General features: G+C 41.6%; 12 protein-coding genes across 23 annotated transcripts; 3 read left to right on the top strand and 9 right to left on the bottom strand.

Moving 5' to 3' along the window:
• Positions 1 to 696: 696 nt before the first annotated feature.
• On the bottom strand, positions 697 to 20,207 carry phldb3 (pleckstrin homology-like domain, family B, member 3). 5 transcript variants are annotated; one of them, XM_029505136.1, is made up of 16 exons: positions 19,868 to 20,205; positions 18,471 to 18,650; positions 12,769 to 12,908; positions 12,416 to 12,526; positions 11,623 to 11,754; positions 11,081 to 11,209; positions 9,340 to 9,522; positions 7,258 to 7,368; positions 5,380 to 5,487; positions 5,095 to 5,200; positions 4,430 to 4,595; positions 3,822 to 3,903; positions 3,370 to 3,516; positions 2,510 to 2,723; positions 2,200 to 2,285; positions 697 to 1,416 (listed from the first exon to the last, which is right to left on the bottom strand). In XM_029505136.1, exons 3-16 carry the CDS (start codon positions 12,904 to 12,906, stop codon positions 1,282 to 1,284), a joined length of 1,848 nt encoding a protein of 615 aa, XP_029360996.1. In that variant the 5' UTR covers positions 12,907 to 12,908; positions 18,471 to 18,650; positions 19,868 to 20,205; the 3' UTR covers positions 697 to 1,281. The 5 variants fall into 5 exon arrangements, with proteins under 5 accessions (XP_029360996.1, XP_029360997.1, XP_029360999.1 ...); XM_029505137.1 differs by lacking the exon at positions 18,471 to 18,650 and having other exon boundaries at positions 2,510 to 2,720; positions 19,868 to 20,207; XM_029505139.1 differs by lacking the exon at positions 18,471 to 18,650 and having other exon boundaries at positions 2,510 to 2,720; positions 5,113 to 5,200.
• Positions 20,208 to 22,650: 2,443 nt separating this feature from the next.
• On the bottom strand, positions 22,651 to 26,525 carry ethe1 (ETHE1 persulfide dioxygenase). The gene is made up of 7 exons (XM_029504679.1): positions 26,246 to 26,525; positions 25,683 to 25,827; positions 25,152 to 25,300; positions 24,942 to 25,071; positions 24,671 to 24,760; positions 24,218 to 24,334; positions 22,651 to 24,097 (listed from the first exon to the last, which is right to left on the bottom strand). Exons 1-7 carry the CDS (start codon positions 26,444 to 26,446, stop codon positions 24,051 to 24,053), a joined length of 879 nt encoding a protein of 292 aa, XP_029360539.1. The 5' UTR covers positions 26,447 to 26,525; the 3' UTR covers positions 22,651 to 24,050.
• A 1,499-nt stretch (positions 26,526 to 28,024) lies between these two features.
• LOC115044673 (transmembrane protease serine 6) lies at positions 28,025 to 31,661 on the bottom strand. Its single transcript, XM_029503824.1, has 7 exons — positions 31,607 to 31,661; positions 30,465 to 30,630; positions 29,511 to 29,701; positions 28,989 to 29,084; positions 28,631 to 28,773; positions 28,378 to 28,533; positions 28,025 to 28,081 (listed from the first exon to the last, which is right to left on the bottom strand). Exons 1-7 carry the CDS (start codon positions 31,659 to 31,661, stop codon positions 28,025 to 28,027), a joined length of 864 nt encoding a protein of 287 aa, XP_029359684.1.
• Positions 31,662 to 40,225: 8,564 nt separating this feature from the next.
• Positions 40,226 to 54,288, bottom strand: drd2l (dopamine receptor D2 like). Of its 4 annotated transcripts, XM_029504358.1 has the most exons (9): positions 54,203 to 54,288; positions 48,675 to 48,741; positions 48,024 to 48,518; positions 46,732 to 46,841; positions 44,877 to 45,013; positions 43,243 to 43,460; positions 42,586 to 42,669; positions 41,832 to 42,186; positions 40,226 to 40,750 (listed from the first exon to the last, which is right to left on the bottom strand). In XM_029504358.1, exons 3-9 carry the CDS (start codon positions 48,384 to 48,386, stop codon positions 40,554 to 40,556), a joined length of 1,464 nt encoding a protein of 487 aa, XP_029360218.1. In that variant the 5' UTR covers positions 48,387 to 48,518; positions 48,675 to 48,741; positions 54,203 to 54,288; the 3' UTR covers positions 40,226 to 40,553. The 4 variants fall into 4 exon arrangements, with proteins under 4 accessions (XP_029360218.1, XP_029360219.1, XP_029360216.1 ...); XM_029504359.1 differs by lacking the exon at positions 54,203 to 54,288 and having other exon boundaries at positions 48,024 to 48,413; positions 48,675 to 49,240; XM_029504356.1 differs by lacking the exons at positions 48,675 to 48,741; positions 54,203 to 54,288 and having other exon boundaries at positions 48,024 to 48,630.
• A 2,285-nt stretch (positions 54,289 to 56,573) lies between these two features.
• On the bottom strand, positions 56,574 to 76,093 carry xrcc1 (X-ray repair complementing defective repair in Chinese hamster cells 1). The gene is made up of 17 exons (XM_029505324.1): positions 75,606 to 76,093; positions 75,433 to 75,525; positions 75,086 to 75,193; positions 74,811 to 74,969; positions 74,378 to 74,455; positions 73,760 to 73,883; positions 73,296 to 73,408; positions 71,103 to 71,265; positions 70,776 to 71,019; positions 69,719 to 69,835; positions 65,256 to 65,337; positions 65,032 to 65,146; positions 60,747 to 60,795; positions 59,957 to 60,093; positions 59,595 to 59,685; positions 59,408 to 59,483; positions 56,574 to 58,906 (listed from the first exon to the last, which is right to left on the bottom strand). The coding sequence occupies exons 1-17, from the start codon at positions 75,654 to 75,656 to the stop codon at positions 58,799 to 58,801; spliced, it is 1,908 nt and encodes a 635-aa protein (XP_029361184.1). The 5' UTR covers positions 75,657 to 76,093; the 3' UTR covers positions 56,574 to 58,798.
• A 725-nt stretch (positions 76,094 to 76,818) lies between these two features.
• Positions 76,819 to 81,535, bottom strand: LOC115045456 (B-cell receptor CD22). 2 transcript variants are annotated; one of them, XM_029505144.1, is made up of 8 exons: positions 81,461 to 81,535; positions 80,262 to 80,666; positions 79,631 to 79,942; positions 79,287 to 79,550; positions 78,314 to 78,586; positions 77,865 to 77,967; positions 77,600 to 77,765; positions 76,819 to 77,474 (listed from the first exon to the last, which is right to left on the bottom strand). In XM_029505144.1, exons 1-8 carry the CDS (start codon positions 81,501 to 81,503, stop codon positions 77,319 to 77,321), a joined length of 1,722 nt encoding a protein of 573 aa, XP_029361004.1. In that variant the 5' UTR covers positions 81,504 to 81,535; the 3' UTR covers positions 76,819 to 77,318. The 2 variants fall into 2 exon arrangements, with proteins under 2 accessions (XP_029361004.1, XP_029361005.1); XM_029505145.1 differs by having other exon boundaries at positions 80,262 to 80,663; positions 81,461 to 81,513.
• A 6,671-nt stretch (positions 81,536 to 88,206) lies between these two features.
• On the top strand, positions 88,207 to 91,817 carry LOC115044672 (sialic acid-binding Ig-like lectin 10). The gene is made up of 7 exons (XM_029503823.1): positions 88,207 to 88,252; positions 88,593 to 88,928; positions 89,105 to 89,413; positions 89,994 to 90,305; positions 90,714 to 90,792; positions 90,971 to 91,064; positions 91,148 to 91,817. The coding sequence occupies exons 1-7, from the start codon at positions 88,207 to 88,209 to the stop codon at positions 91,538 to 91,540; spliced, it is 1,569 nt and encodes a 522-aa protein (XP_029359683.1). The 3' UTR covers positions 91,541 to 91,817.
• Positions 91,818 to 95,244: 3,427 nt separating this feature from the next.
• Positions 95,245 to 96,858, top strand: LOC115045443 (free fatty acid receptor 2). Its single transcript, XM_029505119.1, has 2 exons — positions 95,245 to 95,344; positions 95,763 to 96,858. Exon 2 carries the CDS (start codon positions 95,771 to 95,773, stop codon positions 96,656 to 96,658), a length of 888 nt encoding a protein of 295 aa, XP_029360979.1. The 5' UTR covers positions 95,245 to 95,344; positions 95,763 to 95,770; the 3' UTR covers positions 96,659 to 96,858.
• Positions 96,859 to 96,972: 114 nt separating this feature from the next.
• On the bottom strand, positions 96,973 to 99,396 carry lim2.5 (lens intrinsic membrane protein 2.5). The gene is made up of 4 exons (XM_029505147.1): positions 99,222 to 99,396; positions 97,689 to 97,838; positions 97,368 to 97,502; positions 96,973 to 97,034 (listed from the first exon to the last, which is right to left on the bottom strand). The coding sequence occupies exons 1-4, from the start codon at positions 99,394 to 99,396 to the stop codon at positions 96,973 to 96,975; spliced, it is 522 nt and encodes a 173-aa protein (XP_029361007.1).
• Positions 99,397 to 103,021: 3,625 nt separating this feature from the next.
• vsig10l (V-set and immunoglobulin domain containing 10 like) lies at positions 103,022 to 108,272 on the bottom strand. Its single transcript, XM_029504805.1, has 12 exons — positions 108,080 to 108,272; positions 107,283 to 107,606; positions 106,496 to 106,768; positions 106,132 to 106,398; positions 105,694 to 105,939; positions 105,295 to 105,573; positions 104,684 to 104,776; positions 104,238 to 104,459; positions 104,019 to 104,138; positions 103,905 to 103,945; positions 103,632 to 103,718; positions 103,022 to 103,530 (listed from the first exon to the last, which is right to left on the bottom strand). Exons 1-12 carry the CDS (start codon positions 108,150 to 108,152, stop codon positions 103,456 to 103,458), a joined length of 2,100 nt encoding a protein of 699 aa, XP_029360665.1. The 5' UTR covers positions 108,153 to 108,272; the 3' UTR covers positions 103,022 to 103,455.
• Positions 108,273 to 109,828: 1,556 nt separating this feature from the next.
• Positions 109,829 to 114,813, bottom strand: etfb (electron transfer flavoprotein subunit beta). Its single transcript, XM_029504862.1, has 7 exons — positions 114,689 to 114,813; positions 113,180 to 113,338; positions 112,520 to 112,678; positions 112,378 to 112,440; positions 111,649 to 111,807; positions 111,183 to 111,398; positions 109,829 to 110,463 (listed from the first exon to the last, which is right to left on the bottom strand). Exons 1-6 carry the CDS (start codon positions 114,740 to 114,742, stop codon positions 111,228 to 111,230), a joined length of 765 nt encoding a protein of 254 aa, XP_029360722.1. The 5' UTR covers positions 114,743 to 114,813; the 3' UTR covers positions 109,829 to 110,463; positions 111,183 to 111,227.
• A 1,945-nt stretch (positions 114,814 to 116,758) lies between these two features.
• On the top strand, positions 116,759 to 128,175 carry usf2l (upstream transcription factor 2, c-fos interacting-like). 4 transcript variants are annotated; one of them, XM_029504998.1, is made up of 11 exons: positions 116,759 to 117,074; positions 117,590 to 117,630; positions 117,886 to 117,992; positions 119,509 to 119,628; positions 120,226 to 120,379; positions 122,644 to 122,731; positions 124,103 to 124,141; positions 126,000 to 126,058; positions 126,438 to 126,532; positions 126,643 to 126,771; positions 127,660 to 128,175. In XM_029504998.1, the coding sequence occupies exons 1-11, from the start codon at positions 117,040 to 117,042 to the stop codon at positions 127,747 to 127,749; spliced, it is 957 nt and encodes a 318-aa protein (XP_029360858.1). In that variant the 5' UTR covers positions 116,759 to 117,039; the 3' UTR covers positions 127,750 to 128,175. The 4 variants fall into 4 exon arrangements, with proteins under 4 accessions (XP_029360858.1, XP_029360860.1, XP_029360859.1 ...); XM_029504997.1 differs by having other exon boundaries at positions 116,768 to 117,074; positions 122,638 to 122,731; XM_029505000.1 differs by lacking the exon at positions 124,103 to 124,141.
• The last annotated feature ends 496 nt before the right edge of the window (positions 128,176 to 128,671 follow it).

Here is a 128,671-nt window from a genome sequence, read left to right as displayed (position 1 = left end):
TAAAAAAATAAATAAATAAATAAAATAAGAAAAGTTCACGCAAGTGGTCATAAATATTTGGTAACTTAAATTGGAGGTCATATTTGTGATATTCCATCAATGCCTTCGCAAAATAAGTTGAAAACCAGAATACAAATGTGAGCAGGCATGAATAATGTGAAAAAAATAGATTTACCCACAGGCCTGTAGATAAACCAGAAAGGAGGCATTTCATCACAGACGGCTAATCTACAGTCATGACGTGATTTAAAATGCCTTGAAAAGAGGTCACAGTTTAAATTAGAATACCTTTGATTTGAAGCAGAATGGCAGAAGTGCGACAATAGCAACCTTAACAACAACTGAGTTTGTCAAAACTTTGTCAGTTTGCTGTTGAACTGTTGCTGTCTTGTATGAGTTTTACACCAAGAAAATAACCCGGGAGGATCCAAGACAAATAAATTTAAGTCTTTTGCTTCTATCTTTATCTTCCACAAAATTAAATAAATAAATAAAAAATTGTGCTCTTTTAAGTTGTAGGGCGGTTTGCCTCCATTGTTTATAACGTAATTAAAGAATCAGGTTATGATAGTTATGATTAATTGTAAAAGTAACATTTCTTAAAGCTAGAAGAAAAAAAAAAAAGGATGGATTTTTTCCATTATTTATATAAATGAAGAGAGAACAAACTAAATCGACTCTTTTTTTTTTTTTTTAAACAAGTAAACATTTAATAGTGCATCCATAACAGTGTATGCCTTCACTTGTTTCCATATCAGACCCAGGGACACTTCCAGGTAATAAATTAATTCATCAAAATTGAATGTACAAGCTGTCTTTACTGAAAACAAAGATACAGGAAGTGGACAGAGTAATGGGAACGCCTGAAGATACAAAGCCATCCAACACGAGGTCCAGTGCTGGATCACATTGTACGTTATACTGAGGTGTTGCCACTGCTGCGTCCAGGCCCTGTAGACGTAGTGTTGGACTCTGGTCCTGTAACTGTGACCTGTGACCAGCAGAGGGAGGTCCGGCTCAAAGCATGACGCTCACTGTGCCAGCTGGTGCTTTCAGCACCTTGTGGTCCTGCAGCTGGTTCAGCGGTGAACCTCTGCCTCCGCTGAGGGCAAACCTCGTCCAGCTTCCTCCGAGGTGTTTGAGCAAAACCAGCTCAGACGCTCGTGCTTTTCACAGATTCATGAGTGCAGGCACAGAGCTGAGCAGCTGAGAGTCCAGGCGCAGAGATGGACGACTCAGTGCTCAGTAGCTTTACTCGACAAAGTCTCATATGCAAAGAGGTCAGTAACGGCTGTGCTCGTCTGTTGCCGTGACAATGACATCCATCCAAATCCGCATGGATACTGCGTTGGAAGCCACCAGGAAGAAGAGACGGTCGTACGTCTTGACGCAGAATGTCAGGCTGGGCCGCGGAGACTGCAGAGAAGGGACACATAAGCCATGAAGAAAAAAATAAATAAATAAAAAATAAAAAAGCTGTTTCGATTCAGTTTTTTTTTTTTTTTTGATTCATTCTCTGCTACAACTTTGCTCTCACACTCTTGTCTCTGCCTTCACAAGAAGCTGAAAAACTGGCTCTTATTGCATCTAACACATGGAAATCCAATATGATTTTTAGAAACAAACATCTTTTGGTTTTTAAACGTCTGATTTTACTGGCGATAACCGGCGTAACTTCACACAACCCCGAACCCTTTTTCTGATTTGCTTTATCAGTCATTAAACCGTTGAAAATAAATGGCGGGGTTTTCTATGATGTAATCTGAATCTGTAGTGCCATGTGATACTTTCTTAAAGATCTGAAACCTGAAACAGGAAATAAAGCTCAACTTAACAGCACCAGTGTAATCTGAGAACACCCCACATCCCTGCCCTCCAGATTTTTTAATAATAAAAAGGCAGTTTGTGTTTTGAACTGCGTAAATGGCCCAGGTGTGTCATCTATTTAACTGAAATGATGCAGACTCAAATTAGTTCAAGAAACTTTGTTGTGTGACTGCTTGGCACATGAAGAGTAAGTTCAAATGTGATCTGCGAGTTAAAAACATTTGTTGTTGTTTCAGAAAAGCATTCATGAACATGTCGATGATATTGCCAGTTTAAAGTGCAGTTCAAATTGTTTCTCTGGGGAGTCAAAGTCCAGAGACTTGACCCTCAATTGTATTAAAACACAATACATCATTCAGTTTGAGAACTCACGGATGTGGCTGTGCGTAGATGGTCGTAGTAAACTTCTTCTATGGCCTGAAAGTAGATGACGCCCTTGAGCTTCCTCTCATCACAGTCTGCAGAAAAGGCAGAGGAGGAGAGAAATCTGCTAAGAACAAACCTTCTCAGCGTCATTATCACCGAAAGCGATTCAGAGATTTCGCCCATTTGGCTGAGATAGAGAGCAGATGCAAAATTATCCAGCAGTTGCATGTAAGTGAATCCAAATTTTAACATAGCATTTGAGATTTGAGACAAAGCTCATCCTGAAACGCGCTGCTGCGTGTGCAGCCAGTCTGACCTGTATAGTACGCCAGTCTTCTGTGGTCCATGTCAAACAGGAACCATCTCTTCTTCCACGTCTTGACCTTCCCCCCTCGTTTGGTGAGGAAGCCTCCACAGCGTCGGGACGTCAGCCTCAGGTCCGTGCAGCCGCTCACCCCGTGTCCCAGAGACTCCACATGCGCCCGGAGGTCAAAGTTCGGCGAGAGGAAGAGCGGGAGGCTGCGCTGCTGCTGCGGAGACAAATGGAGTTTAGCTGGGGCTAAAAGAGGACGCACTGTTTTCCGTGGAAAGCGAGGAAACAGAGGCCCTTTTCTTTTAAAGCATGGTTTCATTTGGTTTTGAGTCTCAGACTCTATGGACATGTCCTTAAACACCTCCTGATTTAATATTTCAGATATTACCTACAAACCAGATTTAAAAATTGATAAGATTTAAAGATTCAAAAAGAACTGAAAAAAAAAAAAACAAAAAAAAAACCCTCTTCTAGTGTAGTTAAAGTTACGCCCTCCTTTCATTTTATAGTAAAATCAACCTGTGAAAAAAGTCCTTATAATGAGGAGTGGTTTCACTCTCCCATGGCATCTCTTAGCTTTTTTTCTCTTACAAATCCTGGGTGTTCTTCTGGAGTCTAAACATCACAGACCGTGATTATTATTATTATTATTATTATTATTATTATTATTATTATTATTATTATTATTATTATTATTTGCAACATGGGAAAAGTAGGATGCAAAGTTTTTTTTTTTAAGTTTGATCTATAAAGTGAAAATTCACCTTCAGTTCTCCTCCTGCAGCTGCTACTAAATATCCAGAACTAGATCAACCTGATCATTTTCATATTTTATGGCCTCGCGGTGTCTGTTTCATACATACTTCTGAGGAGTTTGGGGGAGAGAGGGCCTTCGGTAGCTCCTTTGGTTCTGGTCCTGGCCTTTGTGGAGTTTCTGCCTCTAGTGTCTCTGTTCTGGGAGAGATCTGCTCTTGCCGTCTTTTCTCCTCCAACAACCGCTGTCGCTCTTCCTGCGCACAGTAAACATAGAAAATTACGAGCCATCTTCCAAATTATGCAATGGTAATGACTTTTTGATTGATATCTGATTCCAAGAGTGATGTGAGTTTCCAGTGAACTCAAATTATCTGACACTGTTTTCAATCTTGGCATTTCCCAACGCTGCAAACACAACAAAACATCTTTGGCCGTTCTGTTGGACCAACAGTGTGTGTGTGAGCTGAGTGGGTGTCAGTGATCAGACAACCATGTCTAATGCGGCGTAGTGCGGCCGATTGGAGGTGCCAGCTAGCGTTTCCCACGACAGGTGACTCACCCTCTCTCTGAGGAGCCGCTCTCTCTCTGCCTTGGCTTCCCTCAGTTTCTTCTCAATCTCTACAAGATCCAGCAGGCATGGGCTGTTAACAGGAAAAGTTGGGTTAACGGATGGTGGGAACAGAATCACGGCGTAGGTCACACCTAATCACAACGCCTTAGTCAAAGTTGGGAAATAAAATCCGATTCGTATGTTTGCAGCAGTGAAGAGTAGAAATGAGTGGGCGCACAGTTTCCTGTTTAATGTAATGTTTAAGATGTTCAAGTTGAAATCTGTTAAAGGGATTAATTACTACTTCTCTCACTGCCTTAACTGTTCCTTTGTTGAGAGCAAACACGGTGAACAGCCAAAGTAAGGTCCAGGCTCTAACAGGCACCATTTCCTCTCCAATATGAAGCACATTTTATTAACTGTGATTCTTTTTCATAGCAGTCTGAAACAAATCGCCTCACATGCTCACAATTTCAGCGTGTTTTTTTTTTTTTTTTTTTTAATATAAACACGAGACAAACGGCATCACTTCCTCTTCCATGTAAATTGTTAAAATGTACACAGCCGAGCACAAATCTTATCTTCGGGTTCATCACGCAAGCAGTGAAGTAACTGACCTGGCAGCCCGAGAGCTCGTGGCGCTGTTAGACGGGGAGAGGAGCCCGCTGCCGTTGCTCATCCCAGGCCTGTGCCCGTTGCCGTGCCCATTGCTGAGTCTCTGGGAGGAAAGGGGGGAAGTGAAAGCCTCTGGCGTCTCGCTGTCAGGATGCGTCCTCACCACTCCTGAGAGAGGAAGGAGATAATAGAGAAGGACCCGTGAGGGAAAAAAAAAAAAAACACAACACAAAAAAAGTGTGGTGCAAGAGAAGTCATTCAAGCGCCTCAAAACGCGATAAATAACTGGATTAAAAACCTTCAATTACAGCAATCAGCAACGGATTACTGTAAGTGAAGGGAAGATGGAGGCCAAGCCTGGCAAGACTTGACATGACCTCGCACATCAGGCTACTGTCACCACATGTGAGAGAGAGACACTTGTGTGAAAAGCAGATAGCAGTGAGGAGACATGAGGCTTAAGGATAGGGGCCCTTCTCTGGCTCATCCGGTCTGTGCAGGTAAATCCTGCTCTCCACCGACATAACAACAACCCCGTAACCCTACTGACACACCTTACACTGGACTGAAAGGGAGCGAGCTGAACAAACAGAGAAAATGAGGGCATGAGTGCACGGATAAAGAGAGCGTTTATTGTTCTACATCCTGAGCACAATAGAAAACTAACTTTGAGGGAATAGCTGACCCTGTGCAGAGAGCGGCCTGTCGTTGCCTTTGCTGTTGCGATGCGAGCTCCGCCGTCTGGGCAAACTGGAAGATTCTTTGCATGGATCCTAAAAAAAAAAAATTATTAAAAAGCAAATACATAAATAGATATATAGATAAATAGAGTAGATTTAATTGATTCATTCTAAGAAAAATCAACATTCAACTATTTTGGTTATCAATTGATCACCTAATTTTTGCAACAAGCCTTGGGTCGAAATTAAAACCCTGGTGAGAGGTTGCATACCTGGGGGGGCTTATGAACGGTCAGGGGGGAAAGTGACATCATGCAGGGGGCAGATCCAGATACAGTGATGTTTGACCAATCAGTGAGTGGCCTCTTTTCCTTGTGAACCTGTGGGAGCAGATTAAATCTTAGTTGAAATTCTGTAACCAAAAAAAAAAAAAACAAAAAACTAAAACACCAGAATCTTATACGAGCTGCAGCAGACAAAACGCCTCTGGCTGAGAATGAAAGCGCCACTCCTAACGGGGATCTCAACGAGTTAAAAAAAAAAAAAAAAAAAAAAAATTATCATTGCCTCACTATCTTCCCCTCCCTCCCTGCTTGACTCACAAACACATGAGCAATTCAGTCTCCACATGCAGTCAGTCCAGTGTTTAACCCTTATCTGCCCCTGTCGCCACTCAGCACTCACACCGGCCCAGGAGCAGCGTGTGAAAAGCTTTTCTGTAACTGTTATCTTAGAGATTTAGTGTTCGATCGAAAGTGAAAGATTGAAATGAGTTACAAATCCTTCCACTGCTCCTTGTTGCTACAATGAGATCCATCAGAACCATTTTCCAAAGGCAGTTATTTTTCTGTCAGACACAATGACAGAACCACATGCTGCACACATTCTTACTGTAAATCACACACACCTGGTCATGCTGCCTGACACATTCTTATCCCTCTCTCCTCCTCTGTACTGCCACTCCCTTCTGCCCGACCCCCAGAAGTCTCTTTTTTTTTTTTTTTTTTAAAAAGAGGAGACCAACTAAACAAGGCAGTTTTGTGACATACCCAATTTCAACGCCCGTCAGCCTGGCAGAGTGATTCTGACAGCAGATTCTGCAGCTTACCGCTCACAGCGAGGATGTGAAACTTCTCCCAGCTTGCCTTCTCTCCCTTCTCACACATCCGCACACACTCACATGTACGCACACACATCCACAAACGCTGCACCCTCCCTCTCGACGCTCACTCCTCCCTCTCTCCACTCCCCTCCAGCTTGCTTTAAGCTCTCTCGCTCGCTCTCTCCATGACTGATTTGCTTTCTCTACATCCTCATCTCGCCTTGCTCCTCTTTGCAACTGCTGTGGTCATAAGACTGATCAAAGGCAGACCACGGGCTGTGTGATAAAGTCACAGCAATATTTAATTAGCGACTGAGTAAATCACATACTTCGGAAGAGCAACTACTCATAATAAACGCTGATAGCACATGGTGAGGACTGTCCTCTAGATTTCCGCCTACAAATGGTCCCAGCGTGTTTTTGATCAAACTCAGCTGAAGCCCAGCAAACGAGCAACAGAATTGCAAAGACAGTGTCGTGAAATTTGATCTGATTGATCACCATTTACTGCTGAATCAGGGGGAAAGCTCGAGTCAGGGTGCATTTGAACAATTTGAAGACTCATCTGGAGAGGATCACCCTGGAGATCACAGCGTACAACAACACAGCGGTTACATTAATGCACTTTGGATTAAATATCATTTAACCAACTTCACCTCATCTCCACTGTTATTCGTCAGCATGTTGTGCTTTTTTTGACCACTTGACGGCAGCACAGCTAGCAGCAAATGTCAATCCAGCCATAGACACTTAGGCCAACCAATCCAAGCTGACACCGGTGGGATACATTGAGGAAAGACCTCCAGTCTATCACAGGCCTGATGAGGGCCTTCATGCTGAATATATATAATCAGCAGTTCACATACACTTCATGGCTGTGGACTGTTGGAGGAATCTAATGCAGGGAGAACATTCAAACTTTACAAAGATGGACCGATTTCCTCTTTTTATTATGCTGCAAATGCTTTTTTAAAAGACGTATCAACTATCAATGGTCCCCCTCATGGAGATGGTCCTGTCTGTCAGCAGTAGTGTAATTCCCTCCTACCGTTTGAGTGGTGTGGACGAGTTCTCTCCTCTCTTTCTTTAAGGTGTTCAGCTCCCTCTCCTTCTCCTGCTCCAACTCCGTCAGCTCCTTCTCCAACAGCTGGACTCGCTCCTGAAAGTTCACATCATAATTCCCCGTCAGCCATACGGTTTCTCCTCCTCAGTGGAATCGACCTGCTCTGTGGCCTGTTCATCCGGCTGGCCGAAGTTTACTTTATCATTTCATTATCGAGCGATGTAATCGGAGGTAAATATCCCTGATGGGACAACGCGTGTGTGTGTGTGCGCTGTGTGGGGGGAAAAACGCAGAGACCTGAGTCCAGTCAAACTATTCAGCTGGGAGGCAACGCAAATCAAACAGCCACTTTGCAAGTCAATGAGAGGCTCAAAACGAGCGACAGGACCGCAGAGATGAGAGTGTAACTCAAAGAAATTAAATCAGCACCTTTGGGTTTGGAGATGAGCTGTGCTGAGCTGAGTCAGCTACCATCCCCTTTCTTCATCATCTCTGCACATCTGCTTTAAAATGCAGTTGTTGCTCAAATATTATCTCCATCATCTTCCGTCTATACATGTAGGGTTGGAATCTGACCTGAATGTAAAAGCAGCCCTTTGAACAAAAATGGGGGGCAATTAATAATAAGAATAGCAAAAATTGCTCTCAACTGTTAGCATACTGTCATGGTAAGTTAATCTGGAAGGGAAATATTAAAACCTTCTGAATATCACTGAGGTGCTACAGTAAGATGGCTGTAGATTCTTCGGGCCTTTTACACTCCAGAAGAAATACTTTGCAAGGCAAAACCCGATCAGAATTTGGAGCACGTGATCGTGACTGCTTTGTAAATGTGACTTGATCACATTTGGAAGTGTTGAAACGAGGATTAAAAGTGAACCTTAAACGGTCACATCGCTGTTCAGGGCTTGTCCTGATACACTTGTTTCTGAAGCACAGTCACTAAATTAGAAGGAGAAAAACAATATACAAGTCAATAAAATGGCTCCAGGTATGTGAACACAGGACACACGATGGGCAAATGTTTTCACAGTTGGTGCGTTAGTATGACTGTAAATTTAGGCTCTTTAATCACAGTGCCAACGTGGTCCTGCAGGTCTGACCACCTGATCTGAAGAGTTTTATGGCTGGACAATTTGTTCCGCTACTTGACTTCTCCACCGCAAAGCTGCCGAATAAATAGCTATGTGTCAGGATGATTCTCCTGACATGCGCAGTCAATAAGGCAAATTGTCTTTGTGGATTCAGTGCGTCTGTTAGTGTGAGAGCAATAAATGCCTCTATTCTCCAGCACACTGCTGAATCACTGGCGTTTAATTCATGCGTGTGTTCAAGCAGCGTCTGCTTGAGTTTGCTCAAAAGGCACGAGTCCTGTTTGGTTTTAAATTGCTTCCTGGTTGACCTCCAGAGCGATAAAGCTGATATAAATAAGATATAAAATACAAAATAAGAGATAAATAACTGGGATGCCAATGTAAAACTCGATTTTCGGTCATGGCTGCGCAGACTTGCTCAAACCCTCTCCCCCTGTCTCTCCTCCTCTCTGTCGTGGTATTTAGTTTGCCTCTGGTGGTGGCCTCTGATATAATTACGCCCAGTGCACAGAGTCATGTGTCGGCGTCGGGGCCACGCTGGTGAGTGCGAGTTCATGTTCATGTCACCAGTCGATGGTGTTGCGAGTTGGGAGGGTGTGAAGGACGGCAAATCATAAACCCGCAGTGACCGCCGTGTCTCTATTTTCCACCCTGACCAGCCATTTAATGTGATATTTAGTTCTTAAAGATGACAAACTCCACTCTGCTTTAAAAAAAAAAATTAAACAAATACTTTCAGTAAGATTTACAACTTTGGTAATTGGTGTCAACGACTCTGAAAATCTCAGAAAAATGTGACTTATGTTTGTTTTTTTCCTTCCTTTCTCCTCTGACGTCACATATCTTTGTTGAGGGAGAAGTTCGTGTAAAGGTTAATGTCGTGTCAGCCTGAAAGAATAAACAAGGGCACGAAGCTCATGATATGCAGATAAGCTGAGAATCCATTCAACACTTGTGAGAGCGGGTTGTTTACCTGTGCTGTGCTGACCACGTGCTGCTGACGGGAGATCTCCTTCTGCGTTTCCCCGTCGCTCTTCCCCCCCTTCTGCTTGTCCGCTGCGCTCTCGTCCTCCTCGTCGATGCCGCTCTCTTGCTCCAGAACACGAAACTCCCAATCCTCAAAAGCTCGAACTGCTGCCTCCATCGCTTCTTTATCCTGAATTAACCAAATAATATATTGACTTGAGTAAACAACAGTTTTAACAAGTTGGTTTAATAATATGCAACATGTTGTCAAACTTGGTGCAGCATCAGTATTTAGGAAAGCCAAAAACATGATGCTTTAATTTATCTCCTTTGGAGATTTCAAACAGGGCTGATACTGTACAGATGGTGTTGCTGCTGTCCACAGCAGAGGATAGCAGATTCGGATTTTCATGCCAGATGAATTTGTGCACAACAACATGCGGATGTTGCTTCACTCCAGCGGCTATCTCAGAGTCGAACGCTACGCTACGGTACTTGCTTTACACAGACAAGACATCAGGTTTGACGTTTAGTTTTTGTTCAGAAAACCTGCTGCTGGGAACAATGCCAGTACAGTCACTGGTTTCAGTGCGTCATTGCCAACCAACCTTAAGGATCATCCTCGTTGGGACATGTCCAGTTGATAAAGCTGAAAGTCTTACAGCCTTGTTGTATTAGCGTCTCTACTTTGGAGAGCTACTCCCCTTTGTCTTGTGCAGCGTTTAACTTTTGCCCTCTCCTCGTGTGATTTTATGTGTCAAGCCAGTTCCTGAAAGCTCTCTGAAAATAAACCTAACATGTTTCAACATAAAGCAACAACCTGGCCGCTGCTGCCTGTCGTTAAAACAGAGTGCATCCCCCCATCCTGCTCTGTCACATTCACAAGAAACATTCGCGCCATTTGAATGAGTGTAAACTTCCGAGACACTGACGCGTCGAGTTTAACAGGATCTGAACAAGCTCACACTGTGCAGCTCCAAGTCAGCCGTTTTCTGTGTTTTATTTGGATTCCTGCCATCGATGTGATGAGTGCGACAGCAAAGGTCAGTTTCCTGTTCGATCAGATACTCTTCTTTACCAGGGAAATCGCCTTCATGTTCATTTACAACCAAAACTGAAAAGCACACACACTCTCTTGTCATTTTTGTGCTTTGGACTGTTGACTGACTCTCTGCTAATTTCATGACATCAGCTAGCTGCTTTGATTTCTACGATTCCCCGTGAAGCTACAGCTGGTCAGTTGTGTTGACTGTGAGTTTCCAGTGTTGCACAGGCCTTGATGACGAATCCTTCTGATGGTTCTGTGGATGTTTTGATAAAGTTTGGCCTTCAGCTATGCAACAAATAGTGGCGACACTGGCTGGCTTTGTCCAGCACAAATTCAGTGAACTTAAATTTCTGAAAACATGTCACATCTAACATGTCATCTTAACAATACTGTCCACTAACATAAATAATTAAGGCAATCACCGTGTACATCTCTTGGAACAAGCACGTGCAGGATAATGCCATTATGTACGCCTGCTAAATTTGACCTTTTGCACTGACGGCATGGCCACATCTGTAACTAAAAGCACTTTGTTTTCCAACCTAACATACATTTACACTGGTGCCTCTTTTTCCACCAAATTAATGTCATTTTAATCAAAGTTTGATTTCAAATCATCATAAGTTCATTAAGGAAGCATAAGAAATAAAAGTCTCAGTGACAGCTCAGTTACAAGTCTTCACCCAGGTTGAAAACTCACCTGCTGCAGCTGCAGGGTCAGCTGCTCTCTCTGGTTCTCCGGCTGAGTAGGGATGGCCTTCTCCTTGTCCTCACACCTTCTCTTCAGCTCCTCCACCCGGCATCGCTCCTTCTCCAAACTCTCTCGCTCCTGCAGCAGCAGACATGGTGAGCACACATTGAAGTTATCACATCGTTTTCCAAAGCAACGTCAACTATTAAAGAAGACGAATAAAAACTGGCTTCTTTCACAATCACGCTTAATACAAGTGTGATCTAGATTGCTGCCCTGGGGCTTATAACATCCATCAATCATCATCAGCTCTTGTGTTGTTGTTGCTCTATTAACAAACCGTCATGCTTCTGTTTATCCCTTAGAAGCCTACATCTACAATAAGCTATTAAATGTCACACCGACATGATAACTTGGACACCAAGAAAGAAATTCAGCAAACCATAAATCTTCAAAGCATGACATAAAATGTTTTTGAAAATCGTTACATCTACTGTAGTTATAGAAAACAAAAATGAAGCGATAATACATCACAACAACGTGCACCTTACCCGCAGTCTGTCGGTGTGCCTGTCTGTCTGTCTGGCCTGGTGCTGCAGAGCTTGCAGCTTCTGCGTGTGTCTGTGCAGCTGGTTCCTCTCCGTCTGCAGCTCTCCCTGGAGCAGAGCGATCTCCAGCTGCAGCTGCGGGGACAGCAGACGCGACTGAACTGAATCATATTGACCAGAGCTTGGGCAAGTCACAGATATGCATTCCTTTACCGTGACTGCAGCCGTGTTAGGAAACGGCGTGGAGATTTCGAAAAAATGCAGACTCCAGCAGACGCTCCGTTAAAAATCACTTGAGAGATTACTTTTTCCCCTTTAACGCTCTTTTCTGGTTGCTAATTTGTTGCAGTGTATTATAAAATGTTAACCACCTGTTGTGCAACAGATGGCAAGACCCCCCCCGCTTCATTCTGATCATTTTTATGCTCATGTCAGATCTTTACAGTTTGTCTAATAAAAACAGCAGTTCTAGTTGAAACAACAGTTTAATATTATTTCATCGATACAGAACAGCTGCAGATCATTTGTTGCTGGATAGAAGGAATACTATGCAAATATTGCATGGGTAGTTTTGACATAGATGTTCATACTAAAAGACCCATTTTGCAAAATGTCACTCAAATCTGTGTCACTTCCAAAATGAATACCTTCAATATCTTTGCCTATAACTTGGCTTACTGTACTTGAGGTCTGAGGATTCCTGGACATTTTTTTTGTACCAAAGTCAGAGGATTATTATTATTATTTTTTTTTTGTGCCAATTTGTGATTGGAACACAGTCATCAAACATTCTCACCTCAATCTTTAGTTCCTCCCTCTGCTGATCGATCTCTGTGATACGCTGTTGGAGCTTTGAGGGCGATGGCAGGACCCTGAATGAACCTATCTCCCCTTTTCTAACAGAGGACTGTTGGGGGAGAGGGCGGGGGGGGATAGACACAGTCACCAAATGCAGTTTTGTCCAGTTCAGTCAGTTGTTTAGTCTGGAATTGAGCAGTGAGTCAGTCACTGGTTTAAAAGGATGCAAGAAGATGCTGTGCAACAGTAACAGGAACTGGTTTCCTGTGCCACCAATACATGGGTTGGCATGACAAGAGGCTGGAAAGTTAATACATCACCATCATCAACGGCCTCGCCTCACCCACTCACCCTCTCGCTCTCTGTGCTGCTGCTCTCCGTGTCTGACTCCGCCCCTGAGGAAGTGGGACTGTGACCTCTGACGACCCACGGCGGCTGAAGCCCCCGCTGCCACTGGCACCTGCCGCTTTCCATGTTATGCTGGGGCATTTCTGAAGGCAGAGACAGAGGAGCAAGTTGATGAGCGGTACAGAGAAGAGGCGGGCATCTGGCTGGCCTGAGTGAATGTTGTTGTAATCTAATCTGCCGCACGGCTGAAGGCGTGCAGGTGCTCAGGTAACGGCTCACAGAGCGGATATCACAGCTGAATAAAACTGCATGTGCACTTTTAAACACAGAAAACACATTCATGCAGGATGTGGGTGGAGATTTGTGGTTAACGGTTCAGGTTCGTGTGTGTAAGTAGACATCAGCATGGTCAATAATGGTCTTTCTGTCGGAGGTTTTTGATGCACATCAGCAGAGAGACCGTAAAGGAAAGCAACCAAACAATTGGTGCAGCTACAATGTAAAACTGGCCACAAAAATGCTGCACAGAACATCAGAACAGACTTTGAAGTACTTTTATGTGGTGCTTTTTTCTTCTGTATGTCACATTCACGTACACGTACCGGGGCAAGTATCACTACATAGTGTTTACACTCTTCTCCATCAAAGTGTTTCCAGAGCATTTGAGAATACATTCGCCTAAAGGCTCATATTCTCCCAGTCACATTATTCTGTTTCACCCTTCCACCCTCATCTGTGTGGTCTCACTTTACACAACAGCACGCATACTAGCAAAAAGCACACAATGTGCACAAACCAAAACCAATTTGTGGGAAAATTCTTCTGATTCCTATTGTCCAAACCTTTTCCCACCATCCTTCCCTGCCCCCGGTGCCCTCCTCCCTTGCTCCTTGTATCCATACCTTATTAGGCTGCGGGGAATGCAGGGAGAGTTGAAGCACAGAGATAAATATACAGTGGAGATATGACTGGGGGCTTCCAAATAATGACTGGCACAGTGACATTTAAAGCGCGAGAGACAAGTGAGAGGGTGAGAGGAGGCATGGAGAGAGGGGAGAGAGCAGAGAACTGCAGTTCTTTGCAGTGTGAAGCGTCAGGGACAAATGAATGAGGATAAACAGTCGTCAAATAAATGTGTTGGAGGTGTAAATTCACCTGCAACAGTTACATCACTACTCATGAATGTGGTTTACTGGTTCATCGTTCAAAAGAGTCACAAGAAGTGAGATCGTGATGGTCTGTGAAATGCATCCCTTCACGAGGATATAATTAGTCTGTAAATAGGACGCCCTTTTATTTTACCTGACCTCATGACGCTGCCATTTAAGGTTATTCACAGGCTACAGGTAGAGAAGTGTGCCTGAAGCAGACTGACTGAACTTACCAAGTAACCTCTCACAGAAACCAAGATTATTTGAAAAGGAGCTGTTTATTTTCAATGCTTTAAAAATGTTACTTTAATGTTGCCATGCACCCAAAAGCTACGTTAGTATACACACACTGGCTGTGCTGGTAGTAGGAGAGGCCGTCTTTCAACAAGCGCAGCTCAGAAAATGCTTTGAGGAATTGAAAGTGAAGTCTAGACACAGACCAACCTTTCCAGTATCTGTTCAAATATGACCAAAGTTTGTTCTTTTGTTCATAAAAAAGGGGGATTATTTCATGCCCACAGCACCACAGCTTTATAACATGAATGATTCTGCAGTAAATGGTTCTCTGTGTATTCATTAAAGGACAGTTTTCAATGAAAAAAAAAAAAAAAATCCATTAAATGTTGTGTTGTGAACGTGTAAAATAAAACGGCATGTAGACTACCACAGTTTTATGTTCGTGTGTAAAAAGGACCTCAGAGGTCGCATATGTGGTGAAGAAACAACACACAATGTCTCCAGCTTCTCAAAGAACAAATTAGAGAATATTTCTGCTCTGATCGCACGCTCGCTCCTCTAATATTTTGAACTGTGGTGTTTTTCTGGCCTACTGCTGTCCAGACAAAGCCGACAACTTCCAGGGAAAACAAAGCAGAGACAGGACTTCACGCTGAGTAACATTATCGTCCAAACAAACGCCAGCACAAGCATTCACCATCTGACCTGCAGCTAAAGTCCACCCAGATACACTATCAACATCGCAGAGCTGGAGGAGAGAGAGAGAGAGAGAGAGAGAGGGGGGTAAAGTCCATGCTCTCATGTTAACACAGCGGTTTGTCAAATGTAACAAACAAAAAGCCCACATAAACACAATGCGCTAACAAACCAAAAACAGAGAAAGAAGAGCACAAAGTATGGATTTAAAAAAAAAAAAAAAAAAATCTGCAGATGCTGAAGAAGAAAACGAGGGCAAAGTTGAAGCCTGGGAGCCACATCAAAGTACAAAAAAAAAAAAAAAAACTGAGTCTGATTGCAGGGAGGAGAGCGCCTCTGGAGAGCGCGATAGGCAGGGAATGTAAAGAGATGCATTAAGTCATGTTTGTGCAAAGACTCAATCACACTTTTTACATGCTAGTGTTACATAATCACCATCTATGCCCTCAAACCTCACACTGATCCGAGACGACTTCAGGAATCGTGCATTTCAGTCTGCAATGCCAATTATCCACAACTGGCGACAGCTGACTCCCCATAAACACAAACACGCACCGAGTTGTGGCACTGCGAGAGACAACACAACATTTCTGGTGTTGTATTATCTCACAACACATCAGTCTTATCTCTCCTCTGAGCTTTCAGCCACTTCAATTCATTTCGCTTTGGTCTTTCATCTCAACTAATCTGGAAAGAAGTCAGCAAATAAAGTGAATCAATCTAACAAATACAAAACAGCTCTATCACTTTATTTACGAGCAATCAGACAGACACCCCGCCGTCTGCAGAGAGCCTGCCAAGTCAGCGGTCACACAGACCGCTGGTTTTATTCAAGCATTTCATTAGCTGCCATGTTTTTTTATGACTTGAAAAGCTGAGCTGACAAAAATAAGGCTTTTCCAAGAATTTTTTTTTTTTTAACTCTTTAAAGCTTATACGCTGAAGTTCAACTAGATCATTCACAAGACTATAATGAGATTGCGGTCATTCTAACAGAGAAGCGTTTGTTGTAATGAAGATATAATATGGCCCATTAAGGAAACATATTGGTATGGCGTCACAGAAAAATGGGTTTGCAGGCTGAAACCCTTGTTTTGAAGAAAACTGAGCATTTATTTATTTTTTCGTTCTACGAGGGAACGCTCCGTTAAAAATCACAGCTATTACGGAAAATTGTTATATTTCCAAAGCGTTGGCTTTTTACTTGTCTTCTATCCAACAATGTAATTTCAAATTTTAGAGCATTTCACAATCAATGTTGAAACCACAGGAGAACCTCTAAGAGTCATGGGATGGAAAACAGTAAAACACATTTAAATGTCCAGCCCAGTGACTCAATGCTGCACAGGATGCTACTAATTTATAATGCAACTTAATAGCAGTTCTCATTTAACCCACAGTGCCACCTGCATGGCTACTTCCTTCAAACGGAACATCCTCGTTCATATCAAAAACATCCAGCACTCCAGCAGTTTAGTTTTGCATTCTTACATCCTCACTTGGAAACAAGTTCGTTTTGTTTTTTGTTTTTTTTTTTTTTTTAACCATTGATGAAGCAAAACTAACGATTTTGCCGTTATGACCCGTGCATCCTACTTCCTTGTCAAAACCTGATGTCTACCTCCAGTTCAGCCATTCGTAGTGGAAAACCTCAAACCAGCGGCTGGTGACACCTTCAGGTTTTTGTTTTTTTACTCAGGAGACATTATACGACCGGTTTGGCTGGATGAACAGCATCCTTTGCATTGCAACATGTTAGTGCGCTGTCAATAGGTCTTTGACCGCCTGCTGCTAAACACGGGCCCAACGTTTGACCGATCTGTTCCTGAAACAGCATAATGAGGTAAACGACCTCGTCCCTGTCAGGACCCCTCGTTGATCAGTGGCTAGAAGGAAGAGCGGGGCGAAGCTTTGTCTACACAAAAACCATAAAGTCAACACTGACAACAGCTATATTCCACCAGCGACATTCCAGACAAAGGAGCTTTGACAGTGGCATGCTCTGTGTGGGTGTGACTGCTGATTGCTGCCTGTCACTATGATTCAGTTCAAGAGCACTGTGGGGAAAAACATGTCACACACGGAGCGTGTGAGCAGAGGTTAGAGAGCAAGTCCCTCTAGATTCACTCGAATCGATGGCTATAGTCACACTTCACAGATTTCTTCACTGGGACTTCTTTTGGATGAATGGAAAGCAAACTGGGTGACCTTTGACATCGACTAATCTGTGAGATACGGTGCACTAAGAGTGTGAGAAGGCAATGTGTATTACGCACTGTAGGCTGAGAGGGAATCTCCAATTTGGACAGGGGACCCAAAAAAAAACTCTTCTCTGGCATGATGCAGCTCAGAGGATTAGTAAATAGTGACATCAGGTTCGCCACAACATACACTCACTGTGATCTTTAGCTACTTTAGCTTACTCTGGCCTGTGTCATGACACGGAGCAGAGAGTCAACTCCAATCCAGATGACAAAATGCTCCTTTAGTTCCTGTAAGTGGCTGCCTCTAATCTGCTGAGGACATGAGACCACAGCTGGATATTAAAGTCTTGTGAAATAGTAGGATAAGTCACAATTTTTTCTGCTTTAATTGGCCACAATTACAGGCTGTGGCTTCAGCCACACAGACCAAATCTCCAGGCTTTCAAACTTTTCTGTTCAGTAGCAGGCCTGACATCAGCACATCAGTATCTGATGCACACAGTGTTTCCAGAGACCAGAAGTAATTTTCCTACTTTCATTGTCCAAATGGAGACACAGAGGTCCCCTTTTTTTTTTTGCCGCGCCGTCACTCTGCCTGGCTATAACCTAAGAGAAAGAAAACATAAGCCTTGCTTTAATTTCAGAAGAACGGAGCCATCTAGCATCTTTCATCCAAGCATCCAGGCAAAGTGCGTGTCGTCATTTGACAGATGAAATGCTGGGAACGAACCTGCAGCCACCTGTGGACGTGCCGAACGAGGCCGGCTTCCTGGCTCGGCACGTTATCACGTGAGCAGGAAGAGCAGGTGACAGGGGGGAGTTGTTTTTGTCATTATGTAGCTGTCACTCTGTTTTCTATGAGCACAAGTGTTGTCACTTATGCTCATATAAACAGCTATCTTGCCTGACACCTAGCTAACAACACCTACAAGAAGGCTAGGCATGCAGTCATACAGGCTCACGGCTGCCTGCAAGAAAATAGCAAAAGCATAAGCTCATACAGTCTGAATCAAGCTATTTACTCCCCTGAAACAGAGGATGCTAAATATTAAACATAATTAAAACACTTTAGTTGTGTAAACCGAAGGCTAGCTATAGTGTATATTGCATTTCTGGGCTTATTCTGTTGTTTTATGGTGAATCTTCCTGCATTTCAGTGATTAAATTGACTGATTAAAAAAAAAAAAAAAAAAAGTGCTTTATATGTATCGTGGTTTACAATTTCAGTCCTGCTGTTAGTCCCACAGAATCAGCTTTTAGCTTTCTTTGGAGCTCTGGAGGCTTAAAGCTTAAGGATTAAGACTGATCCAGTATGGAGAAAGCTGAGAAACTGGTTTTGGCACCACAGGCACCTGGGCCTGCCTCCAAATGAATACCTTTTTTCCCCCCAATTTAACACAAAAGGATCAATTTTCACCAGCAACGTGAATTGTCAGAATCCCGCCAGTTGTCAGTTCTTCTGTACTTTGGCTATGGACGACAGTCAGTAGATACCAAAATGTGCTGACGGTCGACGAAGACTCTAAACTAGATGCTCTTCAGTTCAGATATCTCTGAATGTAAAGTCAGTGGCACCCTGGGAAACGTAGGCGGCCAGCTGGGAAAAAAAAAAAAAAAAAAAAAGTCACAAAACAACTCCTACAATATGAAGCTGAGGGGATTAGTCAAGATCAGTCAAAACAAGTGACTAAGAAAGCCAAACATTAAATGACTCCATCTTCTCCGATGTGTTCAATAGTGAAATGGAAATTTGAGAAAAATGTGACCATTCTGACATTTTACAGCCTTGACTGACAATCAAAATGAATCAATGATACCGCTGGTCCTGGTAGACTCACACTGCGACGGCTTCCTGGAACTTATAAATGATACTAGTCCTTGGTAATGATATTAGTAAGACTTTTCCTGCCAGGACAAGTCAAAAGGTCTGCTGTGTGTTGCCAAAGTGAAAAGCATCACACACAGAAAGGGTGTAAAGAACGGGGACCTTTCAACCCGAATGTTGACCCCCACACACACACACACACACACACACACACACACACACACACACACACACACACACACACACACACTTCCAGGTCTAACTGGGGCTGCACATCAGAAAATATCACAAATGAAGGTATAACTAAATAAAATCTGAGGTTACAGACGGAGATACCTTCGACTGGGGTAAATCTCCAGGAGCTGTGATGTAAGGAGGACTGATCCGGTAATGACAGACTGGGATGTAAGGCTCAGACACAGATTTGTTCAAAGCTCTATAAAACAAGATGTGTGCGAGGGAAAGCATAACTAAAGGCAGAACTCCCCAGACAGCAAACCCTCCTGAAACCTGCACTCCCACTCTCTCTGTTTACCCTCTGAGTGCTGATATCCCAGGGTCACTGTAAACAAAAGGGGAATTTATGTAAACTCAAGCTGCCATCATGGGACACGGTTCGACTGTGAAGCAGCAACTCAGCTGGGAGGAAGTTTTCTGTGAATATTTTCACAGATAAGAGAGGAATAATCGCAATTATGTGTTTAAGCCAAAGGGTGGGAATGAGTGAATGAATCATGCAGACCAACTCACTTTGTCTCAGGCAACAAGGCTGCTGCATTTCACAGATGCTTTCCTTTTCAGGAAGCTATTGATTCCTCTTTTGTTGTGAATGTCAGAAACACACCAGACTCACTCACATTAATGTCCCAGCTGTTTATGTGTGACAGGAAACGAGTCGATACGTGGATTTGGGAGAGGTGAGTGTCCTTTTTCCCCAACGAGGAAATAAGGAGTTAAGAGTTAAAAAAAAAGAAAAGAAAAAGCCTTACCTGGAAAAATGTGCTTCAGACGCGAAGACAGGAGCTGCCGGTCCTCCGGTTCATAACACAGAAGTCTCCAAGTTGGACGAAATGGACGAGAGACAGACAGAAAGAGAGAGAGACGGCGAGCGGACTTCTGTCCTAAGGCGCTTTCATTTTCAGACTCGTGTCTGCTGTGAAGCTGTTTCTGTGCCTCGTTATCTCCACCTGTTTTTTTTTTTTTTTTATCTCCACCTGGTTTGATTCAATCCCTCCCAGGAAAGAGCCGTGCGTCTCCTTCTACAGGTGAGACTGATCTGAAATCCTGAGAGAGGCGGCACCGACTAAAAATAAACGTGGTTTTGTTGTTGCAGGCGTCATTTTAAGAGTCCAGATCCTCATCCTTTTTTTTTTTTTTAACTTCAAAACAAAAGTCTCTCTCTGCTCAAGTTAAGAGTCCCGTTCAAGTCCTGCACCCGAATGAGATTTCTATTCTGGGAGCTGACAGGACTTTCTCATTGTGGAGTCACCCAGGCAGACTGCCAGCAAACGGAGGCAAAAGGCCACTCACATACTGTTAATTGAAAAATTAGGGGTTGTTGTTTTTTTTTTTTCCCCCCAATACAGTAGAAAACAAAATTCAATTAACCTCACTGTCAGATCTGGGCTTATTTTGTTGCTGTCAGCTGAGTCATGCTCTCATTTTAGTTTTTTCACAGACTCTACTTTCTCCTTTTAAACAGCAGTGGGAAATAAAAATAGCCCCCGTGCAGAGGCTGTGGCAGAGGGGCCCCTTAAATCTCAGCCTGTTCAGAAATGTTTTGTGCACAGTAAGAATAATGTTCTTATAAAGTGCACAACGTATGACGGAGCACATAGAGTGCAGATATCCATGATATCCAAACACCCAGCGGTGGATCACTGCACGAAAAATGTGTTTTCATGGTAATTTGTCTGTTTAAGTTACCAACTAGACCAATCAGCACTCGCTGTCTGCCTCACTGCTCCATTTTTTGATGCCAAAGTTGCAGCAACAGCAATTGTGGCTTTGACTTGGCTTACATAATGTACCAATATGTCATTTGTCTTCCTCTTAATGGGTGCAGCAACTAAAACAAAGAGGCGTGTCACTGTGCTGTCAGTCAAACAGCCCTGAAGGAGCAGCAAGAATGGAGTCAGCTTCACACTCTTTCAAACTCATGGCTTTGTCCTGCAACCAAAATTTTGTTTTGACTTATTATCCTTTGTCATAGATTTGAGAGGAGTCAGGCAGACTAATTACACGGCGTGCACTAATCACGAGGAGTCAGCCATGTCAACAAGGCATGTTTCTGATTGGGGAGAAGATCTGAATGCATTGTAGTGTTTGGACAGCACAAGAATTTCTTGTTCAACTAACACTACGAAGTTCCTCCGTGACGATAGCAGATAAAATGCACAGAGAGATATTTTAATTCCTACATTGTTTCTAGAGAATGTGTTGATTTTAGTGCCAATGTAAACAACATAAAAAAATATTTGCACGACCTCAGGAAGTGTGACTTACAGAAATCCCATGACCCGGATGACTGAAGCTATGTACACATATAAAGTGGTTTATGAACACTTGGGGTCGACTAGCGCATTGCAAATCCTTATGGTAGTCTTTTATTCATCCCTGTGGAGATTAGAATGCCATAAAGCATTATGGAGTCACTGTGAACTTACCAGTGAATTCCACAGCACATGGCACGATAAACTCCTGTACAAATGTTAGCAATATTTTCACTTGTTGTTGACATTGTAGGAGTTAAAAAAAAAAAAAAAAAAAAAAACTGTTTCAATGTGTCTAAGAGGGCAATGAAGTTACTGCCTGTTACACAGCAGTGAAAGACACCTCAGATACACAGAAAGGCGCACTCAAAGTCTCTATAGGAGCGTTGTCTGTCTGGGCTGTTGGGCAAAATCTGCTCTTCACTCTGAAGGCTTTATTGCCCCGACTGGCCTCTTTACTGCTCTTTCTGAATGAGCTGATAGTGTAATAGATTCTTTTCAGTGACATGTGGCCGGTGTGAGAGTATGGGCAGAAGGTTTGTGGTGCGTACAGTGTGAGTGGGAAGAAGGAGGACTGGCAGATGGGTGACACAGACTGGGTGAAAGGACAGCTGGCATCTCCGCTTCCCAAGCAGCAAAACGGGATCGAGAGAATGGGGCCATTTTAAGTGGGAGCGACTGTGTGGCCTCTAAAGCAACATATCTTCAGCTCGATGGTGGCAAGTCTCACGCACACCTTCTGTGCTGAATGAAAACCGATGCCAGGTGTGTGTCAGTGAGGCGAGGAAGAAGGGTTGTATATTATTGTTGTTAATCTCAAATGCTGACGGTGGCAGCTGGCAGGTGGTGTGGATGTGGGGGTTTACAGTATTAACTTGAAAATGACTTCCCAACAAATAAAGGTTCTCCTCCCACTTTTTCTTTTATTAAACTTTTACCTTTTTTTTTTTAAGTGCACGTGTTGAGTACTTTAAAATCTACCAAGCATTTCATCAGTAAATCAGCAAAAATAATTATCTATAGTGTAATCATGAGGCACCCAGATAACAACAAAAATGGCAGCTGCAGTATGTCAGATTGATCACAACTAACCCATATACTGAATATCAGGACATTATTGGACTTTATCAACAGCAATCTCAGGATCCAAAAATGTTCCTTTATGATAATATGATAATAAATACTGATGTTATAACAGTGCTTCTTCTTGCAAATTTGTATATTTGTGTCTGTGTAAAACATCAGTGTAATCTGGCTAATCAAACAAATCTATTTAACAATGAACCAAGATGGCAGATGCTTTTTGGCCATTACTACATGAAATACAGTTTCTTATTTTTTTCTTTTCTTTTCTCTTTTCTTAATTTTGAGTGGTGTGATAATATTTCCCACAATAACCTGCTGATCGGTTTTCCTGTTCTCTAACAAGTGTGGTAAGTGATGTCATTGTCAAAACTTAAAAATGTGCACTGCACTGAATTGCATACATAAAAGCCCCTAGCAGCTTTTACTGTAATATTAAAAGACAATCATCTGAGGGGAAATCGATGCAGCAGGGATCCTAAATCTCTAATTCTGCAACTGCTTAGTTTTAATCTCACCTGCTGCTCAATTCACACATCATTCAAACCCAAAAGCAGTTTAAAACTTCCAATTTCCTGCTAAAAGAAAACATTTTTTACACACCCACAGCAGCACTGGACACTGTACGGCAGCTTTTGCAGTCTGGTAGTATCACCCATGGCAAGTGAAGTGAAAACAGCTCAGTAGGTGTCTATTGTCACAAGCCCTCAAAATCTCATGATCAGCCCAATACTATTCCACAGCTTACTGTCACATGTGCAAGTTTCTTCAGCAGAGAGGCCTCTGGCTGAGTCAGAGTCCGACACTCCCAAACGAACCTGTCTTACTGGCTGATGAGTTCAAGGACATTTGGAAAAGCAGATTTCACCATGTTAATACTTGAGAAGGGTGCAGTTTTTCATATTTCCTGATAAACACTTCAATGGACACCCTTATCCAGCAGACATCTGAGAGCTGAGAGCACAAACCCACAGTCATGACATATTTTCTATATCTGCTATGGAAACTTGCCTCTCACAGTGATTCCAATGCAAATGTCATAGTGTCATTTTCCTGCTATGCAAAAAAAAAAAAAGTCCATGGCTGGCAGGAGTCTGGGTGGTGTGTGTGTGTGTGTGTGTGTGTGAGAGGGGGGGTTGGATAAAAGGGAAGTCCAGTATCTCTGGAAAGGCTCTGTGGAAGAGCTTGATTGTCCCAGTTAAGCATTCATGAATACTAAACCAAACCTTGAATGGAACATTCCTGAACTTTCCTTTTCATAATTGTCCGTCCAAATTCTGCAATTCATAACAACAGAGCTGAGTAAAGAGTAAAAAAAAAAAAAAAAAAAAAAGCCTTCATATTTATATTCAATTGAAATAAATTTGTTTTTTTCCTTATCTTCAACAACTGCATGAAATTGAATTTATAACATTGTTATATTAAAGCATGATCAGAACAACAATTAGCTGCACTCCAAATATACAGATTCAGATTTACATTCATTCAGTCCATAAAGCGCATTAAGTTTTTGATTAAACTGGCTAAATATTTATGTTTAAATGATAATCACTGTGCTGTCATGTAGATGACCGAAATATAAGTCTCACATTTGTGTTCAAACTTCATGTAATCCACAAACCAGATTAGCAGGCACTGCAATATCTGCCAAAGAAGAAGAAAAACAAACAATGTCATGCAGCCTTAAAATGTTTTCTGACAGCATTTAGAATTATGTTTGCGAGCAGAGAACAATGGTAGATATTGCGTTTTTAATGTATATACCTATTTTTGCAGGTTTGGCAAGATTCAGGTTGTTCATGATGTTCACAAACTCTTCCAAGCTCTTGGTCAAGCGGGGGTTAAACTTACGTTCCTCACCAACTGTAGACACCGTCTGACCTGACACACAGACACGAATACAGGCTAATATGTCATCTACAGTCTTGTGTTGCTGTTAATGTTTAACAGATGTTGCGCCTGACCTATCAGTCAAAAACACAAGCTTGAAACAGAGCACAGAACTCATATGGTGCCAGCAGTCGTACAAACAAGTGATGCAGAATGTGTACATGAGGTTTGTTTGAAAAGTTCGACCTGTTTGTATGCTCATTTTCACGACATGCGTATCACATCAGTGTTGGCTACCATGTGTGGAAAATCCTGGCACAACTGTACACTCAGTAATTGGACAACCAGTTTTGGTTCTATGAAATATGAATGTGGATTTAAGGAGACCTTTGTAGTCATGCGCTGGGTAGACCAGACAATGTTCAGGCAGGGTGAAGATCTTCTGATGGACTGAATTGAAGAGCCTCTTCGCACAGCCTGCATTAGAAAGCAGAACATTTTCTCAGAATTACATATTACAAAAGCATAACTAACGCTATCATGCCCTCTTGTGTTCATCTGACGACATTACAACAATCACTGCATCTGGCCAAAGACAGAAAAAAAAAAAAATGGTTGTAAATGAGCCCATTATGACAAAGAAAACGTGGATGTGTACCCTGCTGAAAGTCTGTCCTGCCACATCCTCTGATAAGCAGGCAGTCCCCAGTGAAAGCCATGCTCTCATCTCCTAACACCAGCGTCACACAACCGTCAGTGTGCCCCGGCGTCTCTCTCACCGACAGATACTAGTGTGGAGAAGAGACAAAAGTGAGACCAAGTTTCACTTTACATTCTGACCCTGACTTTATACGCAGGTCCCTCTTACATGCTTCCCAAAGGCGATCTTGTCTCCTTCTGAGAGCAGGATATCTGCAGAGGCACCGCTAAACTTGGAGATAGCACTCTTCAGGCCAAACAGCCTTCTCTTCATGAGCCCGGTGCTTGTGATGTGGTCCGCATGGCAATGGGTGTTCACTATCAAACAAAAAGGTCACTGCTTACAGTACAGTAACTGTTTTATCACATTATTGTTTTATAGTCCAAATAACTGATTTCAAAAATGCTTAGAGGTTTTCTGTTTTTGCTTTTTTATATACGTTTTCAGCTTTGCCCTAACATAACACAACATACAGAACACAATGGTCCGATGGCAAAAAATTTGGTTTCACAAAAGGCAATAAAACATAGATGTGAGTTTGATCATTTGCAGAGTTAGTGACACGATCAGATAAGTTTGCCCAGAGCCATCTCGCGCAGTACGAGGGGGAAACTGATCTTGATCTTTTTTTTTCCCACAGTGAAGGTGAAGAAGGGACAATGAAACCTTCACCCCAAATCCAGGGGGGGGGCAAGATACCTGCCACTTTCAGATTGAGCTCCAGTTCCTGTAGGAGTTTCAGATCCCTGTCGATGGTCTCCAGGACCGGGTCGACGAGGACGGCCTCCCTGGTCTCTGTGTCTGCCAGCAGGTAGGTGTAGGTGCAACTCTCTGACTCAAACAGCTGAGGAGAGAAAAGAAAAAACAAAAACAGGGAGGAACTCTGTAATTCAGCATAAACCATATAACAACACACCCTCCATGCAATGCTGAGATAAGGAAGACAAGTAATAAAAAAATAAAAAGGAAAGGATTATAATGTGGAGCAGCAAGTTCTCCACAACTTCTTGAAGCAATGACACTAAATTTCAGCATATTTTATACATATTTTTACTGAGTTCTTTGTGGAGCTAACTAAATCCACCACAGTACAAATAAAACACCACCAAGAGTTCATCTGCTTTTACTTTGGCAGACTCCCATAACGGCTAATTCCAGCTAGCTAGCGTCCTCCTTTAGCAGACAGGGAGGAACAAAAGAAAAAGCTGATTTTTTATTCGTGGGTCGGTTCTGGGTAAATATCTGGACCGTCGTCCGCCCACCTGTCTGATGAGCGGCGCCGTCCCGGAGCTGTACCGTCTGCTGCTGGCTCTTAGCGGGGCGACGCCGGAGCTAACGGCGGGACAGAAGCGTCGGTTCTCGGCCGCTGCGTAGCCCGAGCCCGTTTGGGCGTTTGTTCCGAGGCGGAGGGCGAGAGCCAGGGCCCGGCGGAGGGGCTGAACGGAGCTGAGAACCGGAGACATCGCTGCCCCGTTTCCGTCAGAGGTTTCTCCGCGACGGCTGCAGGAGCCGAGAGCGGCGGGCGGAGCTGCGTCTGTCCCCGCGTGCTCACAGGAAGAGGCTGGGGATTGTGGGTCTTGTTGTTGTTGTTTCCTTGTTGTGGAAACTACACAGTGTGTTGCGTCTTTTACTGTTTTATTTCTTTTTTTATTTCTTTATTTTTTTTTTTTTTTTTACAGCTGTGATTGGTGCCATAACGCTGCAGGATGCTGAGCTACCTGGTCGGGTCAGGTCGGGTCAGCCTGTGCTGCGTTCAGGGACCCGGTGTTGCCAGATCTGGCGAGAGGAAAAAGTAAACCAGCTCTTTGTAAACAAGAAAAAAAAAAAAAAAAAAGACCCGGCTTCTCAAAAAAATAAAAACCCAACCGATGACCTAAAACTACAGCATTGTGTGAATGAGTGGTAATATTGATGAGTGATGTGTTTATATATATATATATATATATATATATATATATATATATGGCTGTAAACACATGTTGCATCTATTACAAGGGAATACATCCAATATCACTCATCGGGTCTTTGCACAAGCATGATTTCTTTGGTTTCTGGTATTTAGAGTTCTTCATCAGGTGAGTTCGATCCAATTCATGAATCCACCGAGATGATCCGCAGCACTGATTCGATGTGTGACAGGCTGTTAAGGTGGATACCTTCAGTTCCGTGGTTTGGGCCTTGACTCATTTTGGGAGACAAAGTAAGCCAAAATAAGCAGCTGCATTTAAGAAAACAACCCCCCCCCCAAAAAAAAAAAAAAAAAAAAAAACTGCAACCAACGCCTGACGATATTTGAGAGCGAATTTACGGAACAAGCCCAAAATCCCTTTTAACAAGCGGACCTGGCAACCCTGTCAAGGTCCCACTCAACGGGAGGGAGGCTGCAGACTTCACTGTTTCACTATCAGACTGATACCATCTTAAATAAAACCCCTTCTCACTTCGTTGAAACGTTATCTTAAGGTATTAGACTAGATTAGATATTTTAATATTTCTTAAAGAAGCATTCCAAAAGTTGTTTTTTTTTTTTTAAATCAGGACAGTCAAAAAAATTAGGAAAGCTTTAATTTAATTTGTGTTCCAACTTTATTTTACTTGCCTATATATTCATCTAATATCAATATAGACCAATCTACAAAATCAATATACAATATATTTTGTTGATTATTCCCTTGTTGCAGCAGTTTCATTGTTTCTACTTGAAATCGGTTACCAACCACTGACTGGTATTGGGAGTGAATTGATTAGTTGATGGAAGGAAAAGTAATTGGTAGCACTTATTGCTTCATTCTAAGTATTCTAGAAAACTCAACATTTTTGGTGTTTTGAAAATAACACCAGCTAGAATATCCCAATCTGGGCTTTATCGAGTAATGACGGGTATTTAAACATCTTTGGCATTACTGTATCGCAACTTGTAGTTCCTTATTGGGTGACATGAGCTGATACCTGTACATGAGGATGGTACAAATAATATTATAGTCATTTTATAACGAACATCAAGAGCACGCAGGCGATTGGCGTCTTTACTATCACACATATCAGTTGTGAGTGTCAGTAATGGCTGTGGTGGTCTCCTCCAATTCCTCTGGTTTGTCCTGCAAAAAAAAAAAAAAAAAAAAGATAGACAATTAAAAATGCAATACATTTCAATGAAGGAAATGAAGTAGGCCTTTTGTCTGTACACAACCATGTATCTTATGAATATGACTAAATCATGAGTGTACAAAATGTCTTTGCTGTTTCAGTTGTATTCCATTTATTCGTTAATTATGCAGCTATTTTTTTTTCACCCACTTGTGCATAAAGCTAATCAGTTTTTTTTATGTGTCAGCATTTGTAGAATGTATTTAGGTTATCAACAAATAAACAGCACTATTATTTCATACAGTACCTCCACGTATCGTTCAACCCACTGGATCATTTCGGTGACTCTGCTGTAAACGCCGGGTTTATTTGGCCGTCCACAGCCCTCTCCCCAGCTCACCACCCCCGCCAGCCTCCAGTCCCCACTGGCTGTCTCACAGACCAGGGGTCCACCGCTGTCTCCCTTAAATCAGAGAGTTAAATCAAGAGTTTGAAGTGAAACTGACATTTGTGTTTTGCCAACGGTTTGTGAAGAGGTATTATGTCGCCGGTGTGTATACCTGACAGGAGTCCACCCCTCCCCTCAAGGTGCCAGCACAAATCATCCGAGGAGTTAGATACATGCCATAAACGTTCAGGTGGGAGCAGGCCGACTGAGCTATTACCTCGACCCGGGCCTGCCTCAGCTCATTTGACACAAAGCCTGAAACGAGCAATGTCAACCCAGACAGCAGCTGCATTGTAACAAGCGCACAAATAATGAATTTAATAACGGCGAGTGAAATTGATCATGGTAACTGGTGGGATCAAATCCTCCTGGGATGCAGAGGAAACATCCGAAGACTTGATTTCAATGTAAATTATATCAAAGTAATGGAGGAACTCAGAACCTGGAGGAGCTGCATCAGTGTAACACACCTCCTTCGTGAATAGATCCCCATCCTGTGATCCAACAGGTTGCTCCTGGAGGGAAGGACTCAGTTGGGAGGGGTAAACAGACCGGTCTCACCCCTCCTGCAAACAGCAGACAGTAATGAGACTGAAACATAATGTTAGGTTCACAAGCGAGGGCAGAAAAGACAAAAGTTACCACATAAGTTCCAAGAAAATTACTTAAAACCTTTTTTTTTTAAAATTAGATTGTGTTTGTTTATTTGTTTTCTCCTTCGTATATTGTAGCTTTACAGTGATCAGCTGAATTTAAAACAAGAACAAGTACATATTTATTCCATTCACTCATCTGTTTACATTTACAGTAGCTGTCTTTAGGTTAAAAGTGCTATTTCATTTCTATCAATCAATTTCACGTAATAAGTTGGATCTCAAATTATTACATGTTGTTTAAATGTAAAATTGAAGTAGCCAAAACAGTGATGCCGATGGTAATATCCATATGAGCATAATAGGCATCTTTTTCAAACAGTGCCGCCTCTGTCTTACCCGTCATGTCCATGTCGGTGACGGTGCGCAGAAGGCCCACGTCGTAGTCGTTGTTGTACGTGTTGAAGCGGGGGTGGTAGAGGACCTGCAGAGCTCTGTAGCGTTTCCCCAGAGAGCTGTCTGCGATGCTGACAGTGTCCACCACCACCTGCCAGGCAGCCACTTCAAGCATGTTGTTCCTGCAGAAACAGCTGTGTTGGGAAGGCATTTGTATTCTGGGCTCATTCTAAAGACCCCCGTGTGCACCGATTTAGTCTCTTCTGACTCTGGTATGCTGTTGTATACTTTAGATATATATATGCTTTTTTTTTGTCCGAATGTGGAGCCCAAAAAGAAAGAAAGAAAGAGAGAAAAGTAATGATAATTCCTCCCTGCCAAGCACACATTGTTGTAGCTATGCCTCTTTTCAAGGTTTTTTTTTTTTGTCACACAATAGAAGGACCATTAATTCCGTCTCTAAAAAGCTCTTTGTCAGAAAGGAGAAGTAAAACCTTGAGTGCTGTGAGTGTGGGGAGCAAATTACGCAAAAGATCCTTAAATTATCGTCTGTAATATTTTAATATGACTGCTTAATAAATGCAATGAAATCATATTTCACCAAACCTTTTTCCAGTCCACAATGGTTTGAAATTTACTGAGGCAATTACAGTTTGAGGTGGTGCTCAGCTGTGGAGGGCCTCTGCAGTCAGATTCATGTCTGTGATATTCAAGGATTCCTCCAGTTCTACGTGCGAAATGCATCGATGGAGGTATGCTGTGGAAATTAGCTTTTATCTCCGCAGCTTCGACCTGATTAGATAACAACATGCAGCTAACTTGGACTGGAAGAATTTGGTATGGATTCCCTGCTGAGAAGCAAAGATGCAGTTTTGCATGAACTGGCTGTATGTAATTGTGAGCTCCCCGAGTGCACTGAGCTATTGCGGCCTTCATCCCTCCATGTCAGCCTCTTACTCAACAAAGCAGTGAGCTGCAGTGATGACCCAGCGACGGGAGATGATGGCACCTCCGCAGACGTGTTTTCCTCTCCAGTGCATGCTGACCTGCCAGCCCCACATGTTACTGGCTGCCGGCGATCCCCCAACGATTCGTCGTCCATCACTTACCACAACTGTGCACTCTGGGTGTGAGAGGATAATGACAAAGGAGAGAAGGCAAAGTGGAACGGGATGAGGAGAGAAAACACAGAAACCTGCAATAACACACAGTACACGTAACATAGCAGTTCAAGGACTGATGAAGGTCTGTAAACTTTTATTTGCAGTTTAATAAATAATTATGGTAATAATCTCTTCCAGGCTAAGACTGTCAAACTCATGACCATAACTGCCAGACAGTTGACGGGTCTATAATTATGATTTTCTGTTAGAGAGAGATAAGCAGTGAATTAGAATAAGTGATTAACATTACAAGCCCCCCCAGCTCAGCATATACATACGCTTATGAATCATTTCCTACCTGCAGTACTGTTTGCCGTCTGATTGACTGGATTCTTCAACAGAAAAGGTGCCTGGGTTGTAGTGCAGTTGCCTTTCACACCACAGGGAGGAGGAGATTCACCTACTTCAGACGGGAAAACCAGGAACTTCACTAAAGTGATGGGGGGGGGGGGGGGGGGGGTAAACAATAAAAAATAAAAATATGAGATTTAATAAACGGAAATGACCAAAGTTAAATGTGGACATCAGATAATGATTCTGACACCGTAACTCTGCAAAATTACACAATCCTTTTTGCCCTTTCACTCACATTACTGATAAATTATTTAGATTTATTTAAAATTTAGGGCACCTCATAAGCTGAATGGCTTCAATATTGAAGCAATCAAGCTACGTGTCCTCCTTATTTCATTTGAATATTATCGCCCTAACATCCATGCTCACTTACGTGTTATCTAAAATTCAGTCAGTCGTTGGGATTGCTGTTTAGATTGGAATACCGAGGTGGCTGTGATTTATTCTCCAATCCCAGTTTTGACCTGCTGGATTCAACGTACTGATGGTGCATTAATAAATCTTCCAGCACATTCATAATGAGCTCAATATATTGGGGCCTGAGAAATCTTATCACCAGCGGAGGAAGGCACAGCACCTCACCTAACAGAGCAGAGGCGATGATTGGGATGATGATGACGGGGAAGCTCACAATCATTAACCAATCACGACAGGAACCGGCTTGAGAGGCTGCATTTTAAAAATGGAAAAGTCAAATAAATCAAAATGTCTGGACAGTTAAGTAACTTAATGACCACTCCCAAAAATTACAGTTGTAAGAGATATATAAAAAAATGTCAAACTGAATGCACATGCTAATTTTTTTTTTTTTTTTTTTGGTATTGTTTATGTACTAGTTTGCATTTTGATTTCAGGATCATCAGCATTTTTTAAAATATTGGGTCAGTGCCAACTATATTCTAATCAGTTTTACTCCTCAGTCTACAGAGGTTGCATATTACCAAGCCAAGCTAAGCTATTTCAAGTTGGTTCAGATATCTGGCTACATTAGTTAAATGAGATTTAAAAAGTCTCCACCAACTCTGCTGCAACTGATGCCATAAGATCACAACGAACCATTTAAAAGGAAACCACCAGCAGGGTTTGTTCATAAAACATGGATGAATGGGGAACACAACACATTCAAAATATGAGCTAAAGGGTGAGCTGCGCATGGCGGCTTGAGGTTTAAGAAGGAAAAAAAATTGAAATCAATTTTTCGGTTGGCAGACAGTCACTTGAGGCACATCAACAGTATATTTAACCTCTTAGTAGTTTTTGAGCAGGGAGGCTGACTGATGGTTCGGGTGGATGTTATCCTGAGTGAATTCTGAACTCTGGAGGGTAATTTAGTTTTATCCACCTTAAAAGTTATACAAGGAGAAATTCTTCAATAGTTTCTTTCAACATACTGTAACATTTTCTTCACATGTATGCTATCATAATATTTGAAACTATAAAAGCGTGACAGAAGTGTTTCTTCCAGGATAATTTATCTTCATTAACTAGACGTATCCTACAAGCTGCCTTCAGGCAAAAACTATGAAATGGAAGTATTTCAAATTTGATCTTTCTTCCTTCGTCACAAAATATTAAAATATCCAATTTTTAAAAAGTGTCTAAAAAGATGAAGAACTGCATGCTACATTAGTTGCAGTAAATGGTATAAAAGGGCAAAATGGCGAGGAAATGCACCGCCATCTACGTAGAGCTTTTCCAAAATCTAATCTACCAACATAATTTACTATTATGAGACAGATCCAAATGGTTGGTGTGCTTTGGTTAAAAGCATAATTAAAATGGGCGCACCAGAGGGTAAAACTAATACTAAGGTCTGGGAATGAAGAAATATTATCATGTTATGCTTTAAAAACAAATCATGAGCAGTATTACCATGGGTCATCTCAAACAGAAAAATAGTTTGGGAATCATCGTACTGTTATTATTAAAGCTTAATCCTGCAGTCTGATCAGTCTGAGCTTTGGAGGAATACTGAGGAGTGAACTTACGGATGGTTCTGTTATTCTTTAGAGAAAAAAAGGAAGACAGCTTTCTATGGAAAGGCTGAGTTATAGATAAATTGAAATTAGACACTTAGAGCAGTAAGAGAACAGGATGTAATAAGTTCCAGTGATTTCTCTCTGAAGGAAAATATGTGTGAAATAAGGCTCGACTGTGGGACAAGAAAGAAAATGGAGCAGAGCTGTCTCTCGCTGTTTTGAGGAACCATCAAGGCAGAAAATCATCACATTATGTAGTAGGTGGTGAAATCTTGGCACAAACCTTTGCTGCGTTAAAACTCGTGGAACATTAGAGGAACAGGGCGTCCAGTTCTTTGCAGAGCTAAAGCATGGGTGTGATTTCAGTGCATCAACAACATATTCCCATCACGTCTTTCACAAAAGATGTAAGGAAAACAAAAAACTAAAACTTTTTACAAGCTGTGGGCCTGTTAAAAGATTTCTGGGTTTGAATTAATCAGTCACAAGAATTACTTATGTGCACTGTAGGCACATCAGACGTGTGTAGAATGCAGATCAATAACGTGACTGCTTCCGCTCAACAGCTAACTGGGCGGCAGCAATGAAGCAGCATTTTGATTTCGGAGCAACGTGGATAAAGAAAACACAGTCGGTCAACGTGTAAAGCATCTAAATAAACCAGGTACTTTAACGGCTGATCAGGCGTTTCAAACCAAACCCGACCGGTCCAGGCAATAATCCCTCAGACTTTCCTGCGTCTCAATTCAAGTGTGACATGAAAGCAGCTCTGCTGGCAGCTCCTGAGGGACTGAGCAGCTTGTCGTCGTGCTCGGGTTAATGGATATTAACAACAGAGCAGAAATGTTCAGGTTAATAAAAATAATAGCAGCAGGAGAGTTTGTCCTTGCTGAGGGGAACTTTCGCATTTAATATAGTCATTCCTGTCGGATTATTTTTCACTCTGAGCAAGGGAACAAATCCGCCTCCAAAGACTTGTGGGAAGCTTTCCTCCAGAAGGCAGCTGATTTATGTAGCGACATGTTTGGGCTTTCATCAATCTTTTTCTACTCGTAGTTTATTTACAGTGTAGTTCAGTCAATTCTGCTTTGCTTTTGGTTGGAGAAAACGGACTGCGGTGCAAGTGTGACTTTCCCTTAATTATTGGCATACCTTGCTCTTCATCTGGGAGATCTTTGGGTAACATGAGACCCACAGATCCGTCCTCCAGCGGCCCCCCATCTGATGGTTTTCTCTGCTTAATTTCCTGGGAAATATCTTGGATCTCCGACGGCCCAGAGAAAGACGATGAAGTTTCTGAAGGTCCAGGCTGTTGTGTCACTTCAGTGAAAAATGAAAATTCTGGGTATAAGTTAGGTGTGAGTTTATAGTGGGGCATTAACGTTAGGACTGTAGAGGGGACCATGGATGAGATGCTCAGTACTTCATGACCTCTTGGACTTTGAAAAGACGTTGATGACCAGTCATCGGGGGATTGATACACTGCCTGAACGACTGGAAGCTGTGCCTCAGAAACGTCAGTGTTGCCGGTTTGGACCTCCAAATCCATGCTTGCAAAGCGGCTGGTAGATGTCACGTAATTACAGTCAGTGTTGATTTGCCACAGAGTTCTATCGTTTAGGTTATTGACAAGCTGTCTGCGCGTTTTTGTCAGGGTGAGCGATCAGGCATGGCCAAGCTGAGAGGAGAGACGAGGAGGGACCCTTCAAACAGCAAAAAAAAAAAAAAAAAAATCCTGCGAGAAGGAACAAAGGCAACGACCAAACATCAGCTTAAAATAATACATGTATGTATGAGTGTCAGTCTTTTAAATTCCTTTTTTTTTTTTTATCTTATACCATTCAGAAAAGAAACTTGGGAATCGGGGCATACTTCTGACAAAATGTTAAATTAAAGTTAAAGTATGGGTTGAAAATTTCTTTTTCCAAAAGAAATGAAAAGGATGACTTAACATTCAAATGCAGGCTTACTCTGTGTAAAGTTCTTATAAATTCAGAAAAATTTGCTTGGGAGAAAAAGATAAAATAAGGCCACAGGCCCAAGAACTAAGATATTTCACTAAAGTTGTTTGAACTTTTTCGTGGCAAACGACTAAGCAAGAAAGGGCATCGTTAACTGGAGACAACATAATGCATTCTCCCACTGGGAAATATTTTATCAGGAGCTCTCACCTGAATGTCGGCAGTACAGATTTGTGTGTTTCATCTTCTGAGAGTGTCTCATCCGCTTATTAAACCACCTTGTACCACAGTGGAGGAAACAAATGCATCACGCGCTGTCAGTGACACCATCCTGAAGATGGGGCATCTCTAACCCAGAGGTATCTGCCTCTCTCCATCATTTAAAGCTTCCGCGTCAGTTTGTCACCTCCGCTTTTCCACTTCAGCCGTTCTCCTTCCTTCTCTCCTTAGCTGCCACTTAATCCTTCCATTGTGTCTTCCCCCTTCATCACTGTCCTCCTTCACCTTCCAAACTACTCCGCTCGCCTCGCCAACTTAATCTTTCTCTTCTGGTCAGAGCAGGTTAGGCTGCAGCAGTCGGGTCAGTAACGGATCTGTGCACGCTTGTCATCGGGCACCTATGAAATATGCATGAGGATAATTGTGAGTGTGGGTCAGAGTTTAACAACAGAAGGTAATGCACACCACATCACTGAGCTGCTCCTACTCACAAGTACTGAGCTAGATAAAGGCAGCAGGGACACACACACCAACGGAGGGTCACAGAGTTTAATTTCCCATAGATGAAAGATGTATCCAACAATTATACCCCCATTGTGAGTCTGAAGAGGCATAATTGTGTGTACAGCTTTTAGTGTATCATCTCAGGGGTAATTTGTGGGTCCGATCATCTTACAGCGTAGTGTAATGTGCTGGCAGCGACGAGGAACCACAGTCAGGGTGTTACTCAGCATCCTCCAGGTTACATTACAGTGTTGCCTTTAAAGATCCTGGACCACATCAATCTGTCAGCAGGCCGCGCACACAAACAAACGGACACAAACAGGACGAGTGAAGGCATTTTGGAAAAGCTGGAAGTGAAGAGAACGCATCGTTTCCCAAAAGCAACAAAACCTAATGGTGAAAAAGAAAGTACGATATATTCTACAGAAAAGAGTACAACATGCTCAATGCTGATCACTGCTCCAAAAAAGCAACACAAAACAAATACACAGCAACAAAAAGAAAAAGCAGCTTTTCGGGCCTATATGCAGAAAAAGTACATCAAGCTAAATGCCAGCCAGCATGCTAGCATGCTAACAGTGACATTAATGCTAATATTCTGGCCTATATAGTGTAAGGTATAATTTTACCACATTCCCCATCTTAGCTTAGCATGTTAGCATGACAGCATTTGCCAATTAGCACTAAACGCCAAAAGCCTAACTAAAGCTAATGGGGACACCAGAGATTGTCCCAAAAATTAAATTAGTGCCGGTCTTTTCAGAAGTTGTTGAGGTAGTTCATGTAAAAGCGGGTTACTATCATTCATTCAATTGTAAAAAAATACTGTTTTCTTTCAATGCAGTTGCCAAAAGAGTTTCTGTTTTGTGAAAATGTAGCTGTGCCTACTTCAGGGCCACCTCAGGCAAACGATTAATGATGCATTTACATATTTTCCCTTCCTGTTTTTTTTTTTTTTAAACGTCGTTTGAGCGTTTCTTCCTCTTTGTTTGCGGCATGACTGGATTGCATCCTCTCCATCTGCTGGTGACACTGACTGACTGAATGAATGATACAACACACAGGCTTCATTTGTGCCTGCGTCCGACGCTGCCAGCTTCCCCTCCTCCAGTCATCAGACAGGACAGGAGAGAAGGACCTCGAGCAGCATTTGAAACTTAACGGTCAACGTTTTTTATTCTCGGAGCAGAAGCCCATCAGTGGTTGTTTACTGGCGGGACAGCAGAGATACTGTCAGAAAGATGCTGATCACAGACTGAACATTTGCTTTGGATCTTTAATGACCTGAAAGGCTGAAAGGCGCCTGCAGGAAGTGAATGCAGTGATAAAGGATGTGAGCGTTTTCTTTTTCACACCCGACATCGGGGAGTTAAATATATCCCCAAATTCAAAATCAATGCAATGGCTTCCCCTTTTTCTTAAAGATGAAAGACTTCATGTCAAACATGAAGCTAACCCAACATCAACCAAGACCAGAACTCTGCCCAACCAACGTTTAATTCTGGGAGGAATCAGACAGGACTCTTTGTGGTACACCTGTACATGGAAGGAGTGGACAGCGAGGCCCTGAGCTCCTCTCAAATTTCAGAAAACTTGCACGAAGCCACTCACCTTTAAAATAGCTCGGCTTGACCCCAGCGGGCCCGAGGCCAAACCACCAGCCGCTGAGCGTGGAATAAATGATAAGTGGTGAGGTTAAACAAAGAAAGAGAAAGAAGGTGGAGATATTTACACACAGGACTGCTGACTGATTTGTTCATGATCTTTTGCTACCTTGTCTTTTTGCCGAGGTTGAAACTGAGCATCAAAAAATAAAAGCTACTTTAAAAAACAAACAAACAAACAACAACAACAACAACAATAACAGCAACAAATGAAAAAAAACTAAAACTAAAACTAAGCTCGTGAATGGTTGATTTCTACAAATCTACATTCAGACTTTAAACAAGATGAGAAAAAAAAATGAGGTGTACTAATAGAATAAATGTGATCTGAGGAAATATAATGAAATACCAAAGTTCTTCAACACACTGAGGAACAAAAGTAAAACGGAGGGAGCCAGCTCAACTGAAGGGCAAAATGAAACCAAGTTCAAGACACAATAAAAACACTCGAGGCACCTCAGGACGCCTGCTGCTTTAGCCCAGCAGCCCCCCCCCCCCCCCGACCCACCCACACACACCTCCTGCAGCTCTTCTGTCATTTAAATGATAATTAAAAAGAAAACGAAGTGATCCAATTTTCATTTCCACATACTCATGGGTATTCTATAACCATATTAAAAATGAAAACTGAAAAGCGGTGGATAATTAATTTTTATTATGAACTGACAAACTGACAACATTCAAATACAATAAGCTCCTGTTGCCTCAGTCGTGCACATTTCCTCGGCTCTCACGGGGTTTGGGCTCAGTGATGCAACCGGCTGTAGGTATCAGTGCAGACCAGTGAGGTTTGGACTCACAGGACATGAATCACACACAGAGTCACTGTGAGTTGTCGTGTTTAAGGCATAATGCAGACATTTTTATTTGACAATGAGCATGTTTGCAAGTGCTGCTGAGGTGTTGGTTTCTAAAATTCATTAGTGCATAACCTGCCAGAGTGCAAAGCAAAACAAACAAACAGATAAGGAAGTCTGTAGTAGAGCTGTTTTCTCTTGTTTCCCCACACAGTGAATTAAATGTCACATCGTCATTTTGAAGAATCCTTAAGAAATTCCTTACTACAGCATAACATGATGTCAGTGGACATGAGAAATCTGTGAGATAAAAATATAAAGCGTAGTTCTGGTCAAAGCTTTTTCTCCCTTCTCCTTCCTCTCAGTCAAACTCAATTCCTGAGTTATACACGTCCAGGCCTCCTAAAGTCTCCGCTCGTTTTCTGGACTTTCTAACTCGAGTGTGTCTGTGTGTGATTTCTCACCCCACGTCTTCTTGTGTTCCTGATCCCTCCTCACCTTTTTCCTCCCCGATGGAGCCAACACTCATTATTCTCACCACATTGCCTTCTATGTCTCTCACAGCCAGATTCAATCTGGCAACATTTTTGGCTCCTGTCAGTTATAGACAAGCCATCTTTTGAACAAAACATTGAGTTATAATGGACAGACAGTAAATTTCTGTAACCTGATCTTTTTGCAAAGAAATGAATTGAAACGTGGCGATTCCTTGATTATTTGATTGTGTTGTCAGTTAACATATGTAGCCAAATAATTAGAATAAATAAATACATGACTAACAGACACAACATGCTGATGATTCATCTTCTACTGCTTCGGGTTGTACTTGGTGAATATTTACAAAATATTATGTGTCTAATTTGAATCATTTTGTTTACGTTTCAGTGATATTAGTATTAAAGTATATTAAAGTCAACCTAACACTACGTTACTAGATTTTGCAGAAGTACCTTGAGAGAATTAGAGGAAAATCTTCCAAAATATTAAATATAGTTTATCATTAATGTTGCCAAACTAATTTAGGTTCTAAGACATGACAAGACAAGATTAACTTTATTCAGCTACAGCTGCAGCATGATATAGTCAAGGTATGAAGCACTGAAAGCTGGCCGCGCACACAGACCGTTGTTATTTCTGCATTGCGTTGTCAAAAGGCTGAAATGTGCAACATAGCTTGAGATTTACGTTTTCGGACTGATTAAATGTGTAAAAAGTTGTTTTTGTTTTTGTTTTTTGTTTTTTTCACAGGACAGTAAGAAGGCTGGGGGGGAACTTTCTGTGTTGGTTAACATCCCTCACGGCTAAACTGCATAGTTTCAGGAGAAGCTGAACTACAACGATGAACTGATCTTCGAATGTTTAAAGGCAGGATGTGTTTCGTTTTGTTTTTTGAAGTCACAATTAAAAAAGGCAAATCAGAAACAAGGAATCTTTTTCTTTCTTTTAAACATAACTTTGAAAACATTTTTGGAGGGCAAGTAAAAAACTTTCACACTCCATGCCTTCCAAAGTCAGTGTGGGATAAAGCCCGTGGGAACATAAGATGGAAAGAGAACGTTTTTTTTTTTTAAATTAAAGATTAATTTGAATCCTGACACAGACTTTAGTCTTTAATGTGGCTAAACCTGCATAAATTTACACGCACTGGGGCTCTTTACTGTCTCTGCGTCGCTGCAGAGGTTCTTCTATATATAAATTACTTGTACTGTATAAATCTAAGTCATGCTCAGCAGATGTGTTTACTTGTGTGAGTCCTCTTCTTGGGTTTAAGAAAGGGAAACGTTTCAATTCACTATGATGAAGATTATTTCAAAACAAATGACACCAAATTCACGACACCACACTTTACGTCAGTGCACACTTATTAGAAGCAATAACTTGTGAAGACTGAATTCACAGTCGGCTCAGTCCAATGAATAACTCAGCTTTAATTTCAGAGGTTTAGTTAGAAAGTGTCAAAAACCTTCAAGTCTCGAGACAAAAAAAAAAAAAAAAAAAAAAAGGATGGTGGAGCTGACTTGCTGTGACTCACAACCAGCACGTTCACAAGAAAACAAATACCAAGATGTGGTTTGCCAAGATTACAAGAAAATATACCAGCAGGAGTCTGACACGGATCAAGTGTTTCAGTAAATTCAGACGATAGTCACGTCTCAGCGAGGCGTAGGAGGAGTCTTCCAGCAGGGATGTGGAGTAAGAGCTGGAGTCTTCACATATTCCCATATTTACAGAGTATGCACTCTTTGTGTTTGTTGTAGCTGTCTTTTACTTGCCAAAATCTAGCAGTCAGCCACTTCCAAATTAGTTTGAGCTGCTGGTTCCATTTGTCTCATCTGCATTTTAACCTTTTACTCACGTCGCCTTGTTTTTCCCTCAACAGCCCAAACTGGTCATCTTTGCTGCTCTCAGCAGTGCAGGATCTTGATGAAGGCTTTGCGAAACTCGATGTTGAACGTGGTGTAGATGATGGGGTTGACGGCGCTGTTGAGGTATCCCAGCCAGGTGACGGCGCTGTACAGCGAGGGCGAGATACAGCAGCTCCTGCAGTGGGCCTTCAGCACGTGGGTCAGGAAGAAAGGCAGCCAGCAGATGATGAACACGCCTTGGAAACAGGACAGGAAGCGGACGAGTGGTTCCGTGTGGACGTGGAAGAAATTACACAAGAATATCATTAATGAAACATCCTGCCAACTTTTGTATTTGTAATGAAATGATAGGTGGATTGATAGCCAGCGAGATCAATCCCAACTTCAGCGACACTGCAGGGAACGCACACGAATCACAAACTATATGAGGTTGGCCGGGAACAAAATACAGTTTAAGAAATAAACCTAAATGATGGAGGCCATAAAAACTGGAGCTTTAGATCTCACGATTTAACTCATTGTCTCTCGCTGAAGTGAGTCCAACTTTTTTCATAAAGATTTTCTCTCTGTTAATTCTAAACCTTCCATGTTCATGATTTCAAAGCTTGCAAAGAAAAGTAATGTGTTTGTCTGGAGGAAAAGATAATGTTTTAAACATCTGTCGTCGTGTCTGCCGCTACCAGAATGAATTGACCTTTAGAGAGTAATAAGCACATGAGTTATATACTGCTATGCTTCTGATAATATAAACGAAGAAATATAAAAGAAAAGAAAAGAGAAGAAAAAGGGCAGCCATTTAGTATTTTATAATCTCATCTTTCTAATTGATTTCACAGATACTGTGTATTCCAACAAATTGAAAAATTAACTGGTTTCCAAGAATGGCTAACAAATTATGATGCTATGAGATAAGGGAGGTTGATTTGGTTTGGGTTGCGCAGTTAAAAGTAACTCCTCATTATATCAGATAAGAATTTTTATTAGTTTTTCCAGACGGACACGAATCCAGCCTGTCCATTAAATTTCTTAATTTATTCCATAAATCAAATAACGATTGATCTCCAAGTTAAAGTACAATTCAATTTACAAAAAAAACATTAAAGTAGCGAAGGAGCAGCTGCTTTCAAGGGGGAGTGCCACATTTTTCACTCTTACTGCTGCTCCTGTGAGAAGCAATGCACTTTGGAGGGGCTTATAGTCGATATGTGCTGCCACATATTCAACGTATACACATGAAAAGACGAGAACGGCATTTCTTTTAGCGTCGTAAATTCAGTTTCTGTTTTGATATCCATGAAGATTACAGGCTCTGCTCACCGAGCACAATTGCGAGCATCTGTGTTGCTTTCCGCTCCTTCTGCTGCGACAGCCTCCCCCTCACCCTCTCTTTGGTGATCCCCCATTTCTCTCTGCCTCCGCTCTGCTCCCTCCAACCCTCACGTCCCCTCATGCCGTCCTGGAGGGTGGGGGGGCGAGGCATCAAGGCCGACCGTGTCACAGTGGAAGGCAGGACCGGGGTGGGTCCTACGGAGATGGACAGGGATATCTTCGCCCGTCCCGAGTGGGAGGAGGCCTGGGGTGCAGGAGGCGGAGCCAGACTCTGCGCCGTCTGCGGCAGGAACTGACCCGGCTCCACCTCGAGAGGGTGAACCACCGCCTCCTTTACCAGCGTCTGACAAACAGGTAGAGTGGAAGGAGGGTAAGCGGCGACAGACAAAAGGTATGGCTGCTTGATCGTGAAGGTGAAATAAGGGAGGGAAGAAAAGGGTCCCGCTGGGATATTTATTCATGTCAAAGTGTCAAAATGAACTCCATTATTCCTGTGGGGCAATTTGGAAACGCACATCTGACAGCACCTGACAATAGCGGCAAAAACGCACCAGTCAGGGGTCAAGACGGAAATGAGCTTTCATGAGGTTCTGTCCTGAAACAGGTCTGAGAGCTCATTCAGGTTTAAATCTGCCACTTTACTGTTCGTGCTTTTAAAAGAATGAATTTCTGAACATGGGCCAGAGAGGATGAAAGGAAGCAGACAGCGGACAAACTGGACAGGGACGGTCATTAAACTCACCACCTTCTTACGCTGCGGGGCTGCAGAGGCAGGTCTGAGGATCAGCGTGCATAACTTCACATCCTCCGGTTGTGTACACTTATTCTGGAAGAAAGGAGGAGGATTCTGGATGAGAACCCAGACGAAACCGGATATTTGAGGCTGATATCAAATAACTCATAAAAAATAAAATAAAACATTAGTTGATTACATTTTTCAAATAAAAAACAGATAGTTTAGATTTCCTATTAAAACGTCAATCAAAACAAACTATCTATCTATAATGAGCAAAAATCATAAAAACAAAATCACATTTCTTCAGAGTAATATTATTACAGCTCTGGCTGGCCTCGTGAATATTGAGTTATTTGTGCCAAAGAGTACGATTATGCAGAAGACAGACCAACACTGCAGCCCATTGTGCCAAACGGACAATACGGACCATTTCCTATGAATATGGCTTTTACATTAAAGTCTGGTTATTGTTGTTCCGCTCTGGTTGAGAGACTCACAGACTCACTCTTACCTTCAACTATACTAACCCAACCAACTCCACAAGCTGCTGGGCAAATCGTTAGAGACTCAACTTGACAATGTTCAAACCTACAGAAGTCGATTTTAAGTGTGAAAGATTTATAAAACGCTCTAAAATGAAGCTGGGACTTGGTTGGTTTATACCTTTCTGTGTCGGTGAGCCTCTCCCGTCTCTGTGCCGCCCTGCGTGTGCAGGCCGTGTCTGCGCGGCGGGGCGGTGCGTCTGCCTCGTTTACGCAGCACCACGCAGATCTGCGCGTACACCAGCAAGGTCACGATGAAGGGAACGTAGAAGGAAGCCACAGAGGAGTACACTACGAAGGCCGGGTCGGCAAAGCTGCACGTGGTGCCTTCACGGTTCGCTGACGGAGAAGAGAAAAAGGCAGAGAATGAATATTGTACATTCACTTTCTTTCTTGTCATACAAAGTTACACTTTGTTCTGGCAAACAATCACACATGTATTAAAGAAAAGGCCAAAATTTTGCAGAAATAGGGACATAAAAGCCTGAAACCTGCATTATGTGTAGTGACTATCACGGAAAAGAAGTCTGACTGTGTTGAATTCAATGAGGAAATGGCATCATTCCTCACTTTAACTATTCCCTCAGTATTTTTTTTTTTTTTAAAGTTCATTTTCTCAATTAATAGTTTCAAGTCGTCTTTAATATGAGACGATGCTCATTTTTTAAAACTGTCGTCTCATTTAGAGGAAAGCAGACCGTGAAGCAGGATGTGTGTGTGAATGTGGTGTGACAGACTTTACCAGACCCCCCCAGCTTATCTCCACCTTCTCCCCCAAATATGGTTTTGTCTGCTCATTAAAAACCAACATGGCGACGGCCATTTTTTCAAACCAGCCGCTCATAAACCAGTGGATGATGTGAAATGAGCCAAAACTCCATCAGAGCAACTAAATGGTGACGATGCTCAGGCTGTGAAGTTTGATCATTAAAGAACGAGCGTGGGCATGAAACCCAGAAAAACAGTGCTGTAGTCTGTGAGCAGCTCTTTACTGAGGAGAATGAGGCAGATTACGGCTTGTTCCTACGTCACAAATGCGGCCGCCAAACTCTCACATTGTTTTCCACTCCCTCTAATGTGGATTCTTTCGAGTTCAGCACAAGAATAATCAGAGTCCCTGGTCAGAGCCGCCTTAATTAAGGCAGAGGTCGTCTGCTGAGCATCTTCACTCCTGATCCTTCTGCGAGACAACAAACCAGCAGAGGATTATCTGCTGACTCCTTTGCAGAGAACACGTCAGCCATCACAACAATAAGAAATGCTACTGAAAGCTGTGTGCCTCCTTGCTGATGTGTACTAAGGCCGCTGATTTACTGCGTGCTCGGTCTTGCTGAATGAGCAGACATACGGCACTCGTCTCGTATCTCCTCAAAGACTGACATCAGATTTCAGGGACAGACGGAGAAGGAAGTTCCACCGGCAGTGTGTGCAGAGCAGAGTGAATTAGGCCTTTCCACCATTCTGCTCATAACAAAGTTCAAAAGCCACAACGGAGCCGAGCTTCACTTTTCAAATCAGCATAAATTACACAAAGCCTTCCTTTCTCACCATCACCTGTACTGGTATGACTCTGATGTGATTTATTGTCCAGTTGGAGAAAACAACCGCCCAAAGTAGTCACAACAGCTTTTCACAGCTTTTCACCTGTAGGCTTCAAGTACCAACTATTTTGTTTGGTTGTCGGCATTTAACATGAGCCCTAATGAAGAACTAAGAGCTAACTGAAGGGGCAGATGTTGCAGATCTAGCTGTTACCAGTATTGTTGAGTCCGAACAGCAAAGGGCAGGAGATGGCGAAGGACAGGAACCAGACCACGGCGATCATCACCGCCACCCTCCGCCTGGAGCTGTATCTGGTGTTGTAGAGCATCGGCATGGCCACTGCTGTGTATCTGCAGCAGCGTGTACACACACACACACACACACACACACACACACACTTCTTCAGACTTCATTGTCAGGTTCACAGAAGACTCCCTAAGGTTTGATTCCCAGCCCAGACAAACAGCATTTACGGTTTTTGAAAGAGATTAAAGCCGTCGCTGCTCGTTTCACAGCAACAGGGATGCAGAGCACGTAACTGCTGGCTTGACGAAACCAATTCAATCTGTCTGGGTGAGTGCAGGTCTGAGGGCTGCCCTAATCCTGGCTGCGGGGAGGAGGTCACGGAGTTACCTGAGACGCTAATGATGAAACTTGGTGCTGAAGAGATTATATTTTCAGAAAGTTTTTCACAACATAAAGTCTGAAGACGTAACTGCCATGTTTTACTGTTTCTGATGACGCTGATATGAACGAGCATTAGTCCCACAGAAATGATTCAAGTACTGCGGAGGACGATAAATGGGTTAGCACAAACTGATTTGGTCTCAAGATTTAAATTGCTATTTACGTATTTCTTTTATTTCATTTTTATTTTAGCGATAAACAGCTTCTTTGAAATGAAAAAAATACAATTCATTCATACAGAAATCTCACAATTGTCATACATTTCCCTATTTCAGGAGCAAATCTTTTATAAATCTGTTGTATGTATTGTAACCACAATAGATACAATAATCCTGTCTATCTACTTTGGGAGTGTTTGTACCCAACTTAATATCAATATATAGCAATAATATCATACTTATTTATCTAAAAGCACTTAAACAGAAATATGCTTAAGTTTATTGGCAATGAAAATATGTCAGGATATGGAATAGCTTGAATTTGCCACAGGTTTGAAATAAATGTAAAGAATCTTCATCTGGACCAACAGCAGCATTAATGTACTTACAGTTATCGCACTACATGTGATGATTTTATTTTATGATCATTTATCCACATGAAAAAAAAAAAAAAGGATATCATCCAAAACTGGAGATCTACGACGACTCCGCTGATAACGTTGATGTGGATATAACCAGCCACAAATCAGAGTTGCCAGCATATTAACCTTCCTGTCACTGGCAGTCAGTGTTTCGTTTTAAATTGCCGGGGCACGAGGCCCAGGCTGCCGTCCAACTGCGGCACGTAGTTTATCGCCCTCAGCTTTGACAAAGCAATTAAGACTCTATCTTTAGTTACGGAAGTCTAAAGCGGTGCAGCCTCGATGTGTGTCCTTATGAGAGGAATTAGGACGCAGCTGCTGACGGCCTGTCTGCTGGGCATCTGGCCACTTCCCTGTGGACTCATCAAGAGCATGTTTGGTGGACGAGAAAAACATCAAGCAAAGTCTCCTTGACCCACAAAGAAGAACCAAGCCCTAATAAACCATTATAATTGCAGAGGACGTCGGCACATGACGACTTCTGTCCCGCGGCTTCCTGGCAGCTTAATGATGGATGCATCTGGTATGCATAAATGCAGCCTGAGGGGCTACCTGCTCGTTTCGCTTACCCCTACCAATGAAGATGAAGTCTACACTTTGATTTACTGTTTGTTTCGCTATTTTGGTTCCCATTACTGTGAAATTATTCATCGCGATCAATTATTCGTCATTACCATTCGTCTTGCTGAGAGGGAGTTCGAGACCTGAGAATAATAAGATTAAAGTAACATTAAAAAGAGAAAAGAGAAATGCGGCGAGCGAAAAGAGCAGTAAGAACAAAGAGTCAGAGGAGGACTCCACCTGTCGATGCTGATGGCACAGAGGTTGAGGATGCTGGCGGTGCACATCATGACATCCAGGGTGAGCAGGATGTCACAGTGGATGAGGCTGAAGTGCCACTCCCCGACCACCTTTAAGGAGAAAAAGGTCACATTGTGATTGAACATGCTTTTCCTGCGTGCTTCGTTCAGGTGCCACGGCCAGTACAAACAGGATGAATGTTTACCAGGCTGGTTTATTCCTCAATACAATTGTGTATTTAAGTGTGTTTATTCCCGCATCTCTGTCCACCAGGACGATCTGCCATGAAGAATTTAATTTAAACTCCAATATCATGATAGAAAATTGTATTGTATTGTATTTGTGGGTGGTTCATATTTTACCCTTTGACATCGTTTGGTTGTGAAAAGTTGCCTCTAATCCTGAGTCAGCCAAAGAATGAATTCATTATTATAGCTCATTTATTTTATTTGCTTGGTGTCTTGGACCTGCACTGACACCATGTCTGGGTATAAATAGCTGAGATGGGTTAGAAACTATTTGTAGAATAATTACAGCTAATTAAAATGGATTAATCAATTAGATGACTTACATGGTTTCATCTTAGTAATTTAATGCACAACAATGTCAAACATTTGCTGATTCCATCCTTCTTTAATTAGGTTTGAGATTCAGCCTTTTTTTTTTTTTTTTTTTGGACCGGACTGAAGATGAGATAACTTTTAATTTTCCAGATGAGCTGGAGCCAGAGCTGCAGCAGGATCAGGATAATGTGAGATTTTACACAGAGCTGCCAGGATGGGTTATTACATACTGCTCAATCTAAACAGAATGGACATATTTCAAAGAATAAAATCAAATATTTTAGACTCAGTAATTTTTTTCCAAAGCCCAAACAAACATCGGCTTGTTGAAGCTGCTCAGGTGTTCATTTGGTCCTTTTCTTTGTGTCGTGGTAGAAAACAAAAAATCTTTGGGTTTTGTTTTTAATATCAGTGTCTTCCATCATTTACCGATATTTTACAGATGATAATTTCCTCGATTGTCCATTGATTTGATTTGAGACACTTTGTTTTCGCTGACCATTTGTCCAGCGCCCAGAGACATTCAGGAGACTTGAACCAAACATGAATGTGTCTTGTTTCACAAGTTTGCATCAGCTGCTTTGGGAAAAACACGCCATCTTCAAGAAAAACATTATTATTCCATTCTCTGCACCAAGCTGATGGTCAGAGCATGGGCCTTGTTTGAATACACCAAATAAACATGAAGGAGAATAACATTAAAAAAAAAAAATGCAAATCCATACGCACCTCCAAATAAACGCCCCAGGGCATGACCAGCGTGGCCAGAAGCAGGTCGGACACAGCCAAGGAGACAATGAGGTAGTTGGTGGTGGTCTGCAGAGCGCGCTCCCGAGACACGGCCACGCACACCAGCACGTTACCGAACACCACACAGAAGATCAGGAGCACCAGCAGCACGGCGTAAAAGTTGTAGGGAGGCGAGGAGGCTGAGGGAGAGCTGGAGCAGTTGGAGGTTGGGGAGGAGGCGGGGAAGGTAATGGGGGAGTATGAGGGATCATGGGTGACAAACACTGAGAAATTGCGCTCTATGGAGGAGAGAGGGAGGAAGGAGGGAGGGGAAGTCTCGTCCGACTTGTTCAGCAAAGTCATGGTCTCACTCCCATGGACATGGCCAGGCTGGAAATCGATGGCACAAAGAGCGGGAAAGGACAACAATGACCCTGAGACTTTTCATCACTCACTGTGTTTCACAACAGATCCAACTCAGATTAGCTTCTGGCACTGACAACAGTTGGAAGGAAAAAGAAAAAAAAGAAAAAGTTATTATGGTGCAATTTGTCTTTTGCCTCACTTCAGTGAACACGATGCCACTTCAGTGAGCAGGATGCCAACAAACAACACAACCCCTCGCCTGCACACAAACACGCAGGTACGCACCTTCAAAGCCGCCTAATCTCTTGGCTCTCTGCAGGTTCTCTCTGGGCCCCGGTCTCCAAAGGACTGACTGAAAGGAAGCAACGCAACCCGGTGTCATGAATGGGCACACTTTGTATAAATAAAAAACGAGATGTTGGTGAGTTTGAAAGTCTCCCTATCTTATTTCAAAAAGGTGAAACCAAAGGCCGAGAACAACAAACCATAATCACCGACAGGAAAGACAAATCTGTGGGATGATTATGTGTCAGAAGTCATTAGATGGATGAAAAAGAATATTCAGGAATATTTGATGCTCAGAGATTAGGCAAGGTGATGATGAAAGTGATGCTTTCTTCCCCTCTCTCACCCCCATCTGGCCATCTGCTTTGAAAAGGCTTCACATAAATGTCATGTTTTGGTGCAGTTAAGTGTTTCCAGATTTGGTAAAAGCGTTTGTGAAGTTGAACCAAATCTCATTTCAGCCTCCTTCGTGACCGAAACTGTCAAAGAGCAAGACGCTGCGCTGATGTCGCTCCACCGTCAGCAGTTCATGGATTTTTATTTTTCTCCTTCTAAATTGAACTAAAACTTGTGCCATAAACAGTTTTGAAATAAAAAGACATGACAAGAACCACAAGAATCCTGCACAAAACCTCCCTTTACAAGCCAAACTAACAAAGTAAGCGACTGAAAATATTTTGTGGTGATGGTTTTTTTTTGGTTGGTTTTTTTTTTTAACATCCGCAGCTAAAAAGAGTAAGAAAGCAGGAAAGTCCAAAGACTGGATAAATGACCCTGAATGGAAGTTAGAGCTTCAGGGGCGGCTGCGGCCCAGGAAGTGGAGCACATCGTCCTATAATAAGTTCATTCCCGGGCTCCTCCTGTATGCATGCTGACGTGTCCTCCTGCAGGATAATGAACCCCCACCGGCCCCTGATGGCCGTGTGAATGGCATCTATTGTAAAGTGCTCTGAGTGCTTCACAAAACTAGAAAGGTGCAATAGAGTCACAAAGTCACAATGATTTAACACCCTAATACAGCTTGGACAGGTCAAACACACAACTATTCATATAATAACTGGCAATTTAGACGGCAATTAACCGAAGCAGCATGCTTCTGGACTGGCTCTTTAACTAAGTCCGGAGATGCTGTTTAATAGTCTTACTACTCGCCTGAACGTCATCAAACCTCCGCCACCGATGTGAAAAATTATTCATGTGAAGCACTTTTTCCATCCTCTCAATAGAAATGTTTCCCAGGCTTTTTTTAAAATCGTGACATAGACACATTTACTATCAGCAGTTCTTCATCCAAACACCAACCCTCAGATAAGACGAAAAAACAGCTGCTGCTGCTACATGGAAGGCAATTTCAAACGTTTTGCGAAGATAATTTATAGCTCTTGAATACCTCTCATAGAAGTAATTATGACGGAAAGGAAAATGTGGGCAGCATGGAGAACGGCGGCTTTGAGTGACACTACGTCCTGCTACACAAGCAGAGCGACACCGTGAGCAGTTGTTATTGATTTTAAAGGAAAGGCATCATTAACATGAGTGTATTTGCTTTCTTTCATAACAGGGTGTAATGATCCCCGCCCCGAGAAGTCAATTTCATTTCACACATGGCCACCGGAGGCGAGCTGCATAATAACGCGCACACACAAACACACAAGCGCTGTAGCTGGCTCCCTGAGGTCACTGCTACAAACACCACTTTATTATCTAAGCTGTGGCTCTTAAGGTCAATTTTTACGAGATGACATCAATATGAGGACACACTTGGCCTGAGAGTCGTACTTTAAGAGTTTCTTCTCTGTCTGCACCTTTGTGGCTCCCTTTTGGGATATAATGTGTAATCTATTTTCACAGTTTTTTTTTTTGCGCTGAACATAAACGTCCTTTTTCCACATTCGTTCAATATTAAAGATCAGACAGCCTTTGGAGTAACATCGATGAGCAGAGCTGAGTTCTGTCCAATTAGCCCCATGTGTGAAAATGCAAATGTTTTCGAAGAGACAAAACCTCGTCAGTGAGGTCATGTGGTAGAAAGTTAAAAAAACTGAAAATTGGATCAAAAGTTATCCTATTAGTCTTTACTGCTGGTGAAGCGTTAAGTTAATTAAAGATGGTTTTACCTGAATAAACTTAATCAGTGTAAAAGTCTCCCAACCTTAGCCAACATTTTATGTTGTTGTTGTTGTGTTCCTTCAACACAATTGTAATCATGACACTGGGGTAAAAAAGAGACATCCAATTTGTGATGCAAAGAGCGTGCCTTCAATATTTACTTTCACTTCACAGGTTGAGCTCATTTGCCAAATTTCTAGGACTTTGACTGTTGCGTGTGCAAAACGACACCAAACCCAGCCCAGATGTTTTCCGCCTTCCAAAATGCTGCAGCGCGCACCGTAAAGCAACGATACTTAACTCCTGGGTCACTGCTGCTCATTACGAGTTTCATTTAACTTCGCACACCTTCGCTTTCATCACTGACAGAACAAATCTAATTGGAGCTGGAGCCAAAACATCACGCAGGGAGACATAAAAGGTAGCAGACATGCGAGGTCACAGGCACGAGGTTGAGGCTCCTAAAGTGAAGCAGAGATGTTTGTAGATTAAAGGGAAAAAGATACCAAAGGAGATTTAATGACGCAAGTATCCTTCCACTTTAAATAAACAATCCCTAAAAGTGAAAGGTCTTTATTCCCCATGCAGAGTGGAGAACATGAGTCGGCTGTTGTTTTGTTTCTCACCTCGTGACCTCTGATCTTTGAAAAAGCTGGTATAACATCCAATTTATTGCCATCTTCACCTCATCTGCCTCGGGCTGTGATCTTTTGTTTTTTTACTATTCTTAACACACTCCACACTCGTAAAAAAGGCATGAGCTTCAATGCATAATCAAACAAGGATGGTCTTTTTGTGAAATGAGAAGGAATAACTGTGGAGGTCAAAATTGGCACTGATGGTATAATGGAGTGAATCTAAGCTGCTGGCATTGACGCTAATGTCACGTTTTATCCTTCTGAATCCGGAAAAGGAAAACCTCACTATATGCAAGGCATGATCTTCGACTGCTATTATTGTTATTATTTTCACGTTCCTGCCTTGTTCTTCTTATGAACTCACCTCTCACTCCTTCAGCCTTTGGTCGCCCGATGCCTTTTCTGTCCTTAATCTCCCACCAGCCTTCGTCACTCCATCTCTCTCTCTTATCTCTTCCTCTTCCTGTCTAATCTCCTGTTTCTCCTGTAGAGCTGCTCTCCAGAGACACTTGACAGGTCTATTACATCCTTGGCCTTGTCTACCAAATATCTCTGGAGGAAGGGTATATAAAAAAAAAAAAAAAAAAAACCCCACAGGCAAAGGCATACTTCAGTTTTTTTTTTTTGTTGGCCAAGCTTAACTGAGCTATGAGCTGACCTGCAATAAATCTTTCATTTCTCTCACCGAGATGCAGGAACGGTGTGGATGTTCAGCAGCAGGACACAAAATATTCACCGACGTGCTTCTCGGTCTTATTTCTCCTCTCCATCCTTCCCAAAGCTACTGATGTTCCTTCACCTTCTGGTGAAGACAAATTCAATTTGCGTGACAGTAAATTTAGTACCCTACAAAGATTGGCCATTTTTTCCATAAAGATGACAAACTGCCTCCTTCGTAGGACAAGCAATTGAAAACAGAGGTGCTTTATTTGTCTCTTGTTCTCTTGTAAGGGCAAATCCAACAAGGACTTGGATGGAGAGCAGCAGTTCAGCTGCTTAATAAGCTGAGTTTTTTTTTTTTTTTTTTTTTGGTTCTCCTTTGTTTTGCTGCTCTGAAGCTGCACATTCCTCTCAGGGTAACATGGACTATCAGCTGCCTGTGCATATCCGTGGAACCAATTATGATAAAATGACTTTTCACTTTGATTTGCTTTGTGACGGGGCAGACAACAGCCTCAACGTACGGCTTCACGTGTTTGGTCACAAAGAAAAAGAAAAGTCACACCTTCAAATAACTAGAGGGATGAGAGGATCAGCTCTGTGACACATCTTCAGTCTTTCTCTCCTCACAAGAAAACCACCTCATCATGTTAGTTTTGGCTCATTACCAAAAGAAGGGACTCACCTCATGTGATTTTGTGTTCATATGAGGAGACTTCAGCCCGGATTCAGAGCTCTGAATCAACCACAAGCATCTTTTATTCAAAGAGCCAACTTTGCATCGTCTCTATTTTTTATTTAGAATCAGAGACTTCAGCTTTTGGAAGTCAACTCCAGTTGACGTGCTCAGACTGGAAATGAAGCTAAATTAAAGTGAACACACAATCACAGTCAGCTCATTGAGGGGGAAAGTGCTTAATGTGGTGTGCGGTGACGGAGATCACAGCAAATCCAGAGTAATTTGCCGTCAGTGAATCTCAATCGGATTTCAAAGTGAGAGGCGATTTCTTACACAACACAGAAGGAACCTTCAAGGTGTTGGAGTCATCACAGTTGGCTGATATTTAAGGCAATAAGCCACACAGCCATCTGCCGAAGACGTTCCTCAGTTGGTTTGTTTTTCGAAACGTTACGTTTCAGTAGATTTGCTGGGCTGCATTGTTTGATTCAAACTGTTTCCTTTATAATTCTGAGAAAATGCCTCCAGACACGTTGGTCACCAGAGGGAATCACAAATGTGAGCTTCATAAAGTGTACTGTAATTATCTGTTTCTGTGATCCCAACGGAGAAAAAGTTATTTTGTTTCAATTACGTTGAGGCAGCTCTGAAAAGATAAATACTTTGTCACAAATATTTAAAGGGCACCGTGGACTCGAGTAGAAAGAAACTGTGGAGCATCTTTGCAGGAATTTAACGAGACCGCGTCGAGCAATGAAACAAACATTCTGCATTTGATGGGACTTAAAATAGAAACAAACAATACAACTGTTTCTCAAACTCTGTAGATATCTTAGCTGAAGAAAAGCTGCACTGCTCATATTGTCCAACTTCTATCCTAACACATAATGATTCTTTTGTTCAGGTGCCATCTAAACTTGTTTTTTTTTTTTTTTTTAAAGAGGAGAGATAACTAGATAAACTCATCTCATCGAGTCCCAAAATGGGAAATTATTATGTAACAGCAGCAACTTATCAGACATTTAAAAAAAAAAACATGCTGCACAGGGAAAAAAAAGAGCAAAAATATTCACAGCAACAGCAAACAAAATAAAATAAAATAAAAACACGAAAAACAAAGAAACTAATTAAATCACTATTATGAAACACATTTTCCCCCTCAAAGAACAGGTTGGCTCTGATGGGAACACAATGTTTCAAAATGTCTGAAACCGAAGACACACACAGTGACATTATTTATAATTAGTGTGAAATGTGTCGTTTGGTTTGCTCTCCATCACTAATCAGAACTTTTCTGCATTACACACTGCATCTTAACAAAAGCCTTTAATTAGTTTGTCTTAGCTCGTGTAATAATAAAATATAAACCCGAGGAAGTCGCTTGTAAACAGAAATCCAATTATTTCCTGCAGAAAGTCTGCAGGCTGTTTGCAGTCACTCACCCTGTCTGTGTGTCTGCAGCCTCCCCGCACCGTGACCCGATCCGATCCGAACCGACCGGCCCCCCGGTCTGTGCACGGTACCGGCTCCTCCGGTGCATGGCTCCCGCTCCGTGCCGGTGAGAGCCGCCGGAGTCTGACCGGAGCCGATGAGCAGGAGGGGGAGGAGGAGGAGGTAGGAGACGAGGGAAGGAAACAGGGGAGGAGGGAGAGGGGGACTTTCATGCAAAGTTGTGGTTGATAAAGAAAAAAAAAAAAAAAAATGAACAGGACAAGAAAAAAAAAGCTGTAATTCTATTGGGTGAGATGCATTTTGGGGGCGGGGCCAAAATAACAAATTTGTAATGAAAAGGTTAAACGTGCCTAAATTACTATAAACCCAAAGTGTGAACGGATTTAACCTTAAATATGATTCATGTCTATCAGAGAGGGGAGGGGAGGCGTACCCTCCGAGGTCAGTTTTTTATTCCACACATTTGGTGGAGAGGGAGGAGCTGACCTGCCCTGGACTCTCTCCGGCAGTCACCTCACCCCCCCACCTCCTAACACATTCAGCTTTATGGTCAATTTTCCTCTAAACGGGAGCACCATTTAAAAGATTGACTTCATGTTGTATTGAAGAGGACTTGAGAGGACAGACTGAGACCATAAAGCCGTTAGGAAAGCATTTACTGAGGGAATAAAGCCAATGACAAGCAAAGCCTTTTTCCAATTGATTTCAATAAACAGACAGAATACAGGTTTAAGGCTCTTAATATTCTTCAGCATTCGCTTCACTCTTCAGCCCTGGTGTCTGCCAAGTCTGTGTCTGTAAAATATAATTTATACTAAAGGTATAATTCTAATAAGATAAGGCTTTATTGATCCCTCAAAAATGGAAACTTTTCACAGCAGCTTGCAGTAAAAATGTGACCGTCACATCGATGGACAGTAAAAAGGAGAAAAAGGGAAGAGAGCAATGAGATGAATAAATATTTAAACTGTTTGTGTGAATATATTAAAAAAAAAAAAAAAAAAAAAAAAAACCTTCATTAAGGTCACACAGAATATATATTCTGCTGTTTCCATAAAGTATGAATATGAATAAAGTGAATAAGGTGGTGAGGTTGAACAGTCTGATTGCAGTTTGAATTGATGACCTGCAGAAGCGCTCCCTCTTGTCGGGCGGCGGTGGGGGGGGTGTAACGGTGTGCTGTTAAAAGAGCTGCTAATGGCTCCCACTGTGACATTATTATTCTATGCTGTGCAGTATGTAACTAGTCTCTCAAAAAAAAAAAAAAAAAACCAACAACAAAAGATGCTGCTGGTGACCCGGAGGAGTATTGTGCGATTACCAGAGTTGCTGTTGTCGTAACAGCTGCTGAAAGTTTCAACAAGTTATGATTTATTTATCAGCTGTTCAGGAGGTTTTGACCAGGAGCCCAATTATCTACAAAGATTTGTTTTGGATTTATTTTTCTTATTTTATCTTTTCACATCCAAAACAAACAGACCCAGTGATTAAATGTCCTTCTGTTCATAACAAATGGAAAAAACAGATTAGACCCTGCAGGAACACACAACGGAGAAACCTCGAGTTAAAAATCTGTAATTCAAAGATGCCCTTCGGCTGACGGGAGCTGAGCTGCCCGTCACTGGGCTGACCTCTGTCTCACATAAATTAAGATCCTAATATTACAACAAAGCCCTTCATCCAGCTAAAATACAAGAAACAACTGAAGAGTAGAACCTGAAAAACGTGGCTTAAATATGGATTGTCCATTTTCAGCTCCTGGCAGGAAACCACAAAAGGAAGGATGACATCATTGACTGGCAAAGAAGGGAAACCAAACAGCACATCGCTGTCTAACAAGATGGAACAAACAATATGAATTAGCCCCCAGAAAAGACCTTTGGCGAGGGAAGACGTAGCCCTGAATCCAAGTAAAGCCAGCTTTGACATATTTTTGTAGATGCCAGAGAAAATGATGTTAACGGTAATCAGCATAACATCTGAGTGGACGACGGTTCGGTTCATTTTCCCGAATCAGGAGAACTTTAACATGAAGCAACGAGCAGACGATTTTGGAAATGTAAAGTTCAACGTTTGTGCTCTGATGCAAACTGCAGAAATGTGCCGTCACTCTTTTATTTGCTGTGATGGATTATCTCTAATGGGAGCGTCTTTAAAAATGAAATAGCTCCAAAGACTTCATGCTGAGCGGAGCTGAACAGGTGTGAAGTCCACGTAGCAAAACCAATTTAAAGACATCACATCAGAAAAACTGTTCTTCTAAAAGTTTTTTTTTTTTTTAAAGAATCAAACAAAATTCAGCATTTTAAGTTTGACAGCTGGATTTCATCAACATTTTACTTTTTACTTGCTTGAGCAACTCCATTTCACACGTCCTCATTCTTTACCTCCATATTTCAGAAAATCACACTTTTTATTTTAAAGCTTTGGTTACAGAGTCTTTGCTGATTCAGATCTTTCATACACAACAAATCCATCATGATATAGTTTACGTTCACTCTTATAACAACTCAACAGTAAAGCTGAAATTAGCTGTACTTCTAAAATCTTCGTAAAAACGTTTTAAGTGATTGGTAAAGTACTGCGTTACTTTTAATGTGATGTAGATATATAGAGCATATATGTTATTCTGAAATCACCAATTCTCCTGTACATAAGGTCGTATTATTCAAATCAACACACTGACGGTAAAGTTTAGATTCAGGCATCCTTTCTCTCTCGTCACATCATCCAGTAGCTGTATAATGAAAGCTGATGAGGGCGACATACATGAATCATAACGGTTATAGAGGAAAGCAGGTGAATACGAAGAATAGCTCTAACATATTACATCAAATAGAAAAAAAATGTTTCCACATAAGTGGTAACAGCAATCAACAATGTAGGACGAAGAAAGCAAAGCATGAGAGTACGGAAAACAAAGAAAGGGAATTTAAAATAAAATTTTTTATCATCCGCCACCTAATACTGTATCACTGATAACGCATATTAAATCTACACAGCCACTAAATGTTTGGATATATCGGTGAGAAAGTTATCATCGAGCAAGGTCACTGCTGACATAAAAATGCTAAGAGCAAAACATAAATCTGACTGGAGGTGACAGCGATTGGGTGAAAGGCTGTTTGAACAAAGCCAACCAGTCCAATGGGACAATTTGAAAGCGGGCTCTCCCCTGTGCATCGCGCTGAGATGAGCATTTACATGAAATACGACACTGTATCCCACGTCCAAACCGAAATAGGTTCACCCTGGCACCCCTCGTGTTATGAAAACCAAATCAAAGGCTGATCTGAAGTCGCAGGAGGCGGTGCGAACCACATGAACGCTTGGTGGCATCGCGTGAGAGGATTTACCTTCACTGAAGAAGAGTAAAACACACAGTTTAAAAATGCATTCTGTCTGAGGAGTGAAACCTTTTCATCTTTCTCGAAGCCTCTCGCTGCCCTGCAACCATCCCTCCTTCCCCGTCTCTCATCCATTTTCCAGCTTTCTGATCCCCTTGAAAGAGGAGCAGGAGACCCAGCAGCTCCAGGGTGCAAAACACAAGAAGTAAATTAGAGAGAGAGAGAGAGAGAGAGAGAGAGTGAAAAGAAACAGAGTGCCTCTTGAGCCGCCAACAGAGGAAAGCTTAGGAAGAGATGAGAGCAGCTGAATGCAAACAGTCTGATGAATAAAGTGAGAGAATTGCTTTTAATTAAATTCTTTTCTTTTTTTTTTTTTTATTTAGACAAAATAATTAACTACTATTGGAAAAAGCAAAGGTAGTGAGTCCAACAAGTCCATTTAGAGAAGTGAACCAAATATTACCATGCGACTTTAATCGTCCTCACATCCACCAAGTCAGTCCATCTCTTTTAATACTTAACATCAATAAAACCAAACCACAAATTCATATTTGTCAGATGTAAACAACACACAGAAATCCATCACTTTACCACTTATGGTATTCAATAAAATAAAAAAAGGAGAACCCCCCCCCCCCTCCTCATCTTACAATTCATTTTTAGAATTTAGTTGCCCTGATTTTTGCTCTTGATGGCTGCATCCTTCAAAAACAGGCAACTATCACCTGACTTTGGGCTGGTCTCATAACCGTCTGCCCGCTTACACAAGTCAGCGTCTTATCAGCGCTGCTGGCAGTCAGGACAGGGCGATAACTCATTTCCAGACAGAGCCTGAGGTAGCTGAGGTAAGCAGGAGCAAACTGCAGCACAGGAAACCAAGAAATTCAAACAAGCCCTGAATCAGAGAGTGTTCTTCATACAAAGAGCCGAAGAGACTGAGAAGCTGATGATGATAAGCCCAAAATACATGCTAATAATAAATCTAAACCTTTTTTTTTTCCCCCTAGCTTGGCCGAAAGGCAAAGACATCAGTGGTGAAAATTAGACCAGGACTGAAAGTGTTCCATGAATTATCAGTATAAAATCATTAATAAACTGTTATTTATTGCTTTTCTGAGAAATATTGTGAATGTGTAAAAGAAAAACAAGTATATGGCTTTCTGCACGGCGTCTCCCTCAGGATGTGGAGTCTGAGTGTGTCTGCACACACACCTTAATGTACACACAGCAGCATATTGTTCAGGGGACAACGGAGTAGGGTTGGTAGGGCAGAATCTTTTGTCGTTCATTGATTGCGAAAATCCATGTGGGTTTGACAAAGTTCAGATTGCTGTTCTCCATCAGCGCCTGGGATAAAAGGGAGGATGAGAGTGAGAGAAAGAGAGAGGTCATCAAGTGTTGTTGTTGCATTTCAAATGGGCTCAGAGGAGAAGATATAAATCCTCTGACAAACTGTCCAAACAAAACAGGTAGATTAGATGCAAACAACCGCTGCCTTTGTTTGTTTCTACAATATAATAAGTGCTTTCTGTTAAAGATTAAAAAAAAATAAATAAATAAAAAAAAAAAGCCCAACAAATCTCAGTTCAGTCTGTCAACATTTTTTCTATTTCCATTTCCAACTTTTTGAAAATAGATATTTTATTTATGCCATTTGTGTAACTGAGCAGCACTCAAAGCTGCCTGGAAAAATAATCCTCATGCAATAGCCTCGTCTTTGGGAACATGCGAGTCGTGCCATACTGACGGTGCACATAAAACGAGAGGAGACGTAATTTTTTTGGCAGCGTCTGACAAAGCAACAATGATGTAACGCCAAAGGGAGAAAGAAGAGACGACTCAACTCACATCTTCAAAGGAGTCATGCCATCCTTCACTGGTCACCACAAACTGCACATTCTCTGTCATGTAGTCCTCGATCACTCTGGAGCAGAGACAACAGACCGACTTAAACACAGCCATGATACGTTTTTCCACTGAGAATCCATCCGACCGATTCAAGTTGTAGCAGATTACTTTGACAAGTTTCCCTCACCCATTAAAGGCGACGATGTATCGCAAAAGTAGGCGTCTCTCATTGTTTGGGAATTTACCGTAGAGGAAAAAGTGCTTTCCATTCAGGAAGTCTGAAGGAGATAAGAGAAAGGGAACAAAGATCAATTGCAGACTACACAACAGGAGTAAAAGGAGTAATTATAAGTCCTCTTCGATAAAGAGAGAAAGGAAACCGACAACATAATGCGAGCGGTGTTCCTGAATGGCAGAAAGGCACCCAATCACTTTCTGTCAGTCTTTTGATAACCCATGATGAGGGGAGGACATCTTTTTCCTGTCATTGAGAGAATAACGGACAAAGGAGAGAGAAGGGCCTGGACACAAGAACAAAAAGAGACTTACCTGGTAGCTCGGGGATAGGATGATCCTCTTCAGCCTCAGCATCAGTGTTTTCATCAGTCGACCCGCCGTATGGATCCTCCTCCTTCACCATCTTCTCTTGAGCCGCAGCTTTCTTCTGTCTGTTCTCGTTCTCCACTCTTTCTCACACACACACACATTTTTTTTTTAAACACTTCATGATACCTGCTTCCTAAAAAAGGAAATATCCCAAAAATATTTTTTTTTTCCTCTCTTATCTGAGCACAACTATAATAATGGTCACAGACAGAATGGCATGGCCTCACAGGAGTCCTATTTCTGATTATATGAATTTAATATGAAAAAAAAAAACAAAGATTTCTCTCCTATTGTAATTCCTCTCCTGAGTACTGAGTGAGTGACAAATAACTAAGGCTGAATGGAAACTAAACTTTTGTTTGATTACATTCATTATATAAAAGGATATTTTTATATCAGTCATGATACAAAAAAAAATAAAAATGTATGCATGTATCTTTGGACGGTTCACTCAAGAGACTGAGAAAGAGGAGTGAAAATTGGTACGAACAAACTTACATGACTTACTAGAGTCTATTTGTATAATGCTGTATAATGTGTAATGACATATCTTATGATGATTAATTAAGTTGATTTACAGAGGTAAAGTGGAATTGCAGATCTTACAATGACTCCAGGATCATTTCGTGACTGCAGCAACAACACTGCAGAGATGATGTCAATGACCACGAAGGACAAATTTGCCCACATCAATATCTCAAGGTGCTCTATTGACATAATTCGTTCCGTTTACCTCTGCAGTTCGTCCTCCGTGTCCACAGCAGATTCATCATCACCACCTCCTATGAAATGAATTGTTAATATGTCAATAGAACAGAATTTAACCAGAAAACTGACATATTTGATTTATTGTAACACTGGAAAGGACCCAGCTTAAAATTAAACAAGTTTATAACCATGAAATGTGCTCACTGAGAACACAAGGCTGTATCTCAGTCCCTTAAATTAACGTCATTGAACTGCCTGAACTCTTATAACAAATGCTCTATGACAATCAAACGTGAAATTATTAAACCAGCGTTAAAATTTTGGTCAGGCGTAGGAAACCTTTTAATCTTAATATCACGTTCTCTACGAGACGTTTAATTTTATGAGGAGGAATTCTAGGTGAATTTCTATGCATGCGTGCATCAGCAGTTCAAAGAGTTTGTTGACACCACTTCCCATTACAATACAATCAGGCGCTGTTTCTGGGGAAAACAGTCCTTTCGCAACATCCATCTCTGCCTAAATGCTAATAACACCAAATCTATCGCTTTTAGTTGGAAATACGATGCCTCCAGCCTTCCCAAGATCTATTGTGCTGACGGCCTGGATTTGGACTACATCAGTTCCCACAAATACTGAGGCATCTGGTTGGAGTGATCTCTAACACTTTAATAACCTTCAGACCAAAGTCAGACTAGCTTTTCTCTTCCGCAACAAAGCTTCTTTGACTCATGCTTCCAAGCAGAAACCTCGTCAAGATGACAATACTCCTGATTCTGGACTACGGTGATCTCATCTATAAAACGGAGCCAAGCTCTGCCGTCAAAAAAAACTGGACACTCTTCATCACTCAGCCATCCGCTTTGTCACGAATGTACCATTGTGATCGCTACAAACCGGTGGCCTGGCCCTCCCTTCATACCTGCGGCGGCTGCATCATTTGTTTCACTTTGCTGAGAAAGACGCCACCCTATCCGTCAGCTCTTCTTCACTTTGTCCCTACTTATCATCGCACTCGGTCAAGTTCATCAAGTCCATCAAGCTCAGCATCCCCAGTACTTCCACTATTTTTGGCCGCAGCTCCTTTTGCTTTGCAACAGCAAAAGATTGGAACGCTTTACAAAACAGCCTCAAGCTTTCGTCTTTGACTTCTTCTTCAAGCTTTAACTCAACAGATCATAACTGACTTTCATACCCACACACATTCTCTCCTTTACTTCATACCATTCCTACATCCTCACACATACCCACTACTTCCTCCTTCTTTGCTGCCATTGCTCGCTCACTTGTCTTTCTTCTTACTCCAATTTATCCTTTTATTTTATTTTTTAAACATGCTTGCCTGTGTTTTTCTTTGTCCTCTGTTTTGCGTGCTGGGTTTGTTTTTATGTCTATATCGCTGCAGACCACTCACACACCAGACGCAAACTGTTCAGATTCCTTCCCTCTGGTCGCCAAAACCACCAGACTAAAAAACACTTTCTTCCCCCGGGCTGTCTCCCAGACCTCCCCATAGGCCAACTGACAACCTCATGAACACTTGCACATTACTGCACTATTGTATCATATCCCACTTTAAATATTTCTAATTTCTATGTATATATATTTCCTTTTTTATTTTTCATTTCCTATTTGTCTTTCCTTTGTTCAAGATTGAAACATCAAAGCCAAATTCCTAGTATGTTTACACATACCTAGCAATAAAACTATTTCTGATTTTTGATTGTGATTATATGTATTGTTTTCCTACAGGGGTCTCTTGTCCTGGCCATGTTTGTAAATGTGAATTACTTCTCATACATTCTACCTGGTAGAATAAAGGTCAATAATAATAAAACAGGAAGTCCTAAAAAAATGCAGTCTCTCTAAACCTGTTTGGTGGCTCACCGGCACTTTACTTCTGGCCTCCCATTAACATAGAAATGAGAATCATGCACAAGTCCTTTCATACTGATTATATCCCTCCTCCATTCCAGCATCTCCCCCGAACCATAGCTCCCAGCACGTATGTTGTTCTTGTTGTTTGCGTGGTGGCGTTGTCAGCTCATCCACTTCCTGCGTCATAAGGATGATCCCTTTTGTCCGATCCCTGGGCTCTCATATTGTTCTCTATCCCTCCTCAATTCATTTAGTCCTCTTCACCTCCTGTGCTACGCTCCCTGCCTCTTTAGTTATTTGAGCTATTAGAATGAATCGCCCTCCCCAGTTCACAGCCAGTTCAGCTCTTGAGTCTGTGCAATCCACACATGACTGACTTATTGTGTTTCCTGTCTTTTTCAATGGGGGAAAAAAAAAAAAAAAAAAAAAAAAAAAAAAAAAAATATATATATATATATATATATATATATATATAGCACAACTATTTTAGAAGAGTCAATAAGAGCAGCAAGTAATTCATAAAAATATATGGGCTTCTGGTGCCATGCCAAGGGGACCTTTGTTGTCTCTTATCTATTTCATATCTCTCTCTCTCTCTCTCAAAGTGTTGACATATTCTGATTTTTTTATGCTGCAAGAGGCTTTATATTTTGGTGTAAGCTGCTACAATATAATTAAAATCTTGTCATAGTTTTAGAAGAAATTGTTGTGCAAATGGATCACTTTAAGCTAATTTCAGCTCAGCCTTACATTTAGTTCTGCAACATTGTGCCCTTTGGGTCACAACATGTAAAAATATTCATTTTTAGCAGTTGTAATTTAGCCACGTTCACCATCTTACTTAGGTACGTCGGTATCCTAATGTTTGCAATTTTTTTTTCAGTGCTGCTGATAGGAATTTATTAATGTGAATCTTTGACCTGGGGGGGGGAATTTAGATCAAAAGAGTAAAACTTTTGTAGGGAAACATTTGCAGCAAAATTTCATGTCACCAACCAAATTTGTTCTGATTCATAGTCACACATTTCTGCACTGGATGTTGTTGTAAATGTTTTGGTGACTGTTGCGATATTTTAGTCTGCACCAAAGGCCCTGACAAACCTACCAAAAGCCCACTTGGGAACGAAGAAAAAATAAAAAATAAAATAAAAATAAAAATTAAATAAATAAATCCAAATAAAAGCTAAGGAGTCTTAATCCTCCTACACTAAAGGGACTATACTGTGAAAAACACAGGTGGTGTCCTATTTTCTGAAATGGAAGTTTAGCCACAATTAAGGGAAGTCCATTATCAGACTTAATTAGCAAAAAGAGTGTTTGCATTCAGACTTAAAGGAAACCTATAGTTGAGCAGCAGCACAATGTCATTAATATCCACCATAACATGTTGTCTGAGGGTCAGCGTTCCTGATGCAGTGCTGATGAGATCATCATAGTGACGGCAACGTTTCTTGGACAGGATACACGACATATCTAGTTTTTTGGGAAAGTTGCCAGAGTCCCATCTGCCATGGACGCCAATTTGATCACAAGGGAGGCCAGCACACAATGCTAGTTGCCCATGCAATACCAAAGGGAAATTACCAGGCCAACAACATGCCAGATTCACCAATTACCTTTGCCACGTAACTCCACGCTTGACTTCTCAGAGGAAAAGGTGATTCCCCCTCTGTAATAATCAACCTTTCTTATAATGTTGGATCCTGAATGCAGAACAGTGTTTCTTGGACAGTTGCATTGGGAATTGATTGTTGGAACATGTGCATGAATGTGATGGCTTGTTGCTTGAATCACAAGCATTTCGGTGAAGTAACCCAAAGAGTGAGCGAGACAAATCTCCACTGAAACCTTCAGTGCACACGTGAGTTGTGTAATCCAAACAATTAAGTTTTCTCCCCTTTTATCTGTTTTTTTTTTTGTAGAGGACCATTTACTGTATCAGTTCTGTAACCAGCTTTGGCTCTGATTTGTATATCAGCTTCTATATAGATTTTATATACAACACGCTAAAAGTCTGTGCCACGTATAAGTTCATTTAAAACTGTACTCTACTGAAAATGCTGTGCTACACAGATCCAAAACATTTCCTTTCCATTATCACTGAGTGCCTGTTCGACTCTTCCTTATTCTTTATTTCCTTCATTTCATCTTACGGGCTCAATGTGCTGACAGCCCACTTCTTCTCACATCATTACATCCTGCCTGTCTGCCTGTCAGCTCAATGCCCATCAAAAATTAAAATCTAAGACCTTGTAAAGATGTCATCTTTTAGAACGAGTATGTGCTTTCTTACTTTTATCCCGCCAGCAGTGTCTGCACGTAAGAGCAATGTTGAGTCATTAGAAGTGGCACTGCTGATGTCTACCTAGCCTCAAATGAGACATTACACTTATTTCACAGTGTGCCTTCTATTGAAGTAGTTTCATACAAACCTGGTTCATCCACATCAGTGGAGCCGCCATATTCATCATCATCATCATCATCATCTTCATTCTTCTTCTCTGGTGTCTTTTTGGGTGCGACTTGTTTTTCCCGCTTCTGTGGAGTCTGAACATATAGAGCATGGACAGAATCTTATGTGACTGACATTTTAATGTTGGACAAACGATTTTTCATTATATTACCATTATCTTTAATATAAAAAAAACTCATATACCTTTGTGTTCATTTCCTCCTCACTCTGGTCGTCCACTTCCATTTCGCTCTCAGAACTCGATTCCGGTCCATCCATCAAATACCTGGAGGACGACAAGGAAAGAGGAAATGGATCAACAAAATGTGTCAGCATGATTTAAGACCAGAGGGAAAATGATGCCTGCATAATGCATCTTGCTCCCAATCAGTTTTACTTTAACGTTTAAAACTGCAGGGGGCCTTTTTTCATGAAATATTGGAAAGTGAAGGTTAATATGTTTTTCCACTGGGCTGACCTGATGTTTTAAACATTATCACCGCCTGTATGTATATTGAACACTCCGAAGTTTGTATTCTATGAGACAGGTCTAATATAATGCAGAGGGAGGGAAACGCCTTTAAGACGGCAGCAGACCTACATTCATGTGGGCAGAGCCAGCACGGTGCGGTGCATAATGCTGATGTTGTTGTGTTACGAATCACGCCTCCTCTAAAAACATTCACACTGGTGTAGTAATTTGCTGACTGTGTGGTTCAGGATAAACAGGCAAAGCGGCATAACGAGCAGGTCTTCCTAATGGTGATATAGCATAATCTCTGCCCCTTTTTTTTCTTCAGCAACTCAAAATATTGCCACCGGCCTTTCTTGAGAGGTGCAGCAATGTTGAGACAGGAGGAAAGCCGAGTTGCCACTTCAGAACACAAAGTCTTATATTGTAAGACCACTGTGTTTCCCACAGAACTCAATTGAGGAAGAAATTCACAAGTTCAGGATGCAAAACTTTTTCTGTCAAACATTATCCCCCAGCCCAACCCTTTTTCTTAGTGTGTCCAAGCCTCTCTTAAGCAAAAAATTAGCTTCCAGGAAAGTGTATTTTTCCTCCTTTATTTTTTATGTGGTATCTGAAATTAAGGCACTCTGTTATCTCAACACCAGAGAAACAAGTATGATCTGCTCTGCTTCAAATGAAAAGGTACAACAAAAGTATACTAAAAGATAAAATGTTGTTGTATTAATTGTTTATGCAGTTAAGTGAAGTTTTTGTGTTTTTCAGGTTTAGGTTTGTCTGTGACCAACTTTGTCTATTCAAGCGAAGACATGACGATATCAATTTCTCTTTATCGATGCATCTATTGATTCTTCTTTGCTTAATTGTTTCATCTTCCTGCCAGAGCCTAAGGGAACCATTTTCTTACTGTTAATAAATACTGGTTTCATGCTTCACTATATTAAGGAAATATCTACTATCAGCTTCAACTTTTCTGGGATTTTGTGCGATTAAGTTTTATGTATTGTAGATCCTTTATTGTGGTTGATTGCGCTGATATTGACGCCATCACACCAATCCTCTTGGGACGTTGACACAGAACCTCTGTTTTAATGAGAAACTTGTTTACTTCAGTTCAGTTCAGTCAGTTCTATTGTAATGGGATATTCAAGAGCAGGCTGAATGTTTTCCGCCATCCCCTCTTTCTAGCCATCTCTGAATCATCACAGATTAGATAATGTCTAACCCAAAAGCATTTGAGGCGCTTAGCTCATGTCACAGTCTCAATAAAATATAGCCTACACAATGCATGACAGGAGCTCAGTGAAGCTTTGCATTTGCCTCCAGATGCTCGATGACAGAGTGTTTGTGTGCGTGATTGGACAACAGTTTGAGAGTGCGTGTGTGCTTATTTGCTGGGTACTTGTCATCATCAAAGTAAGTGGACCCTTTAATTACCCATAGCAGATGCAGCTTTTAAATAAAGGATACATCATCAAAGCCGCACACTCCATGTGCTGCACAATAGCAGAGGTGGGCAGGGGAATGGATTATTCTGACAACAAGAGAGGGGGATGCAGTGGCGGGAGGACGGGGGCAAGGGACCTTGGGGACCATCAGAAAGGCGGTCATGAGGGGGAATGATGACACGGGCTGCAGTGAACTTCTCAATACAAAGCACTGTTTTTGAGAATTTATAAGTAAGGATGAGACTTCATAAAACCACAGCAGTGTTTCACCAACCCTCTTCAGAAATACTTTCCACATGACTCCCTCAATCCCTTTGCAAAGCTCATATTCTCATACTGCGACTATCTAGAATAATCCCATAAAAACAAACCTCAAATTGATTTTCACACACTAAGTCTTATCTGCAAATGTAACCTGCTGAAGCTGGCTGATAATCATCTCTTTGAAATTGCAGTCACATCCAAAAACTAATCATAACCAAAGAAAAACACACTAATGTTGTGGATTTTTAACTGAACTAAGTTTGGAACCTCACGATTATTACCGCTACTTTTAGTTACAAACACAGATGGCATCCTAAAAAAAAAAATAATAATAATAAAAATAAAAAATAAATAAAAAAATCACAACAGTCTGAAACTCAAATATATAGCAACAATATAATGCAATTTTTTTTAAATATGGGAATCTAGAACAGGGTTTTTTTGGGTTGGTATTTTCATCTGAAAAATGTATGAAAAGATTCATCAATCAGGAGAGATTGCGATATTTTTCTGAAAAATTTGCAGGTAATTTTACATGACAGTGTCAAGGTAGATTGTTTTCATTTATTTTTTTCCTCCCTATTAAAAAGGCACAATAAAGATCTACAAGGACAGTAGTAATGATTCTGTGACACTTCCTAAGCATTAATAGTCCAGAATGAAGAAAATGTCATTTTTCATTTTCACCAAAACAGCTGACAGAGAGGCGGAGCAAAGAAAATATGCTCAAGGTCCATGAAAATGCTTTGAACATGGCATGTAAGCCAGTGAAGGATTGATAAGTAGAGTCACAAGCACATTTGAACTATGCACTGGCACATCAAGGCAGTCCAGAAGGTGCCGATATGAAATTAGATTGAAAGAATCTAAGACATCTGAGATGTGACCAGTCTCCAGGGCTCATGACCACCATCAATCATCTCTGCAGATTCAAAGTTTTCAAATCTGGCACAGACACACCCTGCAAGACAAATATCTGCAGCTTTCTTTCCTCAGTGTTATTTCATCTCCATTGTTTTAGTTTTTTCAGTTTTCCTGAATGGAAATCATTTCCATTGCATCGTGATAATTACTTTAAGGATAATAACAATTAAGATCATCCTTATCATATTGAGTTCTTAGAAACAGTGGAGCCCCTCTGCTTAATAAATACAGACATGTCCAACTCAGCATCCATCAAGAAGCAAGGCTGCAGCAGGTTGAAGAGCTACAACAAGGTATTGCCACAGTACGTTAAGACACAAGAAATGATATTCCATGATGATGTTCATCATCAGTCAGTTGATGAGGAGATTTTAGTTGCAACTATCACGAGTTTCTTGAAAAAACAAGAAAAAATATTCAGCATAATGATTTCTAATGAAGGGTTATATAGTGAGGGTGATGTGGCTAAGACTTAATAAACAATGTTTTGAATTTTTGCCTGGTTTGTTTCTCTAGCCCCTTCACACAGACTGTTTCCAGATGGGACTGTTGTGCCTTCATTCCCTGTCATCACTTCATATTATAAAAGCTACAAAACCCTGAAAAGGCAAGAACTGTCAGTCTATCTGTAAGCCAGCAGGAGAGGGAAGTGGATGTGTGTCGATGTAAAAGGAAAAGCCCAGAATGGTAGGACAGATGCCAACGTTAAGTACCACATCATTAGATTCTGTTGGCTTCATTTGTTCAGTTTAAATAAAAGAGCCATAATCAGGTGTCCTCTTACCAGCAATATAAGGGATCCTTCTACAGAGCAGGCTCATTAATGTGATTTATTGAGATGGATAGTCAAACTGCTTTTGCTTCTCTAGAAATCAGCAGTTTTAGCAGCTGAAGCAAAGTACAAACAACCAGCTTACTCACAGTCAACACTTTGACAGTTAGTTCAGCAAGCTTTAAACATTAAGAGCGTGGCAACCTACTTGAAAATTGCTTCATCATCAAGCCAAACAAAATCATTACTGAAGCAATGAGCAGTATGACAGTTTCTTATATGATGAAAACCAGTACAGGACTATTCCATTTAACGTGAACTTTCTGTTGCTCGAGATAAGTGTTCAGTTCTGCATTATTCAGAAGACACAGGTTCATGAGGAGCAATGACAGAAGGCAACTTGACGTTGCAAAACCTCCCCCTGTAAAGATGCATATAATTAGAGAACTGATGGAGCTGCCTAGGGTGGAGCTGTGATCACAGCAGGCTTTGGTCGCTCAAGGTTACAATGTTCTCAGTGGCAAGTGGGCATCACTGCTATGAGAGATGTATTTTTGGACGCTTCAATCAGTTTGAGTGCTCTGCTGTGTGCAGACTGGGCAATGTACAGGTCCAGATGTGGCTTAAGTGAAATATTAATCAGAGGTGGACTCGTACAGCGGACACATGTTCAATGCTAAAACCAACCCGTCACCCTGGGGACATGTCCTCTAACAAGACACTGAATGCCATCCAGCTGTCATGCAGCTGTTTGCGCCGGTGTGTTTTGCATTTCTTCCTCGCTTACCGTTTGTAGGAGATCTTCTGCCTCTGCTTATGACAGTCCATCACCCATTCCTTACGTACAATGATGCCCCCTGCTGATTTCACCTGGCTGTACTTGGGGGTGTTAGCGAAGGCACAGCTGCAGATTGATGAGTTGAAACAGAAATAGGGAAACACACACAAAAAAGGTTACATCATTAAAGAGACTCTATCAAGGGTAATAGTCTGCTTAGACAGCAGAGATGAAGATGCAATTAAACTAAATCATTGAGAGTACTAACACAGCTGTGCCACAGTCCTCTGTGTTTCAATGATAAACATGAACTACAGATAAAAAGAACACTTATGACAGCATATTGCTTTAACAAGACCAAAATTACTTACTATGATATTTATCACTTTAGTAACACAACTTAAACATCATCACGCCCCAATCGTGACCATAATATTTCAATTTAAAAGCTCTTTATGCTGAAAAACCTGCCAAAATCTGACTTTATCCTCTTTTCTTCCTGCCCAACTATCTTTGATCTTATCACCTCCCCTCTGCAGTTCCACATATTGATCCTCTGAGCTGTCCGCAGCCATTTTCCATTTGCTCCCCAGTTATCTCCTCACATACTCTTTGGGCCAGCTGTCCTCAGTTTATTAAACACTGCAGAGTGCAGAGTCCCTTGCGGCAACAACTGTGGTGAGAATATAAAATCTGGTTTTGTTGAAGCTTGTGTATTAAAAAACAAAAGGAGCACAGACAAATACACTGATAAGCAACACTGCCAATGAAATCACATCAGATTATGTGTGGACTAATGTGCTTTTGCCTGAACTGATACCACTGTCATGGTTGTCCTGTCAAAATGAGCAGCCAAACAACTCAACTGATGAAGACATCAGATGTGACTTATTTATTTGTGACTTTTGCAGAAGATGCACGCAGGATTTTTGTTACCTTTGTACATTCCCAAAATCTGGAGATATTTTCATTGATGCCATTGAAGTAATGCATCCATAAATGAAGATAAATGCTCCAGTTTTTCATTTCCACATATGCCCCTTTTCCATTTCAGCCAGATACTCACATAAGATGTGTGGAGTCGGGCGTCCAGTCAGGCCGGTACTTGGCTCCCATGTCCAGAGCCTTTTCCCTCAGGTCCCCTCTAAATGGATTTTGGAATCCACTCAAGACAAACACCACCCCCTCCATTATCCGGTTGAATGGTACCTGCTGGGCTCCCTCCGATTTTGCTTTGTGTTGTTTGGGTTTAGGTTCGGATTTGGACTGATTCCCTCTCCTCTTGTCAGCAGACTTCTGAGCAACAGAAACTAGAGAGACAATCACAGTCAAGGTAGATTTCAGTGTGAGAATGACCTGTATGCAAAGGTTCAGACACAAAATTAGGCATCACCTTTTGCAGCACTGGGGCTGGGTGTGCTGCTTGGGCTCGGCTTGTGTTTTGGGGTCACAGCTTTGGCCTCAGGTGAACCCACTGGGCTGGCTTTCTTTGAAGGAGGAGGGCCAAGTGCAGATTGACGCTCTTTACTGAACTCAAATTTTCTTTTTGTTGGCAGCTGTGAAGAAACAATTTGTTTATTTATACCAGTGGAATGACAAAATGTGAAGCTGTATACCTAAAACCAGTGTGTTGGAGCTGATGCTGTTGGATGGTGTCAATATGAGAATTCAATAGGCAAAAACAGTATTTCTGTGGATTTCTAAATTATTATAGCTTGAGATGAGGGTTTGAAAGCAATTACAGTACAAAATTGGAAACAGAAATGCAATCACATGGATATCTGTTGAGAATACTTTCCTATGCATTGGCATGTATTGTGCAGCTAACCCAAATAGATCTTACTTTTTCTTTTCAATAGTCAAAGTGGCATGAAGCCCATATTGAAGGTGTCATTTTCCTGCATCTGCGGCTCCTCCATCCTTCTGAGCAGGATTTAAGTTAAAGCAAGCAGTTTTTTGCATCCAGAAATTGAACGTTTTAAGTATTTCTATAAAGTTGATGAAAACTAATAATTTCTAATAATAATCGCTGCTGCATACACAATTTCAATTCAATAAATTGGATTTTACAATTACGAAAGGTATTTTCAAAAAGAGAGATAAGCTTAAACACAAGCCCACATTTTTAGCTACACAACAAAATCAATTGGTGTTTGGTTCATGTGCGGGCATGTCCAAATGCACCTCCACTCTTGGTTCATGCTGCTGGCTGAGATGAATTATTAATTGGAGGACAGGAGGATAAATACGTTTGGTCTTATCCAGTGACATCACTGGTCTCATTGCACTGAAACAGCTGTGCCAGTCACAGTGATGCATGACAACAGCAGCTCCACAAATGGAAAAAAGCCTCACCAGGAAATCTAGCTGTTGGCTTGGATGGTCAGAGCAGCCCAACGTGAACCCAGAGCTCAGCCCAGCTCATCTCTGCAGCCAGAGGCAGATGGTGTAGGTTTTTTTACTGAACTTTTACAACTGTAATTGAAATTAGGCTGCTCCTATTTCCGCATTAATCTGATGCCTTCCATGTAATCTTTTCAGCAGCTGTTGCGCTGTAATGAATTAATTGCACAAAAAGAATAGAAAGAAATTGATAAATGAAATGCTACTTCTCCTACAAAGAAAGCTTGAAAGGAGACAGGATCTCTCACTTAATCAAAGGAATAAGTAGTGCTTCTTTGCAGAGGTCTAGGGTCATTTGCATGTGACGTGAAGTCGACACAGTGGGCAACTATGTGTACTGGTCTTGTAGTGTGACGCAGCACTTTTGAAATCTGATTTTGCAGTTATCAAACAGTAACTGTTTGACTGTTTAACATGGTGCCTTCAGAGGGCTGTAGATTTTATTAGCTGAAGATTAACCTTTTTCTAGATTATTAAATTGCTGTGAAGCATCAGAATAACTAACTACTAATTTCTAAGTAAATGCAGACAGCTTTGCTGTAAAAGCCTCTAAAGGCTGTGGAGCCATTAGTTAAAAATGTTGATAAGTATCAGAAGGGTTACTCCATTATTTCTGCACACATGCTCTGTGTATTTAGTTGGTTATCATAATAAGAAAATTACCAAAATGGTTGCAGACTGATGTTGCAATAGAAACAGGTGTAGTTCTGAGATAACTCTCAGGTCAAAGTAAAAAAACAAACAACTCACTTTGTACAGCTTTGTTCTAAAGAACAAACCACTGGCGCACGCTAAATGATTATAAATTATTTATAATGTGAAATCTCTGCTGTTAAACAACAGCAGAAAAAAGCTATGATTTTTCATTTAAGTTTTTCAGTGAATTTTTAAAACATCCTGGAATTTCTGGTACCTGGTGAAGTAACTAACTACACAGTAACTAAGAAATCAGCTTGAAATGTATGTAGCCATACATTTTGAACTTTAGGACCAAAGTATTTTGAATTATCAAATAAAAAATAAAAAAATAAATAAAATAATTAAATATTTGACTATTGTGTAAAGGCTAAATTTGATTATTTGAATTAAGATTACATTAAACTGATTTAAGGAATGCTCATTAAGGGAACAGCAGTGATGCTGGCCTTCTGTAAGTGAAGGAAATGATGGTGATGTTTGCTACCTGTGGTGAGGTGGAGGTGGAGGAGGAGGAGGAAGCTTGGCCTGGTGAGTGGGAGGTTCCACCCACCTGCAGGGCAGCAGCAGCGTAACTCAACTTCTCATTCTGTGGAGAGACTAAAAAAAGAGAACCATTCAAACAAAGAGTCATAATAATAAACCATTGTAATCACCTCTTGGCTCTACCCTGGTACACACAGAGGGCTTGAAATAAAACTAACTGCTGCTTTAATGTTTGTTGTTTTATTATTTGGTTAAAAACATCATTTGGAACCATGAATTTGTTGATTTTGATGGACAAAGGCTGTTTTAGGCCATTAATCACACAAATGACAAAATTTGACTAAATTATGTGGTAGGACAAAAGTAAGGGATAACATTTTATACCCAACTGGCTAATGTCTCAATTCTAGCTTTCATTGTTCTTTTGGGCTGCAGCAGATGGTGAATTTAAATAAATGGTTTCACCTTTGAGTGGAGTACTGGTTTTTGTTGCATTGTCCCGACTGAAAAAGAGACTGCCAGGTTGAAGGCTGGGTCCAGACGAAGGAGACTCATCCTTCATCTTGAACTGTCCCAGCTTTGTCAGTTTCTGCGAGGTGAGAAGACAGCAAAGATCGGGGCCAGGACAGGAGGTGGAGAGACTGACTGAGGCGCTTGTTCACTTAATGCAGCAAATGTGCAGCTTTTTTCATGACCTTACACACTGTGCTGTTTGGAACGTAAATAAAGGTACCAGAGAGATGCTCTGCCCGGTCTCACTTCTGGAGCATCAAACAAACTAAAGCATATTTATTATTCCAGAGTATGTGTTTTACCTCAATATCTTTTTTTTTTTTCCCAGTCCGAACAAATTGTCAAAACTCACAATCAGGCAGTTACAGATTATACTGTTAGAGGATACATGGCTATGGGGAAGTGTCTTATGGTGTCCTTATATCTAGACAAATATCTTAAAAGGTTCAGGCTTGTGCATTGGAGCCAAAACGTGGGTATCCAATTAGCTCTAAAACTCGCTTAGGAAATCAATTAAACAGAATTAAAATTAAATTGAATTAAAAGAGAACAATTAATTGTATTACTTACTGGAGAAGCTGTTGGAGGGGGATCATCTTTGTCAGGTGGTGAATGGAACTTAACAAAGGCCAGTCCGTATGCTATGTTCTATCAAATGGAAAGAAAAATTCCTAATAAATTTAATCTAATTTGAAGGAATGGACTTTTGCTCTGTCTTTTTCCAGAAATTACCTTTAAATCTCTAGTTACCCTAATGCAGCCACTCAGCACACTGACAGTGCTTTTATGGAGTACTTATCATGCACTTGCTGTATATTCATAATCCTAATGCAACACTCTTACAGTTCTGTGATGAAATGTATGATTTCACCTCAAAATGCAGATGTTGCACTTGCTAATCATTTGATTTTAAAAAGGATTTGGATAGATGTACTGACTTGCACTCTATAAAATATAATGGAATTTTTTTTTTACTATTGTTTTAAATGGTCTTGTTTTTTACCTTGCTGTATGGCTGGCTACAAACAATTTTCACTCTGTCCCACTTCTCCTGTGCTGTGCTCTTCTGTAACTGGTTGGGCCCAAAGAAACGCACACGGTTCATGTTGGTACCATTGCGGCTCTCCGTTGGGGACATGAAGGAAGACGTGACGAGAAGTACCTAAAAAAAATAAAATAAATAAAGATTGAAATTTAAGAATTGGTAGAGAACGGAGTAATTGCTAGTTAAGATATCCAGGAAGTGAAATATTTAAACTGGGATTGGTTTACATCTACCTCATAGTCCTGCTCTCTGACAGCTGAGGAGTTCCCAACTAACACCTCAATGAAAGCTGAGCCTTCATTTCCGATGTCAATGCTGTGTACTTGCTCCTCCTTATCAAACTGAAGGAAGTTACACAACAGGTCAAAGTAGTGAGTGATTAGTCACTTTCCTCCTGTGATCTGTGTTACAGGTCAGACGGCACAGATTCAAACTATCTGATCAGACTATCACACAGACTATCGTGGCTGAAGTTACATTGTGTGGCAGTGAAATTAAAAACTTCTCTCGACCCATCAGGAGCTGCAGATTTCCTGATTAAAACCAATTTTCACGTGAGAGCAGGAGGGCAAAAACATACCTGAAGGATGACTGATGTCTGCTTCTCTCCAGGTCTTGCTGCTTTCCATTTCCTGTAGGTGTCAGAGCTCAGCAGGTTGTCTGCCTTGTGAGTCTGTTGTGCACGACAAGTGGTGAGTGACCAGGAGGCTCATAAAGCATGAACAATCTCAAAGTGCAAGGGACCTCACTTACAGTGTCCTCTGTGCTGCAAGACACGACGTGCCTGATCTTGATTTCTGGCATGTCGTCGCTGCTGTTTAATTAGCAAGTGTGGAAGTGAATAAAGCCAACCGGGCGCTTGCCTCGCCCCTTTAGTGTGTGTAACCTATATCCGGTGAACAACCCAGAAAATACAAACACGCCCAGCGTCCTCTCTGGGGGAGCAATTTCAAACCCCGAAAAGTAACAAAAACTATTTTATTCCAAACAACAACCAACGCCAGGCTAACGCGTTAGCATGCTAGCAAACAATAGGCAGAGTGAAGTTTCCCCGATGAGCTCGGCGGTTTTAACAAACCCGGAGTGCTGCTGTGAAGGAATCTCTCAGCCGGCCATTAATTCAACACACAGCCGTCCCCTTCGCCTTCACGGCAAAACTCACAAAATGCATATTAATGGTTTAAATTTCAAGACAAATCTGCACGGAGGCGAAATCATTTTCCCACCAAAAGCCTGACGGGTGTCGTGTTGTGACACGTGGCGGCTCCGACCAATCAGCGGTCCCGTCTACTTCTTCTTCTACGGTGTGAGCAGCGCGTCACCGGGGCAACGACGCCACCAGCCGTTAAGAGTCTGCGGTTGCCAGGAGACGGGAACTACACACACTCGCCTAAAGATGATGTGTGTGTCTTTTTGTTTGTCTGTTGTGTGAGTGAATTTCCCTCAGGATAAAAAAAGTAGATATATATATATATATAATATCTATCATATTTATAATTATAATTATAATAATAAATCACATTTCTGTTCCCCAGTCTGGGATGTAAATGAAAAATACAGATGGAGGATGCTGCTCTACCTTGAGCATATCTTGAGCAGCACGGTGGCGTGGTGGTTAGCGCTGCCGCCTGGCAATAAGGAGGTCACGGGTTGTTTGAACTGGGCTACAGCAGGCGTCTGAAGCTGTTTAGTAGACAGATGGAACCACGGAGAGACATGGTTCGATTTCCTGTGCAGGCAGGAACTAGGCCGAACCAGGACAGGCTCTACCCATGACTGCACCTCTCCAGAGACTAGATCAGAACTGGGGCCAAGACTAGACCAGAGCAGAGAATATTGACCAGGGAAAAACAGAATAAATCACCCACTGAGATGGCTTGTTTTTTTTTTTGTTTGTTTGTTTTTTTTTTATGAATGTTCCAATTTTTACTTTATTAAAGAGAACATTTGACATGCTACATTTGTACTTTGTGCTGACTATTGCAGGTTTTCTGCTGTAATAGCTCAATGCTTTAGGTTACTTTATTTAGTTTCAGCAATTGTTTTACAAGGAGAGGGAATAAATGTCTCATCCATATTTTTATATTAAAACATTTATCAGAAAGTGGAACATAAACTTTTTGTTTTCACTGCAGATCCTTGTTTTATGGGTGCCGCCCCAGCAGAACTAGGTGCCCTTCCTGTGCCACCCCTGACAAAAAAGTCTGGACACGCCACTGGCAGCTGACTAGGACGATCAAATCAAATTTGAGGGTGGGCGCTTGTGTGTTGAGGGAAATTGTAGAGCATATATGCAAGATGGAATGATGGGGGAAAGAAATCAAACTTTTCATCCCTTATTAATCATCCCTTGTTAACCTATTTAGATCTGCAGCCTGAAAACTACAAAAATGTATGGATTGCCATTATTAAGAGAATAAATCTGAAGCCTAATGAGAGTTTATTGTTGCAGTTGAATGATATGTCTCAGAGGATCTCCAGGTAGATGGCTGTTTCTGCATCTGCCACAGCATTGCCCTGCACCTCTCGTGTGCCTCTGACCCCCGATGCGGCTCTAGTGTCTGTTCCTGCAGTTTCTCCTCCCCGTCTTCTCTCCCCGCCTCTTCGGGCCATTGGGCGCATCTGCAAGAGAGTCAGATGATAGCAATCCTCAAACTCAAGAGGACAGTGCAGAGATTTTTATCAAAAGAATGCTGTCTGTCTTCGAGGAGATCTGCAGACAATCAGAGATCGAATGAAATCAATACCTGTTTACTATGGACAAAGAAAGGTGTACAGTTCTGGTAAACAAGCTGGTAGCTGCCGTTGGTGTAGATATGAGTCACTTCTGTGCAGTTAATATAGAGGGGCATCCGGTCCTGATAAATTCCCACTCCTTCAGGGTAAACAGCTGCATGTCTCTTTAGGACTTCTCTGAAAAAAGTCAAATAAGCGTGCAAATAAACGTTAATCCCAAAGCAAGCCTCAAACATGAAACTTAGAACAGTAAAAGCGATGGCTTGCTTCACGTACCTCCCAGATCTCTTTTTGCAGCAGTAGACAGTCAGAGACAGGAGGAAAATCACCAAGCAGATGGTCACAGCAGGTATCATCAACCACCACAAAGGTGCCGTCTCTGCATATGGACGGAAAGAGCATTGATTGATCAGCGAAGGATGTCGAACTGCAATATAACGATCAAACCGTCATGAAAAGAGAATCTTCTATTAAAGTAGGTGACATTTGGTCCTTTTGCACATATTGCCTGATGCAAAGGCTTCACTGTAACGTGTAAAATGTGATGTTGCACGCATTCACTTCAAGAGCAGCACAGACGGAAAATTTCATTGCAGCAGTTCCTCATTCATTCTTTACTTTACTTATGTCACTAAGCTGCAGGCATGTTGCAGAGATCACAGCCAATAAACACGAGACAGAGCTGTTGTCTTTCTTAGCGGGGAAAAGCTGTACTTTGAACACACCGTCTTCTCCTTGCAGCAAAGCCAGGGAGTCGTTTCCCTGGGCGTTTAAAGCGAAGCAGATCACCGTCAAGGGTTTGTTCATGCGGCCCGTCAGAGTGGACGTCAGCATGCGAGGCTCTGATGTCACCGATACGTTGTAATCACGAGGTGGAACGGTTCCATTAACGCTCCAGGTGACCTTGGGTTTGGGGTTGGAGTCGACTGAGCAGTGACACAGAAGCTCCAACTCCTCTAAAACACAGCTGGAGGAGAGCTGGGAGATGACTGGTTTATCTGGAAGAGAGAAAAGATGCACTTCTTTATTTGAGATCACTCTTTCATTCACTTCATATTCTCTACATTATGCTTATGCAGATATATTAGTATATATTAGTATGTAGTATATATTATAAATGCGGAACCATTCAAGTTGAAGATGTTTTTGTGTTTCAAGCTTTAAAATACACAAAATTAGGGTTTTAGTAAAAAAAGGTTTGATAAATTATAAAGTAAAAGTGATTTGATTAGAGTACTGTGAAAAGAAGACATGATTGAAAGATTGAAAAGACATTTTGGGAAATCCACAATTCACTTCCTAACTGATATGAGTATATTGATAACACTTTTGTGTTTTTTACTGATTATGTCAATCTCCAATTCAGTCTCCTCCTGTGTTTGATTGCTTGGTAAGATAATACTCGCAACTCATAACTGATATTGAACATCTTTCAATCTCGCATATTCCTCCAAGGTGCCTTATCATTTATGCTCTGGTTCCATGAAATTTAAAAGAGGAAACATGATTCCACTAGAGGATAATCTTTTTTTCTTTTTATATTGTTATTTAACACCTCACCCTGTTACAGTGATGTCAAAGAGTTCATGAAACAGTCACAGTTTTCAGCAGTAAAAGGAAGTAAAACTAAGCTAATGCAGGAAAGGCTTTTTCACAGATGGTGAAAATGTATGTGCGGCCATTTGGAGGTAGGTTTACATTGTATGTTCAGTGCTGTTGGTTTGGACTCTCCTCGACCAATCAGATTCTGTGCTGAGCAGCGGACACGCATGTCTCGAGTCACGTTGTACACCCGCACTGTTTGTGTGCGCTGCTGTAGATGCACCGTATGGCCGTTTTGAGTGTAAGACCAGCGGTACTCTGACACCGGAGGGTCAGCATTGCACGAGCAGAGCAGCAAGGCATTTCCACCGTCCTGCACTGTCATGGTCTGGACTTGAATTTTCACTTCTTTGGGTGGAACTGTGGAGCACAAAAAAAGTCTTAGCACAGACTGAGGCAAGAAATATAAAGACACAATAAAAAAAAGAAAAGATTCTTACACGTCACATGAATATCTTTTGAAGTGGCCAGTGCTTTAGCTCCTGGATAAGTGGCCTCACATCTGACTCTGGGTTTCACTTGGTGTGACAAAGTAAAAGACAGTGATGCCAGCAGCATTGGCGTGTGGGCAGCGGGGTACAGGGTCTGCACCTCCCCAGGCTCAGTGCTGTTCGGGCGGCCTCCTCTCTCCCAGCTCCACTGCAACCGAGGAGGCCTGGAGGGGCAGGAATAGCTGACGGAGCAGTTCAAGCTGACCAGCTGTCCGTCTTTGCCTGACAACATGCCGCTGATGACAGGAGCCTCAGGAGTGTCTGTGAGGAAAAGCTCAGTGAGTTCTGTGTTTAATCAAAGACAGGTAATACTTCTACTGAAGCATTATATGGAACACAAAAAAGCGATGATGTTTTACTTTCTATTCTTACTATTCTTACAGATTGTTTGTGCCAGATTTCCATCTTAGTTTTAAGAGTAATTTCTCTTTTCGATAATCATGATCTGAGGGAACAATTCTGACTTCAGCTCCTCCTTTTGTTTGTACTAATGCAGTTCTGTTCCAATGCAATGACTTCTTACAGACTGGATCCCTACACGATGCAACAGAAATATTCTAAAGGACATTAAAATACTCACCAACAACATTCAGATTGAAGCTCTTTGATCTTCCCCAGAGCAACTCATCTCCTCTTTTCAGCTCCATCTCAAACATCTGTGAATCGTCCAGGCTGATCCGCTCGATCTTCACTGAACAGTCTCCCTCTGCGAGTCGCCCATAGAGGGATGTCCGGCCCTGGAAATCCCTGCTCACCTGACTCCGGCCCTCGCTGTTAAAAGCTGTGCCTCGAAGAGGAAAGAAACGGCCACCATCTCTGAACCTCAGCCTGACGTCCACCCTCTCCTTCCTCCCCTTGGGAAAACGAGGCGCTAGAGGAGTGAAAGAGCAGGGAATCACCACACAGGAGCCCACCAGAGCTTGGAGCCTGTCCGGGACTAAGGGTGTGGGAGAGGCGGTCTGGACCCCCCTCCACAACAGGGCTGCTGTTGGGATAGAGAACAGAAAATCATGCACCCGGTGGCATCCGTTGTATAACCGATGATGGCAGAGAGCAGCTTTATTAGCAGGCAATCCAAACACATTGCCGTGCCTCATGACCACGATGTTCACATTTTACGTACTAAAAATCATTTTTCCGTTCCAAGGCTGTGAAATTAAAGACAATTTTCCAAATTGAAAAGTTCTCAGTCTAATTTATAGAGCTGTTCCCTTCCAGTGAAACAGCGTTCTGAATGAATCCTTCGAGGATTTGCAGAAATCTTATCAGACATTTGATTTTCATTTACTTCCAAGTTGGAAATGTATTTCACTCTTCTGTCTGGAAATACATAACATGACCCACAAACATTTCGTAAGAGTTGTATATTTAGAAAAAGGGAAGAGGGGAGCAGCACTTTGGCTCTGGGACTAATCTACTATTCTTAATTTTTGTTTTACTATCTCAATATTATGTGGCCAAATAGTTACATTAAAACATCTTGACTGTTTTAAACGCATTTTGATGTTCTTGTATGGTCATTAAGTTCATGTAAAAAAATACATGAGCACATCTTTTTCAAAGCAACTGAAAAGATTCCTATTTGTGGATATGTGAAATTGAGCAGTACAGTGTTTTCTGCAGTAAAGTTCTACACCTCATACTGTAAGATTATGATCTGTCAGCAGCATGAGACACAACCAAATCTAACTTAACTACGGGTGGCATCCCTGAGAGACTAATGCCACAAAATTCGTACAAGAATCCGAAGAAAATGCATAAAGAAGTCGATTTACTCACCAAAAATCAGGGGACACACAACAAAGAGAGTGTCCACATGCATGACTGCAACCCTGCTCTGCCAACACAGACAGAGGGAAGCATGACTACAGCAGCAAAAAGGGGGAGGTGGGATTGTATCATTGTGCTGCTGGTACTATGACTTCACTTCGAAGCCTCCTCTCCAATCTGAAGTTTTGTGTTTCAGTACACTGCAACCACTTAAATATTACATATTCTAAAGGCTGTCAGGATTGTTTCACAATCAATAAATCACTGACACGACATTTTACAACATTCAAATGGAAATTGAGATAGATTGCTAGGGAAAGAAAGACCTCAGCAAGTATCTGTGAGACAACACATGACAATGGGTGAGTCACTCGCATGCTGTTTGCCATTTCCTCAAAGGCTACATCAACTAAACTAAATGTGTTAACTTCTTTTTCCTCCATCTACGCAGCTTATCCTCAGCAGATCTTCACCAATGTCGCTGAAGTGATGGCAACAAAAGAGCCGTAGACAGTGAAATAAAGGGCTGAAGCTTTTGTTCTTCAGAGCGACATGCACTACAGATACATTTAAATAACTAAATGCATACAAATACAGCGACCAACTAGATACGTTTCAGTAATGATTGGATTTTTAACTCATCTAACATTCAACTTCAGAGTTAATTCCTGCTTGTCGTCAACTCGTGGTGACCTCGAGAGCAAGTTGAGTATCAGAGTAAGGAGACATAGACTTAAACTGCATGAACTATGGACCCTCTGAAAGCTTGTTTGAAGTGCCGCCCAGGTTTCGACACTCCCGCTCACTGCACCTTAAGACACAAACAGCTTTTGTGCCAACACTTGTGACTGCTCTGCCAAAGGGAGAGAGTGTCAGAAGGTAACTGTATTTCTTCAAGGTAGGCATTTAAGTCTCTGTTGGTGGTATTTGAGCAGAATTTTGTTGTATGTGTATGTGTGAGAACTGAGTATTGTAACTACTTTTTAAAAAAATCAAATCAATTCTTGCTTTTCTTTATTCTTCCAGAGAGTCTGGCGTACATTCTGTGAAGTCATGGCCTCAGCTCAGCAGCTGCTTCTCTCTCAGAGAGAATTGCTGCTGAGCTGGATGACCGACCACCCAGCACCGTTGCTGCGTTGGCTGCACGATGCAGAGTTGCTGTCCTCTCCCCTGTACCAGTCTTTGCTGGAGAAGTCCCCCGTCAATGCTTTGGTCAAGGCTCTGGAGACGGGATGCGCCACTGAAGAGAGCAGCCAAAAGTTCTTGCTGGTATTGGAGGAGGTGCAGGATTATTATGGCAGTGAGCTGCAGGCCTGGGTGGAGAAACACTGCAAGAAGGATACGAGCGCTACGTCTGCGGCTGAATCCATAAAAGTTGAAGGTGAGGAAGGTGATGACAGTGGTGGTTAGTATTAATGTTTACATGGAGACGCAATTACAGAAGGATGATAAAGAGAGAGGGAAGGACTTAAGAGAATCAAGTTTTATTTGTTTAGTACAGAGGTGTGAGAGGATTATTAACAGGGCACAATCACCGCTCAGGATTTTTGCTTACGTGCCAAGATTGGAAATCAGGTAACTACTAAACCTGCCTATGTGCTACTAGGCATGATAGCATGCCGATGTCGATCTGATATTTTAAGACAAATGCATACTATCTCGCCAAACATGAATTCAACATGTAGTGCAATACATTTCACGTGTTGTTCACGTTGTTTGAATTCTGTTGTATTCGCAGATAAGAAGTCTAAAGGCCCGTTCACTAAACTGTTCAAAGGAAAGAGCAAAGCATTTATCCCAGCTCCTGAGGTTAACGGTGCGGATTCATCACTTTTCAACACATGGATTCTATTTTACTCTATTGTGTTTTAAATGATCTCTTCTTTATGCAGAACTGAAACCGAGCAGGAATGCAAAGTTGACCAGAATTCGAGGTATTTAAATATAAATTTAGAAATAAAGTAGAAGAGTAATTATAAATATATATATATATATATATATATGTATATAAAAAAACCCCACACACATCCTTCATTATATCTTGTCCACCACTGCAGTTCCCATATCTGCCCATAAAACAAGTCTGCTGAAACGCACAGAGCAGCTAAAGTGCTACTCAGAGGGCGAGAGAACGGCTTCAAACTCAGCCTCCCACATCGAGATCCGCTACACTGACCTGTTTGTAACTGAGGACAATGACTTAGTTGACAGCAGCCAACACGAGTACTTTGATCTGGCAAGTAGACGAGCTCGCATCTATGTCCATCAGTCTTGCCAGCGCATCCGCCCGTGCCACCTGCTGAGCCCCATAGGACTGACGGGAAGGTCCCCAAAAAGGGTCAAAATGAAGGGCATCGCCGGTATTGGAAAGAGCGTCGCAGTACAGAGGCTGGTCTACGAGTGGGCCATCGGGAAGAGTATGCGTGAATTCACCTGTGTGTTCGACCTGCGCTTCAGAGAGCTCAACCTGGTGGAAACACAGCTGAGCTTATTGGAGCTCCTTGGGGAACGCTTCCGGTACCTGAAGGAGGTTTTACCCGACCTTCTCGCCTCACCCAGCTCATTGCTCTTTATCCTGGATGGACTGGATGAGTTCAAGTTTGCCTTGGACTGGACCAGTCCTGGAAACAACATGGACGTCAATTCGAAAGTGCCAGTGTCAGAGATGATGGTGGCTTTAATCAAGGGAAGTTTCCTCCCAGAGGCAACAGTAATTGTCACCACTAGACCGTCTACTGAGGCTCCCAAGCATTTCTTCCAGCGCTGTTGCGTGGTGCTGGGCTTTGAGGAGGAGCAGGTGAAGGAATATACCAGCAAGTTCTACAAAGACAGCGAAGTTGCTGAAAAGGTGTACGATTACATCTTGAACAATGACAGCCTTTTCGTGCTGTCCTTCATCCCTCTCTATTGTTACATCATCTGCACCGCAATGGCAGAGTTCTTCTCCTCAGAGACTCAAGATGTCGAGGGGTACAAATCTCTGGAGTTGAACCCACCCAGGACAGTCAGCGAGGTTTATTTTTGCTACCTGTTTACAGCGGTCAAGCACCACGCACTGAGAGGGAGCGCAGAGAGAAGCACGCCCAGAGCTGAGGTTCTCTCAGTGGCAAAGCAGCAGCTGATGAACCTGGGTAAACTGGCTTATGAAAACCTTCTACAGAAGAAGATTATGTTCAGCAGAGCAGATCTGGAGAGCTATGGTGTGAGTCCTGCTGAGGTTCAGAGCACGTTTCTCTGTCACGTCCTGCAGCCCCTCAAGGAGGAGACGGTGCTGATGTTTTCTTTCTTTCACTTGACTGTCCAAGAGCATCTGGCTGCCCTCTACTGCGCAATCAACCTCCTCAGCCAGGAGGACATAATCCAAGCTCTGGACTTCTGGTGCTTCGGGATTGGTCCGCCATCTTCCACGGCTGCACCCCTGAAAAACGCACAGCTCAACGTAGACAAGCTGGAGAGCCTTCAGATGTTCACCCGCTTCTTCATGGGAATGCTGCGAGCACAACTGGCGGGGCAGTTGGAAGGCCTCGTCCTTTCACCGCTGGAGCAAGGAGACGGCGTCCCCGCCAGGCTGGGTGTGTGGTTCAAGGACCAGTTTAAGGACAGGAAGCTAGAAAACCAGACAGCCCTGAATCTTCTTCACTGCATGATGGAGTTTCACATGAAGGAGGCCACCAGCATTGCGGCACCAGAGATCACCAGACTCAACCTGTTTAAAATGAAGCTGAGCGTGGTCGACTGCGCAGCGATGCACTACGTGCTGCAGTTTTCCCAGCACAAGCTGCAGGAGCTCAACTTAGGGTACTCCAACATCGGGAACAGAGGACTGAGCCGACTGGGGCCAATCCTGCATCGCTGTGAATCTCTCTAGTGAGTGACTGATTTCTATTAAACTGTCAAAAAAAAAAAAAAAAACGAAAACATGCTGGTTTTCAATTTCCTGTGACTTTGTATCGCCTCTCTGAGTTCCTGCTTATCTGAGCTCATCTTATCCCATCTTATCTGACCTCATATCACAGTCACGATCCATGCCTTCACACAAATCCGTGCTGTGATGAAAACCCGATTTGCATTTCCAGAAATACATAGAATCTGCAATATCTGGTAATGAATGGACTGTCAAAAACAATGCCGACTTGTCAATGTTTTTGCTGTTTTCTTGCAGTTTAAGATACAACTGCCTGGACAGACAAGCAGCTGTTTTAGAGTCTGCCATTCTGCGATCCAACGAGTGTCAAGTGAAGAAGCTCTTGTAAGTCATCACAGGTTATTTACTTGAACTAGTAAATACTGCTTCGGAAATTATGCGTTAAAGGCTCAGAGCTGTGAGAGTGTAGCTGTAGTAAATTATTGAATGGACGTGTTAGCTTTCCTCCTTTTTTTGATGTAAAGTGAATGATATTAAAATATATCAACAAATGTTGTTGACTTTTGGTTTCTTTGTTAAACTTCCATGCCCTTACAGCAAAAGACAGAAATAAAAATGTCTTTTTTGTAAATAAAAATATTAATTAGCAACCAAGATAAGTGCCAGAAAATAAATGGATGTCAAATCAAATCGATTCTTTAAATGGACGCACTCCAGCGAGCACTAGGACATAATTCTTCTCTTCACGTCCGCAGTATGTGCGGCAACAACTTGGGCCCGGAGGGAGTTTTGGAGCTGTGGAACGCTCTGGAGCACAACAGCACGGTGGAAGAACTATATCTGGACATCACAGGCATCACCGAGAGAGGAACGGAAAACATTGTCCACTGCCTCAGCAAAAACACCTCTCTGAAGACGCTGACGTAAGACTGTAGCACAAAAACTTCTGCTTTGTGTCATCACTTGAAACACTGCCATCTGGTGTGTGCTAGGCATTGTTAATATTTGAACTGATGACTCCGACCTGCACATTTGTTCCCTCCTCAGCATTGTTGGGAATGACATTGGAGAGCTGGGGAGGAGGAGGCTGAAGGAGCTGGGGAAAAATCGACCGGGACTCCGGATCATTGCAAACTTTGTGGACGACCTTGGATTGCTTCAGGCCTATCTGGACTGGGTGGAGGAGATCCGCGTTGACAGAGACCAGATGGACTCTGTGAAGAATGCAGACGCCCTGCAGTCGGTGTTAAAGGGGCTCCAGGTGGCAGGAGAACAGGTGAAGAAAGGCGACAACGCAGGAAAAGCCAAGGAGCTCCAGACAAAGATTGTGGAGATGCTGAAGTCCTCTGCTGATCTGAAAGGACACACATGACCAAGTATTGTCGTGTTATGCATGTTATACATTTACTAGTTCTTCATTTCATCAATATGCTCAAACCTCACTTCTGAGGAACAGGGACCTGTTTGCCTTACTAGACTTCGGTTCCATTGTCAAATATTTGTGAATATAGAATGGAAAGTTACAAAAAATAAATAAATAAATAAATCAAGAACTAAATTATTTTTTATTTTTATTTCTTATTTTTTGGCAATTTGTGGTGTTTTTCTTTGTATTTTTTGAGATTGCTCTTGAATTTCCACGCATCTGGCAGTTTTTCAGGAACACTCAGCTAAAACTAATGCCATCTGATGCAGCAGCCCTTCATTTGGGTTATACTGTCCCATTTTCTGTGTTTTATCGTTGAATCGTATCGCATCATCTGTAAATAACAGCAACTTGCAGGATCCAGTTAATTAATGAAATATATATGTGATCTAAAAAACTGAAAATTTTAAAAGTTAATGAATGATTGTCTATTTTTGAAAGACATTAAGATATTTACCTGCATTTTTATGCATTTGGGGCTCTGTTCTGCTCGTTCACTTTAAATGCATCTATAATTCAACAGCAGCCTCAGCGTGAAATGACCATAGCGATGAACTGAACACTGTCACTGTAATAGATTTGTTTTAACCAGGTGTACTTCATTGAAAATTAGTTGTAGCTCAAAATGAAACATAAAATAAGTACACAGGATTCCTGTCACCTATCAACAGGGAACTACTCAATCAGATAAAACAACGATCAGACGTCTCCAGCCCAAATAAAAAAAATAAACCAATTTAACCTAAAACACATTGCGGAAAAAAATCACACTTGAGGTGAGAAGGATGAAGTAGTGATTAGAAATATAGGATTCATGCTGTTGTTTAAATTTATTTATCTCATCTTCAAACATATGTATGTGTGAGTTCCTCATTTTCGAGAGTCTTCTTGAACCTTTTTTAAGACGCAGCCTCACTTCAGTGGGAGCAGAGGACTTCTCTGCACGCCTCAGGAAACTGTAAGTCATGAAACTTCAATATGACACAAATATTTCTTTAATTCTTTGATTTCCTAAGCTGTACATCAGTTAATCTTTTATCATGGATAAAATCCTTTGACAAAAAAAAAAGAGAGAAAGAGTTAAATGCTCTTCAAGAGCTGAGAGATTTTCTTTTTTAAATTTTCACACTTGTCAGTCTTGATGTTTGGAAGTTGTCGCTCAAAACAAGTTGAGTAGCACGCGATAGATGTGAATTTCAAATACAACAATAAAGCACATAAATGCTCAGTAATTCTTCTGTGGCATGTTTTTTTTTTTCTTTTTTACATGTTATACGTGAATATTGCAGAGCTGAACCACATAAATCTCACAAGACTGTTAACTGCTTTGAATCCTCCAAAGGCAAAGAAATAACTAAATGAGACATTTAATGTTGCCTTTCAGCAGCTTTAAGGGGAGAGACGGAAACATTTTTTATCTCCCGTCTTCAGACTCCTGCAAACTAGACTTCTTCCTGAACTGAGATGGCTCCAGTCCTTACTTTACTCTTCATTGGCTGTTTGCTGAAAAGTGAGTTCAGGTTCACTGACAAAAAAAAAACAAAAAAAAAATCTATAAAGGAGATTTAAAGTCCTAATAACAGCTTGTTTTGTCTGTACCTGTGACGGCAGGAAGAAATCCTCCACAATCAAAGAAGCCTTTATATATTACACAGTGTTAAATGTTTCAAATGTCCATAAACATCAAATAATAATATTAAATTGCTGAGCAGAGAACGTACAGCCTCATTAGTACAAAATGGACTTACGCCTTTTTTCTTTATTTTTTTAAATGTAAAAAATGATTTGTCTTCTTTAGTTCTTCTTTTTTTTTTTTTGTATTCTTTATTTAATATTGCTCTGTGTTTCAGGTGTCTGGTGTAACGGATTTAATGTCATTCTCCCAAAGACAATAGAGGCTCTGAATGGATCCTGCGTGTCCATCCCCTGCTCCTTTAAAATAAATAGTCTATATGAAAACGACTTAGATAACACATGCCAGGGAATATGGAAAGTTATACATAGAACTTCCCACACAAGCCAAGATATAACTACAAGAAAAGAAATGATAGGAGACTTAAAAACAGAAAACTGCACCACGACCTTCAGTACGGCTCTTGATTACAACAATGCCTTTCAATTCAGACTTCAATGTAACAATTCACTAAAATATACTTTTTGGGATACTGTGAGCATTTCGGTGAAAGGTAGGTTTTTACAGTCCATTTACAAAAGATTCATGGTTGAATATATTTGTCTTGCCTCCTTATTTTTGATTTGAAATAACTTTGTATTTTCACTGAATTTTAAAAATAAACTGAGGAAGCCTTCAGAAATATTAGAAATGTGTTTGATAACACTTCAAAATGCCACTTCCTCCCAGCCCTTCCTCCCTCACCGACTCTGACTCCGCCCACACTGATCGTGACGGACGGACAGTTGGTGAACTTAACTTGCTCTGCTCCAGTTCCCTGTCCGTCTCTTCCTCCAACTCTGACATGGACGCCCCGTCTGGGTGACAGTCAGGAGACACTGAAGGAGAATCAGGACAAAACTAAAGTCATGACCTCTACTCTGACCTTCACTGCTTCTCACCTCCACCATGGAAAGACCATCTCCTGCACTGCCACCTACAACAAACAGCATGACCCTGAGGTGGCTGCTCACAGAAGTCTAACAGCTCATGTCTCATGTGAGTTGGTTTGTCTGCTAAAAGTCCAACACTGTAACTGGATTTGGTCAATTTCCTTTTTCTTTTCTTTTTCTTTTTTAAAATCTAGTTTGGCCTGAGTGAATAAACAGAAAAGTAATTCTCGGTCATTTAAACTGGGGACTGATGTATCCATTCATCCAAGTGTCTGCGTTTGGGGCAGCTGGTCAAACAAGACTGTGACATTTAGTCATTTTCTTTAGGACTCAAAAGAAAATACAGAGTGCCAGGATGCAGCTCAGTGATGCTGAGATGTAGGACTGCCAACCCGGCAGTAAAGAATTATTCCTGGTATCAGGCTGATGGGGGACAGGACACTTTATTTCGGACTGGACGCTTCTAATCACATGATTCAAATTTTTGTTATATATAACCTGACTTATTTGAGTAACACACGCAGAATGAATAATGAGAGCCTGGTTCTAATCATCTCTTGTTTTGTGTTGATTAGTGATCACAGTGTCCATCAGCCTCTCTGCTCCAGCGTCATTGTGACTTTCAGCAAACGTGATGCAGCATGACCTCCCTTGATTCCTCACTTGTCTGTCTTCTCTTATCGCAGTTGCTCCTCAGATTCTACGCTCATCTTATTGCACCAAAGCTCCAAACCAGGTGAACTGTTCCTGTGAGGCTACTGGAGTTCCTCCTCCCACCTTACACTGGTATTTGGATGGGCTACTGGTCAATAATTCTGTCGGGTTTGGCATCAACAAAGAGCTGCTAAATAACTCCGGTCTGAGGAGCACCATCACCGTGAACCAGCCACAACGGGGGACTCTTTCCGACCTGGTTTGCCAAGTCTCCAACTCTCTGGGAGCTGCCAGTCACCGTTTCTGCATCAGCCTTGAGCAACAGATCTCTGCAGGAAGTCAAGGTCTGTGTTATGCATGCTCCTCCTGTTACCTGTGAGCTTGAAAGGCTTTAGATTTACTTTGGTCACCTGACAAAAGCATCATCCTTCATCTTTGTTTCAAAGAATTATTCAGGACAGCCGGTCTTCACACTCTTAAACATGGATAGCGATGTGCAGGCATCCTAACCCTAACCCTAGTCTACATCTTATTAAGAAAAAAACTATGAAATGAGATAATGTTTTGAAGATAATTTGGCTTTCGAAAGGAGTGTTTTGGCAAAAGTATAATACAATACAGCAAATCCTGGAATGATCAGAAATGACTCAGATCATTGTAACCATCAGCATAACTCTTTTAGGTCCATGCTTTCACGTGAAATTCCTCTTAATTATTTCTTTAATTACATCATTCTTGTATTCTTGTTTCAGTTCAAGTGTCGTTGTCAGTCTTCGTCCCCACGGTTGGTGTTCTGGTAGTGCTTGTGTGTGCTCTGCTGATTCTTATGAGGTAAGTTAAAGATGAGAGGCTATCGTGTTTCTCTTCAAAAGTTAATATTGAAATCTGAAATGCCAGACTAATATGGCCTGCCTTTGTAGAGGGTTAAATCCCTTCTTATGATTATTTCCTGTCAGTGACAAAGATCAAACATGCTAATGTACATTGCACTGTATATTATATTTTTCAGGATTCAGCACTCTCGCCATAAGCTTCCTGAGGGCCAGTGCACAGGTGACACCATCACGTCTGCGCTGTACCAGATTCCAACAAGAAACAATGAGGTCATTTGATTTCGAGCCCTGTAACTTTGTAACTTCTAAATAGGAAAGTTTTCTGCATCAATTATATTCTGTCATTAATTCAGGCAGCCAACGCAGCGGATGAAGCCATTTATTCTTCCGTCTGTGAAGCGAGAGAGGAAAAAGTCCCCCGACTTGCAACTTCCTCTGAGCCACCGAGCCCTGGCTGCCCAGACACAGAGGCCAACAACACAGAGGAAGCCAGCAGAAACTCAAAGAAGAGGAAGGACAGTGATGTCATTTATTCTGATGTCAAATGGAAGGCCAAACGCAAAAAGCAGCGAGAGGACTCCGTGGTCGTGGGTCCATTTGGTAGCTCCTATCTGGAGGAGGAGATGTGCACAGTGGGAGACATGAGCGAAAGGTTTTTGGACCAAGATCTGGAGATGGGCATATATGATGAAGGGGAGGCTAGAAAAGTGGAATACGAATATGCAGAAGTTAAATTTAGAAAGTAGAGTGCTGTAAAGTGGCACATCACTGGGTTGTTGGAAGTTGGCTTTGAAGTTTAGGTAAAAGGACTGTCAAGTGCTTTTGCTTTTCCACTCAAGATTTTTTTATGTACTTCTAACAAATGTTGCAATTTCTCATGTGTTAATGCAAAATAGTGGAAATCTCTAAATATTTACAGATGAGTGCTGCTTTTGTATATGCTGGCTCTCTGGGACTGTAGGACCTGCTGCAACTTATCAACGTGTGATGTTCCCATCAACAGAGGTGGACAGAGTACACAGCTTCACTACTAGATTAAAACTCCAGATACTCCTTGTCAAATATTACTCCAATACAAGTAAAAGTAGTTTCATCAAAACATTACTTAAGTAAAAGAACAAAAGTATTTGCTTAAAAAATTACTATAAGTAAAAGTATCTAAAAAAAAAAAAACCCTCAGGAAATACAGGAAAGGAAAGTAGCTTTAGTGTCATAATACAACACACTGATGTGATTCTGCTACAGACATGTTTATAGCTCAAGAATACCTTCAGTTAAAGAGACCCTACAAGAACCGGTCTGTGGAGGGGTCCGGTCCGGTCTCTGGAGGGGTCCAGTCCAGTTTCCAGTCTCTGGAGGGGTCCGGTCTGGTCTCTGGAGGGTCTCCACTCTCTGGAGGGGTCCGGTCCGGTCTCTGTCTCTGAATGGGTCCGGTCCGGTCTCTGTCTCTGAATGGGTCCGGTCTGGTCTCTGGAGGGTCTCCACTCTCTGGAGGGGTCCGGTCCAGTCTCTGTCTCTGGAGGGGTCCGGTCTGGTCTCTGGAGGGTCTCCACTCTCTGGAGGGGTCCGGTCCGGTCTCTGGAGGGTTTCCACTCTCTGGAGGGGTCCGGTCTGGTCTCTGGAGGGTCTCCACTCTCTGGAAGGGTCCGGTCCGGTCTCTGGAGGGTCTCCACTCTCTGGAGGGGTCCGGTCCAGTTTCTTGTCTCTGGAGGGGTTTGGTCCAGTCCAGAGCTGTGTCCGAAACCGCTCCCTAATCCCCAATTAGTGCACTATATGGGGAGCTCATTGTTTTCTAGTGGTGTCTGTGTCAGGCTGGGACCCAGAAAGGACTCAGATGCAGAGGTAGCGAGGCACAGATCTTTATTTGTGTGAGCAATGATCTCAGAACCGAATGAGGAAACAAACAGTGCTATCAAACATTAACATTTACAGTGAAGTCACTAGATTCTAAGTTCAAAACAAAAATCGCTCCCGAAGGAGGATAAGGCTACACTGAAGGGGCCCTAACGGGGAAAACAGAAAATACTCTGTAAGGAGAAAAAACCCTGACTAGTCCAAACAAAAACTCTCACGCTTCTAAGCGGAGGATCAAAGGTAAATCGATGTAACGTTATGGAAACTCAAAATCACTCGCAAGGAGGAAGAACACAAAGGCTATAAACATTAATCTATCGAAAGTTATCTACACTCATACAGAGGAAATGCTAAAGCTATAAAAAGGGTAAACTAGGATATGAAAGTTACAACTTAAATTCACGCTGTCGAGGACCTTGTGTAAGTCACACAAGGGGATCGAGGGCGAAGGCAAGGACGTAACACTGGTGTGGGACAAGAAACGACGACACACTGACACAAGACCAGGGGAAGACAGACTATTTGAGCTGTGGGGGGAAATGGGGAACAGGTGGAGACAATCGGTAATCATGAGGGCACACAGGAGACATGAGGAAGGGCAAGTGTTGTGAAGCAAGAGGAGAGTTAGGCATTTCAAAATAAAACAGGAAATGACGAGACACAATAAAGCCCAGACGAGACAACCTCACCACAGTGTGACAGTCTGAAATCTTATGCGACATATAAGTGCTCGGAAAGTATCCCACAATGCATTGTGAAAAGTAGTGACTCGCCGATGGTCACTAACCCAAGATATCCCATGATGCAATGTTTTTTTGTGCAGAAAGACAGACCTGCATTCAGCTGTGAGTGATGAGGAGTTGGACCGTGTTGTCAGTGATGTCCACAGAAGACATCCAAACTCTGGCTACAAGCTAATGTGTGTTCCAGGTAATAATACGGCCACCATGTATGATGTAGAATGAGCCGATCGTTATGGAGAAATAAAACAGGAAAGATGAGTATTATACATTGTGGCCATGTTCTTACCTGGAACACACACAGAGGTGTGTGTTCCATCAAATGTAGTGAAGTGAAAGTAAAAGTATCCCCCAAAGATAATACTTAAGTAAAATACGGATACTCAAAAACTGTGCTGTCCACCCTGCCCATCAATGATCAAGTTTGTGTTTAAGATGTCTTAAACTTAAGCTTAAAAGCTAAAAGGTGCGTTATCAATGTCATCACAAATATTTTGTGATGGCTGATGTATTTTTGGACACAGACCGGGACAGGGGAGGAGGAAATACAAAACAGTTAGTCCAGCAGATACTGAGTAGGAAAAGACTTTCTATTGAACAATTTGGAAAGAGTTGGTTGCAGAGACACCAGGAACAAGGAGAGGTAAACAATGTCCATGACACACAAACAGTCGCACACGGATAAGCATGGGAAAATGGGGAAGACACAATAAAACACAAGGGAATGGAGTGAAAAAACAAATCCACAAAATAAGTACGTAGAGAGGAAACAGAGGAAAATGTAAACGGCCTCTGTCTCATCGACTAGATCACAAGAAGAAGACGACAACAGCAGAGAAACTGAGGTGGAGGTCAGAGGTCGTGTCCAACGAGGGCTCAACAGCACAATAAGGAAACAACCCCTCCAAACACAAGGTGGAATACAGCTACTCACAACTGTAAGACCGACTGACACACTGAAGCAAAGTCCCAAAACGGTGTCACAGATTGTTACGTTTCTCTGCATTGTATCACATTTGAAGTTTTCTGTAAACTATCATCTTGTATTCCTGCATGGAATGGATTGTGACAAAGACGTACAGCATATATACCAGCTGCTGCTCTCAGACAGGAAGCTCCAAACTAGCAGGCGCAAGGTTTTGGCCATATTTGAGCATGACTGCTAAAAGAGGTCTTGAACACACTTTTCATAATAAAAATTGTGTGTCATTCTTGTCCCAAGCCCAGATGTACGGGGAGATTTGCGGCTGGAAGGCCGTGTGGCGTAAAAACTGCGGCCATATCAATCATGCAAAGTCACAGAGCTGACTTGATGTGGCGACCGCAAATAGGGAACAGCCGATGAGAGCTGGGAGAGAAATAAGACGATAATACTTTATACTGCGTTATCAATTTCCTTTTAACACGGTTGCTTCATCAAGAGGAAGGAAACAAACATTAAAACTAAAATAAAATAACCTGCAGGCTATGACACTCTACTGTGTGTTTTATGATATAATGGAGCTGTATTCAGAAATGGATGGGAGAAGAGGAAATGATAATTCCCTCTGTTTTTTGTGGTGTAGGCATTACCTTCAAGGATTACAGACTCATGGCTTCATGAAATCCAATAATATAATAATATAATCATATTTAGAGATGATGTGTGTGTGTGTGTGGGGGGGGGTCTGTTGTTTAAAGATCCACACACATAAAGTCAACACAGGCTGCAGTTTTGCATTTCAGTTAATATTAACCAACTGGCATTTGCTTGTTGCTCACTATAGAAAAGGTGGAGAAGAGTGTCACCATGGATTTGACTATGACTCTGTTTCCCGCTTATATCATGTGGTATCAGCTCATCTTTGTTCTGTAAACTGTTTGTCTCAGCTGAGAGGCACAGCAAGGCAAACTCCTCAGAGCCTCGTCTGCTTCTCTTTTTAAAGCCTCAACATTTTTGAAAACCTCTATAACTCGGTAAGTAAATACGATCACTCTGTCATTGGCAGCCTCTCACATTCGACTGAGATGACCATGGCTCATTTGTTCTGAAAGGGAATGTGATCATTCTTGTGTGGGGGCATTTTCCAGACAACTTGGACAGCAATAACTGATTTGATTCCTTTAAAAATGTCTTTTAAATTACGTTTTCTTTGTATTATATTCACATACTGTAATTGTTTTTTCACCTCTGTCGTAAACAGAGAATACACCACAGTTAACAGTGAACAGCGTATATGCTGTCAGCTGTGTTACCTAAAACCAAGTCAGTCTTTTAATGCCTTTCAGTTAATTTGTGATCAGTGGTGTTCTGAATTCATGAACGCGGATTTCACTGTTTTATCAAGTTAAGAATCGCTAATTCCTGTTGGTGCGTGTTCACGTCTTCATTCAGGGTAAGAAATGGAGCAAACGGTGAAGTCTGAGCTCATTCTCTTGGTGTACATCATCTCCTTCCTGATTGGCCTGCCGGCCAACCTCCTTGCTCTCTACGCTTTCAGTGTGAAGATCCATTCCAAGCCACTTCCAACCGACATCCTGCTTCTCAATCTGACCGTCTCCGACCTGCTCTTCTTGATCATCCTCCCTTTCAAGATGTACGAGGCAGCTTCAGGCATGAGGTGGACTCTACCAAACTTCCTGTGCTCACTGACCTCCTTCACATTCTTCTCCACAATCTACACCAGCTCTTTGCTGCTGACGGCAGTCAGTGTCGTCCGCTACATCGGAGTAGTTTACCCCATCACCTACCACCAGCTACAAAAACCCGTGTACGCGATAGTGACCAGTGTTGTTATTTGGCTGATCTCAGCAGCACACTGCAGCATCACTTTCATCACCGTGCACCATCCATCCCTCTCCAGCAAGAACTCCAGCACCTGCTATGAGAACTTCACCCCGAAGCAGCTGGACATCCTCCTCCCAGTACGTTTGGAGTTTTTCTTGGTGCTCTGTTTCATACCTCTTCTGATTTGTGTGTACTGCTACTTGCACTGCATCATGATCCTGTACAGTCGACCCCGGATATCCAAGATGCAGAAACAGAAAGCTATTGGCATGGCCTTAGGGACTCTGGCTGTTTTTCTCATTTGCGTGGTGCCGTACAATACATCTCATTTAGTGGGTTTTTTCCAAGGTGAGAGCCCGAAATGGAGATACTATACCTTGTTGCTTAGCACCTTCAACACCTGTATCGATCCCATCATCTTCTACTTTTCCTCCTCCACCTTCCGCTGCACTGGTAAAAAGTCTATTTTCAGGAAGCCTGCACTCAATGATTCAGATATGTAAAAGCAGGCCGCAAGCTCCAGCAAAGCCTAAGATACACTTTCAATGCTTTATTTGCATTAGATATCCAGCTTCATTGTTGCATTTAGATTTTATATAAACAATCTGAACGTGTGTTTCCAAACAGATTTCCAACAATCGTTGTGGCCTGACCTGTGGTCATGTTTAAAGGTTGTTTATATTTTATATTTGTACGTCTTACATTTTTAAAATATCTTATGTGTGAACTTTATGCATGTGCAAAATTTACATTTTATTATTTTACACTAAATTCATTCTGCTTCTTGAGACTTTGGGCCCAGTCTTTCCTGTTCAGTTTAACGTGGGCCAGCCACTCTTCTGCACTCATGCATTCTGTAGGCACACATGTAGAATATACCTGCAAAAAAAAAAAAAAAAAGCAAGTTAGATATTAAGAGATATGGCAAAAGTGCTGGCACGAAGTTGTGTTTTTTCCAAAAACAAGGTATTTTAGGTTTGTGGTGTAACAACAACTAATTCCTGAGAACTACTGGAAATAAAAAGACTGATGACTTAATTTTTGTGATTCCATCATTCACTTCTCAGAATGAGGCGTATTGAATTTGAAATATTATTTTCCTCATGTCGCAATGACTGCAGAGTGTTCCTTTAAGGATTCAAATTACTTTTGCGTAGCTGAACCATAAATGTACAGGGATTCCACTCAACTTCACTCTTTGTACGAACAAACCTGCAAAGAAGGTCATGAGCAGTGCCACCCAACCCAGTATGTAGGACCAAGAGAAGCGCCAGTCTCCGAAACGCTTGCCCAGGAAGTTCACCGTCACCCCAGTGTAAATGGCCATTGCAAGCAGCACAAAAAGAGCTGTATATGTAGGGTGATATATATTAAAATGACGATCAGAATGGTAAAGGTCAATGCATTGGAATGCCTTGAAAACTTGATCTGAAAGTTTTATTGCATGCAAATTAATTCAATAACACACCCTCTAAATGTCATGTTGAAAGCAAATCCAGGTGGCTTATTTGGTTTATCGTAACTATGACTCACTTGAAACAAAGAACATGATCCCGGCAGCAAATGAGCGGTTGAACCTCTCAAAGGCTGAGAAGTGAGCAAAGGAGAGGATTCCTGCGATGATGCCAGCAAAGCACGACATGGCGGAGAGGATCATGAAAGCCCGAGTGGCATTCCAGTAGGCTGAGGAGGAGAAAAAGAAGAGAGAGGAAGATATGTTGTTAAGATGTTGCATTCAGTCAGGGCAGGTTGTCGAGTGGGAAGCCCGTACTCCACGTTATCACAGCATCCAGGTTCGAATCCGACCAGGAAGCCGTGCTGCCTTTCAGTCCCCCGTCTTTCTCTCTCTCTGCCACTTACTGTCTGAATAAAAGCATTAAGAAAAGACCGAAACAAAATTCAAGAATGTGTATTTAAAAAAAACAAACCCAAAACCTTCTGATCTTTTTTCTTTTACTCTGAAATGCACCCATTTTAACCACTGACACATGAACGCAGGCATTTTTACGTAATATCTTACATTTGAATGTGTGTTTTGGACATAAACTTAGTTCTGCATTTTAAAACTTCTCACAATTTGAAATAAACTGTTGACTTGAGATCAGGAGCAGTTTTTGTACCAATTAGATTTAACTTGTCATACGTAATAAAATAAAATAAATAAAGTACCTGCCGCTACACTCAGTAGGTACAGTGGATATATTTTCTCACAGAAACTTTTTCTTTACTAAGACATCATGACAGAATTACATATTCCAGTCTATTCTCAGTCTGAGCTTAGGCAGCATGGCGGCATACTGGCTATCACTGTTGAAACGCAGCAGGACTGAGTAAAACTTTATGGTTGGCAGAAATGTATGTCAGAAAGAGTCTCAATGCTGCCGCTATGGAAATGAAGAAAATTGAGGATTGATGCACGCCAACATGAATCATTACACATCCATGTCGTCAGCAAGTCGGCCATTTTGATTTGAACTCCAGGTTTTTACCCATTTCTGCTTATGTCCTCACCTCCTACTCTATCGAACTCCTCCTACGATTTTCCATTGAAATGACTCCACATTCATTCAGTGTCGTCTCACGGCCTTGGACCTGTACCCCATGTCCAACAGGAAGTGGGCCGTTGCGATTTAAAAATTGGGATTTTAATGCCTTTTTCGCTATTTCTGCTCCTCCTACAATTTTTAATGCAAATGACTTCAAATTCAATCAGTACTGTCTCAAGACCTTCAAGACGAAAATCTATTGAAACCTTTTCACTCAGGGATACCTGCAGTTTTTGTTTTTTTTTCGGTTCCCCATTAAACAAGGAATTCTTACAACTCCAGCATACATTGTCCAATCTACCCCAAATTTTGCTTCTTGCCTTGAAAATGACTGAAAAACTGAAAGCATTTCATCCCCATTGAAACAGTTGCAGCTTTGGTGCGATTGGGTGGGGCGAGTCCAGGAAGGTGCTGAGTTTCACACAGGTGTGAGGGCCTGTGTGAAACCCTGGTATGTCGATCAGTGTTACTGTCCAATAGGGAGATTTTCGGGAGTCTGAGAGGAGATTCTTTCACTCACCAATGCTGTCTGTCTGCATGTAGCATTTGCCAGACATGCAGTACCTCCACAGGCCCTGATGGGCGAAGCTGCCAGACAGACGGTACTGCATCCAGTAGTCTGTGGCAGTGGAGACCACCAACAAGATGTTCCCCACGATGGCACAGAACAGGCCCCCTCCCATGAAGCTGTACATCATGAGTGACACTATGACAGCAGTTACAGCTTTATGCACTGTGGGAAAAGAAAACAGACAGACTCAGTGGTGAGGCTGTGGCAAAGTTTCTAAAAAGAAACTAAATATTTCTCAAACAGGAAACGTGAAAGGATTGAAGGTGTACGTGCAAAAAGGCAGGAGAAGCCAGACATGCACCTGGAGCTGCAAATGCAGTCAGTCAACTGAGAGGCAGGCAACAATGGAGACATTAAGTATCTGATAAAGGGAGGACATTCATCCCTATTTACAGGTGGCTTAAACCAGCATTCTCTCTGGCACACAACGTTTTGACAAATCATAGGGAACACCGTCAGCGATACCTGTCACAAGCGATGGGGCACTCTGTGCTATTTTACTAGCAGCTATATGTGCAGTTCCCCGTTCTCCTTGAAGATACACGGGGGTGATTCAGACACTTATTAATGTATGCAGCTCAGTCTGTTTTGACTGCACAGCTAGCTGTAACAACAAAGCACAAAACTGAGAGCTGCTGGTGTGGACAGAGTAATCATATCAACCACAATGTAGTCCGCTCATAGCAACACGCACTCTCTCTCTTTGTTTGAGCATGCTTTTTTTTTTTTAATACTCTTAACTGCACAGTCCACAAATGTGTGCACTTCCAAGGCCAAACATATAAAAACCTAAATGAGAAAACTACCTTACAACACCTCAGTCGGCTCACACTGTCCTGTGGCAATAACAGATTATACAATGAGGCCTACAATCAAGAATTTAACAAAAAAAAAAAAAAAAAAGTTTAACAATAGAAGCTCAAATTAAAATAAATAGGAAACGGTCTTCCTTGAAGGTGACCCCATTGTTCAATGCTGTTCTCCATTTTAGCCACCCAGCATGATAAGACCATACTAAGTATAATAAATGATGTGAGGAACATGTCAAACACCAGCAGAAGTCAGCTGGAGTTGAGCAGAGATAACATGCATCTCCATCCACAGTCTGAGGTGGACATAATGAATACAATAGGTGTATCTGTATCTATGGAAGGAAGCAAATAAATCTGGTCCAGCATGAAATCTTTCTGGCTTTTCTGTCCTGATGACACATATCAAAACTCACTGGTTGGCGTGCCATGGTATGCTTTCTATTTATTTATTTATTTATTTATTTATTTATTTTTACACCACCTATTCTCGGACTTTACGGGACATCAGCCGTTAACAAAAGACCCGACATCATCTTACCTGAATTCCTTTGGCTGAATCAACCCTCTTAAGTGTCAGCCTTTCCTCAGGGAAAGAGCGAGAGACAGTGCAAGCCAGGAGTGAGCGAAATGTCAAAGAGGAAGCCCTAGGCTGAATTCCAAAAAGTTATCCCCTCCACATTTCTGTTGATGGAGGCAAAATCCTTTAAAACAAGCAGCACAGAACAAATGCACTCGAGCTGGTGGGCCTAAGAGCCACGTGACTTTCCAACATTTAACTACATGGGAGCATTTTGGGGGAGGGGGGATGGTCCAGGATATGAGGCCTGCTGCACCACAGTCCTTGTCTGTTGTTCTATTAGGCGTTCTCGAACTGTGGATGTGCAGAGGCTTGCAGTACTGCTGCGGTCAATGGAACATGCTGAAGCGCTCACTTTCTTTCAGGGTGGCTGGGGTGTGGTCATGGGGACACATACATGCTCATGACACACACGTGACGCTCGAGCTGCTTTAAAAAAAAAAAAACAAAAAACAAAACAGCAACACACTCTTTAGAGTATGCTGTAAATGTTAACAGTGAATATGTGAAAATAAAAACACTGCAGTGACCGTAAAAGGCAGACTAACATGTGTAAATTATTTAAATATATTTGAGATGGTATTTACAATAGTCACGGCAGCATTAAGTAAACAACTCAGTTATTCATTGCGCATGCAAATAGAGATAATGTTTTGAATGTTACTGTCCCAGAGGTTTTAATTTTTATTTGTAAAATATTGACATGGAAGGATTATGTAAGAATAAAGTAATATCAGCACAGAGGTGTCTGAGTTTATTTCTGAGGAACTGAAGGAGCTGCAGTTCCATTTAGTGCATTCAAATGCCCATTTGTTGTATCTGCTGAAAGGATGTCAAGGTAATTCGATCAGCCAAGACACAAACATGCATTAAATACAAAGGGTATACAATACAAAATTATAGCGATAAAATATTTATTTCTATTGTGGGCCCAGGTGGGGAAAGGCTGATTTCAATATTCTGTAAATAGAAAAGATGAGACCTAATAAAAAAAAAAAAAAAAAAAAATGTCCTTAAACTGCACACACTTCTCTCAAGGTCTGGCTGAACATTAGCTGCTAAAAGTGTGACTCCACCTTTTTTTCCCCCCTCTGTGACAGGTCTGAATTTAAAATGTGATTTTGTGTTAGCTGATATTGTAACATATTCAGAACATCAGTGCCATTCGAGTAAAGCATGTATTGCAGACTTGTATTAAAATATCAGTTTGCGAGGTGGGGAGCTCAATAGCACCATCTGCTGCACAGATAGAAAACTTCAGCTCATGTTGAAACGTTAAAATGCTTTCTCACAACATGATGTCAATGATGTCAACATCAGGGCTGAACTCTGACTCACACACAGCTTTCACCGTGGCAAGCTGCAGACCAACACATGCCTGTCATCTTTTGCTTTGACAACACACATTGTTCAGAGGCACCACTCACCATCTTGTTGCTTTATGTTGTTCATCACTGCTTCGAATTCATGTCTCCCAAACATCAGGGAGAGAGGAGCTCACCTGAACGGCTCCCTCTGACTGGCATTAGCGATGTATTGGCTGTTGCTGCACCAAATATGGACACACAAAAAAAAAATATGCGCAGCCATTTCTCACCCTAAAACAGCTCCAAAAGAAAGCCAGCTGATCAAAGCACTTGCAAATGAGACAGGATTTAAAGCTGAGATACACACAGACACACAACCAGGAATGAAGTTTATGAGGAACAACAGCAGAAAACAAAACATCCAACACCCATACAAATTCTTTATGGCCTTAGCTCGTTGAAAATGTCAAAATCATTTGTTTTTCCAGGAGAGAATACTACAGGAAGTGAATCCTCCGCAGAAAGCCAGTGATAACGATCTGTTGCACATAAACATAAGAAAAAGCATTTCTCTTTTTTTTTCTTTTTTTGGCTTTACTGTTGATCATAAAGAATTACAACATGGACGTTTTTGTGTGCCATAATACACCGTGTGATCCACTTCCCCATGGACAGACAGGCAAGACAAGACTCTTAACCACCATCACCAACATACCTCCACTGCCCAGCTATTGCCCCACACTGAGTCCCCATCACACGCACTAATACGCCTACAGCCACACATGAGACTATAAACCTCACGTCCTCATTATCACACAATAGACTGTATAATGTTTTTATGAGTATTTATCTTTTACTTTTACTGTGTCTTGTTTCTAATGTGTGCTTCATTTAAATAGTTACTGACATACTGGCATCACTTGTATAGTCGATAGCGCAGTTGTCCCACAACAAGAACGTCACAGGTTCGGTTCCCAGGCCTGGGGCCTTTCTGTTTGCATGTTCTCTCCATGCCTGTGTGAGTTTCCTAACATACTCTGGTTTCCTCCCACCGTCCAAAGAGATCATGTTTGGATTAATTTGGGACTTTAAATTGACCGTAGGTCGGAGTGTGATTGGTTGTGATGGACTGATGACCTGTCCAGGGTGACCCCGCCCTCACCCAGTGTGAGCTGGGAGTGGCTCCATTGCCCCATGACCCAAAAACATATAAGCAGTAGATGAATGAATGAATGAATGAATGAATTAAAAGAATTGACCTGAGAGAGGAAATCAATACAACTACAGTTGAGAAATAAAGAATCTCTCCTTAATAATTTAAATAAATGTCCAGATAGCTTTGTTAAACATATATTATATATAAATATACAAAGACATTGAAATCAGTTTGTGACATGTGACAGCTGAATTAAAAGTTACAGATATAAAAAAATCTCATTAAAATTAAATTTTACCAAAGTAATACTTCAGAAAATTCAGTTCAGCGTTTAGACAGTTGTAGCAACCCTGACAGGTGGTGGAGGGACAAAAGTGGGCAGAGCCACTGATCTTTCAGAGGGAGTCTGAAAGAAAACAGACACATTTAATGCAAATCAAGTTAAAAAAAAAAAAAAAAAAAAAAAACCCAGAATAAAAAAATAAGGGCCTCAACAACAAAGATTACCTGGTGCAGCCTGTTGTAGTCAGGGGGAGACTTCAGCTCTCCTGTCAGCAGGTTATGAGGAGTTAAATCTGATTGAGTTGTTATTGTCTGTTGATTGTGGAAGAGAAAGACAATACAAAGAAGTAGCAGATTCATAATTTGGTTTTACACAGGTTAATTAATTACTTCATCCTGTGTGTGGTGCACGATACGTCAATTGTGTTACATAATTTACACTTCACACAGTCGCCATGTTGCTGCTGAATTCATTCATGTTTATTATGTCATTCCCACCTTCTCAACTGCTCTGGACACTGGATATCTAGTCTGCCGACCTACAACAAAAGAATAACAGCAAAATTATTCATCAAAATTAAATGATGTCACCGTTTTTAAGACTTCACCTACTTTGGTTTTTGTTGCAGTAGACACAGAGGTAGATGAGTGCTCCCACGAGGAGCAGGAAGAGAAGGCTGCAGGGGATTCCAGCAGCAATGCCAGCAATGGCAGGACCACTCAGTCCCTGAGCTAGTATCAGGGGGTTAGAAAGAAACGGGTTATCCATCATATCGCACTCTGTGATAAGAAAGGTGCTGCTTAAAAACAATAACTAACAAATGGCCAAACCTGGTCCACGTCTGTGGCTCTCAGAGGGCTCTCCTACAGTCATAAGAGCTCTGGGGACGACCCGAAAAAAACGCGTCTTGCTGGGATCGATGATGAAGATGTCTGTGCTACGAGCAGAACCAGGTTTCTGCTGGATGGTGCGATATTTGTTTGACGTGCTTCTATTTTGAATGCCAATACGATTTTGGTTCAGGTCTGGACCTTTCAATTGGATGTCAAACCCTTTGCAAAAGCCCAAACAATGATAACAGCAAAGTTGACCAGTCAGACAAAGTCAAACAAAAAGTGACATTTGATTTTCACAGCACTTTCGTTCTAAAAGTATTTTTAACCAAACAACAGCTGCTAATGTGTACATTGCACACATTACTCATTATTTACACCCCTATCCTCTGGGGACGGATTCTGTTTCCAGCAATGCATCAACGTTCCTCCAAAAGCTTTACCTGTAACAACAGACCTAGGCGGGACCTCCCAGGTCAACGTGATGATGGTTCCATCTTCGTTAGGGAACACACTGGAATGTGAGATCAGCGGTCCTGCACAGAGAGAGAGATGGGATCAAAAAAGGACGGGGGGGGTGAGCCAAGACTGGAGAGCTTTGTATAAAAAGGGAAAGACCGATCTCAGGTATTACTTAGCTCTGTGTCTGAGGGTCCATTGTATTTTTTTTTACTCTGGTAATGCACATAGCTCTCCCAATTAGAAGCTTAAGGTAACAAAATCTCCACAGAATTTAAAGACAAACACTGTTCTGTTTGGCCGTGGTGGAAGACGTACCCACATCTTTTACTATGTCATATGGAATCAAAAGGAAATGTCAGAGTAACCACTCTGAAATAAGGCTGCAACTAACAACTATTTCATCATGTCGTACCAATTTTTCTTTTTTTCTGATGAGCAAGTACTTTTACATTCGATGCTTCTGTTATTTCACCTGAAAAGAAGTGAGTACAGAATATTTTCCTCTTAATTGTAGTAGCTATTCAAAAAGAACAAACTGCGTGCAAATACCTCAAAATAGCACACAGTGCTTCAAAGGGCAGCAGCGCTGTACCTTGTAACTGGATTTCTCTTCTCTGGGAGCCCAGGGGGTTGCGGCAGATGCAGGTGTAGTTTTGGAGGAGAAAGTTGCTGACATTGTAATGGCGAATATTGAGCTGTGTGGTGTCGTTGCTGATCTGATAAGATGTACTGTTGGTGACATCCTTGCTGCCTTCGGACCATGACACCACGGCCTCAGGCGAGGCCTCACTGACGCAGAGGATTGCAACCACTATTTTGCCCTCAGAGTCAACTGTGGTTCTCACAGCTGGGAGTAACTCCCTCGGACTACCTGGGGAAGATAAGGATTTTGCTTAAGTTTTTTTTTTGTTGTTGTTTGAAACATACATCACTATCCATGAAACCTATTAAAAAAAAAAAAAAAAAAAAGGAGCAAAACGAAACAACTCACGTGCAGTAATGTTGCATTGTTTTGATTGAACTGGATGGACTGCCATGCATATGACAGTTTTCCCATTCAGGTCAGCTGAGGCAGGTTGAAGAACCAGACTGAAGTTCCCAACTCCACTGCCGCTGCTCAGGTCGGGGAAAGAGAGCGTAGCCTTTGGAGTTCCCCCCTGCCACTGACAGCCGTACAGTAGGTCGACATTCCCGTTAACTGAGTGCACAGAGCATTTCGGGCTGCTCGACGGCATCTCTGTTACACAAGAAAACTGATTGAAAACCTTGTTATTTATGATGAGTCCGAGCATTCACACAAAGAAAACATGTCATTTATAAAATCTGAAAATTTCTAAATCTAAAAGGAGCAAAGATGACATGAATTTGCAATTTTAATGTCACATCCTACCCCAAAACACTGAAAAGAGAATCTTGTGCCTTCACGTACCATAAACACTTAGAGTAATGTTCTTCTGACGCTTTTCTTCAGTCTCCTCATTGAACATCCTGCATGTATAAATGCCCCCTTGACTTGTCTGTATATTTGTTCGATTTAGGACTCCGTCAGTGGACTGAGAAAGGGTCTCACCACCAAAGACCCACTCAGCTATTGGCTGTGGGAATCCCTCAGCCTGGCAGCGGAGGCTCAGAGAATCCCCGGATACATAGAAAGGTTGGGCTGGAAGGGCCTTAACTACAGGCTCATCAGGTCCGTCTGTAATTAAAAACAAACAAAAACATTTAAGTTGAAAGGATGCAAACAGACACACTTGAGATGACTGCAGTCTCAATTAAAAATCTAGTGATCTTACACCGCACAGTGACATTGAAGTGAGCCCTGACACGACTGAAGGGATTTGTCAGCAACGCCGTGTACTGTCCTGTGTCATTTCGGTTTGGACTGAAGACCACAAGGCTACTTTGCTTTATCGAGAAGTGCAGGCTGGTTTCTATCTCTCTGCCATTGAAGAACCACATCTGTTGCTCAACCACTCCTTGAGACATTTTATAACGCAGGGTGAACTGCTCAGTTCCCTCCTTCACAAAGCTTGGCTGCATGCTCACCTCCAGATTCTCAATGGTTTCTGTCAAAGAAAAAGGTAAAGGGTCTCTTGAACAGGATGATGACGTAAACAAGGGAGAGTTTTTCAGAGCTGTTCAAGTTTTCGTTTGTTTTATTTATTTACTAATTATTAATATTTACTCCGAACCAAACCCAAGACAGACAGTTAAATACATAAATACAATGCAAATGTTACAAAATTTTCAATCATGCCTTCCATAGGAGAAGTCTGGTCTCTATACCTGTTAATTAAACTTTAAATGTAGTAAGATAGTTTTTTTTGTTGTTGTTATTCTAAGAACACAGAATAATATCATGATGATGTGGCAAGCGTCATCATATTGCAACAGACAGACATCGCGACTTATGTGCAGTTCGACTTCCTTATCATAATCACTTCAGGACTGTCCATGCCCTCTGAGGAAACAGTGCATAAAGTGTGGAATAAACAAATACAACCTTGTGTGATGACCCCAGTGTAGAACTATAGTAGTACTTCGGTTTATCCCTCAAACTGAGCTCAGTCAAGTACTCACCAAACACTCCCAGAGTGAAACTTGTCGCAGCTTTACCCATTCCAGACTTGGTTATTTCAATGGTGTAGATCCCGGTGTAGTTCAGCGGCACATTTACAAAGGTAAGGGATCCATCACTCTCAATCCTCAGCACTTCCCTGTGGGATATGTCTGGAGCAGCGCTGGAGCCAACAGTCCATGTGACGACAGGTAAATTTCCCTTGAACCAGGTAACTGCTGGATCAAGGGCACCACTGAAACGCACAGCCAGAGTCACATTGCTGCCAGCTTTTGTATTCACCAAAGAAGGGCCAGCAGGAGAAACCCCCAGTTCACAGTACGCACCTGTCAACAGGAGAGCCGATAAGATGAGGATATAAATAATAAGCATTAATAAATATAAGGCCACATTTCAAAACCATAAAATTTATGAAGTACCCATGAACAGTAGAGTGTCGATTCATATTACAGTCTGTGTATTATCTTTGAAAATAAATTGTCAAAATATTCCACTGCAAATATTTCTAATGTCTATGTAGATATATTTCGGTCTTTCCCTTAATGTGTCCAAGTAAGAAACACCGGTGGCAAATTCCTAATATGCTTACACACACCCGGCCAAAAAATAAAAAATAATAAAAAAAACTGATAAATAAAAATATCTGATAAAGATTCCTGATCCAAAGGAACAATGTAAACCAAAGTCTTAAAACGTTTTATCTGCCAACAAAGCAGCCATGAAGCACCACGTAAAAAAAAAACAACAACAACCAAAAAAAAAAAACAACCTCAAATCAGAGCTTTACTGATAATCTTACCTTGGAAAGAAAAAGTGAGAAAAGTAGCTAGAAAAATTGATCTTACTCGGCCAAATACACCAAACCGCGTCATTTCAGTGAAATTGGACGGAAGCCGAGAAGCGCGAATACTCCGAAAGTGTCCAATGAAGCTGAAAGAAATGTGAATTGTGATTCTTTCTGCGACATTTAGAGAAAAGTCCAAACTCAGCGGGAGAGGCGCGCTGAATGTCTGTGTGCGCGCGAACGGCTCACCTGTGCAGCGTCGAAGCCCTGATTGTGCGCGTGAGACCACGCCCATCGTCTAATCACACACACACACACACACACACACACACCCCGGTGTGAGACGTCATCGCGTCCGCCATATTGAAAGGGGCAAAACCTTCCACAAGTCTATGTGGAAAGTCTTTCTGCATAAATACTGACATTAGACTGAGATTGATTAATCGTTAAATTCTTATTATTTTTCATTTAGGTACGGGTAACGATGATCACTGAGAAAAAAATAAGCCTGTATATAGTATAGCATTAACGCTAAGGCACGCTAACTGACAGTGAGTCTGATTTCTTACAATAATAAACTTCATAACATAAAATAATGGACAATATTCATTTCAACATGAAATACACACTTCCATATTTAGCCAGATAGTCTTCCTTTGAACACATAAAGCAACACCATGCTGAGTACAAGCTTGGCCTTCATAGAAGGTAAAATTAAAAAGTCGTTTAACACAGATAGGTCAGTCAGGATTTTTTGGGGGGCAGTTACACCAGAAATGGTCAGTCAGTTGGGTCAATCAGTGTGACCTCTTTATCTCTGGGAAAACTTTAAGTTAGCTAAATAACTAACAACCTTCACACTCATTTGTTCATGGCTGTTTAGTACATGCCAAAATGTTGTTTGGAGGCAGCTGGGCCAAGAGTTTTCATAGCATTACTTATGTCAGCGCTCATCATGATGTTTTACTTGATTTGGAGTGACACTGGGAGGTGAAGTGGGGCTAGTTGGGGTCAGCTCTGCAGGAGCGATGACCCCCCCGGTCCAGTGTCAGCTGGGACTGGCTCCAAGCTTCACCAGCTGACAGTTAGTCAATTCATTCAGGTACACTGAAAACATGTCTGCAGCCTAGTACAAAACAAAACAAAACAAAAACCCTGCAGTTGTCTCACCTTTGTGTACAGACCAAAAGAGTTATATTACTTAAGTTTTGAAAGAATTAATAAGTAAAAGTATAATAAATATGACCGTGATATTGAAATAACCCTGCAATTGATTATAAATTGGCTCATTATTTTAAGTTATTTCATGCTGTTCCTTGTTACAGTGAGTTTATTTCATGGTGTCATTTTTACAAAAGCCTGTTAAATGTCAAACAACAAACTGGGACAAGGCTGCTGCTTTGTTCTGAATGAGCCTCATTAGTTTTTGACACAAGAATTAGTGGAATGAAATTACCTGAATCAAACTCTAATGGACTGTGAATTGGATTTAAATTATTTGACAATTTCACAGTGATTGCAATTAATGTTGAAAGCTCTGACTTGTTACCCATTTACAGGTGTTAACAATGTTACTACTTTGGTAGTATGCGGAAAAATGTTGTGTTGAAATGCCAAGATCTTTGTAGACAAATAACGGTGCAAGTAGCAGAATCTATCAGAATAGGCATAAGAGTTGCAGTGTATTCTTACTTGTAGACTTCAACACAAATATACGCTGAATTTAAACCAGAAGAAAAGCCAAAATATCAGACATGTCTTCCATGCTTAGATATGAAAAAGACCACTTTATTTTCACTTTTAATGCTTTGTACAATTAAATGAGAAGAGGCGCTTATGGTAAAATTCTCTTTTCCTCCCTCATACTGAGAGACACTGTCCAGGCAGAGGACTGAAAAAAATTTTGAGGATTTATATTACAAGCTATACAGATTAGCAGTAGACATTTCTAAACTTGAATGGCATGAACATCAACAGCTTGGGGTCCATATTTACATATATCATTTACAAAAACTGCACCTCTTAAAATGTGAGACAAGTGACGCACAAGATTTGGTTGATGAAATCCATCGTAGTGGAGGTATCAGTGTACAGTGATATCAACAACCTCAGCATGAATGAGAGGAAGTCTCTGTGTTTACATTATTGCATAAAGATGGCTTGTTATATCGGTATAGCTTATAATAGATGAACCATCCACGACAGTTAGAATGCACATGAAAAACAAGATGATACTTGTGAAGTTGTGTGGATCTGCTGAAGGACAGTGTCTCTCAGTATTCCTCCTCTCCTTGCACATCCTCAGGCATTACAATCTCGAACAGAGGGATTAGGCTGATGCGTGAGCTTGCCCTCGGGGTGCGCTTATCCAACGCTGTCCAGTTATCCATTAAAAGGTCCTGCAAGGAGAGCAGAGAATTTCGATACGTGATTCAAGACAACAGTTGCAATTAAAATCTTTAATTAGTTCTGCTTTTGTAACCACAAATCACACAATACTCTTTGTCAGAACAATTAATTCCTCTTTTTTGTCATGAAGGGATGGTGATATAAAAAGGATTTTAATATTCCAAGCAAACAATTCTATCATTCATCGCAGTGAATTGCTTTTCAGCACACCAAGCTTGTGTCAAAACATATTCAAGGGGTGGGTTATCAAGAACGATTTATTTTTGATATAGTGTTACCACTTCTTCCCTTACTCCAAAAGATAAAAATAAAATTAGTCTAAAACTCAAGAGAAAAATATCATCCCCAAAGTGATGGAGAGTGATGGAAAGAAAAATCTAATCGAACCCCACCAGTTTACATTAGAGCTGTAACAGTCAGTTGCTTAGTCAGATGATATAAAATGAACATGAAACCATTTTGTTTGGAACCACAATGAACAAATGAAACAGTAAATTTTTCGGATCTGACTGCAAATATTCGTTGCCTTTCTTTCACCTTAACTTCCTTTTATCACAGTGCTGAAATGACTAAACACCAATTATCAATTACTATTAACTGTGTCATTCATACCTGAGCAAATGAGAAAGCATTTTGTGACAAATATCAATAAAGTGATCGCACTTACAGACATTAATAGTTAAGAAACTCAAGTTGTAGTCAAACTCACCCTTCTGCTCGGTTATGATCTCCTTTGCTTACACTCTTAATGCCACTATATGTGCCCCGTCTCTTTCAGCTTGCCCACCAGGTCATCCACTGTCTCCACCTTCATCCCCGCCTGCCTCTGTGGGGGCTCGTCCACTCTCAACACTTCCAACCGTGATGTAAGATCCACTCCTAAGTCTGCAGGCTTCACATTAGCAATCTTCTTCTTCTTGGCTTTCTAAAAAAGGAAAAAGGAAGCACAGAGATAAGGGTAGAGTACAGACTAATAATTCACAGCATCTTCATTTTTCATTGTTTGAACAACTCTGCTCCAAAAAGATTTGGTCACACCAACAATTACCAATGCTTTATTGAAACTAAATTCGTTCTGGATTTATTGAAGCATTGACAGCTCAATTTTCTTCCAAATTGTCTTTCTGACAGCCAAACTATTATTTGAGCTTACGTGTTAATTCCTTGCAACTTACCATGATATTAGGCAGAGTGGCATATCTGGGCGTGTTGAGTCGAAGGTCCGCAGTCACCACTGCTGGTATGTTAATTTTAACAGTTTCCAGGCCACCGTCAATTTCCCTCACCACTTTCACCTTGTCTCCTTCCATTGACACCTCTGATGCAAAAGTGCCCTGAAATATTGAGCATATTTAGCAAAACTAAATACCACAATAAGATCTATTGGTTATCTCTCCAAAATCATTGCTAACCCTGCAGCATGAGGACTAAACAAAACGATTTGAGAGCACAGAACTGTCAGTGTGCGCCATCTGCTGGCTAGCCTTTATTATTACAGTTTAAAAGTTGGATCATTCTCGGTAAATGTGCCATCAGCTCAACCTGTGCGCCGAGATAACTTGTCAAAGTGCACTATCTGTTGGTCAGCCTGTGGAACTTCAGCTCTTCAAGTAGACTTTAACCTGCAACGCTGATCTGTGCAGGTTTACTGTAGGTCTTACTGGCTCAAACTAGTCTACATTAACCTTGATAAGACAGTCTAGGCAGAGGCATGACCTGATACGAGTTCACATATATGACATTTGTAAGGGAAAAAAACTAAACAAAACAAAACAGCAAATATCATAATCTAAGTAACAGTATTAATTTGGCTCAGATAAATTTTAGGTTGTGATACCGATTTTCATTGATTTGGTCCTGTTTAGCATGACTCATTCAAAGACTACATTTCAGCTAAAAGTCACCTGAGGCCAGTCAAGTAAAGCTGCTGTCATCTGGCCAGTCTGATTGCAGTCATCATCGATGGCCTATAAAAACAACACAATAATTTAATAAAGGCAACAGGACAGTAAGACGTGAGCAGAAAATGTGATGAGGATCTTTGACCTGTTTGCCAAGGATGACAAGCTGTGCGTCCTCCTTCTTAGCCAGAGCAGCCAGGATCTTAGAGACCTGCAGCGGTCCCAAGGTGTCATAGTCTTTCCCAGTCACTTCCACATGAATGCCACGGTCGGCCCCCATGGCAAGGGCAGTACGAATGGTTTCCTTTGTGAGAGGAAACTATGGGTCAGAGATCTCGTCCTTGAGGGAGGGGGATTAAAATAATTGGGTGGTGCTTCTCCCTTCTTAAAACTTATTGTCAAACTCAAAATAGTTCATATTTGACATTTGCCTCAGTATCTTCCCCAAAGATTACTTTTCCAGTGAATAAAATTTTTTGTTGACTTGCTTTGAAATTTGTCCTGATACGTTACAGTATAACTACTGTAACAGCTTGGAAATGAAATGTCATTGCTTTTCCTAAATTTATATACATGGCATTGGAATAATGCATTCAAATGAGAAGTGAAGTATAAGCTTTACAGTAGATAGCAATAAATATTCAAGTATTTCTGCACTACACGGAATGTATACATTGAAAAAAAATCAATACAATTTTTATCTGATTACACTGCCAGATAGTGCAAGGTATGATACATGGCATATCTCTATCACAGATCTCTTCAGTAATTGTGAAATGGGACAAATCAATGCAACCTTCCTCACCTGTGCTTGCTGTGGCCCACAGCTGACAGCCACAACTTCCTTAATAAGCTTCTTCTCCTTCAGCTTGACCGCCTCCTCAACGGCGATTTCGCAGAAGGGGTTCATTGAGTGCTTAACACCATCAGTCACCACACCAGTTTTGTCTGGCCTCACACGAATCTGAGGAGGAGTAATACAGGAGGACAAAGTCACTATGGAGGTGCCAGCCGACTCACAGTCTAGGGCAAACTATCAGGCATAGTGACAGAATCTAAAACAGAAGGCAAGCCATCGGAGTAGCTGTGAAAAGGATGTGGCATCTTGTGATACATGTTTAAACAGGCTGGAATTTTTTTTTTTTTTTTAGGGAAGCTGTCTACTTTTATTTCTCTGCATCGGTTTATCAACAAATAATGATTGAGAGGAACTTCCCTTTAGGGTAAGAAGCATCAACTCTGAATCTAAGTCTGATACTTACAGAATGTAGGCAGTTCTGTTTCTGGTTTTAATTCAAAGATAATGGGCACTAATCAGCTATTATTACAGGAACCCTACTCCAAGGATTTGATCCCTCTCAGTCATAAGCGTACTTGTGAAGTGGTATGTTAGGTGATAAGGCCTGGATACAGTTCACGTTCCAGTTGGACCTGGTTTTGGGCAACGTTAAGCTGACACATTTAGGATCTTCACCAAACCGTTTCCTCATTTTTGCAGGTAGACCGCCTTTCCGCTGGCATTGTATGTAGTAACATTTAAGAGCTCCACAAAACAGAAAAGGGGGATTTAGACATAAATCAAGAAAAACTGTTTCAGACTCACTGTAAACAAACCTGCATAGCCCAGCATGATAAACTTTTCATACACCAAATGTTACCATTCAGACTTGCAGCAACTTAAAAAAAGAGAAGCAACAAACCATGTGTGGAGCATGTTACAGATATAATATCCAAAATTGTCACAGTAAATGTCCTGACATTAAAAATGATGAAACCATTTCAGACTGACTTTGCACAGATCCTGTACAGAGCAGCTGCAGCAGGAGAGATCCAGCTGTTACACGAAACAGCAGGAAACAAAATGATCCTACTGATGGTGTCATTAAGGTGGGGGGGAGAAATACCCTGACATTACAGTAAGTGCACCGTCCACTGTGACTGACACACTAAATAATATGGGAGAAAGCCTGCAGAGGACATACCATTGTTTGTGTGTCATGAAGTTACACAACTTATAAACATCAGCAGTAGGAAGTCAAACACTGATGCGCTGCTAACTGTAATTTCAATTATTCACCATGCTGCATGTCGTGAATCAGTTCAGCTGCATATTTGGAGGTTATCTGTCAAATCCTTGTCAGTATGAGTGTCAGTCAGCGCTGCTGTGTGTCGGCTTGTACAGCACAGCCAGCCGGTGCTAGCATGCTAACATTAGCGAGCAGGGCACAAAGTCAAATGAGTGAAAGCTGGAGGGGGAAAAAAGCAAACTTGAAATGTTTTAAATAACACTATCGACTCAGCAGAAGCATTTTACCTTGACTGCGTAGTCAATGACACGTTTAACTCCGACGAGAACACGTCCAGACATTGTGGCTGTAACGTTTAATTGTGCTGTGAGTACGTAACAGTCACCGCAATGAACCTTCAGCCGAGGAGGTGACGTCGGAGCCTTTTTAGTGTGACACCATGCTGGGTGGGTGCCGCCTACCACTTCAGCCAATGAGAAGAGGACAAAAACCAACGTTCTCTGCGCTGATTGGCTGATCCGAGGTTACAGTGGTTGTTAAAGTCAGCATGAAGCCAGTCGATGCCGCTCTTTCACTGAAGTGAGTATAAAATAACCAAACGCCGTGTGGGAGTTTGATTAAGAGCTGCTCATTTCTCATAATGAATACTTTTGATGGCCGTTTTGCTCAAACATCTTTGGATGTGTGCGTGGTTGCGTGTGATTAACTTGGTGCTTCTCACATCTGTGCCGTGAAAAAAAAAATGAAGAAAGGTTCCGCTTTATGTGGGACAAAGTTCATGCACATACAGCCAAATACAATAAGCGTGTGCCCCCCATTATGATTATACCATTTAACATTTTCAAAGAGTTGAGTGAGCTGTATTGAATCACACTGCATTAAATAGGGAGGTATTTCAATAATTTAACACTCGTGAAACTAAATAATTGAACAGCACCACAGAATAACATTTAAAATTACCGTACCTTTGAATTAGCACGATCTTCAAAACTGTTTCAATAAGACTTCATCATTTCAATCATCTTTGAATCAGGATTTATTTCAGAACTGCTTTATTTGACTGCATAGGTGAACTTAATTACCTGCCAACTAAATCAAATGAGGGTCAGGTCACAATGAACTTAATCATATTCATGTCAAGTTAGAAATAAGCATGGCTTCAAGACCTGGGAAATTCAGTGAATATTTTCAATTTTGCTTTAGCTTTGTTATTTTATTTATTTTTAGATTTTAATTCTATATTTTGCATTATGATTGGTGCCCTCTTTGTTTATGTAAATCCTATATATAGGCTATTTTGGACTAGTACATTTGCCATTTTACTCATTCCACCTTTAAAATGCACAATTCAGAAGAGTACAAAGTCAAGAGCAATGTCTAATTTTGGGCTTTGTCAAGTAAAAGAACACAATAACCATTAAAAATAGTAATAGCCCACTATAAACTGACAATCTATCAGATATACCCACACCCATTAGACTGCAAAAAAGAGTTAGGGTTGGAAAATAAGGACAAAAGGCCTGCAATGAATCCCACTTTTGCAAATGTTTGCTGGTGAAACTCTGAAGGTGGTTTTGATTATAACTAATGACCTAACGGAAGCTGAAGGTTGGATGCTGCTGGAATACAGTATATTGCACTATATATCCATATTGAGGTGATGAAAAACATTTCTTTTCCTCCACCCTGGCTCATATAAACCTTTCAGCTTTGTTAGTGTGGCTGTTTTATTGACCGTATTAGTATAATGTACCTAATAAAGTGGCAAGTGAGTGCGTAGTATTGATCATGGCTTTTCAGCAAACTTTCAGCCACTCAGCAAAAGTCTGAGAATGGACTTCACATGCTCTCTGAAATAAAAGTGTTGCTGGAAGCGATAACTTTCCCACAAATCTTCAATATTAACGAAATTACAAACTGATTCACAACGCAAGAGCAATTAAAGCGCTTTTTAAGAGGACATTTAGGAGAAGACAGTGAGTGAGTGGAGCTGAAATGGGAATGAAATCCTCCAGATGACAGATGACGGAAACAATCTTTGGATTGAAACGAAGGAGACTTTTCAGTTCCCAGTCTGTCTGGATCAATAACAACAACAACAACAACAACAACAATAATAATAATAATAATAATAATAAAGTTCAGAACCAGGCCTTTAAATCAACATTTAAAGATACTTTACATCCATCTCTCAGAGGAACACATCTGGATGTTGTCCGACAGAGACAGGCGATTCGTTTGTTGCTGTTTTTTTTTTTTTTTTTTTTCCTTTATTATTATTTTTATCTCTTTGTTTGTTTTCGTCCTCAGCTGACCGACATCGCCTAAAATTTGTCACGAACCGTCTTGTATCTCCTGATGTTGCGGTCGGAGCTGCCGTGTGTGCAGGGCAGCTTCTTTTGGACTTGATGACCGCGATCCCCGCAGAAGCGCAAATCCTCCGGGGGCGTCAGCTGATCCGAGCCGGACTGACCTCGGATCACCCAGCGGCAGCAGCGGCCTCCATTTTAACTCCGACACCGAGCCATACCTCACGTGTCCTGGGCTGTCTCTCTCACATGACCCGAGTGTTTGTTCCCGTGATCAGCACTTCCATCTCCGTCTGTGACATCGAATATCACTTTTTATTGCAACCCTGATGGATATGCTCGAACAGAGTCTGGACACCGCAAGGTAACCGAGTTCACCAAAATGGCTAACTGACACAAGCTAGCTGCAACATGCTATCGGGGATAGCTGGTTAACGGCGCTAAGCGAGGCCTGACCTAAAAACTGTTGTCAGAAAGATTTAAGTCCACCGACTGTGCCCAAGTTAGCAAGAGAGGTGGACGACTTTGCTTCCAAGGCACACGACTAGATATATATGAGGAGACTAAGACCCAGTCGTGGAAAACGTGTTAATAATTAGCAATTAGCAGTCCAACAGCTAAGTTAGCTTCTGCTAGCTGTTAAATCAGACGAGTTGTCAAACGCTGTAAATAAATGCTAACGGTGTTGTGTTTTATGTGGCAACTTTGCTGTCTGTTCGACCGATCTCTTGTAGAAGTTTTTTGCTAAAGTTTAGATCACTAAATTACGTTTTGATTAGTTTTTTGTTGTTCATTTCTGTCGCTAATACTCTTGAAGGTTGGCTTTGTTTTTTTGTTTTTTTTTTTAATTAATTGTTTGTTTGTGCATCTGGATTGCAGCCAAGAAAAGCAAGACGAAGAAGTTGTGCAGGTATCTGAAGGTGAGAATTTATGGACTAATGCTTCAGTGACAGCAACTGGCACCTACAAAGCGTTTATATGTGCAGATTGTTCAGTGGCCGAGCAGGCGATGGTCGGTTAACTGTCAAAATCTGGTAAATGGAAGATGCATTGTCTAAGTTAACATGCAGGCATCGCTGCTTTATGCGGCTCCACTAAGGCGTCAGTGACTGTCTTTCTTAGTTTTCCCTCTAATCCATCCTCTCAACTGGCTTTTGTCGTCTCTCTTCCCTCAGACGGAACAGGAGAAGAGCAGACAGCTGTAACAATAGCCAGCGTTCAGCAGGCTGCAGCATTTGGTGATCATAACATACAGTATCAGTTCCGTGCTGAGGGGGGGCAGGTAAGCATCTAAAGGCTGACACACGCCTTGTTTGTGTTGTTGTTGTTGTTGTTGTCGTTTTTTTGTGTTTTTTTTTTTGCTTCTTTTTTCCCCCCACAGTGCATGTCAGACAGACTTTAAACGACTTAAATGTCACATTTGCCTGGAGTTTTAGCAAAAGATTGCCTCCTTTCAGCACTCGTAACATAAAACAGCACTCACCAGACTGACTTTAGATGACATGTTGATTAAATCTCCACGGGGTGTCAAAGCAGAAACATAATTAGGTACTAACGGAGTGTGACATTACATATTGATGAATGTGATTAAAAGGACATGGCTGCATGCATAGTGCAAAGTGACAGGGGGAGATAATGGGAATGTCAGTAAACAACATTTTGTGCCACATGTAAGCATTCAGCGCTGTTGTCCCACAACAAGGAGGTCACGGGTTCAGTCCCTGGGCTTTTCTGTACGCACTGTGCATGTTCTCCCCGTGCCTGTGTAGGTTTCCACCCACCATTCAAAAACATCATGTTTAGGTTACCTGGTGACTCTAAATTGAGTGTGAGTGGTTGTTTGTCTCTGTCTGTCTCTATGTGTTGGCCCTGAGATGGAGTGACGACCTGTCCAGGGTGTACCTCGCCCTTGACAATGGCTCCAATGTGAGCTGGGATTGGCTCCAGCAACCACCGCGACCCGGAAATGGATAAGCAGTAGAAGATGAATGAATGAATGCATTCACTATTTTGAGTACTGAAACTTTGTTATTCTGACAGCTTTAGTGTTGCTGCGTCATAGAGAGAAATACATTATTTCCTCTCATGAATAGTCTTGTCTGTGTAAGGCTGTGTTTTCTTACGCTGTTTTTGCTGGGTGATTAATTCTCCCCTGTTCAAAAGACAAGTCAGGAGGAGAGCAAGCTTTTAAATTGCCTAAAGGTAGAAATGTGTGCTTCTCTGTTTCTAGTCCCATGATTGACTGGTGAACTTTGTCGAGGACATCTCCTTGCTAATATAGTGGCTGACAAAAATGAAAGTGAATAAATTGGATGAAGTAGTGTGACATACAAGTTGGCTTATTCCTTCGTGGGTGATTTACATAAGTGAAAATCAAATCAGTGATCCATGTGGCTCATTTGAGATAAACAGTGTGCGGGATCATGTGATTCCACTCTGTCCTGGGATTGGCATGCGGTTGCTGTCACATGTCAGTCAGGTGGCTAGTCACATGATGGAGGGATACAAATGCTGATTCTTGGAACAACAACCTCGTTTCTTGAGTTGTTTTTAAAATTGAACCAGTCAAGGCAATGCACTGCTGAGGTTAGGACAGTAGTGTCAGTCACTGGTCTCGAGTAACCTGAGGCAGCAGCTATGATAAACAAATATACAAATCAGGTATGGTTGGCTTGATTTGTTCATGGTATGTCTGCCAAAGGGACTATTGTGAAATTTTATAAAACAACAGCTGGTATTTCTGTTTGTTTGCTTTTCTCACAATTTCAATTTTACCTCTCTCTTGTCCCACTATGCAGGTAACATATCGAGTTGTTCAGGTGACTGACCAGCACCTTGAAGGAAGAGATGATGGGAGTGGAGCAGTGAGTGTTGTCTCAACAGCTGCCTTCGCTGGGGCTCCTCAGGCTGTTGCTCAGGTACCTTGAATCTCCCCTTTATATTGATAGAAGCATCAGTGAGTAAAATCTATCCTAAGGAGTAATCTTTCTGCAGGCACAGTCTGATGTCACTGATCCTACACAATGTCAAGTTTTACAAACAATACTAAAATATGCAAGAGACACCTCAAAGCTTCAAGTGTAGGTAATTTATCTGAACCCCCAAAACTAGGGAATAGGTGGGAGGAAGTTTGTCTCTGCATCTGCCCAAAACAGAAGAACTCGCAGAGACTAAAAATGTTGCAGAGTTAAGTTTTCTTTGCACAATAGTTAAAGCCAGATTTAGGACAGTTTTTTAGTCACAAACATGCTGTTTTACTTGGATGAACAGAATAAATTAGTTTTCACTTGAAGTGCACTGATTGCTTCACTGGTCATTTTGTTATCTCTAGGAACAAGATTGTTGCTACTTTTTTTCATTTCCTTTATCCCATCTGTCACACTGCGCTGTGTGTTTCTTGGGGGTCGAGAGGGGACTCAGCAATTGAATCTGACAGAGACTGAGGTGTGCGTTTACCTGCTGTGACTGGTCCTCTGCTATTTTTTTCAAGCTCGTCTCTGTCTTATCTTTCACAGGCTGTGATCCAAAACCCTTTCAGTAATGGTGGAAGCCCAGCAGGAGAGGCGGTGGGAGGGGAGACGCGTTTCGCTTATTTTCCCGCAACTGCGGTGAGCGATGCAACTGTGTCTGTGCAGGCTGCCACGGACCCCACACTCACACAGGCAGGGGGTGAGTTGGCTCGTACACTTAATTTTGGTTGAAGCTCACCACAGTGCTACAGGGCTAATTTAGACATAATTTTCAGTGACAAACTGAACAACAGTCCTTTTTTTCGGGAGTTGTAAATGGACCCCACAGCTTTGGCTGATGTGAAAGGAAGGAGGACCACATAGTAAATTCGTATTGCTGTGTAATGCTGCAGACTGTAATTTAAAATATGTGTGATACAGGTGGTCACAGAATATGCCCTATGTTAGAGAAATATTTATCAAGGGCAATAAAATGCTGTTTAATAAAGTTATGAATAATTAAAGATTTAAATTTAAGAATGTATATACATTCAGAAACACATTTTGAGTATCAGATCCTTGCTCTGCAATATGACAAATATTTTGTAAATATCTAAAAATAAATTAGCTGTGCTGATCATATCTGCTGTCACATGTCCATCCACTCTCTTTTCCTTCCTCTTTACTACCCTATGTTGTCATCTCTCTGTACCACTGACTTTTCAATTTTATGGTGGTAATGCAGAACAGGTCAGTCTGGAGGAGGTTGCTCTCCTCTCCTTCCATAAGGGTGGCTAGGGCTTGGTGGACCCGGAGAAGAAAATTTCCTTTTTGTCTGTTATACACAGTCAGCAGGTGTTTTGTTTTGTTTTATTCAGACAGGAAACTCTAATGGTGACCACTTTGTATTTTCTGATTGGTTTTATAGGAGGCCAACACCGGAGGTTTTATGATTAAGAGTGTGGTTGCTGGACAGATTTTAGAGAATGAACCCAGGATTTCTATTGCTATTATTTTTTTGCTGCTTTGATGACCCAGAGGTCTGAAAAGGGATGAAAATCAGATCCAGCAGAATAAATAATGTCTGTCTTTGAGATGTGCCCAGAGTAAAAAAAGAGCTGGCCACGAAAGAAATAAAGATTACAGTATGTTTGTGTGGCAAAAACATTACACAAATGTCAAGTGTCTACCAGTATATGCCACCATAGTTTTTCACAGCAATAAATCCTCTGTTTTGACCATAAATTGTGAAACTGTTATTTGCTTTTTTTATTATAAATTTTAGCAGGATGAATAAGGTTTTGAATTGATTGCATCTCCCCCATCTCAACACTGCAGTTGAGGCATCCAGCAAAGACCAATGCACAGGCATGATCTAGGGTTATACAAGGTCATGGTCCAAACCATTAGATTTGCGGTGAGTTCCCCTTCTTTAGTCATTCTGTCTATTATTTATAACTGCTGATGATGACCTTGTCAGGCTAATAACGCATATCCACACAGTCTGTCCCTCTCACTAGGCTCTGTTTATGCTTGAATTACATGACACACATCAGGCCGACATCCTTAAGGCCATATCAATTGTCTCGCCTCCATTAGAGCTCGTCTGTACGATTCTAGTTACAGTGACAGAAAACCACTAAGACAGTTGTGTTTTGGTCACAAGTCTAAAAGTGTTAGAGGGATTGACCAACACTCGGGACTGACCTTGCTGGTTTTGCTGGGGAAATGCAGGTTTGCTTTTGTTTTGATTTATTTTTCTTTTCTTGTGTCATGGGGGCTGTGAGTGGCTGCCTGCTGATGCCACAGAAGGGGAGGAAGACTGTGAGGTTTATCTGCTGTGGGTGACAGCTGCAGCCAAAGCTGCGGAGGAGGAAGTGGTGTGCTGTCTTTCTGGTCTCTGAGCCACGGGCAGTTAAAGTAGACATGACTTACTGTGTGAAGAGCATACTGCCGGGTGAAGGTGGAGTCTTTTACAAGCTGCCATCTCCTCTGAGGTGGGGGGATACTGTTGGAGGCTTTGAAAACAAACCACACTTCTGGCCTGACTGGTCCCTGGGGTGGGAAGTGCTTGACTTCTTTTTATTTTATCTTTGCGCATTTGTGATGAAATGTGGCCCAACTGATGTCAAAACGTTTCTGATTGAAGCAGCACCATCATCATTCTTTGAAAAGAGTTAAACTAGAGGCTGCTTGAACTATAATTATTGAAATGATATCTTCCACATTTTTGGTATCAACAACAAGCATAGAAAAAAAAATCACTGTCTCCAAAAAGTCTGAATGAGTTGTGCATGTTAGTGCAGGAAGAAGATAAAGCACACCGGCTTTACAGGTTTTGTGGCAGTGTGCATTTAAAGAAGTGGTTGTTAATTTTTTTTTATTTTTTTTTTTAATTATTGTATGCCTTTTCTGACACAAATGGCAACATTTTGCCCCTTTTTTTGGCCTTACCATTAACTAATTTGCCCTTCACAGCTACAGGGCAGTTTTACGTGATGATGACCCCACCTGATGTCATTCAGACAGGCACACAGCGAACCATTGCCCCACGCACACAATCCTACCCTGCGTAAGTATCAGCCCTTCGAGGCTTTAAACTTTTAATTGCTGAAATAACACACACTTCAGTTTTGGTAGCGTAGCCCCTTCCAATTCAAGACCCACTTGAGCCAGATATGCAACATCAAAACGAACACACAGTGAATGAATGAATGTACAATTCACACAAATGTAAATACCAATGCCGGCGTCCAACTATGGATAAACAAAGGGCTACTTAATTGCTTATTTTACTCTAGACCATTTATCTCCCCTGGGAGTCTTTGTTTGCCTTAAAGGTTGACTTTTAGTATTCATTATGAAGGATCTTTATTTAGCACACCCCAGTTGGCTCACTTTATCATTCTCCTCCGAAATCTTGTTAGATTGTTCATCTCTAAAAATTCACAACATGCATCTTTATAATCATGCATCCAAACAATAGTCAATGTCAGACTCACTCAACTGTTAGCCACACGCTGGTGATTGCTGTTATTAAGATTATCAGCAGGCTTACCTGAGCAAAGACAAACTGAGTTGCCATTTTAATTGCATCATACCAACCCAGTTCTGGCCTGCTGTGGATACTTACTCAGATGAAGAATGCCAGCATGGTTAATTTTATTTTTAAAGTGTACTTTTGTATCAAGAGCGCACTGATTCATGGCAAATTATTTGGTAAAAGCCAAAACACAGCCACGTGCTTGTTAGGTCATCTGAAGTGAACACATGATCCATTATCAAATTGAGTTAACGGTAACCCAAGTCAATAGTCCCTCATTTTCCAGGCGTACATTTAAACTAACTATTGAATTATTGGGGATGTTTTACACACAAATTAACCTTCTTGTTGTCATTATTATTGAAAGAAAACAAAAGCAGTAGACAGATTGTTCTATTTTCAGACTTTGCTTCTCATTTTCTGTTTGTCATTTTGGGTATATACATTCTATGGTTTTACAACAAGGATATTCACTGCTTCTGTGCTTCTGTGATTTTCAAGAACTTCTCAAAGATTTCTCAAACAGTTAAACTACGTTCCTGTGGGCGGTATTATGGATAGTACTAGATCCACTTTTAAAGTGGCAACAGCTTTGCCATTTTCGATGTTACTTGATGTTCACAACGGACAACCGACTGTTTTCCAGTCACGAGTAAAGCTTTGTTGCAGTGTATGTCTGCGTTGCTGTGTTGAAATATGAAGAGAATTGTTTCTTTGTTTCCTCTCTCAAATGCCTTTCTCCAATTTGTGTCTTTGTGTTTACTCCTCTGACAATAATAATTAATGATTTTGACACAAGCCTCTTGAGTCATATTCAGGTGTAAACTAATGAACAGTGACATTATCGTTGACGTGTGAGTAAAATGAATGAAAACTTCCCACCCTATCTGCCGTTCGCAGAGATGAAAACGAGCTGCTGCAACATGACGGTTTAAACTGGTGAGGACAGTTTCCACATTTCTCCCACACTTTTTTTTTTTCCACAGCAAATGAACAAATTAAATTAGATCACAAGAAGAGAGAAGCACACAAACCTCTGCCCATCTTACATCTCTGTCCCTCCCTTCCCATAAGACCCTGGTGATTCTCCCTGCTTTTGATGTGTGAGACACAGTTATAGAGTTTCTCCATTGCGATCTATTGTTTTCAGTTGTGCTCGTGGCAAACATCTGTTTCCATTAGGATTTAGAAATTAGGTCATGTTTCTCCATCAGGAAACAAATGGCGTGTTCAACATTTTTATTTTAGCATCATTTACAAAATGTCCTTTGTAGTCTCATTTAGCCTAGTTTGGATTTTGTATTTTCACCATTTGGAAAGGATCTGAGGTTTGATAATTGGTATATTTTGTTTATATGAAAGAAAGCTTGGGACACATTAAGCCCATGTGTTGTCAGTTTCTGCGTGTCTCTTAATTCATTGTTTTAAGTGTATCATTCTTTGTTAGAATTTCAAGGCCAAGCTGCAGTCCCTTGTATCTCAATGAACGGTTTACTGGCTCATTGTCCAGGCCATGGCTTGGTATAATACTGTAGCCTAATAACAGGGGAGGGCAGTGTAGTGAAAATTTCATTTCTCTTTCAAAGATCAATATAAGATCTTACCAACTAAGTCCATGCGTCAAATTATATGGAAAAAATGCCTCAGGTGTGCATTTGCACTCCGCTAATTTTCTGAATTCCTTTGCCGAAAGCGCTTATTTGATCTGTGCATCTATAAATTGTGAAAGTAAGGAAAAAAAAAAAACACCTTCTTCAAGATGTGCATATTTAGTTATTCATGCAGATCACATCTGCTTTTATTTTTTTTTTTTTTAAAGACCTTCTGTCTAAGCGTACTATTGGGCTGAATCCATAATACACACTAAATCCCAGATGTCTTGAGATATCAGAGAGACTGCAGCTGGGCTTGACTGGCTATTTCAGACGAAGATATCAGCAGTCAAGTTGTATTGATGGGTCACAAATTCACTGCTATAGAAAAACTATGTGTCGGAGAGGAGGACAAACAAGGAGTGAGCATGGCCTTAGTGTTTGCTAATTACATGCAACGAGTAAACAGACAATAAACAATAGTTACATTCATTTCCTTACTTATCTCAGAACAGGATTTCCTATAGCAAAGGAATCATTTTTCTGAACAGTTCTTCTGCCTGGTTGAGCATTGCATGGCTGAGTATTCTGTCGCAATAGTGAGACAGATCCATGTGGGCAACCTATGTGTTGTTGGCCTGCTCACGCTGTGGTGGGTGGTTGGATAAGTCTCCCTGTCTCGTCTCAGAAACTTAATTAACAGAGTACCTAGGGGAAGACACTGAGACAAGAAACAGTTGTGTCATTAGCTGTACACCCAGACTCCAATAGACAGCGTCTGGTTTTCCACAGTGCTGTAATTTTGCAGCATAATAAAGCAATGCTTTCCCTCCGGGCCACACCTGGGCAGAGGACAGCCAGCAAGAATAAGAAGGTTGGATGGGTCTCAGTATTCCAGTTAAAGCTGCCCAGAACTGATTATACAGCCTCATGTGGCTGTGCATCTCCTAGTGTTTCCACCAAAGGCACAACACAACTTCAGAGGCCTTTTTTATTTATTTTTTTTTTAGCAGCACATTGGTAGTATCAGAAGATATTATTACAAAAGGCTCAAATATAAAGATAGCATTGAAGGCAGGGTTTTAATAGCCACAAGATGAGGTGAATTTGGTGGATTAGGTTGGATTTGTGCCTGACTGTATAGTGGGCAGAGATGGGAGATATTGTAGTATCTGAAAAGTGTTTTATTTCCTGTCTGCCTGCAGGAAAATGGATGGATCGCGAACACCGAGAGATGAAAGGAGAAGAGCGCAACATAATGAAGGTGGGTGATTTGCTATGATTGTAGCTTTTGATTTCATCAGATGGCGCAACACAATGCAGCGTGATGCCTAAACAGCATTTTCTTTTTCTTTTTTTTTTTCCGTTGAGATAAAATCACCAAGCTCAGTCAAATATTCAATGACAACATATATTTTGGGACTGGCCACTAGAGGTTACTGTTTAACTGTCAAAGGAAGTCAGCAGCTACACTTCCAGACATGACAGCATGAAAACGCATGATATCTTCAAATCACAATTGCCTCAGATATCTGTGTTTTTTTTTTTTTTTAAGTGTCAAATTAGGAAATGGTCTTCTTAATTATATATCTTTTCATCCATAAATTTATCATGCTAATAATAATTATTTATACTTGCTTTAGTTGAGAGGCGGCGAAGAGACAAGATTAACAACTGGATTGTCACCCTTTCAAAAATCATCCCAGACTGCAGTATGGACAGCACCAAGACCGGAGCAGTAAGCAGCCTTTTACTTGGCTCTGGATCCTGCTGCTAACCTTGTAATGATGTTTCTATTTTAAGATTTCACCTTCCCACCTCTTTGGGGTACGTCTCTGTTTTGTCTAGAGCAAAGGTGGCATCCTGTCCAAAGCTTGTGACTACATTCGTGAGCTGAGGCAAAATAACCAGCGGCTGCAAGAGAGTCTGAAGGAAGTGGAGAGGATACAAGTGGACAATGAGTTGTGCAGGCAGCAGGTAGGGAAATCAGTCTTTTCTGTGAAGTCTCTGTGACTTCAGTAATGTGTAAAGAAGGCCTATGAATGATAATGTAAAAATCTTCTTTGAGGTTTTTGGGTGTAGCAGAAAAATAAACATGCACGTAATAAGGCAGCCATCATGGGCAACATATGTGGCTGTGAAGATTGTCACTGCGTTGAATTGATTAGTTTGCTTTGGAGTTTGGTTTGTTACATCCATTCACTTAAATCTCCATCAAACACCATATGCATCTCCATTTCTCCAAAACAAGCCTCCCACCCCGCCTTCACATTTCAGCCCATATAGGTGATCATCACATGCTGACAGAGAATCAAAGAGATCTCTCTCACATAATGAGACGTGTTACCTGTAATCTGCGTTTGGATCGACTGTGGGAATAATATACTCAGGGGTTGCGTGAGAACTAACTGCATGCTAATGGACTCAAAGTATTGTGAGATCTTGCTGCTCTGAGCCCACCACGTCTTCCCGTTGAATCCCAGGCCTGCAAGGCACTCGGCAATATATTCTTATTCTGATGCTCGAAGCTCAATATTCTTCCCTCAGTGACTCTGCTGGTTGGCAGTGAATTTTAGGATTCGCCCCAAGGGAAATGTAGCAGAGATGACATACCTCATCAAGATGTGATAATCCAGTTGGTTGTGGACAGCGGTGTCTTTTAAAAGGGCTGCACACACCGCTTTTAATCCCAGGGATTGCATAGCCGTGTGTGTACATTACACTCAGCCAATACTCGGTCTTCAAACGAAAAAGTTTGGTCTGTAAACTTGGAGCTATATTTAGCTGTCATGGGGATGAGGAAAGTGATAATGAGATTTTGTCTTTTCACCCCCCCCCCCCCCCCCCACCCCCTTTGTTCTTCAGATTGAAGAGCTGAAGAATGAAAATGCTCTGCTCCGAGCCCAGCTCCAGCAGCACGGCATCGAGATGGTTGGAGAGACGCCGCCGCAGTGAAGGAGAGGCAAAAAGAACACCACCACGCAGACACACAAATGACGCAGCGGAGAAGGCGGCGAGATGACGACGAAAACGAGGAGTTGCAAAGAATCACTTTCTTTTCAGTGAATGCATCCTACCCGGGGTTCCCAGGTTGCGAACCCTTCACTGGCCAATTGTGGCTGTACTTGACTGTTTCAATCATTTTGAAATAACCACCAGTTACCACTCAGTAGAAATGTGCTCCAAGAAAAGATTCCCACTCACCACCATCAGAGTGCTTTACGTGCACTAGCTATGAAAGAGAACCTCTGCTGAACTCCTCCCTTGTTTTGTATTTATGTAGCCTCACTGATGGACTGTGAAGTTTGTCGTTTAACTCTTTTCCCTGTCAGTGTGCGGCCCCCTCTCCAATTATTCATTTTGATTCAGTTAATGCTCTTATTCTGTTTGTGTTTTTGAGTTGTTTATTAATATGTTGTTTTTAGCTGCTTTAATTTATTAGTCTGCTTGCTGACAGAAGCCTTGATGGAGACCAGTTACACTGAAGCTCACACACCCCAGAGAAGCAGATTGAATTTTAAGTGGGTAAAAAAACCAAAAACAAACAAACAAACAAAAAAAACATCAAAGTATGCAAAACATTATGATTCTGTAGACAAAAATAATGCGACACACATAGCCTACGTAGACCCAAAGACACACAAGGAGCTGTGCTGGCCTTTTCTTTTGGGCTGATTTCTGTAAATATTATGTCTCCTTTTTTAATACAGATGTTACAGAATGTTAGAGCAGATTAAGTCTGAGAGTAAACAATCAATAACTCATTAATTTCATGCTGGCCCCTTTGTCATAATAATTACCATGAAGTGTGTGCAATCTTGAGGCTTGATTTGGAGAAAATGGTATACTTGAATTGTTGGGCATTTGGTTAGCTGGG

This window comes from Echeneis naucrates, chromosome 6, assembly GCF_900963305.1.
Source record: "Echeneis naucrates chromosome 6, fEcheNa1.1, whole genome shotgun sequence".
Taxonomy (NCBI): domain Eukaryota; kingdom Metazoa; phylum Chordata; class Actinopteri; order Carangiformes; family Echeneidae; genus Echeneis; species Echeneis naucrates.
Note: the sequence above shows the minus strand (reverse complement) of the source record. Positions and strands in the feature narration are given on the sequence as shown.

What these genes read in the sequence shown, in the direction of transcription:
- phldb3 (XM_029505136.1), bottom strand. Translation starts at nt 12,906, where the DNA reads ATGCCCCAGCATAACATGGAAAGCGGCAGGTGCCAGTGGCAGCGGGGG. An exon ending in GGCACACCGACAGACTGCGG is followed by an intron (nt 11,210 to 11,622) that starts GTAAGGTGCACG and finishes CTGCTGCTGCAG; the next exon opens with GAGCGAGAGAGTTTGGAGAA. An exon ending in AGCGGCTCCTCAGAGAGAGG is followed by an intron (nt 3,517 to 3,821) that starts GTGAGTCACCTG and finishes TACTGTGCGCAG; the next exon opens with GAAGAGCGACAGCGGTTGTT.
- ethe1 (XM_029504679.1), bottom strand. Translation starts at nt 26,446, where the DNA reads ATGTCTCCGGTTCTCAGCTCCGTTCAGCCCCTCCGCCGGGCCCTGGCT. An exon ending in AGATCGCCTTTGGGAAGCAT is followed by an intron (nt 25,072 to 25,151) that starts GTAAGAGGGACC and finishes TCTCCACACTAG; the next exon opens with TATCTGTCGGTGAGAGAGAC. An exon ending in CCCAGCGCATGACTACAAAG is followed by an intron (nt 24,335 to 24,670) that starts GTCTCCTTAAAT and finishes TCTGTGTGTCAG; the next exon opens with GTCAGACGGTGTCTACAGTT.
- LOC115044673 (XM_029503824.1), bottom strand. Translation starts at nt 31,661, where the DNA reads ATGATTGTGAGCTTCCCCGTCATCATCATCCCAATCATCGCCTCTGCT. An exon ending in CATCGCCTCTGCTCTGTTAG is followed by an intron (nt 30,631 to 31,606) that starts GTGAGGTGCTGT and finishes TCTCACACCCAG; the next exon opens with AGTGCACAGTTGTGGTAAGT. An exon ending in GCAGCTCACTGCTTTGTTGA is followed by an intron (nt 29,702 to 30,464) that starts GTAAGAGGCTGA and finishes TTCCCAACACAG; the next exon opens with CTGTTTCTGCAGGAACAACA.
- drd2l (XM_029504358.1), bottom strand. Translation starts at nt 48,386, where the DNA reads ATGACTTTGCTGAACAAGTCGGACGAGACTTCCCCTCCCTCCTTCCTC. An exon ending in AGGCTCACCGACACAGAAAG is followed by an intron (nt 42,670 to 43,242) that starts GTATAAACCAAC and finishes CCTTTCTTCCAG; the next exon opens with AATAAGTGTACACAACCGGA. An exon ending in CCCCGCAGCGTAAGAAGGTG is followed by an intron (nt 42,187 to 42,585) that starts GTGAGTTTAATG and finishes CCTGTTTGTCAG; the next exon opens with ACGCTGGTAAAGGAGGCGGT.
- xrcc1 (XM_029505324.1), bottom strand. Translation starts at nt 75,656, where the DNA reads ATGCCAGAAATCAAGATCAGGCACGTCGTGTCTTGCAGCACAGAGGAC. An exon ending in AGACATCAGTCATCCTTCAG is followed by an intron (nt 75,194 to 75,432) that starts GTATGTTTTTGC and finishes AACTTCCTTCAG; the next exon opens with TTTGATAAGGAGGAGCAAGT. An exon ending in TCAGAGAGCAGGACTATGAG is followed by an intron (nt 74,970 to 75,085) that starts GTAGATGTAAAC and finishes TATTTTTTTTAG; the next exon opens with GTACTTCTCGTCACGTCTTC.
- LOC115045456 (XM_029505144.1), bottom strand. Translation starts at nt 81,503, where the DNA reads ATGCATGTGGACACTCTCTTTGTTGTGTGTCCCCTGATTTTTG. An exon ending in AAAAGATATTCATGTGACGT is followed by an intron (nt 79,551 to 79,630) that starts GTAAGAATCTTT and finishes TGTGCTCCACAG; the next exon opens with TTCCACCCAAAGAAGTGAAA. An exon ending in TCTTTGTCCATAGTAAACAG is followed by an intron (nt 77,475 to 77,599) that starts GTATTGATTTCA and finishes ACTCTCTTGCAG; the next exon opens with ATGCGCCCAATGGCCCGAAG.
- LOC115044672 (XM_029503823.1), top strand. Translation starts at nt 88,207, where the DNA reads ATGGCTCCAGTCCTTACTTTACTCTTCATTGGCTGTTTGCTGAAAA. An exon ending in GCTCTGCTGATTCTTATGAG is followed by an intron (nt 90,793 to 90,970) that starts GTAAGTTAAAGA and finishes TATATTTTTCAG; the next exon opens with GATTCAGCACTCTCGCCATA. An exon ending in TTCCAACAAGAAACAATGAG is followed by an intron (nt 91,065 to 91,147) that starts GTCATTTGATTT and finishes TCATTAATTCAG; the next exon opens with GCAGCCAACGCAGCGGATGA.
- LOC115045443 (XM_029505119.1), top strand. Translation starts at nt 95,771, where the DNA reads ATGGAGCAAACGGTGAAGTCTGAGCTCATTCTCTTGGTGTACATCATC.
- lim2.5 (XM_029505147.1), bottom strand. Translation starts at nt 99,396, where the DNA reads ATGTACAGCTTCATGGGAGGGGGCCTGTTCTGTGCCATCGTGGGGAAC. An exon ending in CATGCAGACAGACAGCATTG is followed by an intron (nt 97,839 to 99,221) that starts GTGAGTGAAAGA and finishes TCTCCTCCTCAG; the next exon opens with CCTACTGGAATGCCACTCGG. An exon ending in GCTCATGACCTTCTTTGCAG is followed by an intron (nt 97,035 to 97,367) that starts GTTTGTTCGTAC and finishes TTTTTTTTGCAG; the next exon opens with GTATATTCTACATGTGTGCC.
- vsig10l (XM_029504805.1), bottom strand. Translation starts at nt 108,152, where the DNA reads ATGACGCGGTTTGGTGTATTTGGCCGAGTAAGATCAATTTTTCTAGCT. An exon ending in TCTCACTTTTTCTTTCCAAG is followed by an intron (nt 107,607 to 108,079) that starts GTAAGATTATCA and finishes TCCTGTTGACAG; the next exon opens with GTGCGTACTGTGAACTGGGG. An exon ending in TGTCCAGAGCAGTTGAGAAG is followed by an intron (nt 103,719 to 103,904) that starts GTGGGAATGACA and finishes CACAATCAACAG; the next exon opens with ACAATAACAACTCAATCAGA.
- etfb (XM_029504862.1), bottom strand. Translation starts at nt 114,742, where the DNA reads ATGTCTGGACGTGTTCTCGTCGGAGTTAAACGTGTCATTGACTACGCA. An exon ending in TCATTGACTACGCAGTCAAG is followed by an intron (nt 113,339 to 114,688) that starts GTAAAATGCTTC and finishes ACTCCTCCTCAG; the next exon opens with ATTCGTGTGAGGCCAGACAA. An exon ending in CCACTCTGCCTAATATCATG is followed by an intron (nt 111,399 to 111,648) that starts GTAAGTTGCAAG and finishes TTCCTTTTTTAG; the next exon opens with AAAGCCAAGAAGAAGAAGAT.
- usf2l (XM_029504997.1), top strand. Translation starts at nt 117,040, where the DNA reads ATGGATATGCTCGAACAGAGTCTGGACACCGCAAG. An exon ending in CTCCTCAGGCTGTTGCTCAG is followed by an intron (nt 119,629 to 120,225) that starts GTACCTTGAATC and finishes TATCTTTCACAG; the next exon opens with GCTGTGATCCAAAACCCTTT. An exon ending in CGCACACAATCCTACCCTGC is followed by an intron (nt 122,732 to 124,102) that starts GTAAGTATCAGC and finishes TGCCGTTCGCAG; the next exon opens with AGATGAAAACGAGCTGCTGC.